This window comes from Camelus bactrianus, chromosome 24 (assembly GCF_048773025.1).
Source record: "Camelus bactrianus isolate YW-2024 breed Bactrian camel chromosome 24, ASM4877302v1, whole genome shotgun sequence".
Taxonomy (NCBI): Eukaryota; Metazoa; Chordata; class Mammalia; order Artiodactyla; family Camelidae; genus Camelus; species Camelus bactrianus.
Window position 1 is genome coordinate 21,718,909 of NC_133562.1, and position 144,179 is coordinate 21,863,087.

The 144,179-nt window shown below is 38.1% G+C and overlaps 1 protein-coding gene and 1 non-coding gene across 4 annotated transcripts; both read left to right on the plus strand.

The window, feature by feature from the left end:
- The first annotated feature begins 3,612 nt into the window (after positions 1-3,612).
- PIK3C3 (phosphatidylinositol 3-kinase catalytic subunit type 3) lies at positions 3,613-117,590 on the plus strand. Of its 3 annotated transcripts, XM_074352298.1 has the most exons (25): positions 3,613-3,788; positions 7,002-7,190; positions 11,878-12,021; positions 19,043-19,172; positions 35,691-35,777; positions 37,704-37,799; positions 40,374-40,445; positions 43,447-43,551; positions 44,203-44,295; positions 52,400-52,585; positions 58,398-58,552; positions 60,195-60,285; positions 63,019-63,086; positions 68,994-69,099; positions 70,479-70,595; positions 73,916-74,047; positions 76,343-76,471; positions 77,210-77,279; positions 79,282-79,346; positions 81,704-81,788; positions 88,325-88,399; positions 97,670-97,838; positions 104,293-104,383; positions 109,607-109,732; positions 117,045-117,590. In XM_074352298.1, exons 1-25 carry the CDS (start codon positions 3,721-3,723, stop codon positions 117,057-117,059), a joined length of 2,664 nt encoding a protein of 887 aa, XP_074208399.1. In that variant the 5' UTR covers positions 3,613-3,720; the 3' UTR covers positions 117,060-117,590. The 3 variants fall into 3 exon arrangements, with proteins under 3 accessions (XP_074208399.1, XP_074208400.1, XP_074208401.1); XM_074352299.1 differs by lacking the exons at positions 3,613-3,788; positions 7,002-7,190; positions 11,878-12,021 and adding exons at positions 12,370-13,240; positions 18,736-18,846; XM_074352300.1 differs by lacking the exons at positions 3,613-3,788; positions 7,002-7,190; positions 11,878-12,021 and adding an exon at positions 12,370-13,240.
- Positions 117,591-124,335: 6,745 nt separating this feature from the next.
- On the plus strand, positions 124,336-124,408 carry TRNAT-AGU (transfer RNA threonine (anticodon AGU)). Its single transcript has one exon. It is a non-coding gene; the product is annotated as a tRNA-Thr (tRNA).
- The last annotated feature ends 19,771 nt before the right edge of the window (positions 124,409-144,179 follow it).

Sequence of the window (144,179 nt, forward strand, 5' to 3'; positions counted from 1 at the left end):
TGGCTTTATGTGCTAATAAGTGGAAGAACCAGTCTAACTAGCCTGGGGAAGGGGCTGGGATTCCCAGGAAGTTGGCCCTTTCCCACTCTTTGACCTTTTGTACCTAGCCTTGGGAATGCCATGGCGCCTGTGGGCATGTTATTCACCATGCTTATATTACAATGGGTGTATAATGAACCTCAAGGTCTACTAGAAGTCAAATCTCCCACCATTTTGATGTTAACTGCTGTATCATTCCTTGAATGGCTGTGTCCCTGCCCCCTCCTGTCTCAGAGGAACAAAGACCCAACCTACAACCGTGTTCCTTGGGCATGACCTGATCATACTTCATAGTAGGGGAGCTATGGCCCCATTTCTCTTCTAGAGCTGATGTTCTTGACAGTGATGTTCATTTAACTATTAGTTTTTTTCCCCCCCTCACTTTGACACTGAGAGAGGAGCTTCTTCTATTACATAGTAGGAGCACACATGCAAAATATATTTTTATTATTTTTCAGAAACTGTGTTGTTTTGATCCTTTCCCTTTTGCAGCTGATAGAAATTACCTTTCTGAATGGAACCACTAGTCCTTGTGGGTTCCTACTCCAAAATCACTAGTAGACATTCTCAAGCCCACTTCTCCCATATTGTCACTTGACAAATGGACACAAGTCTTGGCTTATGGGATAGGATCTTTCAATTTTTCTGACAGTGTCATCTGTTCTATCATGTGGTTAGGTTCTAAAACACATGGAGTTATTAGAAAACTTGTAAAGGCAAATTTTTTTTAAATTTGAAAAAAACAGTTGTGATATTATTTTAATGACACAATATCATAGTCATTTTATTGTGATAGATTCCAATAATAGATGGTTGCTTTTTTAAGCTATGGGTGCAGTTTGTCATTACGAGCTAAAGAGAATAAACTGGGTGACAGAAACTGACAAAAACAAACCTGATTATCACTACATGAATCTTGGGCAACCTCGAGGGAACGGATCATCATCAACAAATTTCTCAACTAACGTTAAAATTTGTTATTTGAATAAATATAAAATTGAAACAAGATGGCAATGGAAAAACAAAATAAAAACCGCAACTCCAAAGGCGAATTAAATATGGGACCAAATAGTCAATAAAGTAGTTTACCACATAAAGAAAATATCTATGCATAAAAGTTCCTTCCCTACAGACAGGCAGTTATCTGTGGGACTGTGAGCTCTTGCAGTGCAAATTGTGTTCCATAATTGTAAGAGTGTGTTACATTTATGAGTTGTGAAAATTCACATGGGAAAGAAATGATCACTTCTTTTCTTTCAGAATGAGATGTTTAAGGCTTCCACTTCCCATGACTTTGCTAACCTGAGTCTGATACTCGGATCTACTAACCAACATCTTCCTGACACACGGTTGGTCCAGGAAGGACACTGCTAGTTTTTATTTCTGTGACTTTTGACATGCTTCTGTGACCTACCACAATCCTCCTCCTTACTGGCACATTAGTCTTTCTTGTCTCATTAATGTCTTCAACAAATGCAGTCCAGTCTTCTAAGATTCCCCCATCATACATTTTAATGTTGTTTTTTCTTGATGATTACCTTTAAAAAGTTACTGTAAGTCTATCCTGGATTCTATGAATGGATATTTTAGAACTAAGTATTGACACTCATTTTTATGCCTTTACCTGTGTCGTGTTTGTGACTGTGTTGGGGTCAATTAGTATGACTTTAACTTAGGAGCTAATGAGAAAAAGACAGAGACAGACTTTAGACAAAAAATGCTTTGGGGGCTGTGTAAATGCCAAAGGTCATCATGGTACTTATTACTAATGAAGATTTCACAGTAATTTGAATAGAAAATGAGGCAAGAAGATTGAATTGCCCTTCTGAGTGAGACTGACCACACTCTATGGAGTGGGTATCTATTTACTTCAAACTAAGCACCCAGCACCCACACCTCATAGCCCTTCTCTTGCCTTCTGACACAGCCTGCCCTCTGTGAAGTAAGAATCTCTCTAAATAAATCTACCTCTACTCAACAGTGGCTCGCTCTTGAATTCTTTCCTGAGTGAAGCCAAGGACCCACAGTTAGTGGGGCCCATCCCAGGGACTCAAATGAGATCTGGGACATGGCCTTCCTCTTGCCCCGCATTCATTTTCCTGTATCAGAATTATCTCATAGACAGAGAACTTGTAACTATTTTACTGTTAGAAGCTCTGATGATTAGAAAGTTCAGTTCTCATTGTTTGATGACATTACATTTCCTGCAAGTTCCAACCATTGGTGGTAGTTATACTTGGAACAAGTCTTCTTTCTTTTCATTGGAACTATAACTTTTAGGAGAATAACTATCATGTTTTTCCCTAGTTTGCTTTCACAAATATTTTTGAGAACTTACTTGGACAAAACATTGTGCATTAGCCATTTTTTGCCTTTCCAGGTTAAAGAGCTACAGTCCTTTCAATATTACCTTGAAAGATTTTTTTTTCTAATTATCATAATTTATATAACTTTTGTAATGGCCCTCTTACTATGTGGCACCTGAAAATAAACACATGAAGAATAAAGAATATTCAATATCACTAATAATAATAAATAGAAATTATTAAACTCAGCAATGTATTGGGCACCAAGGGGTCAGATACAGAAATATAATGCACACTATTCTTGCTTTCAAAGAGTTTTGGATCTAGGTGGAAATGAAGATTACAATTTTAGATACAATTAAATATACAAATAAGTACTGTCATAGTGCACAGGGTTCAGAAATCTGAGTTCTAAAGTTGTAAATAGGTATTTCTAGGTTCTAACAAGGGTTAGATATTAAGAGGTATATTGGGTCTTTGTCCAAAGTAGCATATATAGGTAGCGCCAAAACTGGAATCCAGGTTTCTTTTTTCTTTGTCTAGTCCTTTCTTCACTCTTTTTTTTTTTTTTAAATGAGGTATAATGAGTTTACAATGTTGTGTCAATTTCTGGTGTACAGCACAAATTTTCGGTCATACATGAATATACATATATTCATTTTCATACTCTTTTTCACCGTGAGCTACTACAAAATCGTGTATATACTTCCCTGTGCTATACAGTATAAACTTGTTTATCTATTCTATATATACCTGTCAGAATCTGCAAATCTCCAACTCTCAGTCTGTACCTTCCCACCCCCCTCCCCGCAGCAACCACAAGTTTAGAAGAGAAAGACGCAATCATTTCTGGAGATACCGTAAATATCTGATTAAATCTACAATTTTCGGAAATTTCAACTCAGTAAAAATTCTAATTCTTGTGACTGTTCTTTGGTTAACCTGCAGCCAGCGAAAGTTGTTACAATCCTCTTTGAATTTCGTTTTGGGTTGATTTTAGAAACAGCTCAGGCTCAAGTGACAGTTTATTTTCTTAAAAATTAAAAAATAAATAAATAAGTACCCGTTAATACAGGAAGAACACAGGAAGAACACAGGAAGCCTGGAATGTAACCAAACAGGCTGTGCTTCCGGAATCTCGGCTGCCCGCAAGCAAGATGGAGGGCTCCTCCTGCACATGCGCAGAAGGGACGTTTGGGCGGGGCGGGGAGTCCCGGCTGTGCGTGGGGTCGCGCTCCCGGCAGGGATTGGCGGCGCCCGGGTGGAGAGGCGGAACCGGAAGCGCCTGTGTTGTGGGGCTCTGCGGGTTCAGTAGCGGAGTCCTCCCGGGGCCTCGCTCGCAGCCTGTGGTGTAGCTCTTACTCCGGGGGGTGCCATGGGGGAAGCGGAGAAGTTTCACTACATCTACAGCTGTGACCTGGACATCAACGTGCAGCTTAAGATGTGAGAGGATCTGGGCGCAGGGACTGGGATTGCTGAGACTCGGGAGCTGGGAGGCAGGGAGCTGCCGGCGGGGGAGCGAAGATGCTTGTTATCAGCCTGGGGGTCGGTCCGCGGGGCGGCCGGGAGGGCTGCGGTCGGGGGGAGCGGAGGTGATCCGGAGCTTGGAGGGAGGCGGCGAGCGAGGACTGAGGAGGACGGCGGTAGCAGTAAGTTCCTAAGTCCCACGGGGCTTTACTTAGAAAGCTGTTGCTGTTCCCAGCTGCCTTTTTGAGGGGTCATTCCGGCTCATCTTACAGATAAAGAAAACAAGTCTGGGTACAATCTTCGTCCCACTGTTAATCATCGGCAGATATTATTTTATTTAAAACTGGGCTGGAAGGTGGACTTGGAGCCTGCAGGAATTATGGAGAGGTAGACGCCGGCAGGTAAGGTAGTTGAGGATAAGATGAGCGCAGAGATGTCGTACTAAAAGCACGGGAGGTGGTAGACGCCCAGGTTGAATCTTAACGACAGTCTAGCGTCCTTTGGCCAGGGAAGTTGGGAGTGAGTCTGAGATGAGGAGGGTTCCAGCTGCAAAGGAACCAGACTGTATGAGAAAGGGAAAGAGAGGCTTGCAGGAAAATCTTGGGGCATCACAGTTGAAGTCAAGGTCCAGGACATGACATTTTGAGATGGAGAATAAGGGAACTCAGATGGGGAACAGGTAGGACCAAGTTGAAAATTATGCCCATAGGAAGGCATTCTTATAGATGTATTTTAATGTGTGAAAACCATCACAAATGATTAATCCCAACATCATTCGTTAAATGTTTTGGTCAATGTTTAACAAATGTGCCTCAGGCAAGGGGCTGCATACCTGTGGTAAATTTCATTTTCTAAGTTGTCAGATGCGCCTTTGAATGATTGTTGCCTTTTATTTTCAGAAGTTACTTAGTTCAGACTCTGAAAAATCCTTTACTATTCATTTTGTGGTGGTGGTAAAAATAACGTGTCAGTAACCAAACTGTACCTTTGTGTAATACTTTACACAGCCATTTGAAGTAAGTTTTACAGCACACCAATAGATACTTAAACAAGACCTGTGTTGCCATCAGTCTGGTAGAGGGCTTTCTTTTAGTCTGATTCCTCTCAGTATTTCTTGGACACATGAGTGCATTTTTTGGAAACTTTTGAACACTAAAAGGAAAGAAGAAAAAATTAAAAAAAAACTGGTCCATTATTAACAGATGCACTGAGTATTTTGAGGCAAAGGTAAAACATAAATTCGAAGTTGGGCAAAATTCAGTGCTAACCATCTTTTAGCTTCTGAAACTAGTTTTGGGGAGGGCAGGAAGTGTTAGTTTAGACTCATGTAATCAGAGAATAGTAACTTTTAAAATTCTATTTCTTCTCCCCAGGCCTTTTCATCTATTTCTATGGTTTTAATAACAACTTGCACTTTGGTGTCTCTTTTCTTAGTTCCATAATTAAATATCAAACTGCCCGTAAGACATGGCCACTTTGGATGTCCCAAAGCACTTTAAAAGCAACTAGTCCAAAATCGAGCACATCATTGGCTTTCCCTTCTAACTCTAATCTTCTCTCTCCCTATTTTGGTGATTGTTAGCATCATTCATCTAATTGGTTGAGACAGAAAATGAGTCGTGCGGACACCCCTCTCTCACCTCTGCTTAATCATTCATAAGTTATCTTGAATCTACCTGCTAAATATCTTTGATCCATATTCCCTTTTTTACCCCACTGTCCTAGCTTTAGTTTACCTTTTTCCTTTTAATTTTGACTAAAATTCTTCCAGCTGATCTTGCTTTCAGTCGAACCTCTCCATTACGTTCTTGTACTCCTGCCAAAGTATCATAAAACACAAATCTGATTATATTATCTCACTTCAAATTGTTCAGTTAACAGGGTTTTGGGTGTTCATTTTATGTCAGCACTGGGCTGAACGGGTGGCTACTTAGCTTCATTATCCTTCTACTTTGCATTCTCATCTCTAGCTTTTCCCCTCACATGAGCTTTATGCTTTAGCTATACCAACCTGCGGTTCCCAAGACACACGGTCGTGCCTCTTTGCCTCTGTATATGCTGTTCTTTTATTCTGAGAAGACTCCCTGCCTCTTCGGCTCTCACCCCCGATGTGTTGTCCAGGCTCCATTTCAGGCATCTGTCTGGGTTACAAGTCCCTGCACCCAAGGCACTGTAGGTGCTGAGACCTTTTGACGTATCTTTCTATAGTGAGAAGAACATTGGCTTTGGCCTCTTCTGTCCTGGTTTTTATTCTCAGCTCTGTTTCTTGCTTTGTGATCCTGGATAATAAACTTGATCTCTGAGTCTCTGCTTCATCATTTATAAAATGATAATATGGTGAAAAGTAAGTAAGAAAGCATAAAATGCCTAGTACAATAGATGAGGTAATCTTGATGTCCAAGCAGTGTTCCCACCTCTTTTTTTTTTTTTTTTTTTTTTAATGGAGGTGCTGGTACTGGGGATTGAACCCAAGTCCTCGTACATGCTAAGCATGCACTCTACCTTTGAGCTACTCCCCACTCCCCCCACCCTTCTTTAGAGGAGGTACTGGGGATTGAACCCAGGACCTTGTGCATGCTAAGCATGTGCTCTACCACGGAGCCATACCCACCCCTCACCTCTTTTATAATCTTACATGTACCTTTTATGACTTAAAATGCTGTGTTTCTTAATTTAAAGAAGTGATCAGATAATACATATACGTACTTAAAAAAAAAAACAAAAAGAAAGCATACAAAAAGAATATGCAGTTAAAAGATAAGTTTTCCCCACAGTGCAAGGTCTTAACATTTTCTTGTAACACTGTACTGTTTATCTTGTCTTTCATTTTTGGGCCTCTATGCCTAATATGGTAAATGCTGTGAAAGAATAGAGGGATGAGTGGCCAGCTTGAACTTAATAAAATGAAATTAATGCTTAGGAAGTTGGTGACATCTAGAAGGTAGACGAAGAGTTGGCAACAGGGTTTAAAAATAAGCCTAAAAGGGAGAAATATGTTGAAAAGATATGTTAGGATTTGAGAAGACCTTTAGTAAGTGAAAAAGTGACTTCAATTTCATTTATAGAAAAATGTTCAGGTAGCATACGGTTACTGAGCACTGAGACATAACCATAAACTCTTCTTAGTATTTATTGTGTATTTCCTTAAAAAAAAAGTATGTCTAAACATTGTTGTTTTCATGTTTCCAGAGGAAGTCTGGAGGGAAAGAGAGAACAGAAGAGTTACAAAGCTGTTCTAGAAGACCCGATGTTGAGGTTTTCAGGGCTGTACCAAGAAACATGTTCCGACCTTTATGTAACCTGCCAAGTTTTTGCAGAAGGGAAGCCTCTGGCCTTGCCAGTGAGAACCTCCTACAAGGCATTTAGTACGAGATGGAAGTAAGTTGTCTTCTTGCATTTGGTGGGTTCCAGACCATTATCTCATTTCTTTGTAGGTGTTGAAAGTAGTATTTGGTGGGGATTACAGAGGAATTTTTTTTTTCCAGTTCTTTATTTTAATACCTATAAGCATTGATTGGATAGTTTAAAGCAGGGACCCACTCAGAAAGGAGTATACACAGCAGTATTGTAACTGCAGTTGAGGTGGGCGTGAATTTATGTTTGTATGGAGTATATTGACATGTTTTCCTAAGAACTTGACTGATACACAAAATGACCCAAACCAAAAACAGATACGTAGCATCTTTAAGTTTGCGTCCATCCTGTGCCCTTGAAACAGAAACTCTTCCAGATAGTCTAAGAGGTTGTCTAGGCTGATATTTGGAGCTCAGATCTTTACAGTCATCTGTTCGGATCGGATGTTTATCTTAAATATGGATTTTTTTTTTTCTAAGTTCTTGGTTTATTGATGGCACATTAGCAGACCGTTGTTGGGACTTGAGGTGAATGCAGTGAACATGAGGTTCCTGTTTTCCCAAAATAGTATTGTGTGTCCTTAATATAACCTCCTGACACTTCTTGTTTGATCAGCTGTGTGCTGTGCAGTTTCCACGCTTGATCTATGGGTGGTGTTCAGTCGGCTGGGAGGCTTGGTTCAGAATACAGGCCATGTGCCTCGCAAGGAAGGAGTCTGTGCCCGTGGTGTTTATGGAAGGCAGGGTGTGGCCACGGGGACTCCCATGCTCAGCTGTTGAGGATACAGCCCTTGACCAAGGTTGGCCTGGCAAGCTGGGAAAAGTTTTCCAGAGAGCTCAGAAGCCTGAGCCCTGATGATTTGGCTACACTGAAACCAACTATTTTAATGATGTAATTTCTTGAGTAGTCTTTTTGTGGCTAGATATACACACACAAGTGTGTATGATAATGTATATAGACTTGCTATTCTGGAAAATTGTCAAATCTGTAAAAGTACAATCATGTAATGAACTTGCAAGGCCCCATCACCTAGCTTCATTAATTACTAACTCAAGGCCATCTTTCATCTGTAACCAGTGTTATTTTGAAGCCAATTCCAAATATTGTATCATCTTAACTTAAATATTTCTGTATAGCTCTAACATACTACAGTATCATCATTACACCTCAAACAGTGCACCAAAATTCCTTAACTGTATCAGAGGTTCTTAAACTGGAATCAGGAAACCTATAAAACTCTGAAATTGTATGCAGAACTTTCTGTGTCTTGCACATTTTTACAGGTACAGAGCTCAAAGCCTTTATTAGATTTTCAAGATGGTTTGTGGCCCCCCAAAAAAGACAGAGAACCACAAATTTAGGTCTAGGAAGTCAACATTTATGGTGAATTCCACTTTTCTTGGTAAGAGAAGTTGTACGGCGGTTTTGTTCCATGTCTTGGCAACAAAGGAAATTAGAGCAAAAGCCAATTCTGAGTTGTCGGGAAATTAGTATCTTTCTCCTCTTCCTCTCATTTGCTGACTCCTCTCAACATTATTTATGTTTTGTGTATTTTCACAGATAGAAAAACTTTCATATGTGCTCTCTCAAAGTTTGAGTTTTTTAATATATATATTTTTAAACTGTGAAACTAATAAACTAAGTACTCTAAAATAATTAGAATGCCTTTTTAATTTTAATTAAAAGATTTAAAACAGCTATGTAGAAAAGAGATTGAGAAAATACCTCGTGTTGGATGAAGTTTTATAAGGATAGGCTTTTGTCTTATTTTAAATACACTCTCTGGGCTTAGGGGAAATATTTTCAGATTTTGTACATCTACTCCTTAGTACTTGAGTGAAGTTTTTACCAGTTCATAAAAACAAAAATTGCACTCCTGTAATAAATAAAAGCAAACTTGCACAGCTACTATTTTCCTTAAGCACTTACTCCAAAGAAGATTCTGTAGACTGTGCGGAAAATAAATTATACCATAAAAGGTTCTCTTGCTATCTAAATTTTTTGCATTTCCTTGGTTCAGAAAGTATTTTTGAGTAGTATGAGATTCCAAGTTATGTAAATCTGATTTCTGACTTTCTGATAGTTGTGAGAGTTTGAATAACGAGGAACTCATCCAAGTTCATCGGAATCTATTCTATCCTATCCTGTCCTGTCCTATAAAAAGAGAGCCTGTGGTGAGGGAAACCTGCACTTTCTTTAGCTACACTCAGGGTAAAATTTTCATTTTTGCTGTGAAATGCTGCATATTTCTAAGTTATATGTATGAATATTATTCTGCAGGCAAGTGCTTTAAATTTTTTTTATATTTATATTCTATTTCATCCCATGAAGGATTTGAAATGGCTCTAGAGAGAGACATTAGACATCAGACTAACAATCTAATCTAATTTAAAAATTAGAAAGTTAGGGTTTAGGAGTGCATTAATCAGCGTAGAGAATTAGTACAATGGTGTATGGGGGTGGGGATACAGATCAGACCATCCAAAATCAGGCTGTAGAATCTTGGAATGTCTTGAAAGTTGCCAGGTGAATTGAAGCCTAACTAAGAGTTGGGGCGTGGGGAAGGGTTGATGCCTGGGAAGGCAGAGAACAAAATGGTATTCCGAATACACAGCCTTTTGACGTCTGACCACATCTTTCCTTCATTTCTAGAATACCTTGGGCAATTTTCACACTATTTTTTAGCTGCAGATTTATATTTCTAAGAACTCTTCTACAGAAGTATGTATGTAAAATATACTGTATGTAAAACCGTACGTATGTAACAAGTATGTAAAACAGTTTGAACTACTGTTGCTTTAATTTAAAGAGATGTGGGGGCCTGGTGTTGGATGGCAGAGGGTTTGAGGCAAAGATTGCTTACTCTTATGTATTGTCTCCAAAGGACAGAATATAGAGGTGAGTATTTTCAAAGCTCATTTTGATTCTCACTGTCTTTTCTCTTTAACTTCAGTCTGGGTTAAGTAGTCTCTTCTGTTTGTTCATTGGCGTAAGGTGACACTGTCAGTCTGGCCCACTGTGTGAATAGTAATTAAATAATTCATTTAGCTCCTCAAGCTTATCTCCAGTGGAGAATGGCTTTTAAAGCACATGTTTTATTTTTTTAAGAACTTCACTGAAGAAAAGGATTTAATAACATTCAGATTCTCCTTTAAATTGATAACCGTCTCTGATTTTCCTGTCGGTCCTTGAATTTATAGGGTGGATGTAAATGTTCTGTTCTTTAAATCTGTGGAAATTCTCTTTAATTCCTTACTGATGCAGGTGTATTTGGCCTAGCCTGGGGTATGCCGTCTGAGAATAATTTTGAGTAAACAGAGAAACAATTCTCTGTGTCTGTTGGGTATTACTTTGTGTGTTGTTTGTATAGTTTCCTTTTGGGATTTTAAAAGCCGTCTGCTGTTTAAGGGAGTTGAAATGATCAGATAAATCCAGTGTGAAGGTTGAATTCAGAAGAAATTTTGCAGAGGTGAAAAGACAGTAAAAAAAAAAAAAAAAAAAAGAGAAAGAAAGAGCTGTGCTGTCATTACAAAGAGCAAGGACCCCTTAGTGAAATCATATATACAAACATGCTTTGAAAGCATTAGAAAAACTAACAGCTAGCCTTATTGGTATTAATGCAGTAACTTGAGAGACGGAAATCTCACCTAAAAACTCGTCATGTCTGTTCAGGGCATGTTATGAAGCTAGCGGATAGTCTTCTTTGACCTCTTTAAGGTTTTGATTGTTCTTCTCTGCTTTTTTGGGATACTGCTGTGCATCATAGGGCCATATTCCACTCATCAGGGTTCTGAGGATGAGTAATTATGATTTTTTTTTTCCTCTTCATAATTTAAAACTGATCTGGAGGGTGCGTACAGAAAAGTCATGGTTTGGTTCAAACAAGTGTGGCTCTATAGCAGGTTCAAGTGTTTTCCCGGAGTTTCATCAGCCACTTTCACGTCCTTGGGTCTCAGTGACATTTTCTGAGTTTCTTGATTAAGAAAGTAACCAGTGTTACTTTTCATGAACTGTGTTTTTCAAAATTTATTTCCCATGTGTTTTGTAGGCATGCCTCTGAGACACTGCAGGTTCATTTCCAGATTGCCGCAGTAAAGCAAATATTGCGAAAAAGTGCATCATACAGATGTTTTTGGTTTTCCAGTGCATATAAAGTTATGTTACACTGTACTGTAGTCTGTTAAGTGGGCAGCAGCATTACGTCTAAAAACACAAGATACCTTAATTTAAAAAATTACTTTATTGCTAAAAAGTCCTAACTACATCTGAGCCTGATATTAATACATCAAAGATCACTTACCACAGCTCACCGTAGCAAATATAACAACAATGAGAAAGTTTGAAATATTGCAAGAATTACCAAAATGTGACACAGAGACGCAACAGAAGCCCATGCTGTTGGAAAAATGGTGCTGTTGGTCCTGTTAGATGCAGGGTTGCTGGGAACCACAACTTGTAAAGAATGCAGAATTTGCAAAGCCCAGTAAAGCAAAGCAAGGTGTGCCTGCATTTGATGATGAGGTTGCTTAGAGCAAAGTTGAGGTGAATGCCACATTATTTTTTATACTGCTAACTTAATCTTTTCAGACATTTTCTCTGGCCAAACTTTCTTGTATGGTTTGTTAAATTAAAAAAAAAAAAAGTTACGTACATGTGTTTGTGTTGACTTTGTCTCTTTAACTTTATGTTTATTCTGACTCGATTTCCACAGCTGGAATGAATGGCTAAAGCTACCTGTGAAATACCCTGACCTGCCCAGGAATGCCCAGGTGGCCCTGACCATATGGGATGTGTATGGCCCAGGAAAGGCGGTGCCTGTGGGGGGGACAACAGTCTCACTGTTTGGAAAGTACGGGTAAGCGTTCTCTTCTCCTGTACGAGTGTTGCAGCTTTCTGCCTGTTTCTTTTTGGAAGGGCTTCAGTAGTTTTATGCCCAGTCTGGTTCTCTTATGTGCTAGGAAATGAAACCTGTTTGGTCTCACATATGCCTCTGTCATTCATTCCTGAAACTGAACTTGACACACATTTCCTTCGGGATGTGCAGATAGATTAATTAAGAAGCACACTTTGTATTTCTCTGCTGTTTATGGTTGGTAATGTGATTTCCTTTTTTTGTTTTTCCTTCCAGTTTTATTGAGACGTAATTGACGTACAGCTCTGTATACTTTTTATGGAGGGGGAGGGAATTAGGTTTTATTTAAGTCTTTTATAATGGAGGTGCTGGGGATTGAACCCAGGACCTTGTGCTTGCTAGGCATGCGCTCCGCCGCTGAGCTCTATCCTCCCCCTTGGTGATGTGACTTCTCTTAGGAAATAGTCGTTAGAAACTAGAACCTTATTTTCAGAGGAAAAAGGGGCTATTTGGCATATACTGTAACTGCTTTGTTATAGAGTTTTTCTTCTTTGTCATAATAGTGACAGAAAGGACAAAAAGCAGGATTAAAAAGGACTAATTTGCTAGTGATGGTAATGATTATAATAGACAAGTTCATTCCTGTTTTTTAAAATTTACAGGTAATAGAAGTTTATTGTTAAAAAAAAAAAAAGATCAACAAAACCAATAGCCCTGAAGTGTGTTTTCTCTCTATCCCTTTTCTCTTGGGACAGAGAAACCACTCTTCATCTTAAGAAAACTGTTGATCTTCTATTTTTTCTGTGTCTATTAATTGGAATTTTTCTCTAAAAAACTTGGTGTTTCATCAAGTATTGAGTTACTTTGGTATGCAGTTCCTATAGGAAAGGCAGAAGAATGTTTAATTTTTTTCCCCTTTAACAATTTTAAAAATAAGTTAGTGCCTTCGTAACTGGCAAAGGTGATGACTGATGGTTTTTTGTGTTTAAATGTTTCAATCCATTACTGTTTTTATCCTTTATAATTCTCAAAAACTCCCATTTTTGGTCCATCGGAGCCCCTTCGAGTTGAGCCCACGCTTTCCTGACAGTGCAGCCCTCCAGTAATCACTGGCAGCCTCTTTACTTCCTGGTGGACAAGCTATTCCAGGCTCCTTGGGCAATTTTCTGCCCCAGACCTGGAATCCCTGAAAGAAGTCCGCGTTTCCTTTTGAGGTGAAATGGTAAAGACCGTAACCTCGGTATTACCGAACTTCTTAATTTTCGCACATTTTGAAATTGAAAAATGTTAATTTCTGAAATTAGTTTTGACATCATTGAATATGAATGAGTATGCTCAGGTTTTTGATATTTTTCTTTACTATTTGTGTTTATGTTTCTGTGAATTGCCTTTTGATATCCTTTGCACATTTTGAAAAAATTAAGGTATAATTCACATACCGTACAATTCTTTGCATTTTTTTGAGTTGTCATTTTTCTTATTAATGTGTAAGGGGCCTTTATAAATTAATGATATTAGCCCTTTGTGTGGGACATGTTACAAATATTATTTTTCCTGTTTGACATATTCTTTTGAACTAGTATATATTTGTCTATTTGCTTGTGTACTTGCTGCTCGTGGATCTTAAATTATTACGTTGAATTTATCAGTTTTTATAAACTGATGGTGGTTAGGAATGCAGGTTATAGAACTAGTTTATCTGTGTCTAAAACCTGGCTCCTTTGCTTAGTATCTGTGGACCTTTGGGTGCAAGTTGTTTAATCTCTTTATGCCTCAGTTTCTTTGTAAAATGAGATGGTAGTATGACCTCACAGAGTAGTTTACCATGATAAATTGCTAAAGACATGTAATGAGCTTCATAAATACTCAGTAAATATTAGCTGCCATTGTCTCTGAACTAGTCTTGCGACTTTTGATGCTATTAATGTTTTAATTTTAGAGTGGGATGGTTATCCTTATTAGCATTCTTTTTAGAATTTCTCTTGATATTCTCTCTTTTATTAGATAAATTTTAATATTTCCTCAGTTTAAAAAAAAGCTCATTGTTATTTTTCTGGGAAACTGTATTGAATTGTGTATGTAAATTACATAGAAAATTGACACCCTTATAATACTGAATTTTTCTATTCAAGAATAGGGTATCTCAGAAAAGCTTCAACTCATGAATAAAATCGAGATGTAATTAATTCCATTTAGAATAGCTTGATTGCTTAGGAAGATGTAGGTATTTTAGTTTAATGTACCTATTAAAGAGATACTTATGATTGAAATCCATGCAGGAACAGTAATTCAGACATAGTCTGAGCCATTGTGGCTTCCGGTTTTAGATCTAATTTTTGATATAGTAGTGTGTTACAGTAGAACGGACGTATTACACAATCAGTATTGTTCCTTTCCAGAGTGTTTGTTCCTTTTTGCTTTCTGTACCGGAGTGGGATTTGCTTGCCACACAGAAAAGGATGCACAACAGTTTATTCCTCTTAGTGGTTAAATGTTCTTGAGAAGCAGCCACATAGACCTCTGGGTTTTTCCTGCTGGCCTCTTCCTAAGTGGTTGACTTCTGAAAGATCAACAGGCGGTTCCCAGGGAAACACCTCTTTTAGCACTGGTATATATTTTTGGTTGACCTTAGAATATGGTTTCAGGAGACACTCTGATTAGACTGTAGGTGTGAGACCATTGAAATGTCCACAGAAGTACAGTGTGATGACCTGCGTAAAGCCAAGTAAACTCTTTCTCAGGTTGACATTTGTGACACTGTTTTACTTAGCTTTTGGCAAGTTTTTAAAAAGTACATGAAATCAGTAGTAATCAATCTGTATATGGGAATTACCCGGTAAGGTCCTTAGACTGGCACCTTCTGGCATTCTCATTAATTCAGTCAGTCTGTGATGGGGGCCAAAATCAGTATTTTTAATAAGCTTCCTGAGTGATTCTGTGAAAGGTAGCCTATGGACCACATTTTGAGAAGCACTGCATTCACTTTTTCATTGTAGTCTGTTGTTTGACTTTTGCACGTTGTTCTTTTCAAAATTTCTCCCTTTATTCCATCCCCTGGTAGCCACTTTATTTGTATTGCTATGCATATCCCAGTAGAAGAAAAATATCTTTACCTTCCATCTAAACCATGTTGGAAACATGTATGAAAGGTAAACCATAGTATTTGTTCTATTTCAAAAAGTGATCAAACCCTAGAGATTTCTGTAAAGGTAGTAGGAGCAATAAATGTTAGTTAAACTTCAATTCATTTCTCAAATATGAGTCATTAACTTACTAGTTTCAGACTACCTGCCACATCTCTACTAAGTATACTCTTTTTAACTTGATATTTTTGTTTAAACCAGCTCAGTTTTTTTTAACTTTCATTTAGTTTAAAGCAAAAATTACTATCATTACTATATATGAAAAACAAATATTTAACATTGGTGGATAATGATAAAAAGTAAATACAATGAAAATAACTGTGTTATTAAAGTTTGGAAATTGAAACAAACAAAAAAAACCCTAATGAAACACAAATGATAGTAAATCTATTTGACTTGCAAAATATGCATATAATACTTGCAAAAAAAAAAGTCTTTTAATTAGAATGGTTCTGTTTGTGCCTAGTTGGATATAAGGAGATGGTCAGCTCACTGTCAGTTAATTTAAAGATAAGATTTTACATCAGCTTGTTTTTCATTAACCAGTTCATCTCCCATACAGCTGTAGGACAGTTAGCCAAATGCTAACATTAGATTTTTAATACAGGTCTATGGTTATTTTGCACAGTGGTGAAGGAATGCAAAAAAGCTAGATCACCTATTATTTCCTCTAGGCTGATGCTTATAGTGACCTTTAGCTCAGAAAAAGGAAACCTGAAAAGCCCTATGAAATTAAAATAACTCCTCCTTCTCCCTGTGTCCAGGGGCCTTTCCTTGAAGGTGAACTGGGTTGCGGTGCACATAAACCCAGGCACCCCACCCCCAGCATGGTACTGGGCTTCCATGCAGCTTCGGATTGTGGGAGACTGGTACCCAGGCTGCTCTGGGGGCTGCGGCTGGGCGCAGACATCCACTCGTGCTGCTGGCGCACAGCTGCTTCTCTGCATGGGGTCGCTCCCATGCGGGAAGAGGCAGTAGCCTGGGTCTTCCGGGTGGCCTCAGCAGGAAGCCTGTGCAAATTTCCTTCCACGTACCATTAAAAAGCGTGTCGTGTGCAGCCACGTTCTCATGACTTAGTTAGGCAAACAGTTCTTTAGATCTTAGTTTCCTCAAATATTTCTTAAGCGATGAATTCACACCCAGGTACAACATGCTCCCCACCCCCACCTTGTTCCCTAAATAATCCCGGTAGGGACTTGGCATCTTTTTAAAAGTGGGCTTCAAGGTGTCAGTTATAGTTGTGTTGTATCATCAAGGACCCTGTGACTACCAGCTCTTGCTGTCTGCTCATGTTTCTTTTGTCTCCTTGAGTCAGTGTGTAGCGGTGCTTCTTGGGGGAATAGTGTGATTAATAATTGAGAGACAGCTCTGTTAGGACATGGTTGGAATAACGAATTGTCCTCATTTTGAAAGCCTAATTGTGAGGTTCCTAAGTAGCTAAAGAATGGACCGATCATTAGGTCAAACTGGCAAAGGGCCATCGGCGAGCTGTGGATCTCTCTCGCAGATGTCGTTTCCAAACGTGGATTCTGAAGTCGGGGCAGTTGCTGCTCTGGTGTCTCGGCACTGGGAGCTGACGTGTCCCCAGCAGCTGTTGCCTGGGCCTCTGCTGGCATCTGAGGACCCTGCTGTACCGTTTCTTCTGTCTTGCCTCTCTGGCTTAATTTCCCAAGTGGACCTGATGCTCTGAGCCTCTTCTGGCTTGCCCCCTGGGGGCTGTGTCACTCTCTGCAAAGGTTCCACTAGTGTCAGAGGAAAGTAATGTGTTCACCTGATCATTTGAGTCATTTGGCATCACCCCTACTCTCCATGTCCCTGATCCTTAAATCTTCTCTCCAGATCCATCCCACGGCACCGAAATCATTTAGTAAACTGATTTGGTGCCAAAGGTACTTACTTTTGATTTGGCTAAGCCAGACTTTTCACTTGGGGATAAGGACGTGGAGAGGAGGAAGGTATATTTAACGATATTCATTGAAAGCAGTGTTCTGACCTCACTGTACCCAGTTTCTTAGAGACTAACCAGGTTTGCTTGATGTTGAATCTATATCTCAACTGAAAGGAAAAGAAAATGAACTTTATAAAAGGCTTTTTTTGGTCATATAACTTTTTTTTTGATCTTTAACGTGATAGATAAATATTGAGCATCTTAATTCTTCTCACCTGGTCAGTGCATTTTGTTTTGGGCCTATAAGGGAAGCTTTTGTGGATATGGTTGCTGGGTATTACCTGTTTATTGCCAACCTTAGATGCCTTAACATACGTGATCTTTACTCTTATAGCGCTCATGAGCTTATAACTGGCCTTTATAGTTCCCAACCTAAATGTTTATGGCGTCATTACTTACATACATTACATTACATAATTTTCAGTGAAAATCCTCTTTATTACCTCAGGAAAACCTGCTAAGAAATTTTCCAATAGTCAGAACGTGTAATAGCTTAAAAATGTACGTAAACCTTTTACAGTTAGCACAGTGTTTTCAAAGATGAAGAAAATGTGTCGGTATATCCAACGTGTACCTTATTTTTTTAAAAACATATTGCATGTGAGAGTATGCAGAATGCTTTGGACTCGCCCACTCACCTGCACACACTTCTAATCTTACTCTTTCCATTGCAACTGACAGCCTTCCCTTCCAGCTTTGGGAGGATGTTGCTTGAGCAGGTGTCATGTTGTTCGAAAGGCTTTGTGAAACAACACTTGAAAAAGGAGGCCACTCTAACGGAAGACTGTAATGCCCTGTAAAAAGCAAACACAGAAACTTGACAGCAATGTTTTAAAAACATAATTGTCTAAAGCTCCTTTATGAGTTTGTTCAACCTTTCTCTGGATCTTCTTGGTAGCTTTTTTTTTTTTTAATATATTTTTGTTGAAGTATAGTCAGTTTCCAGTGTGTCAGTTTCTGGTGTACAGCATAATGCTTTGGTCATACACATATTGTTTTCCACCATAGGTTACTACAAGATATTGAATATAGTCCCCTGTGCTGTACAGTATGCACTTGGTAGCTTTTCGAAGGAAGCACGACGATCAAGTTCGTGTAGTCTTCCACTTGAAAGCAGGATCACCCAGCTCAGGCTGACTTCTGACTATGTGTTAGATTTCTGATTCATAGACATGGAAATTTTTTTCTTAATTGAGTCCACTCTTCCCTTTTAATCATCTCTCTTACGGAAAAGAAGATGGGAAAAATAAACCTGTGCCTCGTGAAAAGGAAAATAATGGCTAACATTTATCAAATACTTATTATGTGGCAGGCACTATTCTAAGTACCTGTTACTTGTACTGGTTTATTTACTTTTTCTAACAACCCTGTGAGATACAGTTACTCTCTATAATCTCATTTTATAGATGAGGACACTGAGGCACAGAGAAGTTAAGCAATTTACCCAAGGTCCCGTAGGCCATAGATGTCACAGCTGGAATTCAAACCCCAGCAGTTTAAGTCTACCCTCTGCTGTGCTGTATTGTCCCTTAAAGTAGAAAGTTATGTAATTATTTAAATTTTGGTTTCAGTCATTGTAAATGTGACATTCTCTCATTGGACTGAAATTTGGTTTCTCTTTCTAAGATCTCCACTGAAGTGATGAAGTGTGTGTGGTCCATTCCTGAGCCTTCTCTTTTTCCGCTCGACCTTTAGAATCTCTGTAATAGTTCTAACTGCTTGGAAGAAAAAAGACGGGCAAGTGAAAAACAGTGTTATGTGGATTTCAGTTGCTCATTTAATTGCTTTACAACCCAACCCACTGGAGGCTTAAAGCTTGGCAACAGAGACATATATTTCCTTGTGCAGAATTCTCTCTGTTTAGGAAAGTAAAATTTCCCATAATGGGCTGCGTTAATTTAATTCTGCCCTGAACATTCTCCTTTTTATCCAGCATGTTTCGCCAAGGGATGCATGACTTAAAGGTCTGGCCTAACGTGGAAGCAGATGGATCAGAACCCACAAAAACTCCCGGGAGAACAAGCAGTACTGTCTCAGAGGACCAGATGAGCCGCCTTGCCAAGGTAAACACGAAGCCCTGGAAACGGGTGGGCGGCTCTGAGTGGTGTCTGTTAAAGTGTAATTGACCTTATGAATTGTGTCAGATTGCTTTTTAACTTAAATTTATCTTTTAATAATCATCTTATTAAAATATAGTTCACATACCATAATGTTCACCCTTGGAAGGTGAGTAATTCAGTGGTTTTTAGTGAATTCACAGACTTGCACAGTCATCACTATTTACTCTTAGACCATTTTCATCAGAAAAGTAACATGTGCCCACTAGTAGTCATTCTCCATTCCCTTCTCCCTCCAGCCCCGGCAACGACCAGTCTACTTTCTGTCTCTGTGGATTTTCCTATTCTGGACGTTGCATATAAAGGGAATCATATAATATGTGGCCTTTTGTACGTGTAGTTTCAACAGATTTGCAAAGGTGGAGTTCTCGGCGGCATTTTCCAGATGACCACCTGCCTTTTTTGGTGGCATAGTCTTAAAGATGCGCGTGTTCCAAGCTAGAGACTCTTACATTGTTTAATAGTGGGAATAAGTGCTCGGATTGGCTGTGTTTTGTGCTTCAACGTAAACTTTTTGTTGTCAAGTCCATCTTGTACCTTTTTTGTATTCGTCTTTTACGGAAAAATGATACAACTTCCTGATGAGCTTTTTAACAGAATTGCTATGTCAACTTCTCCCTCCATAACTAAATAAATACAATTTAATTTTCAGTTCAGCTACTCATTCTGGGAATTTTTTTTTTTTTACATTCTTACATGGGATATAGGAAAGCTCTCAAGCTTTTCATATGTCTGCCTTCTCTTTGAGAGTTTATCTTGATGACAAACTTTCAGTGAAGCTACTCTCTGACTTTTCTCAGCCTTGAATAGTTAGTAGAAATTTATCAGAATCAGCTCATTTACTGGCTGTGGGTCATAAAAGCTTATATCTCAAATGCAGGAAAACCTCTTAAATTGTTTTTTAAGAGCAGTATTCATTTTGAGACTGAATATTGTGATTTATATTATGGATGTTATTCTAAATTTGAGGGGGAATGAGCAGAGTCAAGAAATAAAAAGCTGTGTAATTGTACAATTCATCCACTTTGTTTCTCTTATGTTGAACAAATTATTTAGGCTTCTATTCACCTGTTTCCTAATTTTTTTTCCCAATTATTTTTGATGGAAAGTTCAAAAAACATTTTTAGGACAACTGGCTTTTTCAGACAACAGTGTATATGCAGTATTGATTTGTTTGAACTAGACCTTTTAATGAAACACAATGTTATATGTTTCTCATTTTTATCTTTTGAATTTTATGTTAGGAGAAAAAGGTATGACTAGATAATCATCAGGTTTTCTATGATTGAAACAATAACTCCCTTAAAGAGTTGTATGGATTCATATTTATTCTTTTGATTATCAGTGTACAATTGCAAGTTTAGAAATGATGGCTAAGCATACACAAAGCTAAGTGAGCTATTGGGAAGAAACCTCCCTAACGTTTTTGTTAGTTGATAACATCGTCAATGGTCTAACTTCTTCATATTGGAGAGGATGTTAAGTTGAATACTACTTTTTCAAGAGATAGAGAGTTAGTTGTTAAAATTTATGTATTGCCCAGAGTGGCTAATCGTTTTCAAGGACGTTTTTAATGTACTTGTTTCGAAATCTCTAAAAAGGGGGTAAAAATTAAGAAGTATTTTGGATAAAAATTGGAGATGAGCTCCTTTCTGAGTTCTTTGTCCTTAATAAAATTCTGCTTTTATCTTCTGAGTAGAGTGGAGACTTCAGAGCTTTCTGTGCTGTGACGGCTGGCATTCGTGTTTACTCATGTCCCCCAGAGACTGAATAGAAACTTTTAAAACCAGTCATTACTTTTCTTAAGGAGAAAAAGACATCATGTTTGTAGCAGTTTTGAGGGAACTGCTCCCCCTTTGAAAGAAGCTCTTTTTATTTTTTTGGCACTTGGGCTAACTCTTTACAGCAGTTGGTCATGCTTTTTGAGGTTTCAGAACCTGTTATATCCCTGTTGAAGATGAATGTGTTTTATAAATAATGTCTTTGGTTTGATGAAATTGGAAGCTTGAATATTTTTTCAGTAGGAAGAGCGCTGTAGTATGAGGCAAAGATTTGATCATCCTACCAACTCAGAGAAAATAGTTTCTAAACCTGTAAAGTCAGGTGTTTTTTTTTTAAATGGATGATTTTAAAATCATCCTGTGTAGCTATTCATATTCTAACGTTCTAAAAGTACTAAAACAGTAAATAATTGGGATTTTTAATTTACTGCACCTTAGTGAAGAATAAACATGCAGTCATCACTTGGCAGGTGTGAATGTGTTCTGTGCCTGTCATTCCTTTTCTTCTGTAATGATGTATGCCTAATGATCTGCCTGTGCTCTTTGATTTTTTGTTTGTGTTCTTGTTTGATCAGTACCTGCTTCTTTACTTAAAATTTTTTCAGACTGGCTTCCTGAGTGTTTTCCTTGCTTTATACCAGAAAAAGTATACTTTGATATTTGTGGTGGTCTTAACTTGTAAACTTACCAGAAAGAGTATACTTTGATATTTGGTATGTTCTGAATTTAAAATTGTACTTTCTGGTGGGGGAGGGTACAGCTTAGTGGTAGAGCTTGGGCTCAGCATGCACCAGGTCCTGGGTTCAACGCCCAGTACCTCCACTAAAATAAATAAATAAAATAAAGTACCCCCCCCCCAAAATAAATAGCAAATATACTTTATGTATTTGTTCTTAAATTTGTGCCTTCCCTCCTCCTCTCATTTTTCTGGTTCCACATTAAAAAATTTATTTGGTTAGATTGTAATTATCTTCCTCAAAACATTTTGAAATTGTCTTTGGTATAATACTTTTAAAACCTGGGAAAGAATATATATGCTCGTGTTTCCATTATCATATGAAAGGAACAGATTACTTAGGTTTCTCAGACTACATTTTAAGGAAAGAAATGAATATTCAAATAGATGAGGTTTAAGTGGTTAAAACTGAATGGTTTCTTTCTTGTTGCACTTTGATTTTCCAGCCTGTGAATTTACTCTGATTGTATCTAATTATTGAGAAGGTGGCTTAGGAGTGAAAAGGTGTACATAAATCTTAATTAATAGCAAAGCATAGTTACTATGCACTGTACCCGTGAGCCAAAGTAAATAGTATGGTGACAGTTTTCAAACTGCAACGTAGGAAAATTTGTTCATTTAAAGAACTGCTGTAGCCTTGGCTGCCTGGGGATAATGGGACACGAGGACTGTGGAATGACGGTGAACTATTTAAATGGCCTATGAAGAGGTGGTGTTAGATAATTATTAAGCAAAGAACCTCAAGCTGGACTAAATATTCTTATTTCGACTTACTGCTGAGCTCTGAAAGTTGAATTATAACTGCAGTATGAATAGCTGAAGTTTAAAGGCCTGATTTATAGGTTTAACATTTTTTTTAAAGTCAAATCCTTTCAGAATGGTTTTAGTGGAATTAACCTCTAATGATTTTATGTCATTTTGTGAACATGCCTAGTTTTCCTCTGAGGAAAAATTGAGTGTGAGAAAAGGAAACAAAACTGAATAGTCTTCGGTTTAGTTCTTTTTTAAAACTGCATTTCTTAGACTTAGGGAACAGGAAGAAAATGAATGTATTGAAATATGCTCTTTTCCCTCATCTTCCTCATTGTCTTCTTTTCCTATCTCTAAATTTTCCTAATTAATTTTTTACTAATATAATATCTTTCTGTTTGAATTGATTGAGAAAATAATCAAAGGCCAGACCTCTTGGGCGTTTGTTACACTTTGATTGTCCATGACCTGGCCTTTTAATGATTCTGGGCTTCAGTTGAGCAGATTCACCCATTGTTCCATCTGCTCCGCTTTTCAGCTTGTCGTGTTGTAAGAGTTTTATGACTAGGAGGCATATCCACCTGGGGTTTTGGATGTGACTACCAAGCTTTAGGGTTTGATTTATATTTGGATCCATGCCTTTAGACATGAAAGGTTAGTGCAAAAGGATGCTTCTCCGCTGTCTCCGTTTCGTTTCAGCAGCTCTGCCTGATGCCTTTGAAATGTGCTTTAGTTTCTGTCAGTTTGATTAAGAGGAGGCAAAGAGAAAGTAACGACTAGATGAAAAATGCTTTGTGGTCTGTGTGGCGTGGATAGGTTGGGTCATGTTGAGCAGAGTGTATAGATAGGTAAGCGTTGCTGCAGTGGAGTTGTGGTTAGATGCGGCGCGGTTTCAGGCTGACCCTCAGATCGCCTGCATACGGTCACCCTGGGTCCAGAGTCCAGGTTTATAACAATAGGGACTGGATTTTTTCTTTCTTTCTTTCTTTCTTCCTTCCTCCCTCCCTCCCTTCCTTCCTTCCTTCCTTCCTTCCTTCCTTCCTTCCTTCCTTCCTTCCTTTCTTTCTTCCTTTCTTTCTTTCTTTCTTTTCTTTTCTTTCTGGAATAATTAGTACCTTGAGAATAGGTTCTTGCCAATCAAGTCAAAGGATTATTTATAATCTAGAACGGTGCTGTCTGAGCTAATAGCCACAATTCACATGTGGCGACTTAAGTTAATTAAAATTAAATAAAGTTGAAAATGCATTTGCTCTGTTACCATAATCACGTTTCAGGTGCTTAACAGCCACCTGTGGGCAGTGCAGGTATGGGATGCTTCCACTATTGCCAGAAGTTCTGTTGTGCACTGCTGGTCTGGAGTGCCAGTGGACTAATTCGTAATGGACGAGTAACCATATTATCTTTCTGGTAACTGTATTACCATGTCTGCTACCCACAACACCATTTTTCAAGGCAACTTGGAAATTAAATCAGTCTTCAGGAGACTGTTGATTTCTTAGTGAGCCATGAAGGAGCTAGCCTGAAGGAGCTACAAAGTTTGTGAACTATTTTCTCTCTGTTTGGGGAAATCTTTAAAGGACTTTCTCTCTTGACATTACCTTCCTAGTTCAGGGTCACTTGAATATGCCGGCTACACTCTATATTTTGAATAAACATTGACAAATTATCTTGATCACAAGATAATCCTTTGCAGCTGAGATTAAGGTAACATAATTTTCTGGTTGCACAATTTTATGAAATGGGATTGAGGCTGTTGATTTTAAATTATTTTATAGTGCTGTTTGACCTACTGAAACATTTGTCCTTGGAAGAAACTGTCTTACATTGAATAGTACTTGTCTTGAGGTATTAATTAGAGGAGCTTACTGAGATTTGTATTTTAAGTATGTGGACAAGTCCTCTTTATCTCCACCATCATCGCTTGCTGTGTCTTCTAAATGTTGTAGATTTAAGAAGTGTGTTATTAGGTTGATGCTGTCATTACTATTAGTGCCAGCATGAGTGAGAATAATAATTACGATAATCACCTTGCATATGTAAATTGCTTTAATAGCTCCAAAACCCATTAGCGTAGATTGAGAGCTAAAATGGAGAAGTAGTTAAAATCATGGCTTTGCAGACCATTTTTCATTCAGATTCCAGTTGTGTCTCTTGTTCAGTTGTAATCTCAGATTAGCTACTTAACCTTTGCTAAGTGTAAATTCCTCATCTGTGAAATAGGAATAATGGTTAGATCTTCTTTTTTTTTGAGTAATTGTGAGGTCTGTAAATGAGATTTAAATATTTAAAGGATTTAATATATTGTGGGGCAATACTGAGCAGTAATAAATGTTAGTTGCTTTTGTTACTTTATCTGATCTGCTTTTAACAGTTGTCATGATTGCACTTATACATTGTTTTTTAACTCATGAAATGTGCGTTATTTTTAAACCATGGAAAGATGGAAGCTTAATTAAGTGATTCAACAGTAAATTATGGAACCAAGACCTGAAATCTGGCAGTCAGAACCCTTGATTCGTAGCTCTCACAGTGACTCATTGAATAACCAACTAGTTGGACTCCATTCTCTCTGTTAAGTATTATTACTATTATTATTATTATTACTATTATTATTATTTTAGCTATTCTGAAAAGGAAGCAACCTCAGGTACAATTTTCTCTATACTATAGCAAGGTGGTTAAGAATACATTTCTTGGGTTCTGAATTTATTTCTACCTTGAAGTAGCTTTGTTAAATAATTTTAATGAGTAAACTGGCACTCTGAGTTAAACCAGTTTAATAAAATAAATTATTTAATAGGACCTATTAATGATCTGTTTCCTCTCATTATAATTATGTAATTTACTGTTTTTAGAATATAGCACTAAGTTCCTGGAGATAATTTCAATTAATTTTATGTTAGGGTTTTTTTGGGGGGAAGGTACGGGGAAGTTGGTATTCTTTGTAATATCTGTACTTAATAGTAGGTTTCTTTACATTTAAAAAAAAGTGTCTTTTTTTCCATGAGTGATAGTGATTTAAATTATAGCTGAGGTAGCTTGATAATTTTTGCTTTTCCATCTTCCAACCAGTTTACTTAAGAACTGCTGTTATGATGTGAACAGATTATCAATGCATTAGTAGGCTAGCGTAGCGATATAGAAACATGACTCTGTGACCCATGATCATTAACCCACATCTAAGTACATGTACTTACAAAATGCATACAGGATTTTGTCTATATGTATGTTTGTTACATTTACATTGCATCCACAATGTAAAACAGAGCAATTGAGCCTTGACCATATAGTGATGAGTGCAGTAGAAATAGTTTCATGTTCTCAGAAAAATGTGCAGAACCCCCTTTACATATTTTGTCGATCATAATGTGCCTTAATGACCAGAAACAGAACAACAACAAAAAACCTCCGTTTTTTTGAAATGTCTGCATTTTACAGGAATGAAAACAGTGATCAAAAAGAAAAGGTATTAATGGGGATATTTTTGTTACTTCAAAAGTGAAAAAAAGCAGAATCCTGGCTATAAAATTTGAGTTGGGCAGAAGAGTCTCATTCTCTTTCATTTCCTTCCTCAGATGTTCTGTAAATGACAATAATAAAGGACAGGATTATGATGACAGCTGGTAGAGTTATTCACGGCTATAAAACTTGTTTAGTGGTATCACTGATTTCATCAGAATACCTCTCACTGGTTTTTGTGTGAATAACATGTGTAACTTTTATAAGCTTACTCTATTTGATCTGATTCTGTGATGCCTTTCTTTTGTGTCATAAAGGAAGAGTTTGGGAATTTCTTGTAAATTTATTCTTGCTGATGCATGGTAGAATCTTCTTTATCAGTCACTTTGGTTTCCTTACTGTTGTCTAAGATTGTCAAAACTTTTAGATTTGTCTTGAAATCAGTGGTAGCAGGTAGACTAAATTAGTTTTTCCCAGTGTAGGATGGAGCCCTGAAAGAATATTGATTTATGTTCTGTGAACCTGTTCTATCTTTACAGTTAGTTTCTGCCAGAAGAAAATAGAAACTAACATGCTTGTAAGACAAGATTGATCTCTGAGAAGTTAAAATGAATGAAACTTACAAAGCAAATAGCCCTCTTCCCTGAGTAAGATACACATGTAAAGTTTCAAAGTAAAAGTGAAGATTTGTGGCTAAGACTTCGTTGATCAGGATGGTAGAAGAAACTCTTGTGCTTTGTAAGAGTTAAATGCATCGGTGTGTGTGCAGACTGTAGCATACAGACACGACTCCTGTTTTAATCTCAGTAGTTCAAGTGATTTCTATACGAGTATATTTTGCCTTGAACTATGAATTACTGCATAGCTTGTATTTGATTTGACAGAGGTTTCTCAGTAGTTCAAGTGATTTCTTCTATACGAGTATATTTTTGTCTTGAGCTACGAATTACTGCATAGCTTGTATTTGATTTGACAGAGGTTGGACTCATTGTCTTATGTTTATTGAAGAATTAGCCTTATTTTAATAATAGAAATCTGTGAGGGAGCCGTTATGCGTCCTGCAGATGGACTAGCTGACCAGTCACGGTATTCTGTGGAACGAGTATGCGCTAATTTAGCTTAGCTCTAGCCGGGCTTAGGGAAGTGCTACAGCTGAGAGTCACATGACGGCCTTTACCTTGAGAGAACTTAGCGAGAGAAGGCATGATGTAGCTGAATAAGCCCAGTCCTTTACAAACATGCTGGAAAAAAGTTAGGCTTGTTTATGGTAGTACCAAGCACTTTCACTGGCCAGTATTTCTGTAAATATTTCAAGAGAGAACTTTAGAACATCCACATAGGCTCTGTGAATCTGAAAGCTTTCTCTCTGACAACAGAACAGACTGGGATTTTTTTTTTTTTCTTTTTTTGGTTTGTGTTTTCAAGTGGCAGAGAAAAGAAAAAAAAATACAACTTTTTTTTTTCTCCTTAGATTCCCTAAGAAAGCATATGTGTATCTGACCAAAGCATCATCTGTTGTATAGCTAATTTTTTTTTGGAAAAATCCGTTTATCTTGTAACTCCCCTAAAGCTTCTTGATGTGAGTAAAGTTTGAAACCTGCAGCCGATACATTTCTCTATATAGGAGTTTTTATTAACCATATATTGAAAAGTGGCAGAATCATTTAATTTATATGGGTCTTTGTCTTGACCTTGTTCAAAGACCCTTGGAATTCCGAAACAATCTGAGAGAAAAGAATTATGTTAAGACGTGGTTTTCATTTCATATGGTTGGGTTAAATTAATCAGATGGGCCTTTATTCTTTGAGGTTTTATTATGAAATAAAGTAACTTTATTTAGCATTGTCTTGATAAATACTAATCTTGTGGTTTTTTTCAACAACTTCCCCACAACTAATTGTTTTTAAAATAACTTTAGTTTTTAAATAACTTATTTTTTTCTTATTACAAAGATAGTATGCATCCACAGTGGTAGATTATTGAAGTACAAAGATTAAAAATCATGGCTAATCCTCTACCCACAATAGGCATTATTAGTATTTTAATTGATATCCTTTTGGTAAGTAACTAAATAAATGAATGAATAAATAAACGTATAAATGTGTTATGTGTGGATGTCTATGTGTTTATTTTTAATTTGGGATTATAGTGTGCATGTGTATGTTTAAATTAATCCTGCTTTTACACTTAATGGTGTCTCATAATTGTTCCAGGGCATTTCAGATACTTTCATAAGATGATTTGTAAAGACTTCAAGATTTTGCATGGTGAAGATATGCCATAATTTATTTCAACAATCCTCTGGGGTTGGCTGTTCCAAGTATTTGCAATTCTGTGCGGCTGTAAAGCCATTATCCACCTTATATTTCCTACTAGCTTGAAAATAAAAAGTGAGAATTGCTCTTTTAAGTTATTTTTCTATGGCTTTTTTGATATTTGTTATACACTATATTTCTAGGTTATCAGACATAGTCATAAGATGTATGTTGGTGCTTAAAACCAGGGTCAAAATACGGTATACATCGTTGAATTATTTTAGCAGTTATAGTCTGTCTATGTTTTCATCTTGTTTTCACAACTAGATATTAAACTCCTTAAGCAATCATACCATCTCTTGATAAACTAACAAAACTAACCCATATTTAATAGCATCTGTGAATTTGGGCCATGCGTCTGGTATTTTGATAAGTACTTGTTGATGGATGCCTTTTGTGAAGATAAAATAGGTATATGAATGTGGAAGAAACTGGCCACGGTAAATTTGTAAAGCAGAAATCATTCCTCTCTAGTTTCCTTTCGACGCCGCCTATCTCTCCCCATTTATCTCGCTCTGGTTTCCGAGGCAGCTTTGAAATAGATACACATTGTTTTTCAGTTCCTCTCACTCTTTCCTATCTTGTTTCGGGCTGTATGTGTGATGTCTGCTATAAGGAAAAATCTAGGTCATGATGAACTTCAAGAAAGCTGATTCCCAGTAAGCATCTTCTGTATGTATAGGTCTTCCCACTCGCCACCTTGAAGAGAACTTGATTTATTTAGTTGAATATTTCCTGAGGACTCCCACCCTGGTCTCTCTCTGATGGCTGGGCACTTCATGCTCCCTGATACGCTGACAAAGAAGCTATTTCCCCTGCGTGGGACATTTTCTTCTGTTTGGCTGATTCTGTATCCTTTAAGTCTCTGCTTAAATGTTTTCCTGCTTGAGACGCCTTCTCAGGACGCTCCATGTTTTCTATCATAGCGCCCTGTTCATGACTTTCATATTAGTGTTTAAATTTGTGTATCAGCATATCGGCATTTCCCCTGTAGGCATACAGGCAGTACCACATAATGACACCCTTTCCTGCCTTAAGCTCCATTGTTTCTTTTGTTCAGCCGCGTTTATCTATGCTCATCTCCAGAGCCAGGACCTGATGGAAGTTTGCAATTTACAACAACAATGAAGTAGTGTATATTTATGTTGAAAGTATATGAATACTAGGGAAAAGTGACCAAGGGCATAGATCATTCTTTTTTCCAGCTTCCTTTTGAGAGTTACTCCCTTCCCTTGCCCCCCACAACTTCCCAAAGCTCTTGAGCAGAATTCCAGAGCATACATTTGTGTTCCATTCTCTCAAAAGTCCTGTCAGTAAATATAAATATCCATTGAATGAATAAATGCTAGGCTTTATCATCCATTCATAGCTCTAGCACTCAAGAAGCTTATGGTCTAGCAGGGCAGATACGAGAAAGGAGCGATGAGCTGTGAGTTGTGGAGATCATGGAAATCTACCTGTTTCCAGGGATCTCTGTCTGGTTTGACACTTTGTCTTCCCTTCTGTGTACAGTGTAGCAAGTTGACCTGCTTTTAGTTCTGTCCTTGGTACTTGTACTGAACACCTGCCAATCTGAGGCATCCTCAAGCACGTATTTCTGTTCTCCCATTAAATCTGATAATACATGGTTAGTACTCCATGTAGTTTCCTGGGCATGTTGTTACTTGGTTCTTACAGATTCTTTACATTTAAATAGCTTTTAAAACGCCTTGCTGTTTAGTTCTTCGAGAGGATAGAACTCAGTAATTACGCCATTACTTCTGTGACAGTGGGCTTCTCTTCCAACTCTGTGACTTCTCGTGAATTCTGTAGAAACCTGTGTTCCTTAGAAAAGAGAATGACTCTTCTATTGATGACTTGACCTGGCTCCTTCCTAGGATGGGCACCCTAGTGAGGGTTATTTCTTTGGGAGTAATTTGAAACAGATTATACTAGTTTTACCCTGCTGTTGAACAGAATGCAGATTTTTCTCATTTAAGAGATCTAGGTCACTGACATTTCAGACCCCAAATGAAATATAAGTTGTTAAAGTTCATTGTTGGTTTTTGTTACCTACAGTCGTTCCCTAACCGGAGACAGTAGAAGCTGCTTTTGTACTGGTGAGAACAGCCCAAGTTGGTCTCTGTTGTCATCAGCACCTGGGGACACGAAGTGACATAGATTATGGGCTTATAATAGCTGCTTACAATTTGTATAGTGCTTTATAATTCTCTAAAGTTTTATAAATGTTTAGTAAAGTTTTTATCTAGTATTTTAATCATTTCATCTGCATTGAGGCTTAAAAGTAAAAGGTCTTATGGTTTGGAGAACTGATAAGGGTGGCTGGAGTGTAGCATGTCAGTTGGCAAGTTATAGGAGCTTAATTTGGAGAGGAAGGCAGGCCCTGTCATTTAGGAATTATTATAGCTAATTCTAGACTTCCCCTGATGCCTTAAGTCCAGCTGAGAGCTGGCTTTGCCATCTCCAGATCCTCGCCCTTCTGCTCTTTTGCAACTGAGCCGTCAGTTGTATTGTGCGCTTAGATTTTCCTATAAGTAAGTGATGCACTAGCCAGTCTTCAGTGGTGACCCTCAGTGACGCATGGCTCCCGATCGATACTCACCGTTCCTTGTTGGATCTGCACTAGCCCTGTGACTCATTTGAAGTCACATGATACAGCCGAAATGACGCTATGCCTGTTCCAAGCCTCATCTTGAAGACAGCTTGATAGTTTCTGTTTTTGCACTTCGGGAATAATGGGCCGCCGTAAGAAGTCCGGCTGCCTTGTTGCAGTGACTATGTTGAAAGACTGCCCAGAGAGGGAGCAGCACTGAGAGTACCTTCAGAAAGAGAGAGGCCCGACTACCCTGGCTTGCCAACTGAGCCCACCCTTTCCCACAAAGACGTTAGAAATGCGAGTGACGTTACCTCGGACATTCCAGCTCCAGCTGCCAAATGACAGCAATCTGATGAGAGACTGTTAGACTAATAGAAAAAATATCCAGCTGTCTCTCAAGAAAATGACTTTCTGACGTCTCCAAGAATCATGACAAATAATTAAATGCATGTTGTTTTAAGGCACTAAGTTTTGGGGTGCTTTGTTATATAGTAATAGAAAAATAGCACATGATCAAGGGAGATTTTGAGTGGTAACTTTCTAGTGCTACAGAAATTGCAAAATTGACTCAAGCAGAGAAATATCTAGAAATTCTGCTCTCAGTCTCAGAGGCTGGTGCCAGAGACAAACTTGTAAACAAACAATCATAGCATGAGTGGTGCCTCTCATTTTGCGTTCAACAGTATCAGAGTGATCTTTCCCTATCAGGGTATATTGATTTTTCTCTCTTTGATTTCTTTTTTATTATATTTCACAGTGTGTATGCGCCAGAGTTTAGTTAACACTTCACACTGTTGATAGACATTTACGTTCTTTTATGTCTGAGTTTTCTGTATTGCAAATAGTGATGCTCAAATGTAAATATATCTGAGATCATTTAAACTTGTCCTTCAAAATGGCTTTACCAGTTTGTGGTACCAGCATCCTCACCAATGCATTCTTTGGTAGCTGTTCATAAGATTGAGAATAGTCCTCTTTTAGTATTCGAATAGAAAAGTTACAGCTATGCTATATATGAAGTAGTATATATTAGCAGCAAACATGAATTCCGGAGCTAGGAAAAAATTACTACAGAAAATTTTCAGTTCATCTAACGATTTAGTGAGGGAAAGAAAGATCCCCAATACATTCTCCCACATCTAAACTTAATTTGCTGTTGCCAGTTCTTTTCTTAAAGGAAACTAATGGGAAGTCAACTACTGTATCATAAATATGAAACTTGTGTTTAGTAAATTACAAGACTTAATTGACCCTAAATGTCCTACTGTAAGTGCATGACTAGAGGAGGTAGCAAAGACTCCAGAGAAGGAGCATGGACTCCAGAGACCTGGGGTTGAAATCCTAGCTCTGCCACTTCATTGTAGTAGCTATATTTTTATTAATTTTAAAAACTAGTTTGGAATGGGTTGCAACGTGAGTGAGAATGTAATTCTTTAAAGAGTACACAGAATTCTACTACCTGTCATATTTTGCATCCATTGTCTTATTTGACTTTTGGTAGCCGGAATAGAAGTTAAGACTTCCTTTTGTAGATGTGGGTTCAAAAATGACAGTTCAAAAATGGAGTGGTCCGTTAGAGCCCAGGGTTTCTGGCTCCTGGTCTAGCACACTTTCCTTTAAGTCACATTGCCCGATGTTCTTCTGAGTCCCTTGTGCCTAATTCTTGGTTTGTTTTCATATTGCTAGCATATTTGTGTAAGGTTCCGCCAGAGCCAACAAAATGTTTCGTCCCTGCTTTGTGTGAGTAATAATGCTAAGCGCTTATTGTTGGCTTATCTGTTTTCATTTAGCGATTACGATTACCTCAGGTGAAAAGGAATTTGTTATTTGGCAGAAAGCGAATAGTTTTATATTACAATGATCCTCAAACTCTTTGTATGAAGTTACTGTTTTCATTTCTGAAACAATACGGCCACATAGTTGTGATGAGAGCCCCTTAGCTGAGGAATATGAAGAATACTGATGACTTTTAGTTCTGTGAGGGAGATGGTAATTGGTGGAAGTCTTTGGCATCCTTACAGGAATACCATCATTACATGTTTAATGGAAAGACAGACACTCATAAAGACAGACCACCATTAAAGCTACCAAGCTACTTTAATGTCCACGTTTGCATCATGCTATGAATTTGTTTAGAAAGAAAGAGGGCATTTTGATACATGAATAATGCTGATGTTTAAAATTATACTTTTTAAAACAAACTCTAGTTCCATTTTGAGGAACTGGGAAATTCTCTTGAACTCCGTAGATTTGAAGGGTCAATGTATTATTTAATGTATATAACCTAGGGTAGATTGGTATGTAAGACCTCCAGAGGACTCTATCAACTGCAACTCTAGAAATTTTTTTATTACCGCTAATTCCTTTATTACCGTTAATTCTTTTATCACTTCTTCTTAAAAGCAAAGTACACATGCACACCGGTACACTTAAGTCTTAGAGTATTACATTAGAGGCTCCAAAGAAATGCCTTATGTATGTAACTGTCTATTATTTTTTTATATTGAGACATGAGGAAAATAGAAAAAAATAGTTTATTTCCATTTTGAGGAACCATTATTATAATTCTCTCCCTTTGTAATAATCAAAATACAAGAAATGTGGAACATGGAGATACTTTCAGGAAGGGCTTCAGTATTTTTTAGCATGTTTATATGGCAGATTGTAGACCAGTAAAAAATTTTCTTTTCCTATGTACTCTGTCCAGACACATGCATAGCCTCTCTCATTATCAACACCCTCCTCCACTGTGGCACATGTTTTTACAATCGATGAACCTACACTGACAAATCATAACCACCCAAAGTCCATAGTTAACCTCAGGGTTCACTCTTGGTGTTGTACATTCTGTGGGCTTTGACAAATGTTTAATGTTATTTATCCATCATTATAGTCTGTTACAGCAGTTTCACTGCCTTAAAAATCTTGTGTGCTCCGATCATTTACCACTTCTTCCCCCCAACCCTGGGCAACCAGTTATCTTTTTATTGTCTTCATAGTTTTTACCTTTTCTGTGGTTGGAATCATGCAGCCTCTTCAGATTGGCTTCTTTCATGTATAATGTGCACTTAAGGTTCCTCTGTGTCTTTTCAGGGGTTGGTAACTCCTTTCTTTTTAGTGCTGAATAACATTGTCTGAATGTATCAGTTTATCCATTCACCTACTGAAGGCCATCTGAGTTACTTCCAAATTTCGGCTGTTGTAAACAAAGCTGCTGTGAATACATATCTATGTGCAGGCTTTCGTGTGGACATAAGTGTTCAGCTCCTTTGGGTAGACACCAGGGAGAGCCGTTCCTGGACCATATGGCAAGTGGACCATATGGTAAGAGTGTGTCTAGTTTTGTGAGAAACTTCCAAAGAGGCTGTTGCCATTTTGCATTCCCACCAGCAGTTAGAGTTCCTGTGGCTCTACATCCTCACCTGCATTTGGTGTTGTCAGTGTTCCTAATTTTGGCCACTGTAATAGACATTCAGTGGTTTCTCCTTGTTTAAATTTGCATTTCCCTGATGGCATATGATGTGGAACATCTTTTCATATGCTTTTTTTGCCATCTGTATTTCTTCTTTGGTGAGTTGTTCATTAAGATCTTTGGCCCATTTTTAAAATCAGGTTTCTTATTTTCTTACTGTTGAGTTTGAAGTTCTTGGTATATTTTAGGTAACAATCTTTTACCATATGTGTCTTTTGGAAATATTTTCTCCCAATCTGTGGCTTGTCTTCTCATTCTTTTGGCAATTTTAATGAAGTCCAGCTTGTCAATGATTTCTTTCATGGAATGTGCCTTTGATGTTGCATTTTAAAAGCTGTCAACATACTCAGGTTATCTAGGTTGTTCTCCTATGTTATCTCCTAGGAGTTCTGTAGTTTTGTGATTTACATTTAGGTCTGTGATCCATTTTGAGTTAATTTTTGTGAAGGGTGTAAGGCCTTTGTCTACGTGCATTCTTTTGCATGTGCATGTCCAGTTGTTGCAGCAACATTTGTTGAAAGACTCTTTGCTCCATTTTATTGCCTCTGCTTTTTGTCAAAAATCATTTGATTCCATGTGGTCTACTTCTGGACTTTCTATTCTGTCCCACTGATCCATTTATTTGTTCTTGCTAATACTACACTGTTTTGATTATTGTGGCTGTATATTAAGACTTGCAGTTGGGTAATGTGTATCCTCCAGTTTTGTTCCTCAATACTGTGTTTGGGTATTATGGATCTTTTGCCTCTCCTATAAACTTTAGAATCAATTTATTGATATCCACAAAATCACTTGTTGGGAGTTTTTTGACTGGAATTGCATTGAATCTGTAGATCAAGTTGGGAAATACTGACATCTTGATAATATTGTGTCTTCTTACCCTGAATGGAATATCTGTCCATTTATTTAGTTCTTCTTTGATTTTGTTCATCAGAGTTTTGTAGTTTTCCTCATGTACAGCTTGTACATATTTTGTTAGAGTCATACTAATTTCATTTTGGGGGGGAGGTAATGTAAATTGTATTGTGTTTTTAATTTCAAATTTTACTTATTTAATGCTGGTATATAGGAAAGAGATTGACATCTGTATATGAATCTTGTGTCCTCCTTGCTATAATTGCTTATTAGTTCAAGGAGTTTTTTTGTCCATTTTTTAAAATATTTTCTGCATTGATGATTATGTTGCTTGCGAATAAAACCAGTGTTCTTTCTTCCTAATCTGTATATCATTTATTGCCTTTTTCTTGTCTTATTGCATTAGCTAGTACTTCCAGTGTTATGTTGATAATCATTACCATTCTTTATCCTGCTTTCAGTGAGACCTTAAAACTTTCTCCATTATGTTTGTTCCGCAGCTCACCAAAGCTCACCGACAAGGACACATGGTGAAAGTAGACTGGCTGGACAGACTGACATTTAGAGAAATAGAAATGATAAATGAGGTGGGTTGTAGTCCTCTTTTTTATTTCAAAATAGTTTCTCCAGAATTCTAAATCAAGAATTTTTTTAGAAGAATTATTTATTGCCAAGTACCTCACAAATGTGAGCGTATTGAGTATAACCTCTAGTTGTGAGTTCCGTGCTATTAAAGTGGAAAACTCGGGTTATCTGCCTTTCTTATATTTTCATGTTATGTTGAACCATGGAGTAGGTAGTGGATATCGTAAGTGTACCAAGTATAAGTGAAGTCCATGCTAAGCTTGATGCCTCACTTGTGTGTTCTCTCCTTCTCCATACGGCAGTTTATGTTCAAGCTGATTTGATAAATCAAATGACACAGTGCTACCTCGTCCCTTCAGTTACCTTAAGTCATCATTAGCAGTTCGTCTCCCCAGTTAAGATACTACTTGTCTTACGTAGTACATAGAGAACTGTGCACCCATGAGAAGGTTACATGGTTTAAGTAATTTATTTGTTTCTTGATCTTATATATTGGTCCAAATATGTTTAATTAAAAGATGGCTTCAATGAAACTCTTTTACAAAGGTTAGAACAACAACAACAAAAATTTGTGTGTGCGTTAGCACTGACATAGGAGCTGTCTGGTCTAACATTCTATGTCTAGAAAGCAGAAATAACAGTTATATTAATCACATTAGGAGAGAAGAATGGCAATTTTGTAATATGCTCAGCTTATAGTGACCACCACATGGCACAAATAACTTAAGTTATATTCACTGATCAATTTTCAGTAGGTGGAAAGAAAGAAATTTGTAACTTTACAGTGAACATTTATAAAGTTTAAATTCTAGCATTGCTCATTTTAAAAAAAAGCAAATTAGTAGTGTTTAACAACGTTCATAGTCAGTATGAATACTGGAGATCTTTTCTAAATGTATTCATAATACATTCTTGTATACTGAAACTGGGAGAAAAATTTACTTTTTTTGATTTTTATAGTGCTCACATTCCAAAAGTAGTTTAATCAAAATGCTTACTTATATTTTTCTCTTCTTCAACTTAGACACCTTTAGGTGTAAAAATGTAACATTAGGGATTACTTTTCCAAGCCTTTCTCACTCTCTATACAGACTCTTTAAAAGAGAGTCCAGTACCATTTTCATAGTAGTCTATAATATGCCTCCTAAAACTGAACAGTTTAAGTGATCTTAGATCTTTATGATTATATACATATAGATTTAAAGCATTTTTCTAACAGTTTTGGGTCAGGACTAATTACCCTTTTAGACTTCGTTTTATTTTCACATCATTATTAATACAGTGTTTGCCTTTTTTTTTTTTTAAGGGGGCACATTTATACACATAACCAACATTTTATATGTTGTATATACAGTATATTTAGAGTGTATTGATAAAAGTTTACAAATGATTGTAAGCCGTTTTAAGACCATTTGTAAATTGCGAGTGTAAATATTTATTTGTTAAGCTCAAATGGTCTCTGTCCTTAGTTACATACTTTGTTTTATCTTTGTATTTCGTTATAGTTATACTAATTTCTATAGTTAGATTAGTCCATATGGTTTAAGGGTGAACTGTTCTTTGCTTAAAATTGTTAGAAAAACAAAAATCTGGTTTATTTTTGAAATAAAATCATTCTTAAGCAAATGTGTATAAAATACCTTTAAAATTTTATATAGTAAAATTCACACTACTGAATAAACCAAAAATGTTGTAAGTTTGAGGAGGGAGTTATCAGTGAGTAATAGACACTTCTGGATAAAACAGGAGTGCTACATATAATAAAAGAGTAGTACTGTATAAAGCAGTGTATTTAAAATAATGAAATCAAAATTTGTTAAACTTTAAGTTGTATTTGATATATTCATCTATTACTGAATTGGGGATAATGATACAAACTGATATTGAAAAAGATCATTTTTCATAAAAACTTTTTTTTTTTTTTTTAGAGTGAAAAGCGAAGTTCCAATTTCATGTACTTGATGGTTGAGTTTCGATGCGTCAAGTGTGATGATAAGGAATATGGTATTGTTTATTATGAAAAGGTATTTTCCTTGCAACTGTTTATGGTCTCTAAAGTAGAGAGGAGGGCAAACATTAAAAAAGAATTACTGCTGTTCCTGCTGAGATGAATTATTTGGCTGTGGGATGGCAGCAGACAGCTGTCAGCGGCAGCTGGTTATATAAACACAAATCAAATCACACAGCTACAACAAGATTACAAAAGCCAATCATTCATGTAATGCACTTCTGGGGTACAGAATTCAATAATTATGCAAGAGATTAAAAACTTTTTGATTAATTGTTCTGCAAAGTGGCACATAGGACATAAAAAGCGAATAGTTTTCATTTGAAAAATTAAAAAAGAAGGAATCTTTGTAAGTGGTGTAAGATATTGAAAGTTAAGGATATGTTTGGTACTTGAGTGTATATATAATGTGTTGGAATTATATATGTGACCCTAACATAAGTATGCTTATGAAAGACTTCATAAATGTTCATTTATTTATATAATATATGCAAGAATTAAGAAAACTGTGTTATTTCTAGGTTGAGTGATAACAGGTATGCAGTTACGAATTTGCTCGTCTGTTCATTATCAAAAGAAAGTAGTTGTATATTTGATATGTAGCTACTTGAAAAATATCTGCCTTAAATGCTTATTGAAGGGTCTTTATTTAATTGTGTACATAGTTCAAAACCACATAAACCAGATACCTTCTGTTATCGTGGAATTACTAAGGCAGGTGCTTCTGAGGACAGTGCAAATCAGAATCAGTGTGAGTGAGGACAGACTTTTGATATGTGGCATAAAAGAATAATATTTCTTCTAGCATATAGCTAAGCTGTATGCAGTGTATCTGTTCTTTAGAAGTAGCATGTTTAAATTACATTTACACATCAGTGTTATTTGTTAAAGTTGTCACAAGTGGTTTTTTAAAATATAAATATTTTTATAACTATAAACTACTGCTTGAAAGATGTTTTCATAATGGGGGTTTGTATAGTTAATTTGTAATCACTTTTCTGGTGCTTTTCAAGTTAATGTGTCTTTTTCCCTTTAGCTTGTCCCCCCTTCTAAAGTAAAAGGTTAGGAATAGTTGTTTCAGCTTTTTATTTGATAAATTGTACTCCCTGGGACAAAAAAGAAAATAGGAAGATAAGGCTATGTAACATCATTTGCTAATTAAAAAACTACGTTAGAAAGGGAAATGTAGGTGTGTGAAATTGTTTTGTTATCAATACATTTGGGTAAAATTGCGTTTTACATTTTTACTGTGTGTAATTTCATTGAAAGCATTATTTCCTGCCCATTTGAAGTTTATATTGCAAAAACATGTTAATAGAGATGGTGCTTTCAAACATTGGAGATGTGAAGGATCTTTTGAAAGACAGCTTTGATAGCAGATGAAATAATAGCAGAATAGAAATTAGAAGAATTTCAAGTATTTTTGAAAAGGTTCTTGACCCCTTTCTACTGCTTCTTGAAAATTGCCCATAAATTAATGCCTGTCTACCTCCCCTGTCATATTTCCACTTAGTGTAAAGATTGCTGGGCCGGTGTATTGAATCTAATGGAAATAGACTTTCTTGTCACCTGTCTTTTGTGACAGATAGCCTTAGTGAAGATTACTTGTCACAGCTGGGCTGATAAATGTGTGCTCTGGGGTGGTGACTGAGAACCGGCCTGTTAAACAACTTCTGTGGGAATTTGTGGTTTTCTCTAAAACTCAATTACTGAACCTAAAGTCTCAGTACTTCCCCTCTTTCAGTCTCCCCTGATTCTGTTGCACATATCTAAATTTGAAAATACACTAGCATTTGGAAATTGACAGAAAAACTTGATACTAGGTGTGCAGTTGTGAGGAAATGAATTTCAACCTTAATTAGTTTAGCCTTTTCCAGGATGTATGCGGTGACATTTATTATGCTAAATTACCTTTCTTGCCTGCATTGGATAAAAATCAAAGTAACCATTCTTCAAAAATGGTAATACCAACAAAATAAGGCAACTTTATTTCTTAAGAATTGATGGGTTGATTCCTATCATTCAGGTTTGTATTGTGTTGAGTAAGGCTCCCCTGAGAAGCAGTGCCACTGAGTTTCTAGCCGGGTGTAAATTTGAGTAATGTTAACTCTGCGTTTAAAATTCTACTTTTCTGAGTGGAACTCAGTTGTAATAATTTGAAAAATTACTAAAATCCACTTAGTTTTTGCCAACGATGCACACATCCATTGTGCCATATTTTAATTGTACTCTGTGGTTTCTTGTTCTAAGTTTGAAAACTAGGGCATATTATTTTGATTCAGTTTTTATAAACAAAGTTTAAAAAAAACCTGACAAAAGCAAACTACTAATTTCCAGACCTCATATCCCTAAAAACTATAATACAGATTTTTTTACTGTTCAATTTTGTTTTCAGAACATTTCCTCAGTAACAAAAGGTAAAAAATGGATATGTATTTTAAAATATAGCTGAAAGAAGATAATTTTTTAAAGGGAGAAATGATGTTCATTAAGTAGAATGAAAATGCATTTGAGTACACATTCTCCTGTCTTATTTCTTACCATCTGGTTTCATTCATTTATTTTTTCATTTGCTACAACTGTAATCCAGGATGGTGATGAGTCATCTCCAATTTTAACAAGCTTCGAGATAGTGAAAGTTCCTGACCCTCAGATGTCTATGGTGAGTCGTCACATTTCTTAGGAAAGTGCTTTTCTCCAGTTACTATGACTTAGATCCACAACATACAGTTTCTTTTTTAAAATATATATATATATATATGTATGTATATATATATATATCTGTAACTACCTTGGTTATTTAAAAATGATTCATAAATTCACTTCAGCTATATGGAATCAGGGTCAGATGGAAGGAATCTTTACAAGAAGTGCTCACACCTGAAAATAAGGCTGGGCTAGTGTAGTGTTGGGGAGCCATTTTATCTGAATTTTTGAAAGAGCTGTAGAATGCAAATGCAGTCTTGAAGTCAAGACTTGGGAAAACAGGTATTTGAAAAATTTGTCATTCATGTGGAAGGAAAATGTATTTATATAAGGACGTAACGCTAGAATCAATGGATGAAAATTTTAGGGAAACTAATTTTGTTGAAAAATAGGGAAGATTATTGTAGCTGCTAGAACTATTCAGTTTGGATCATGATGTCTTTTTTTTTTTAACATTTTTTATTGATTTATAATCATTTTACAATGTTGTGTCAAATTCTACTTGGATCATGATGTCTTGAATGATTTTGAGATACCTACCTATTGAAATTTTGAGATGGTAACTCTCTCAGGATGATAAAGAATTCCTTCTTTGCAGCAGTGGTTTAATTAGATGGCTTTAGATTTAGAAAGTTCCAGGCAAGAGATCCTGTTAGCACAGTAGATACCGTGATATTCACACTTAAAGCTCACTTACTTTGCTCTAAGCCATTTTATTCTTGTTTTATACATTGCTAAATTAGATTACTTACCTTTCTAATCAGAACAAAGTACATTAAAAATAGCACATTGGAAGATAAAAACATGGTAACTGAGATGATACAGGTAATTAGAGCAAGAAGTAATGGCTGATGGCCTAACATCAAAGTAAGAAATAAGTGAAAAAAAGAATAAAAAGGAAAAAAGGTCACTTGGGAATCTTTTCGAAACAGACACATAATTACCTTCATAGTTGCTATGCATAATGTAATAAAATGGGGTTAACAGATCTAAAATTGACAATGAATTTTCATTATAAAATCAAAATATGTTTTGCCTTCTGGGTATTTGAAACATGCAAATGAATGTACTCTGTGGTTACCTTCAAAATTGTTGAGGGTATGCAAGTTTTGTCATGCTGACACCATATTACCTTGGTGTACTTCCCACCAAAATGTCAGGTAAACGAGACATCTGTATACTTAGTGTATTTTTTTTTTCTTTAAAAAAATGTTCCTCAACAATGATAGGTTTAACATTACGGATACTGTGGGAAAAAAAAAAAAACAAAAATGAGAAAAGATCTAGGGCATCTGTTACAAATTTTTATTTATTTATTTATTTATTTATTTATTTATTTATTTATTTATATATTTTTTATTTCTTACTGAAGTAGAGTTGATTCACAATGTTGTGTTAGATTCTGGTGTACAGCATAGTGATTCACTTATACAAATATATGTGTATTCTTTTTCATTTTAAGTTATTACAAGTTAGTGAATATAGTTCCCTGTGCTGTGCAGTAGGACCTTGTTTATCTGTTCTGTATTTAGCAGTTTGTATCTGCTAATCCCAAGCTCCCAGTTTATTCCACCCTCCTTTCCTTGTTGGTAACCATAAGTTTGTTTTCTGTGTCTGAGTCTCTTCCTGCCTTGTAAATAAGTTCATTTGTGTCAAAAAATTTCTAGTTTTAAGTGCAAGCAAGCATAAAACGAAAGATTAAGAAAAACAAAAAAAGCAAGCTACCCTCTCACCCCTGTGCTCAATAATTCACTTCAGTTTGTAGCTGTTAATATTAACTAAATAAAGGAATACATTTTAACAGAGAAACATTGAGTGCCACTAAGCTGGTATAACACTGTATCAGCCAGTAAAAACAGACTGTGTAATTTTAAGTGTGGTACTAGCACACGTACATACACAAATAGACTGGGAGAGCCGACCAGAAAGCCCAGAAATAGATCCAGGTAAGCATGGAAGTTGATAAAGGTGGCATTTCATCACTGGAGCCTAGTGCTGGGGAACTGATCAGCCATTTGGAAGAAGATAAAATTAAATCACATCCATTACTCATGCCATACATAAGAAAAAACTCTAAATGAATCAAGGATTTAAATGTTATAAAATGAAACATTACTAGTAATTTACTCCGAGTCTAAGGAAAGACGTTCTAATTCTGACTCAAAATCCAGAGGCACTAAATGATTGATAAATTTGACTATGTCAAAAAAACATTGCATAGCAAAAACACCGAGACAAAGTCAAAAGACAGTTAACAGCTTGGAAGAAACTGTGACATACATCATAGACAAAGGACCAACTATTTAATATGTAAAGAATTCTTAGAAACTGAAGAACAAAGGACCAGAAAGCCAATTGAAGATTAGGGGAAAACAAAACAAAACAAAAAAAACATGGACAATTCACACATGCAAAAATGAATAAAATAAAGTCTCTTAAGAAAAGATGGTTAGTTCAAAACTGATTTTGGCCATAAGTAAAACAGTCATTGCCAGATATATATATTCATGTATTATGATCATTGTCCCTGCCCCCAGTTACTAGTGGCAGTTAAACTCTAAGGGGATGGTACAGTGATGTCACAAGTTCTCTGGGAGCTCATAGAAAGGGAGAATGCTTTAGTCTGGGTTGTCAGGGGAGATTTTAGACTCAAGGTGATATTTGAGTGAGTAGATGACGTGAAGACATTGAATACAAGGCGAATTAAAACAAGAAACTGGGCTAGCTTGTGCATAGTGCACTTGTGAAGCAGAAGGCATGCTTAGTTGGCCTGTCTCCACGTGGTGATCTATTTTTATAAGATACATAGGAGACTAAAGCTGTAACAAGAATAAAATGTTAAATATTATAAAACGATCTTAAGTATGTAGCTATTTACTTTTCTATTTCTGAGCGGCTACTGAAACTGACTCTTGGTAAAATTCCCTTGTTGGTTAATATTTTCAAATAATTTACAGGAGAATTTAGTTGAGAGCAAGCACCACAAACTTGCCCGAAGTTTAAGAAGTGGGCCTTCTGACCACGATCTCAAACCCAACGCTGCCACGAGAGATCAATTAAATGTAAGGAACTTATAAAATATGAATATAAAAATAATTAAGTGAGTATTTTGGTTGCAACTGATGTGAGAGCACGTCACTTGGAAGTGATTCGGATGCTCGTTTTTTTCCAGGTTAATGAGCCCCACGTGATTTCAACAGTGTCACATTTCTGTAGTTTTTTTTAATCATTTGGGGGCTTTCAGTAAATATATGAGCTCTGGAGACAGAGCTACAGATAGCATATGCTTTCGGGATCTCGTGTCCTTAGAAACTGGCCCTAAGATACATTGCCTGAGAGGCCTTGTTGTATGTATTAAGTTGACAAGAGAAATGTTTATTATTATCTTTTCCTGTTTTTTGGGAGTGGGGTTGAGGGAGATGGTTTGTTATTTTAGTTTGTTGTGTTTTGGGTTGAAATAAATTACCTGTAATTACGTACTTTTTTTAATATGGAGTGTGACTTCTTTATCTTTTTCTCCCTGTAACACTCTGATAATATCCTTTTTGAACTGATTACAGCAAATTTAAATCTTACTTGTCTGCATGTACGTTCTCCTTGCTTCTATAATACTTCAGTTATAGATATATTTAAATAAATGAAAAATTTTAAATAAATGAAAGTGAAAAGATGTTTTTTGATCAAAGTACTTCATTTTTTTTTCTTTGTTGTAGATTATTGTGAGTTATCCGCCAACCAAGCAGCTTACATACGAAGAACAAGATCTTGTATGGAAGTTTAGGTATTATCTTACGAATCAAGAAAAAGTGAGTGTCTTGAATATTTTCATATGTCAAATTTATCTACATTTTGTTGCTAATGAGCAAAGTGAAGTAAAACTGCCATGGAAATAACGTATTTATTTTCAAATTTAAAAAAAGGTATAGAGATCTGTCTGTTACTCCATTTTAAAAAAATTTCGAAGGTGTACAGAAAAAGACATGTGTGCTAGCTTGTTGATACATAAACAATTTCTGAAGGTTAAGGCAACAGACTCTGACACTGAGCTTACTCTTATTGCGTAAGGGGAGGCAGACTGCTTTGAAGCTTTGTTTCCTCATTTTTCTAACGATGACAGTCTCCCTTCACAGGTGGAATGATAAAACGGGTGACTAACCTGGCAGAGTACTTGGTGCATAGTCGGTGCAGGGTAAATGTGAACTCATGTTTATCTTCATTCTTCTCACCTCTTTGAGCCTGGGGGGACTAGCAAAAGATTTCCGTTATTAAGAGAACTGTAGAATTCTGGAGGAGATGTGGCTTGAGAGAGAGTACGTGAAATGTCATTTGAAATGTTAGTTGGGTTGGTGGAGTCCAGCTTGGCGTGCAGGATAGAGGCAAGGTCAGAACTAGACATTTGCACTCCATGATGAAACTATGGAGTAGAGAGCATTTCTAGAGGAGAGAATTGTGGTGAAGTACTTGGCATTAGACTTGAGTCTGGGGACTTACTGTTTATTTGGATTTTTTTGGTTTTTTTTTAATTGAAGTATACTCAGTTTACAATGTTGTGTCAATTTCTGGTGTACAGCATCATGATTCAGTCATACATATACATACATTTGTTTCATATTCTTTTTCACCATGAGCTACTGCAAGATATTGAATATAGTTCCCTGTGCTATACAGTATAAACTTGTTTATCTTTTATATATACCGGTCAGTATGTGCACATCTCGAACTCCCAGTTTATCCCTTCCCACCCCCTTCTCACCCTGGTAACCATAAGTTTGTTTTCTATGTCTGTGAGTCTGTTTCTGTTTTAGATATAAGCTCATTTGTCTTTTTTTTTTTTAAGATTCCGCATATGAGTAATATCATATGGTATTTTTCTTTCTCTTTCTGGCTTACTTCACTTAGAATGACATTCTCCAGGGCCATCCGTGTTTCTGCAAATGGCGTTATTTTATTAGTTTTTATGGCTGAGTGGTATCCCATTGTATAAATATACCGCAACTTCTTTATCCAGTCATCTGTCGATGGACATTTAGGCTGTTTCCATTGGAGACTTAGTTTTGAGTCTTACTATTTATTACTGTTTATTGTCATGAAGAAGCTTTTACTGCTTCAGTTTCCTCTTATTTAATATGAGTCAATTAAATGATAGTGAACTTTGTCTTTTCTAGTTCATAAGGTAGTCAATAAATTCTTAGAACATGGGTTCCAGGACTAACTGTTAAGGTAGAATAATAATAATCAGCATCCATTAAACAACCACTGTGTGCCAGGGATCTTTGCAATCCCGCAACCGCCCCACAATGTAGATACTGTTCGTCCTGTTCCCCAGGTGGGGAAACCTGAGTCTTAGGAAGATTGAGAAACCTGTGCAGAATCAAAGCTTATAAATGCTGCCTCTTGATAGGCTCACATTTATGAGTTAGAACAGAAGGTAGTTATGAAGTCATAGAGAAGAGGATTAGAGAGGAAATATTTGCAGCATCATTCGTACCTTAGCAGGAGTTCTGAAATGCATTGCAGGCAAAACGGAGCTGCATCAGGAAAATTAACATCCATCAGAAACCTATTATATAATTATGTGAGAATGAATGTGTTTACAATCTCATGAGACCGTAAACTTTGTTAACTTGTTTTTCTGAAACAGTTATATTTCTTTTAGTTTGTAAAAGTTAACATGAAAGTCCAGTTGCAGCTCATTGTAACTGTTCAGCTTTTCTTCTTTATCCTGTAGTGAAGCCTTGGGGAATTCTTTGCGGATGACTCATATTCATTCTCTTTTATATCTACAACAAAACATGGAGGAATTTTACATTTTCTGTAGCTTTTGAGTGCTTTTCTCTTCATCACTGCAAAAAAGGGAAATACTCAGCAGCAGAAGCACAGGTTTGTGACTCTGTTTTAAACAAGATTGAGTTAGTATCGTGATGCTCTGTTAAATGAAGAGTAACAGAAATTGCATCTTGAATGCAGTACAGTGTTGTCTAAAAAAACACAACAAGATATTGAGTTCAGCCTGATGGAATGTGTAGGTTCAGAAAGCACAGAATAGATTTACAGAGCAGAACTCCCTTAGATAGAAAGACTTGGAAGAAAAATTGTTTGTTAAACAAGTAGTCACTTCCCACTGAAATTCAGTTACTTGTAGATATGTGCAAAAAAAATAAATAAAATGCTCAAGTGATATAAAGTGTGTGACAAGTTTCATTTAACTAGTTGATTTCAAGTTTTCAAAAGGTCGGTGATGAAACTTCAATTCTCAGGATATATATAGGATTCTTGCAATCACTGGAGTAGAGTGAATAATACTTTTTAATGTTTAGAAAACACTTTTCAGTAAACCAAGTATGTATGGGTCTGGAAGTGACCAGGGGAATTATTCACATAGCCACATTTGTATCTTTCTAATAATTTCAAATGGGTTTTGTAGAAAATAAATACTCCTGTACCCTTTTCCTTTATTTATAAAAGAAATTCGTTCAAGGTCCATTTCTCAGGAACTGTGATTTAGGTTATTTGACATCTGAGTCTCAAAGCTGAAAAGATTTCCTAGAGAGAAAGCAGTGCTCAGAAAATAAATTGATGGAAATTGGTTCTTACAAAGTTATACTTTTTTTTTTTAATTAAATTTGGTCTTTCCAAATTTTTTTTTTCCTAAATGACCTGTCTTAAGTATTTTAGATAAAAGCCTTCTAGCCTAAACTTGATGTTGGCACCTGAAAAGTTCACAGTAATAACTTCATCTAACAAAATCAGTTAAATTTATGTCGTATTTTAACGTTTGTGGTCCATAGCATGCAGGAAGTGACTCATTTTTATGGAACCCAAAGAGTGAATTTCTAACTTACTAAATCCAGCTTTTAATGTGTGTAGATGGTCTTTCTTGGATAAAAGTGTTAATTAAAAAAACATTATTTTAACTTAATGCCTTTCAACTATGCTTCGGGAATGAACACAGTAGGAAGAATCATCTATGGTGAAGGTAACAGTGATGCACACTGAATGCTCTTATGAGGCTGCTTCTAAGACAGGGACGTCAGGACAATTAGCATACTTGTGTCTCCTGGCAAGAAGTTGATGGCAAGCCAAAGCAGAAATGAATTCAGTTCAGCAAACACTTGTTATCAACTCTTAGTCTAGCATTATTTAAGGTTCTGGGCTTCAAGGTATGATGTCCCTATCTTCGTATAAATTAAAATTGTTTTAGGGAAAAGATAATTATACACAACCAAAATGTAGACGCGTAGGATAGTAACTGATTAAGCGTCACAGGTAATGACTGTCATAGACATGTGGAAGGGGACAAGTTCAGTGGGCTGTGATATGAAGGTTTTACAGAGCTAAGATGGGTCTTGAAGTTTGAACAAAACTCTGATGGTCGTTTTTATTTGATGATCATTTTTCATGGGAAAGAAAAACGTGACCAAGGCAGAGTGCTTGTTACAGAGAGTAGGTTCGTGTCTCACTGCAGAAAGAATTGAGAGACAAGATGCAGAGGCCAAGAAGGCAAAGCAAGAACTTATTAGGAGGCTAAATTCTCAGGAGGGCGAGCAGGCAGACTCAGGTGAGCAGCTGCCCCGAGTTTCTTTGGCAGGCTGGTTATATAGGGTGTAAAATGACTGGGTGGAATATTCATTGAGGAGGGAGGGGGTTTGGGTCATATTTCCTGATTTTCATCCCAGCTCTGCCTTCGTAAGGGGAGGAGGGCTTTTTTGTCCTTATTTGATCTTGATTGGAAATGTGGCGTGGTGCATGAGGAATACTTCTTATTTGCAAGACTAGTTTCATTGTAATGAGGGCATAACGAGAAAAAGGTTCCTTTTGGACCCTGGAGATTCCTGCCTTTCTTTTGCCCTCTACGCCCCCTGTCATCTCAAGATAAGCGATTTCCTGCCACATGGCCCATGCCCCTCCTTTCTCTGCTGATAGCTTGCTAACTGCCTGCTTTAACACTAGGCTCAGAAGACTGAAAAGTCTGAATGAATGTTCTTTAAATAGAAACGATGGAGCCAGATTGTAATGAGCCTTGAATTCTGTGCTTCCGAGTTGGGTATCGCTGGCAGCAGGAAACCCCTAAAGCAACAGAATGTGTCTTAACAAGTGATGTATTAAGGACGATGAACGAAGTTGATTGGAGCAGAGCTGAGAATAAAAAAAGACATAATTAGCATCTGAAATGGGAAGCAGTTTCATGAGACTCACTCCTTAGGTTCAGCAATCTGCACTGAGTGTCAGAATTCAGTTAAATTATAGGACACCCAGTTAGTGTCTGTGGAGAATTAGGGAATTGTTTCGTGTAGAAAACCCACACATTTGGTGTCGAAGTATCTTGAGTAGAGGAGCAGGTTTTCTTTTAGCAACAAAGTAGAAATTTCCAATCATTAACTTGGTAGAAGCTAAAATTAGAAATATGTGATCAAATACAGTGTTTTCAGCTCTGAAGTGTGGTCATGATTCTAAAAGTAGGTGATAACAGGTGATTCTGAGATCAGAAAGGAGGTTCAGAAAGTATTTATTGCTATTAATATAGAATAAATTATATAATTTAATAATTATGTAATATGTTCAGTAATGTTAACATTTGATACTGATTCAACAACAAAAATAGCAACGATAATATCAGATAATAAAATAATTAACATTCATCAAGTATTTATTATATATATACTGTTTTAAACATTTACATTCATTATTCATCTTTACTACAACCTTATGCCTTAAAAGTTAAATAATGTGCTTCATGTAACTCAGTAATAATGGATGAAGCTAGAAATTAGGATTTGAACCCAAACACGCTGCCTCGAAAGCCTGCACCGTCCAGTTACCTGTGGGAGCTCTAGGGATAAAATTGCATTTGAATCCTTTACCTTCATTTTATGTAGGTCAGTGAAACATCTTTAAAGGATCTGAGATGCAGTTTCATCATTATTACTGCTGTCTTCAGATTCTTGACACTTCCTTTCTCATTCTTGTTTCTTCCTTCATTTTACTCCCACCCTGTTTACATTCATAATATTTAGCATTATTGAGCTGTGAAACCTTTGTCCAGGGCCTTCAGTTCCGTGGCAGCAGCGTGCTCCATAAATCTTACTAACAAATCTGTAGGTCTGATTATCCGGGAGCTGGAGTGTTTCAGTTATTGAATTGACTCCATGGGCATGCCGCAGGACTTGCTTGTATTAAGTGCGTGCCTGCACGTTTATATTAAGGCTGCTGATGTCTGTGAAATGGAGAAGCTTTTGCTTGAGCTATTTAAGAAGTGGTGCTTTGTTTCTGCACTCAATCTAGAAAAATATTTTAGAAGTGAAAAATAAATGCTTGGAATAAGTTAGGAGGGCAGTCTGTGTTCTTACACGGAGAGAGGAAGCACTAAATGATGGGCAGTACTAAATGGTACATTTTTTTAATTTTTTTTTCTGACTGCTTAAAGAATTTTATTTGTGAATAAAACATATTACAATGGAGAAAGGCTGTTGGACCCGCCCTCCCAAGGCTGTGTCTGTATATGCAACTTAACTTCATGTTGTAATACAAAGAGTTAAAATAAAGTGCAAAAATGAAATTAAAATCATTGCATATGTGGTCACCGGAAGAGATAAAAGGAAGAGCCTGGGGTTAACTGAAGTACAGGGTGAAGGGGGTCTTGACGACAGAGCGATACGTAAGGAAAGTGACTTGCTCGCCAGTAAGCTGGAAGCAGAGGTCAGTGCCATGCAGCCGGCCTCAGGTCCTACGTGGATGTCAAGTGTGTGGGACCCAGACTCATATCCGGCACCCAGTCCACCAAGGGCGCCTGCTCACTCCGGCGGGGCCTCTTTGTGGGTCAGGCTGGCTCTGGCGGCTCCTGGAATGGGTCACTGTCGAGGAGGCCATCAAGCCACCCGTGAGTTCCCAGTGGGCAGCGTCACACTAGCGAAGTGTTGGAGGAGGGGGTAGGGGGCTCCATCAGTGACTGCAGGACATCAGGTGGCTCCTCCAGGGCTGACTCCTGCCTCAGGCTGCCTTTTATCAAAACGAGGGCATCCTTCAGGCTGAGCTAAGATAAGAGCATTTCTCTCTCAGGTCTGAAACCTCCCCCAAGACAATGCAGGATACCTTGCTGCCTCTGATCAGGCCCTTCCTCCAGCTAAATGGTATACAGGAGGTGCAGAAGAAATGGGTAGCTATCCTTTGGGGATGCAGACTCCAGCTGTAGGATTAAGAATGCCCATAAGAGCATTTGGTAGTTAGTAGAGCATCATTTAAATGAAGATAGTCCAATTGAGACAGCTACTATTTCATGAAGGCACTTTTAGCTTTTGGTTCAATATAGTTTAAGAAAACAACAAAAGTGGCTTCACTGTCTGTAGGTATAATGAGTACTTTGGCAGTTAGTCACCAGAATCACTTAAGGAGATACTTGGTCTCTTTTTGGCAGAGATAGTATAAGTTAAATTTCTGCGGACAGTGGAAGGTGATTCTAAAATCGCTTCCAACGCGAGTGTCTGACAGTTTGTGAAATGATTAGAGGAGAATCTGATATCGAGACTCTTAGCCAGAAGACTGTGCCAAACGCTAGACGTGTGTTGTAGGAAGAGTCAGTCTGGGGGGAAATACAGAAAATATTGACAGGAATTGGGAATGGATCTAGGAGATAAGTGCTGGTGGAGGATTGGCTCCAAGGGGCATGGGCCCAGCCACTGAGGAGATGGCAGGACCATCTGGGGCAACATACATGGGCTGAAAGTCAGTGGATTTGGCTTCTAGGTCTAGCTTGTCTACCATTTTGAGGTGCGAGGCAAGCCACTTAACTTCGCTGAGATTATATACAAATTCGAGCACTGGACTAGATAATCTTGACAGTGCCTTTTCCCTTAATTTAGTTAAGTCAGGAATAAGTTAGGGAGTGGGAGTGAAGTTTCATTTTCTGCCATAGTAACAAGCAATTGTGTTTTGTTGTCCACGTGTACCTTCTCTTGAGAACTTGATTCGTTCACTGATGAAAAGATTTTAAGTTGGGCAGAGCAGGAATTTAAAATTTTAAGGTTATCTTTGTTCAAGAGGTGAATTCATAGAGGAAGAGAAAGAAGAAAATGTCTTGGGGTCAGCCAGGAAAGTGTTGCCAGTAGGGAGATCTGGCGACAGAGGTTGCTTTTTATGGAAAACAGGTAGGCACCTTCATTTGAAGAGCATTTATTAAGTAAGCAGTCACGTGTGATAGGCCCCAAGGCAGTTTTCTTACCCGACACCTGCCTAAAGAAGTGAGGCCCCAGAAAGATTCTTCAAACAGCCGGCGGAGTCATAGAATATTTTCTGTTATTTCTATGTTAATTTTTCTGCTTCTTTCTGTCCAGTTTTTGTTTCTCTGTCTTTCTCAGTAGTTACTTCTCTGTGTAAAAGAGACATACGTGATCAAGTTAGTTTGAGTCCTCATCTGTGAGTTTCCAGGGAAACCAGAGACCCTAGGGAGGAGTTTCAAGAGTGGGGCTCGTGGTGGGGGTTCTTCGCTTCTTGGCTTTGGACTCTGATTCATTGACGGTATTTTATGTCACATGTTGATGTTGTAAAATGAAGTTTTTCCTAAGGCATCTCAGAGTTCATGAGTCATACCTCAGTTGTTTTGTTGTCTTGAGGCCCAACGTATTTTAGAATAAGAAAGGCAAAATGAAAAAAAGCCGAAGAAAATTTTAAAATTCATAGTGCTGTGTAGTGGTTTGACCTGAAAAAAATGTAAAGTTATAGGAAACATGCTTCCCCTGCCCACCCCCATCCTACACGTTTTGCTAGGATTACATGCATAACTTTGTGTTTATGCAGGGGGTTTGTTGTTAACTTGTGACAGCCGTCCGGACCAGGCTGAGCTCTGACTAGGTCACCCTTGACCTCCCCTATCCCAGAACAAGCGATTTCTAATTTTTAAATCTTTTCTGATTTCAGGCTTTGACGAAGTTCTTGAAGTGTGTTAACTGGGATCTACCGCAGGAGGCCAAACAGGCACTGGAGCTGCTGGGAAAGTGGAAGCCAATGGATGTGGAGGACTCCTTGGAGCTGCTGTCCTCCCATTATACCAACCCCACAGTGAGGCGGTATGCGGTTGCCAGGTTACGACAGGCGGATGATGAGGTGCAGTGTTTATTCATTCAGCTAGGTACATTTTAAACTAGAGCCTGATTGTAGACTGTGTGTATGTGTGTGTGTGAGAGAGAGAGATTTTTAGAAGGGAAGAGGATACACTATGTGTGTTTTCAGAAGTAAAATTAAAATATTCCTCCAAGGACTTCTCTGTGAAATGAAAATTTACTTCCCGACTTGTTACGTGATAGGACAGTGTCTCCCAGGACATTTCCCCGGCAGCAGGGCTGGGCTTGCTCTGTCTGGAAAAAGGAATCCTAATGAAAAATGGTTTAATGCAGTACCAGCTAGGGAATAATTCAGATCCCCTCTATCAGTCAGTCTACAACAAGCCACATTTAATGGTGGCCTTGAAAAGCCCTTGGGGCCTTTAAAGCTTTGAGATGCACGGTCATCTCAGTCTCCTTCAAACTCCTCCTTTAAACTTAAGCTGCTGACAATGATGTGTATATGTAGATTTTCTGAAGGTGGTTTTGAATCCTCTGGAAGGCAAAGACTGCAAACTTATGCTGGCTATTTATACACGTGTAAGGCCACCAGGGAAGGGGGAACACTCAGTGTTGACACAGAGCATTGCTGGATATTGAGTTTTAGTAATTCCTAATACGGTAGACTAATCTAGTATTTTTTTTTTTGACTTATTAATTTTTATAGGGAGAGTGTGTTCTCAAACATAACCCAATAGTTGATGCTAGCCTGCAGGGCCTGTGGGATACAGGTTAACTCTTCTCAAGCCTCGGTTTATAATGAAGTGCTGATCCCAAAGAACAATTATTATCAAAGACTTTTTTTAAAAAAGTCATTTTGAATTCATAGTGGTGTCTGAATTTCAAGACGCAAAACACAGCATTTATTAAGGTGGATAGTTGTATATATATTTAATCATCATAAAATTTAAACACTAAAATGGATAATATAGTGTATTCTCACATATAATTCCCTCATGTTCAGCAGTTGCCAACTCACAGCCAATTTTGCTCCATCTTTAACACCAGTTGTTCTCTCCTCCCCATGCCCGACCTGCTTCTAGATTATTTTGAGGCAAATCTCAGATATTTTGGGGATGGGATGTTTTTCACTGTTCTGTCAAATAGTAATTCTTAGCATCGTGATTCAGCATGGTATCCTCTCCTTCATTGTCTTTACTGTATCACAAGTGAAAAAAAATTATTATAATATTTATTTGAAATAATGAAATATTTATTTTGAAATTCATTAGAAATCTAACTGAAGTCATTAAGTTTCCATCTATGTTTGTCGTGACTCAGAGTTTAGATAAAAGCCTCTGCGCTGTAGTCAGGACAACCCCTCAGCATGAGTTTAGAAACAAAAATTATAGATTATCATTTTTGATGCTTCTCTCTCAAGCTTAGAGGCTAAACATTTGACTGTCTCTGGAGTTAACAGTATTCATGCAAGTACTGACCTATTTCTATTGCTCTGAGGTGGAGGATAATGATAGGAATATTGCACGTATCCTAAGCTGCAAAATATGGTTGTTAGACTTTTTTTTTTTTGAGGTTTTGGAGATACAGCATAAACAGCATAGTAGTTACATATCTATTGATTTCCTTTTCTCTGAATTCAGCTCAGTAAGAAGAAAAAACTATGTGGGGCAAAGTTTTGAAAACTGTCATTCATGTTGTACCATTCATTTCTAAGTGGTTTAAAATGTCCCCTTGCTGTTGCTTCATCTGTGGAGTACAGTATTTATGGCGTTACAAACTTTATGTGATTTTCTTTTTGGTATTGCAAGGGATGATGTAATTGTAGACTATATATAATAATATATATTATAATCATAGCGTGAAAATATACGTCAGCGATCCCTTTGTCTAAGTATCCACATCTTGGGCAACTGGAAAACTTGAATGAAAAATACTGTGTTTTGTATTTGCACAGTCTGATTTTTCCAATATATTGTAGTCTCTCCAGTAGCCTTGCCTTTGTCACTTCATTGTCCCGGAGGCATCTTCCTCCTACTTCTCCTGTGAGCTGTAGCACAGACCTCACCATCTCTGCGAAACCTCTCTTAACCATCCCTGGAAGCAAGTCGTGTTTTTGTTTGTTTCTTTCATCTTTTTTTTTTTTTTTTTTCTGATTTGCTTTGCTTTTAAATAGTAATAACATCACTCCTCCAGCTGCTTTTTATCCCCAGAAAGGTAGCCACTCATATCTCTCTTCATGTATTCTCTATGCAAATTGCAAGCATATATATGCATGTACACTGTATATATACCCCTTTTTAAAAATTAACAGAAAGAGGAATATCCCATATATATTGTTAAAAACTTGCCTTATTAACTGAACAGTATAATCTTAGACATTTTCTCATCAGCAGCACATACATTTTGTGTCCGTAAAGCCTGGAATTATAGGCAAATGAGTATCAAGGCCAAGGATGTTAAAAGCACTTTTAATCTATAGAAAAACACTGTTTTTAGACTTTATGGATGCCTGTAGATCTACCTTATTCTTTTTAAACAGCAGCATAGTATTTTACTACAAGCTTATTTTATAATTTATTTAACCAGTCACCCTCTCCTGATATTCATTTGTATTATTTGTGATCTTTTCTGTAACTGTATTTTAGTGAACAGACTTGTGTATATATATTTTTCTGTATTCTTGACTAAGTAGCTTGCATTGGAATTACTAAATCCGGCAATATATGGCTTTTACATTTTGCTGATAACCCTCTATCAATCTTCTCTTTTTATGCTTTTATCATACTTTTAAAAAATTGCAATTGCTTTATAAAACTAGAAACGTGATTGAATAAATCCCCTCTTTCTTCTTTTTAAACAATTTTTAAAATAATTTTTGTACATTTATTCTTCTTAAGAATTTTAGAATAATTTTATCATTTTCTTAAAACTCCACCCGAATATTAAGTGGGGTTACATTCAGTGTATATATTATATTAGAGAAAAATTCATGTCTTTATATTAAATCTTCCCTCCTGGACATACATGATTTTTTTTATTCAAGTCACAATTTTATAAAATTTTATCACCTTTTTAAAAAGTATTTATTCTGTGACAGTTGTTACTATTATGAACTGCCTCACCCCTTTTATCTCTTATTTTTCTCAGTTAAATGGAAAACTTTTTATTTTAATACTTACACTTTATCTAGTTACTTTAGTGATTTCTCTTAATAGCTTTAATAGATGTAAGATTGGTCCCTGTATAGCATCATGCAACCTGGAAAACATCCGTGTATAATATATACTATATATGAAATAAATGCTGAATTTCTAATGCCATACCAGCCATGCATTTGTAAAATCCTGTTCAGTGTTTTAATACCTTTCTGAATTTGATTTTTTTAATGTTCTGTTTAGGAATTTTTAAAACCATATTCCTTACTGCTGTGTGGCTCAAAAGGAGAAATTCCCCATTAGAATTTGAGGAAGATGTGGCATTTGGGATGGACATTGAAGGAAGAGTAGAATTTTCAGAGCTGGACATGAGTTTACAGGCCAAGTAGAGAAAGCAATATGAGCAAAAGCAAGGAGATTGAAAAGTCCAGGAAAAACAGAAAGCATGTCACTTAACAGAAGTGTGGGATGTGTGTACCCATGTCTCTATAACAGTAAATGCCTACTTGAAGGGTTACTCTTAATTCAGTAAGAAATGGGAGTGATTTTTGACATGGAACTTTGCATTTGTATTCTGAAGCATTAGAATTAACTTGTTCTTGAGAAAAATGGTGATTACTGCCTAGACAGTATTTCATAGCTCTTGGGATTACCGAATTGCCTGAGAAAGAAATGTCATTTTTTTTGTTTGTTTTGTTTTACTTGATACTTATGTCCTTTATGCTTGGAGGAATTTTATATTTCTCAAGATGTGACTATCTAATGAGCAAACAGACTTTATACTTACTTAATTCATTTTCATACAAATGAAGCAAAGTGTAGTTTGACTATGGAGTAGTCAACACAATCAGATGGCTATGAGTGATTTAAAAACAGTAGTTTTCTTCTGAATTTTCTCCTTCCTGGGAAATTTAATAACAGTGCAGCCTTTTTGATTGCATGTGGTAATAAGTCTTTTCTTTAACTGGGAAAACACACCAGGTGATACATTCAGGAGTGTTTTCGAAGCATACCTGGTAGTGAAAGCTAGCAGTGAAACTGACTTGTAACACCTCCTAAGAAGGATACTTGTGATTAAATATGTTAGTCAATTGTTTTATGTGATTTGCTATTTTTTTTTTGAAAAAGCATGTATGTATACTTGTAGCTATCAGATGCCATAAATCTCAAATAAAATTATAGAAAATCAAATGTCTGTTGCTCCAATTAAAAATTTATTTTTAAAAACAGAACACTTTGGAAGTGCTTTGATATAGAGTCATTTGATTTCCCTGACCACTGATATTGATCTATTTGGTTAAGAATTCATAAGCCATTTAACCTCTCATTTAATGTTTCTGTGAAAAAATCGTATTTAGTAATAAGATCATGTGTGTTGCTTTTAGTCAGTATTTGGGCAGTTATAAAAAATACTGACTGTGTCAATGTAAGAAGAATTATGAAAAGTATATATTTTTGGTGTTTAGTAAGGGAAAATAGGTTGATGGAAAGTAATCTTTGTCCTCATGGAGTTTGTAATATAGTACAAATGACAGAGGAAGTAAGTAAGTAATTACAAACGCAGTGGTTGTTACAAATGCACAAGGAAAGAGTGGTCCATGGAATATTTGCCAAGGACTTAACCTGGTTTCTGGGCTTAAAAAGCTGACTAAAATTGAACCAGCAGTCACAAAGTCTCAAAATTCTCTAATTATAAGTTTTTAGGGGCCTGAGTGGCAATTAGCAGTAGAAGACAATATGTACTTAAACATTTTTTTTGAGTTTTGTGAGTTTCTTCAATTTGTAATTATTTTTAAAAGCAAAATTTGGGGGGTGGTTGGGTTTTTTTGGTTTTTTTTTTTTAAATAGTCATTGGGAAGGGCTAAGAACTACATTTATAGAGTAAGGTAGGGAATATTTCCATTCTGGACATTAAACCTAAAGAGTCTTTTACATTAAGGGAAAACTCAGAAAAGTAAAAGCTAATTTGTTGACACCATTTTAGTCCTAATTATCTCATTGATTGTCAATAGAAGTATGGTAAATTCACGCTTAGGAATTTGTTTTCTTCAAGCCATTATTGATAGTTGGCAGGAAAGTAAACATTTCCTTTAACCAAGAGTGTTAAAATGTCATTTTTATAGTATTTTCCATTTAAGAAGCAACCCAAACTCTCTAAAACTTAAGCTTCTAAGGAAAAAAAAATGCAATATTTTTAAAAATCCCAGTCAGAAAATATTATGAAACAAAAACTCTGAAAACTTGAAAACTTGGAGTTTCTTATGTGCCTAAAATACCATTATCTGATCTACTGCTGAAAAAGGGTCTTTCACTAATTTCTTAGTTTCATGTGTACCATCTCGATCTTTCGTCTTTGTTTTTGTGTTTTTGCCTTGCTTTTGGGATAACACTTTAAACAAGGCATTTATCAGTCCCTTACTCTGTGCCAGGCACTATTCTGTGGCTTTCTTCTATTAATTGATTTAATCTTCACAACTCAATCTCTGAAATTTATATGATTATGACCATTTTAAAGATGAGGACCCAGTGAGGCATCAAGAGGTTAAAAAACCTCGGGACCTTTCCAAGGTAACGGAGCTGATACGTGGTAGATAAAAGTAAATCGTTAGCTCAACATTTAGGAATAATTAGACATAGTGTGTCTATAATCATACCACATTTTCCCCCCTAATATTAGCTTATTTTTTGTTTGTTTTCCAGGATTTGTTGATGTACCTCTTACAGCTGGTCCAGGCTCTCAAATACGAAAATTTTGATGACATAAAGAATGGATTGGAACCTACCAAGAAGGATGCTCAGGGCTCAGTGTCAGAGGGTGTGTCGAATTCTGGAATAAATCCTGCAGAAGTGGAAAGGTATGGAGATCCAGGGAGGACTTATTTTCAAATCTGATCGTTTTCCGCCTCTTCAAACTGTCTTCTCCTTTTCTTTTTCCCCAGATCTACCAAACCCTAGTTGGTACCAAGTTGGGAGCTTTACCAATGAATATGGCATGTGCTCTCACGGAGCACAAAATGCTACATTACAGGGCAGTGTTTTGTAGGCAGTAGGGTCAGAATACGTGAGTTCAAAGCTTGACTCTGCCACTTACTAGCTGGGTAAACTTGTATAAGTTAAGTATTCTCTGTGTGGCCCTAGTTTCTCGTCTTAAAAATGGAGATACAGCAATAGTAACTGACCTTTAAGGGTTGTTGAAAGATTAAACAAGTTAATACACATAAAGCGTTTAGAAAAGTGTCTGACACACAGTTCTTGCTAAATGTTAGACACTGTTATTATTCATGCAAAAATAAAATGAAGGACTAGGCATGTTAGTGAACTCAAATAATTTACTGTGAAGTTGTATTTTTACTGACTGCTTTTCACCTCTTTAGTGGTTTTTACCTCTTTAGTACTTAAAACTGCATGTTAGTTGAATTGAACGTCAGCTATGAACAGTCATAACAATTAAGAACTCACACCTCTGTAGCAGACGCCATGAGATGCTCCACATACACTAAACTTGTTACGTAGTCCTCTGAGGTAGGCATTCATCTCCCTAGTTTAGATATGAAAGAGTTAAGGAAAAGTTAAGTAAATTGCCCAAAGTCTTTTATCTTGCAAATTAGGTAGAGTTGATGCCAAAGCTCCTATTCTTCCTACTTTGCCATTTTGCTGTTCATAAAGTCTTAAAATTTGAGATAAATAGGAACCTTTGGGTGAGAAATCAGAAGCTTGGTGATACAAAATTGTTTTGTGAAGGTCATGAGGTTTGGTAATGACAGAATGAGGTCTGGAATTCAGATTATCTGAGTTAGTGTAGTTATTTCAATTATGTGAGTTCAGGGTTACACTTCTGAATTTTTCTTGATGATAATGCTGTTTTTTACCTTCTGTTTTTCATTTGGAGGAGAACTGAGAAACAGGAAAAACCATTTCTTTCTTCCACAGATTGCTTCGTATTTTTCTGTTAGCAGAAGAGGCCCCTCACATTTTCTCCCACACTACACTGGAGGCTTTCAGTCTCCAGTCATATTTATTTATCTTCATCTTACTTATGCCTCCTAGAATGTTTTATTAGAGGTCTATTTAAGATTTTATAATAGGATCTAAACTATAACTCAGTATTTCCCAAATTATGGTCTGCTGGTCCCTAATTTGTATGATTTTTAAAAAGGTAAAAAAAAAAAAAGAGTTAGGGGTTGTCTTATGGCCAGATACGTTTGAGAAATACTGGCTTAAAGTAAAATGTGTTTTCAAAACAAAACAAAACAAAACTATACTGTTTATCAGAACCTTTAATACTTGCATCTCAACGAGGCTATTTATTACCTCTTTTCTTTGACTATGGGACCTCTTGCTCCAGAGCATAATGTAACTCTAGTGTTGCACAGAACACACTTCAGGAAGTGATGCTTTAACACAGACGGCCGAGGTGAACTTGGCTAAAAAATATGCATCTTCTCTTACAGAAAGAATATTTTACACATCAGTGAGATCTCCTGTTATTTTTTTCAGCTCCCAAATTATAACCAGCCCTCTTCCTCCCGTGTCCTCCCCTCCTCCTGCATCTAAAACAAAAGAAAGTTCAGATGGTGAAAATCTGGAGGTGAGTACCAAGCTTGTCAAGTTTCCTATAGGAGAGGTCCTACCAGATAAACATTTTATGTTGGTCTTGAAAACATTGATTTCGATGAATACACTGAATACTACAACTTTATTAAATAGCTTGATTTGTGATGCATGTTCATCTTATTTAACCTTCAAATTAGGTAATGTTGTTATTGTATCATGTAATTGGTGAGTATTTAGAGGTCCTTACATGTATCCTGATTCACCATTTCTTGTTCTCTGGCCTTCAGTATGGGATCATTTTCTTTTTGCCCAGTTGTTTCATGTTGCTCATTCAGATTGAGTTTAAAAATGGATGTCCCATGTTTTCTCTTTCACAAAAGTTTTAAAATTTAACTCTTCCCTTTTTATGCTCGGTAAATAATTTCTTAGTAAAAATGAAACACGTGTCTCTGTTTAAATATATCCATCACTATTACATACTTTTATAAAGTATAAATGTCCTTCTCATGTAGTCAAAGATAAACTACATGCCTGGATTCTGCCTGTTAGACTCACGGATTCAGCCTTATATTATGGCCTCCTGATTGAGGTGTTACATTATTAGGTTTTCTAAAAGTTGCACATTTAAAATGCAGTGCAAAGCTTTTAGCTCTAAAATTGGAGATGAGATTCTTACCACCTCTGAAAGCACTGACCTGTCTGCTTTGTGATAACAGCCTGTTACTATTCTGGCTTGCTTTTTTAATACCCTTACTGCACTGAAACTTCTAATCCATTGATCTCTACCCTTTCCTTTCTTTATCAGCCTTCTCCAATATTTGCCTTCCTCCAAATACAGCTTTTATCCCATGGCTCATCATTTTAATCATTCTCTTATTAGGCATTTCAGTTCCCTTGGCAAAATCATCAGCCCTTGATAAGCCTAATGAATTACCTGATTTCTCTGTGCATGAATATTGCTGAAGAAAAGCACATAACCTAGCATGTCGGTATCTCTGTACATTCACGATCACAAACGTTAGGTGCGCACTCGGCGCTGTCTGCTACCTGCATTTCTCTGGAAGGATTGTTCTCCCTGCTCAGCTGTGACTCTCTTATACCTTATCTACTCTGTCCATGCCCTGCCTCCCAGTCTCCAGATTACAATTCGGCCTCATACTTAATGGAAACAATAGAAGCCACTAGGTAAGAATGGTCTCAATTTTCCATCACTAGATTTACAGGCATGAATCCTTCCCCGTCCTTTACTTCTGTTTTCTTACACAGAAGAAATACAACCCCCTTAAAAGATATACGCTCTTCTTTTCCTGGTGGAAATATTCAGGTATGTGTTACCATCTCCCGTTTTCAGAATTCAGAAATGAAAGCAAAATAAAACAAAACCAAACAAATTCTCACTTGACACCACATCCCTCAAAACAGTACCTTATTTTACTTCGCTTCATGATCAAACTTCTCAAAGGAGTTGTTCTAACTCCCTTTCTTTCCAGTCTTTAATTCACATCATTCTGGCCTTTGCGTCCCATCATTATATTAAAATTTACTTCGCTGAAGTGGTAAATAACTTTAATATTCATGGTTGCACAGACATTTCCGTTCCTCCCAGTGTTATTCAACAAAGTAAATGACTCCCTTCTTGAAAAACCAGCTCTTTTCATGGTTTGGCTGATGCCCCACATCCCCTGTTTTCCTCTTCACCTCTCTGCCTGTTCCTTCTGGTTGCCTTTGTCAGCACTTTCTCCGCTGCTTGACATCTTACTGCTCCTCTGGGTCCTCTTCTCTTTTCAATTTATACTCTTGCCCTAGGCTGTGCTGATAAACTCAAATTTATATTTCTAGCACATTTCTCTCATCTGAGTTTTAGATTCATGTATCCAAATACCTCCTTGATCTCCGTTGTATATCTGACAGGCATTTCAAAATTAATATTTCAAAATACAGCTCTCTCTCCCCACATTCTAGCCTGTCCCTCAACTTGCAATTTTCCATCTGTGATGTAACAAATCAACCCATTTGCTAAATCCATACAAGTAGGCGATACTGTCAGTTTCTTTCCTTCCTACTTCCTCTCCATCAGCAGCAAATCGTATTAATTGTTCTTCCGAAATATTTTAATAATCTGTTTCTTTCCATCTCCATTCTTCTAGACTGCTGTAAAAGCTGATCTCAGGTCTGTAGTTCTCAGAGTAGTTTCAGTCATTTTCAGAACATGTAAATCAGATCATCTTACACCTGCCTAAGATCTTTTGTTGAGTATCGATTGCTTTGTAGATGAAATCCTTACTCAGTACTGTGATCTTAAAGATTTTACACAATTTGGGCTTTGCCTACCTTTTCAGCCTCCTTTACTTTAGTGTTTAGTGTAATTCACTACATTGGGCCTTTTAAAAATTCCTTAAACACTCAGATTCAGGGCCTTTGTACATCCTGTCATTTTGGCCTTGTCTAAATATCACATCCTCATTCCTTCCTTTTCTGACGTCACGATCTGAGTTATTTCCCCGACTGTGTCTCTCTCCTCCACCAGATGTTGGGCTTGCAGTAGGACAAGGTACTCTGTGAACCATGGCACCCTTGGCCTCTCACATCCTTGCCTGGTTTACAATAAATATTGGATGGTGGGATAGGGGGATAGACGGATGATGAAAACCTTGTCTGTGACATAGATATATAGATGAAAACTGACGGGCAAATGTAGCCTCTCTTATTCCTCCCTTATTAATAGCAGATGGTAATATTATATATATATTTCTTTTAATTCTTTCAGCAAGATCTTTGTACCTTCTTGATATCAAGAGCCTGCAAAAACTCAACACTGGCTAATTATTTATACTGGTATGTGAAATCAATTTTTTGTTTGTTTTCTCATCATTGTTGAAGATTCCTTTTTTTCCCATACTGTAAACAGAAAGACACTTTAAAATGAGGTATGAACACTCATCAAACGCCCAAATGGAATATTTATATCTAGGTGTATTCGTTTACAACTGTGCTCATGGAAATGCTCGCTAGCACTCCAGTCTCTCTTCCTTTCACAAATTTTCCAGTATCTCAGATAAAACCAGGTAAGGTCGTGGGTTTTTTTCAGATTGATTTCTGTTTGCCTTTCATGCCGCTTAAGTAGTGTAAGTTTCATACTTCACTGTCCTTCCAGGGTGTGTATATGCACGTTACTTCCTAAAACGTGGGAATCATGCAAAAACAGAAAGTTAGAATTTTAAGTTTCCTCATCTCATAAGGCATGTTGTAAGTGAACTTGGTGCAGTCTGACCTAGGATTACATTGTTTATCCGGCACTTTGCCGTTTCACCCTACTTGCCGTGACCCTTTTCCCGTTTGTCCTTGTGAAGTTAAGTAGAATAAGTGTGTGCGTCTCTTATTTTACACGAGAACAGGTTTCTTGAATGAGTTGAAGGAAAGAAACAGAAACTAAGGGCCTAGAAATGCTCCCTGACTTCCTGAGACAGAAGCAGTATGAAGCATGGCTCCCTCTATGTGTCATAGAGTCCCAGAGCATAAAGAGCGAGCACCTTCAGCCACGATGGGAGGTATTTGGGGTCAATAAAAGCAAGCACAAGGATTAAACACTCGGCAGGAGAGCCTTACCCAGTTTTACAGAGCGAAGGGCGGGGGCGGCTGGGGAAGGTCTACCTGAAGCTTTCTGTACATTTGAGAGAATATTTTTAAAACTTCCTGACATACTTGTTATTTTTTAACGGTAAACATGATTTCTGATCTAATCTTACCACTCAGTTTACTATGTCTGACTTAAACAGTGCAAATTAATACATATTTATTCTGAAAGATAATTGTGGGGTTTTTTTTGAAGGTTAATGAGGAGCTTTGCATTCCATGAAGAAATTAAACAGAGTACTATCTTATTTTGAGCTGAGTTTAGGCTGTATAATCCTAATCAGGCCATGCCTTCATTTCCCCACTCTCCAGACATAATGTTATTCTGGATACTGCTCTTGTAACCAAGACATAGGTAAATAAATCAAACACTATTTTAATAAACACAGATATCCATTATTCACATAACAGAAATTTCTTTAGTTTCAGCCTTTATGATTCTCTCTCTTTTTTTTTTAACATTTTTTATTGAGTTATAGTCATTTTACAATGTTTTGTATGGTTCTCTTTTTTATTGAAGAAAAATCTCTATCAACAGTTTTAACTAAATCAGTCTTTTTTTTTTTTTCCATCTTTGAAATCTGTGATTTTTTTTCCCTTCCCCCGGTGGCCTTGGTAGTGAGAAGAAACATAGTCTCTTGCTTTTACTTTATCAATCTAATGTAATATTCATAAGACCTCATTCCCTCGCAGTAACTTTCAATGTGGCCTTGAAAGTATACACACAAAATGTTTTGGTTAGTTGCCAGTCATCATTTTTACTTTGAAAAGTTAACTTAGAAATTCTCATCTTACCAAACAGCTCCTCTTTTCTTTTAATGTAAACTCTTGCTCCCTGTTATCCGTATTCCAACATGAATTCTTACATGTCCACCTACTCACTAGTGTTATGGAAAAATATTTCCTCATAAAAATCTAGGTAAATAATTCAAAGGAAATTTTTTCTAAATGTGTGGGGCATTGTGCTGAGGTTTTGAGTAAGTACTTGTATGCTTCTAAGGTATTCAGAATTAAGGTTTTATATATTTTGAATCATTTACCAAGAATTCCTTTATGAATACATTTCTTTCCTTGTGGTGCTCATGGAAAGTTTTCTCTGGCTCACAATTTATAGTCTAGAGTAGTCACTGTTATAAGAGCTGTGTGTACATATGTTGATTATGTAGTGTTTAAAATTATATATTCTTTGGATTTGACTGTAGACCGAATTTCATTGTAAAATTTGAAATTAGTCGTGATAGACTCTTTGACAGCTTATTTCAGGTAGGAAGAGTTTTCAAACCATTCTGACTGCAGCTGAACAGTAGGAACACTATTAGATGAACAGTTTCCAATGAGGCAACAGTTTCTGTTCAGAAAGATGACTTTTGTTTTCTCCATCAGTGATAAACAAAGTGCCAGCCTAGCTCCCAGTCTTACAAGCATTCCATCAAACTCAGATCTGATTTGTGTGTTCCCACTGTGTCTCTGACTCACTGAAGCAATAGCATGTGCTGTGTCTCTTCGTTCTCAGAGGTGTCATTGCCTTCCCCATATTTACAGTCTGCATATTACATATTCAGAAATACCTACGGGGGACCAAAGCTACTGATGTGGACTTCTGACTTTGGTAGACACCGCTTTTGTGATCGTAGGGTAAAATACAGGAAATAATTTCAAGTTGTTGACTTAAAAGAATCATTCTCTTCCTTTGAACATGGACAGGATAAAATAAAAATATTAATCATATGGAACAATTTATATGCCTCTCGGTCTAAGCTTCCTCTTTTATAACAAATGTATTAAAATATAAATTTTAATTGATTGTGCTATTTCCTATTGAACAGTTTGAATTTTCTTTTCCATTTGCTTCCTTTCCATTGATTAAACGGCATTCCTGCTTTAGCTGCATCCTTAGGGGCCTATGGCAGTACAGACAATCATTTAAAATGAATAGTGCAACCTTTTAAACTGCAGAGGGGAGTTACAGTCTCCAGTCTGTAAAGTGTTGGGCATCAGGATCTATAAATCGTTCCGGTGTTTTATTTTTACAGCTGCTCCAGTATGTTGAAATTGAAAGTAAACTTTGGATGCTGTGACATGTTTTCCTATAACTTTTAAGACCTTTCAAGGTGATAAAGGTTATTTACCCCACAAAAATGAAACGGCCAGGAAACAGGTAGACCCCTGATGTCATCATACAGTGGGCCATTTTGGCTGCATTTCTCCTTGAAGGTGACAGATTTCAAGGAAATACCTTGGAGTGCTTTGTAGAATCTACTTGGTACTATGAGCGGAGAGTTCAGCAGTGACTCGTCTAGGTATTCTAGGCTTGATCTAAATTTGTCCTTCATTTTGGAGGTGATGGTGTCATTTTTCGTTTAGATGGACTTTGCCTTTGCATCAGAGGTGCCTTTGAGAGGTGGTTGATGTGTGGCCTTTATGATGTAGCAGCAGCCACTGTGTTTACTTGGTGCTCAAGGAGACCTGCACAAAGCAGTGGCACCTGTATGTTGTGGCCTTCTGTGTTACTCCTTTAGAAATGCGTTTGCTGTATAAACACGGAAAAAGACAATGAATATACCGAGGTGATGGAGACCGTCAGGGGCTTCAAAGGGTTAGAAGAGTGTAGATTGGATTTGAACGGTACTGACAGTTTTGTAGTTTAGAATCACAGTCTTAGGTGATGTCGTGAAATGACCAAACATCCTGGAATATTGTGAGTAGGAAAAATACGAGTTTATCTGAGCTGTTCTCAGCTTATTCATCTAGAACAGAGCTATCCAGTAGGATGATTGTATCGATCAAAGGGGGTTTGTTTTTAGAGTTGGAGAGGCCAGGTAAGAAGAATCTGCTGGTTGACTCCAGATGGAGCTGACTGTTAGTACAGGATGACCATAAGAGGCACTTCACAGGAAAAAAAATCAGTAGGGCCCGGTGACTAATTAAGTCTAGGTGTTTGGAGAGGGGGACTGTGAGCTAGGTTTGGCTGGAGATGCACAGACTGCAAATTAAACACAAAGTGCTGGTGATAGTTTTATTATTTTTTATTTTTTTAATTGAGTTATAGTCAGTTGACAATGTTGTGTCAATTTCTGTGTGCAGCACAATTCTTCATACATGAGTATACATATATTCATTTTCATATTCTTTTTCACCGTGAACTACTGCAAGATCTTGAATATATTTCCCTGTGCTGTGCAGCACAAACTTGTTAATCTATTCTATATATACCTGTCAGTATCTACAGATCTCAAACTCCCAGTCTGTCCCTTCCACCCCCCACCCCCCGGCAACCACAAGTCAGTATTCTATGTCTGTGAGTCTGTATCTCTGTTTCTGTTTTATATTTAAGTTCATTTGTCATCTTTTTTTTTTTTTTAGATTCCACATATGAATGACATCATATGGTATTTTTCTTTCTCTTTCTACCAGTGATAGTTTTAGATAGCACCTGTTCTCTCTGGTTGGGTTACAACCTCAGCGCCTTTTTCTTATATTCCAGTGATTCAGTCATTTATGTTTCCTGCCTATCTTTTGAGAAAACTGGAGTTTGCAAACCTTGCTACATGAGAATTTCCAGTGCAAATCCATGGAATATTAAAAGTACCTTTAATTGAGAAAAATAACTTACTTAGTGTGATAACTTTAATTTTATACATGTTCAGTTAAAAATGACAAGCAGTGTCTTGAAAAGGATCTGCTGCTTGAAAATTAAGAGTAGATGAATGTAAAAGCAGGCCACATAATGAAACACAAAATTAGACCCTAGATGTGAACAAAGGGATACAGATGTATATATTCATACTTGAGAATTGTCCACATTGAGATGATAAGTTATTAAATCCATGAGACAGGAGTCACTCATTCATTCAACAATAATATATTGAGTTTTATGAGTCAGGCATGGAAGTACTGAGGGTACAGTGCAAACAAGACAAGACAGATTAAGCTCTATGCTCTCATGATGTTTACCTAAATATTCTCTTTCCCAAAAGTAGTCGAAAGAAAAATAATTAGTAGCTGTGACTTGAGATTTCTGAAACACCATCAGTTAAAGAGGTTGAAAAGTTTCATGTGGTTTTTAAAGATAAAACAGTGTGAGAGTAAACTTAGTAAATAGAAAGAATTGTGGCCTAGGAGCCCAAAGGCCAGGGTTCCGATTTCAGCTCTTCAGTTAACTAATTGTGCCACCATGGGCAAGACACAGCCCTTCTAAGTCTAGCTGTCGATGAAACAAGCAGGTTTCAAACTATACATCATAATCCATTGAAATCAATTTAAAGGCTCACAATCTAGCATTTGTTATTTAAAGAAAAATGAAATAGAACAGAGTAATGAATATTGACATGTTGCTCATAGAGTATTGCTTTGTGGAACCTTTTTTTCCAGTTTTATGCATCTGTGTTCACACATGTGGCTGTGACATAAAATATGTTTCTTAGTGTGGCTTGTTCCTTTCAGAACAGCTAGAAACACTGGAATAGACAACCTGTAGGATCTAATCCAGATCATTATTTATATGATTATATGAGTTGTATGAACAGTTCATGTTTAAGAATATATTTATAATTTTTTAACTCTCTAAAACCACAATTTTATGATGGAAAGATTGAAGATTATATATGGAATTTTAAGACATGGGGGAGTTGGATAGGAAAGGATAAATTAAATTAAGGTTTTTATTTACCTCTCAGATGTATATTGAGAAAAGTTTCAGAGTAACTCAGAATAAAAGAGCCTTATGTAGTACAAAAAGTATTACTTAGATTTTGAAAGTATTATTCATGAGATTTGTGAGCTTAGTTGATTTCTGAAGGTGTTAATGCTCCATCTACCTCATAAAGCATTAGGAGAAAATGCTCATTTTGATGCCAAAACCTTTAGAAAATCTAAAGTATTGTACAAATTAAGGCATTACTGTTATTAATTTTCCTTTTATAGACAGTTATGTATGTTGTTCCTTAATTTTTGACTTTTAAAAGAGTGGTGATGAAATGTTTTGCTACTTCCCTTAGTTATTTTTGCAAATGTGAATTAATCTACTTTAATGGAAAGGCATAAATATTTACAGAATAAACCTGAGTTTCATTTCCCATCTGTATGAATGACCTAACATGTGTTTTTAAGGTATGTGATAGTGGAATGTGAAGACCAAGATACTCAGCAGAGAGATCCGAAGACCCATGAGATGTACTTGAATGTAATGAGACGATTCAGCCAGGCACTGCTGAAGGTAACCATTCAATGTAGGGGTTGGCAGGCAGTGCATGGACCACATCTGGCCTATTGCTTCTTTTGGTATGCCCTGGGAGCCAAGGATTGATTGTTTTCTATATTTTTAGATGGTTTAAAAAAATCAAAAGAATACTCTGTGATACATGAAAAGTATGTGAAATTTACATTTCAGTATTTATAAGAGAAATTTTATTGGAACATAGTCACGCTCATTAGTTTTCAGATTGCTTATGGCCACTTTTGGACTACAGTAGCAATTGAATACCTAGAATGGAAACTGTATGGTCAACAAGACCTGGAGTATTTGTTCTTTGCCCCTTTTCAGAAAGTTTGTTGACCCCTGATTTAACAAAAATAAACCTGTATGTACCTGGAACAAAAAAACCCCAAAGCTTTGATTTTTTATTTCACTGTTTTCTAATTTTATTAAGACCAGGTGCATTCGCAGAGATTTGGCAGTGATCATATTGCAGGGATTTTCTATATAATTTGTATTTTTGCTTTTATAATTTCTAAAGGTATACAAGCCATTTTCCCCCTTGGTGTTCTTGTGATCCTTAAGGCAGTGTCATAGTTCAGCCAGTAGAGGGCGCACGGGCAATGGAAGGAAAACTGTCACAACACTAATCTGTGATCTGCTACAGAAATGCTTTGCTTCATAGCATCTTTATTTGCTGTTTCATGTTCCATTTAAGTTTTCTTAAAAATTTAAATCATGACTTATTGAACTGTTTGAGACTAAACTTTAGTTCTCAAAGCTTAGAGACTGTCTACATAAACTTTTCCATCTTCGAAATGAGGATGATGATATTTGCCAAGCTGCCTGTATCAACATGGTTGAGGAGCTTAAGTGAGAAAATGTATCTTATAATATTTTATGAACTGCAAATGATCACATAAGACTTGACAGCATTTCATTTTTCAGTTCTGTTTTACTAAGCAAGCATGTTATATTGCTATTTGAGAACTTTTTTTTCAAGTATATATTTAGTTCTCTTGAAGGGAGTATTGTTTCTGCCTTATGCCCAGCACACGTCTGAAGAAATCATAGGCTTCCAGATATTTATTGAATCAGTAAGTGAATACATTTCGGGTGAATGAATTCTGTCTTGTCACATTGGTTGCATGTGGGAAAAAATGCAATTTTTGATAGACTAGTATTCGCTGAAGACTCAGGTAACTTTCAACTGGGAAAGGGTTGGTGGTGTTTAAGATAGCAGGTTTCTCATCATCTTTGAATCAAGGTAATTTCTTTTTTGATTTTACTTTGTATTGAAGTTTGTACCTGTTAGAAGAATAAAGATCACCCGCGCTATAGAGGAAACCCTGATATGATGCTACATAGAATTAACGTTCCTTTCCCTTGAATCCCTCCAGGGTGACAAATCTGTCAGAGTTATGCGTTCTTTGCTGGCCGCCCAGCAAACGTTTGTGGATCGGCTGGTGCACCTGATGAAGGCCGTGCAGCGAGAAAGTGGAAATCGTAAGAAAAAGGTAAGCCTTTGGGCTTGGCTTTCTGTTTACAACAAATATAATAATATCTTGGTATAATAAGACCCTGAGTTTTGGCACTGTCTCCTTGGTTGATATATTTTATGAAATTCTTATCATATAATTACAGGCATACCTTGGAGATACTGTGGGTTTGGTTCCAGACCACTGCAGTAAAGCGACTATCCCCACCACAAAGACAGTCACACAATTTTTTTTGGTTTCACTGTGCATATAAAAATTAGGTTTACGCTATTCTGTAGTCTGTTAAGTGCACAATGGTATTATGTCTAAAATAACAGTGCACATGTCTTAATTAAAAATACCTTATTGCTGAAAAATGCCAGCCATCATCTGCAGCTTCACAGATCGTAATCTTTTTGCTGGTGGAGGGTCTTGCCTCGAAGTCGATGGCTGTTCACTGATGAGGGTGGTGGTTGCTGGAAAAGGGGTGGCTCTGGCAATTTCTTAAAGTGAGGCGGTGGTGGAGTTTGCTACCTCAGTTGACTTCTTTCTTTCACCAACAATTTGATTTCACTGTAGCAGGCGTGGCATGTTGATAGCACTTTACCCACAGTAGAATTTCTTTCAGAACTGGAGTCACGTCTCTCAAACACTGCCACTGCTTTATCAGCCAACTTTGTTTCATACTCTAAATCCTTTATCATCATCTCAACAGTCTTCACAGCATCTTCACTAGGAGTGGATTCCATCTCAGGAAACCACCTTGTTTCCTCATCCTTAAGAAGCAGCTTCTCATCTGTTAGTTTTACCATGAGCTTGTAGCAAGTCACATCTTCAGCCTCCACTTCTAAGTCTAGCTCTCTTGCTGGTCACTGCCTCCACTGAGGTCTTGAGCCTCCCAAAGTCACCCTGAGAGTTGAAATCAGCTTCTTCCAAACTCCTGTTAATGTTGATACTTTGATCTCTTCCTGTGAATCATGGTAATTCTTCATGGCATCTGGAATGGTAAATCCTTTCCGGAAGGCTGTCAATTTACTTTGCCCAGATCCATCAGAGGAATCACTGTCAATGGCACTTAGAGCCTTAGGACATGTATTTCTTAAATACTAAGACTTGAAAGTCTTAGTCCTTGATCCACAGGATGCAGAATGCATGTTGTGTGGGCAGGCATGCAAACGACACTAATCTCCTGTACATCTCCATCAGAGCTCCTGGGTGACCAGGTGCCTTGTCAATGAGCAGTCATATTTTGAAAGGAATCTTTTTTCCTTAGCAGTTGGTCTCAACAGTGGGCTTAAAATGTCCGTTAAATCATGTTGTAAACAGATGTGCTGTCACCCACGCTTTGTTATTCATTTGCAGAGCACAGGCAGAGTCAGTGTAGCATAATTCTTCAGGGCCTTAGGATTTTCGGAATGCTAAATAAGCACTGGCTTCAACTTCGAGTCACCCATGGCATCAGCCCCAGACCAGAGAGTCAGCCTGTCCTTTGAAGCTTTGACGCCTGACGCTGGTTTCTCCTCTCCAGCTGTGAAAGTCCTAGATGGCATCTTCTTCCAGTAGAAGGCTGTTTTGTCTGCATTGAAAATCTGTTGTTTTAATGGAGCCACCTTCATGAGTTACCTGAGCTGGAGCTTCTGAAGAACTTGTTGCAGCTTCTCCATCAGCCATTGCGGCTTCACCTTGCACGCACTTTCCTTAAACCCCATGAACCAGCCTCTGCTTGTTTCAGACTTTTTCTTCTGCAGCTTCTTCACCTCTTTCGGCCTTCACAGAATCGAAGAGAGTCAGGGCCTTGCTCAGGATAGGGCTCTGGCTTAAGGGACTGTTGTGAGTGGCTTGATGTTGTGATCTGGATGGAGACCGCTAAAACTTGCTCTGTGTCAGCGATAAGGCTGTTCCACTTTTTTATCATTTATGTGTTCACTGGGTGGCACTCTTTATTTCCTTCAAGAACTTTTCCTTTGTAGTCACAATGTGGCTGTTTAGCATAAGAGGACTAGCTTTTGATCTGTCTTGGCTTTCAACATGCCCTCCTCGCTGAGCTTAATTATTTCTAGGTTTTGATTCAAAGTGAGAGACACATGACTCTTACTTGATCACGTTGGGGCCGTTGTAGGGTTGTAAACTGGCCTAATTTTGATATTGTTGTGTCTCAGGGGAAAGAGGAAGAGAGGAGGGGGATGGCTGGTCAGTGGGGCAGTCAAAAACACTCACGTGTTGTAGATTAAAATGTTGGTTCCCTGTTTTGTGTGGGTGTGGTTCATGACACCCCAAATCAGTTACATAGTAACATGCAAGATCATTGATCACAGTTCACCATAACAAACATAATAATAACGAGAAAGTTTGCCAAGTAGTGGTGTGTGCTGTGGAGGAAAATAAAGCAGGAAAGGGGGCAAGAAGAGGCGGGTTCAGGTATTGGGCTGTGTTTGACTTCTCAGTGGAGTGGTCAGGAAGGCCTCACTGAGGGTTGACACATGGACAAAAAAATCCGTGCAAATATCTAAGAGAAGACTGTTCTACCCAGAGGGACAGTGAGCATGAAGTCCCTGATCTGGGAGCACACGTGACTTGATTGAGAAATCGGAAGAAGCCCAGGGCATTTGGTCACATATTCTCCCTTTAACAAGCTCACCTGTTTAAAGAATGCACAACTCACAGATTTCAAAGGAAACAGTTCTTTTGAAAATAAATAGATGGGCTTAGTCTAAACACCGAAGATCCTGCTAAGTAGCAAAGCTGTTTTGCACCATGACTTGAATTTCTCAGTTTCTGAGCTCTCGGCTCGGTGCATTGTGCATGTGAGCCAAAGGAAATAAGTGATGGGATTTTAGGGAAAATTTGATCACAGTCAGTGAACAGTAAAGCCAGGGTCCAGGTTCCTCCAAGTGAACTGAATTGACTTTCTAAACCCAGAACTTGCCATGGAGCAGCTAATGAAATCCTTGCTTAATATTTGGTCAAGCTTCTAATGGAATCATAGTTTCACTTTGTGACTTCTCAGATCCTTTGAAAACAGAAATTGACTCTTTTTGTCCAGCTTGAGTATATTCCCGATTCTCAGTTGCAGCAAGAGAAATACATCCCCTACCCTTGTGAAAGTCTATAGTTTTTCACAGGTCAAGGGATTGCTCCTTTGAAAGCATGCCCCACTGTTGCCAGATGGATTATAAGTGCTTGTCCCTCAGACATAAGATCTCCTTTATTGTTACGTTACTTTTGCGTATACTTTTCTGGTGCTTTGCAAGTATTTCAGAGTTAATAGAATCTATCTGTGACTTTACCATATGTTTTAAAAACTGCTTTTTCAAAGTATTAATGAAACCTCATTAATACTTTCTGACTTGTTCTCCTAGAATGAGAGGCTACAGGCATTGCTTGGAGACAATGAAAAAATGAACTTGTCGGACGTGGAACTCATTCCATTGCCTTTAGAACCGCAGGTGAAGATTCGAGGAATAATTCCAGAAACAGCTACACTCTTTAAGGTAATTGTGATGGATCGTTCATGTGTATGATTGGACCTGATTCTTTAAAGCTAGAGCAGACATTACCTTTGAAAAAAGATACCTTTTACTTACCAGTGTGTTGATGATCTTTTTATTACCAGGAGGCATTTTTATATGAAATGTATAAAATATTTTTATATCTCTGAGCTGTTGTATTATCTTTAATTCTTCAAACTTTTTTATTAATCACCACACCCGCTTTTTTCCATGTAAGCTTTTTTTTAAAAAAAAGAAGTTAATTTGCAAACTTAGACATTTAGTTCATAAGTTCACATGGTTAGATATGAGTCCCAATTAACTTTAAAGTTTCTCAATCTGATACCTGTTCCTATGACTTAAGTTTTTTCTTAGATTTTCCAATGTAATCACTCCCTTTAGTCCTTAACAGAATGCCAGGCTTCCTTTTGGCGGGCCACCACTTGGATGGCTAGGAAGAACTAGAGGCAGCTGCCTTCTGTAATCAGGCCAGAGGACTGAACATCAGTACTTGTGAAGCATCCTTATCTGCTGGGCGTCGTATTGGAAGCTCTGTGTGAGACATGATGGCTTAGATTTTCTAATTCTAGGAGTAGAAGGACATAAGTTGCATTGGGATATTACTTTGTATCAGGCAAGAAACTTAGGTATATAAAAAGGGATGTGATTGATTACAGAAAGAAATAGTTCAGGTTTTTTTAAGGATGTGTTTAGAGGCAACCTGTGGCAGCCCAGCTCACACAACTGAAACATAAGTTTCATAAAGTGGTACTTAACCTCATTTACTGCATGTCATGGACTCTTGATAATTTCTGTTCTTTTAGAAACTCTTCCATCAGGGTAATTTTTAACCATTGGTTGCAACTTATTTGATTGGTTTTAAAACCCATAATGAATTATAACCTGCAACTTGGAAAATGTTGGTACAGAAAATAAAATGCAAATATTTCTTAGTTCATGCTTACAATCTACTGGAGGCTGAAATGAAAAGAGCTACACACAGGACAGGATTCATGTAACAACTGGTGTTCTTTGGACTCAAACTCCTAAATAAGATCTGCTTCTCGTGTTCGCATTCCCAAAGGACTTATCCGGGACAGTGGATCGAAAAAGTAATTTCATCTTTTTTTTCAAAGAGGATGGCAAAGAATATCTAAGACATAGAGCAGTTGAAAGAGTGGGATATAAGAATTTGTCACCATTGTTAGGTGAATTTCGGACCCATTTTTTTCCTTAATATAATTTTATAATGTGTCTTATATACACAAAGTAAATGGTTAATAAAATATCATGGGGCATCTTTTTAATTCTAATAGCCAGTCCTCATTTTTTTTTTTTTCCTTCCAGCCCTCATTAAGTATGTGGACATTCTTGAAAATTCTGAGTTGGAGTTTAAGGTTCATGGATCCAGGGCATTTACTGCGTAACTCTAGCAGAGTAATTCTTAGCCATTTTTGGGTCATGAGTGCCTTTAACAGTCCAATGAAAGTGATGGATTGGACACGTCAGAAAATTCCTCACATGCTTATACCTACACTGAGATGTCTGCACTCAGTTGTGGGGAATCCATGAATTCTTGTCTTTTCATGAACTCCTTAGAGCTGCAAAGGTTATGGACCAGTTTTTGATATTATTAAATATTATTTTCTAAACCTTAGCTTAAGGACAAAGCGGGATTCCACGGGGAGTGAACCCTTAAGGCACTGAGATCAGTACTTAGTTTTCCCGTGGTTGTCATCTGTCTGCATTAGATTTCAGATTCAGAATCAGATTCAAATCTGAAAAGAGCAATGACAGCCTAGAACCTCTTGCCTATTGTGTATCTTTGGGAAAATCCTTTCCAGCTGTTCTTGAGCTTTGTGAGCTAGGATGCGAGGTAATTTATAAAGTGTATTTTTGCCTGAGTTGATAAAAGGATAAAATTGAAGATAATTTGAAGTTTGGAGTTTCAATCCCCTGGAGGTTCTAAGCTCTAACCATATATTCTTTGAAACATTTTTGGTGCTTTTCCCTCCAGCATTTGTAGGAAGGTTTTCAGACACACAGCAAAGTGGGAAGAATTTTACAGCAGGCAACTGTATACGTACCACTTCGATTCTGTCGTTAACATTTTACTGTATTTGCTTTGCCACATGTCTGTTCGTCCCTCTATCTGGCACTTCTTCTGCTCTTTATTTCGCATGGCCAAATAAATTAAGATTATTATTACTTCTTTGTCAGACTCATTTTCTTTCGATTATTATAAATTTCTCCACATTTCCAACTTACATAATTTGAAAGCAATATTTTTACTTCCAGAGTGCCTTGATGCCTGCACAGTTATTCTTTAAGACAGAAGATGGAGGCAAATATCCGGTCATATTTAAGCACGGAGATGATTTACGCCAAGATCAGCTTATCCTGCAGATCATTTCCCTCATGGACAAGGTGAACATAACCTTTTGTTGGGAAAAAACATTTTTTTCATTTTAGAAATCTGTGGTTTAGCGGATGTGCTGTGCATGAACCCAGAATCATTTGTAACATTCAGGTACAGTCTTAGAAAGCGGAACAATCTCCACTTACCTTCAACAAATTTAGTTGTTTTGTCCACTGCAGGATGGCTCTTATGATGAGTATAAAATGAAACTGCATGTGTTCCTTGCTATAAAAACTTTTTTCCCAGTTATGTTCTCTCTGTGTTGGATTTAGTAATTTTCTTCCTCTTAGTCAAATAAATCTTCTTGTTTGTTTTTTTTTAAATCCCATTTCTGTCCCTGGCTTTTAAAGGAACATTTGTCCTCATTTCCTTTTTCTGAGTTCTGAATACTTTATGACCAGAAAAGACTGCATAAGTCCTTAGGAGAAACCCTTCTGTGCACTGAAAACTGAGAGTGATTTAGAAAAAGATTTTTAAAATTTGACATATCACCATGTAAAGTGCTTAATACATTTATTTTGATGGTCACAATTAACAAATTGAATTAGACCTTCATTTGGGTTTACCTTCTAAATTGTATTAACTGCTATAATACTTGCCCACAAAAAGTTAAATTAACTGATTTAATTAAACCTGAACTTAGGTTTACCGTCTAAATCTCTGTTATATTAAATGCTGTAATACTTGCCTACAAAATTATTTCATAACAGTCTTTACATTTGGTTAATAAATCTTTTGCTCTTAAGCTGCTACGGAAAGAAAATCTGGATTTGAAGTTGACACCCTATAAAGTATTAGCCACAAGCACAAAACATGGTAAGTTTATTTTCTACCAGGATTATTATTTCAAAAGGAGTATGCTTTTCCTTTTGTAATTGAAAATTACGAAGAATGTTAGGGACTGAACTCATCTGTAGCACTGAATCTCAGTAGGGCCTCCCATCCGCCCCCTCCCTCCTTCCTTCTTTCCTTTTACCTCTTGAAATTATCACACAGCATATTTGGAAGAAAACTTAACAGCTTTCTGATATATTTCTTTGCATTCAAAACTAGTTATAATCCATGATATTTTCCTTTCATGGTGACCTGTGTCTGGAGTCATCACTTGAGAGTTAGTAAGACCCAGAGAGACTTTTGTGCTGTGTCTTGCTTATACACGCCACTCAGCAGATGATCAGGTTTTTGTTTTGTTTTGTTTTGTTTTAGTATATATTTAGAGCGTCTAAGTCTTTCTGAGACTGAGTAACCTCTGAAAGTTTGGTGAAATGTTCCCTAGGAATGCTTGCCTGAGGCCTGTTGTGCATTTTATAGTCTTGTTACTCTTAGAAGCTCTTACCCTTAGGTCCCTTGGAGAAACAGATACCTATTTTAGGCTTTCTGTCCTTCCCCTGGCCACTCCCACATCTTTTTTTTTTCCTTTTTTTAACTTGACGTCCTAGGGACCTCGTGCATGCTAAGCATGCGCTCTGCCACTGAGCTGTATGCACCCCGCCCCAATCTTTTTGATGGTTTAATCCCTCTTCTCATTGACCTCTCAGAATGATCTTGTTAAAAGTGTATATATGCTCTTTTACTGTCCTGCCTAAATTGATTTGCTGGCTTTCAGTTGCTCTTGGGACAAAGACAAAGCCTTATCCCAGCTGGCAGGTTCTTGCACGGTGTGCCCTCTCCTGCACCTGTCTGTCACCCCTCCTCTGCCTCTGTCCCCCTTGCTTCTCAGGCTCCACCCTTCATTTCCTCCAATGCATTCTTTCTCCTTTCAGCTTTATGGGCGTTACTCTAACATCCTTTCCTCTAAAAGCTTTACTTATTAACCTTTATTATCCTTCAAAACATGGTTCAAATGTCAGACTCCTCCTATCCCTTTTGTAACTTAGGTCTCCCTGTCCTGTTGCCTTTCATGGTACCCTTTATTCATAGTTTTTATCCCAGTAAAACTTGCAAGCTTGTGAGATCTCTGCAGGCAGGGTCAGGGCTCTATGTCTGCTTACCTGGCAAAGTTCTTGCTACATAGTAGAAAACCTGTAAATATCTGTTAAGCACATTAATGCTGACTATTTGGTACTTGTGATGTAGAAATAAATGAGACATTTCTTACTCCAAAGAAATACACAATTTCCTAATTTGCATGCAAGTCATTATACATAATATAAGCCTCACCAAAACCAGCTCATGGTTGTTATGATCCTAGAATAGTTTACCATATTCAACTTTGACTTTTCACAGGTTTACAGTTTTAATACTTCTTTTGCTGTCCCCCGACTCACCAGACTTCCTTTTTCTCTTGTCTCCTATAGACTGGCCTCTTGCCCTTCTTTGGTAGTTTAAGGGATTTATACTTCACTCCCGTATCATTTCCAGGGAATGGCCAAAGATGCAGGATTACACACCAAAAACCTGATGAATGCAGTATGGTTTTAGGGTTAGATGATTGATACTCCACAACTCTAGATCTCCTAAAGTGATTTCAAATTCAGAATAGTATTAATTGACGTATATTATAAAGATACGAAAGAAGAAAAATTTTTATGCCTAGTTTAAGAAGGCTGACCTATTACTTTGTGTTCGTTGTGTACAAAAATAGAAATTGGCTTAGAGAAGCATACAGATTGTCAGCTAAAGTTTTTTTAAAGATGTTCCCTTATCGTCCTCGTGACATAAATGCCAGTGTGTACTTAATGTTCTGCTTATAGCCCTCTTTAACCTGGTCAAGTTTGTAATGTGTACATTTGCAAATGACGATGCTTCTTGGCAGAATCTTTATTTTTGTCGCGTAAGCAATCGCTCTGCTTAATGCAATGCATTTACTTCTGCGTAGGCTTCATGCAGTTCATTCAGTCAGTTCCTGTGGCTGAAGTTCTCGATACAGAAGGAAGCATTCAGGTACAGTATCTACTTTAAAGATTTATGAATTTCATGAATACATTCTCGTTATAGAAAGTTTAATCTTTATAAAAAGTGTATGAAGTTAAAAACGGAAGTCTGTTTTTAATCACCCTTCTTCCCTCGTGTCATTTTCCTTCCCTGAGAAATAAACAATGCTAATAGTTGGAAACGCTTCCAGGTTAGTACAGGTAAGTGTTCAATTCCTTAAACCATGCCTGGCATATGATAGGAGATCAGGAGTTAATTGGCGAACACGTTTTTAAATTTGTTTGTAAGTTTATGGCAATATTATATTCGAAAATATGGAAATATTACAATTTATTTAGCCGTCAGTGAACAGTTTATTTCTAGTTTCTGTTACTCAGAACAGCGCGACAGTGATACTCTTGCTCGCACGTGTTTTGCGCAATTATTTTTTTTTTTTAAGGCCCTCATCCTCCCCTCCCAACCTCATTGCTCCCCCTTAATATGAGGAAGGGCAAATAGTTTCTGGGACTAAGCCGTTTATACCTTTGGAATTTTTTTACATATTAAATACGTGAGTCCGTCCTTACTGCATCTTAATAGTTTCTTTTTGTTATCCTTTAAGTGCAGTTTTTCTTTTTCCCTAAGAAAAAGGTATCTAATTCACACAGAAAAATTGATGTGCCTGAGATGAACAATACAGAGAAGGGCTTGATAGAGGATATTTACCGCAGTGTGGTTTTGTCGTCCTCAGTTTAGAGTGTCCAGGTAATTCTGGACTATGTACACCATCGAGGGTCCCTGTGTCACCAGCCCCCAGTAAAAACCTTGGGTGTTGAGTGTCTCAGGCGCTTTCCTGAACAGTAACACTGCACCCATATGCTGCCCCTTCTTTTTTGTCCCTATTGGAGAACATTAGAAAGGATGCTCAGTGGGTCCCCTTCACAGAAGAGAGCAAGGACTGTGCATGGATTTCATAGGCGTTTGCCTGTGTGTTTGTCCCATGCTGGTCCTGTTGTCTGTACTGTTGATATAATGCAACTTACTTGTGCTATAAGTTGAGTCTTTGACTCCTGACAAATCAACCCATCAGAGGACTAGGGGATCCCTTGACAAACCCTTCAGGGCTTAGTTTTTGAATCTGTAAAATTCGGGTAATAATTAATAGTACCTAGCTCTAGGATTGTTCTGAAGATGCCATGAAATGCATGCAGAGCTTTAACATACTGAAGTTAATTGTTTAATAAAGCTGTCAATTACTATGTTGCTCCTTGCAATTATGATTTTATAAAATAAAGACTGACAGTTTGTGTATCGATTCTTGATTCCATGTGTGACACATGTAGTTTTTCTGAGTCATAGGTTAACTCACCTTGAACATCAGTAGATAATTAAAAATTGTTTTCTGAAATGGTTTTTGGAAACAGCTGTTTCTCATTGCCACGCGTCTTTGCCAGATTTTGGTATTGATTGTGATTTAGTTTGCATTTCCATCATTACCCACAAGGTTGAGCATTTAAAAATATCTGTATAGGCCATTTATTTCTTCTGTGAAGTGCTTGTTCACATCTTTTCCCCATTTTCTTATTGAGTTGTTTGTCTTTTTCTTATTGATTTATAGGAGTTCTTTATATATTCTACATATATATCCTTTGTCAAACTTAGTGTTCAAAAAAGCTGAAAGCATAGGATAAACTTTTTTTTTTTAATGATATGTTGGTTGTATTTTCAAGTAATATACTCTGTGTATTTTTCTTTAACATGCAGATGTAAGGGAATAGGTCCAATTGGTAACCTGGATAAAGAATTAAATATACTATTTTCCCCAGTGTTGCCAGACTCCGTGGATACTCTTGTACATTGATTGTGCCCCTATAATTCTTTGGTTCAGTCTGCATCTCTTATATTTATCTTTCCATCAATTTCCTCTGAATCTGAAAATTCTTAGTAATGTAGTCTAATTATTTTTAAAAATTGGGTATAATTTTATTATTTGTTAATGGCAATAGTGTTTCAGTAGCTCTACCTTAAAAAGTAATTTTAAAAAGTCATGCTTACTTTTAGGAGAATGTATGATACAAAAAAAATAACCCATGTTTACTTTTAAGAGAAAGATGAAACAAAGTGATAAATTAAGCATAGAGATAGAGCAGTAAATTTGTTTTTCCTATGGTATAGTAGTAGCACCCTTATATATTTATTTGTCTTAACAGTCTATAAATATAATAATAACACTGATTCCTGAAGGATAAGCTTTCTAAAGTCCACATTTTATAATTATTGACTAAGTTTTAGATCAGACACCTATTGGTCATTATTTACAATTTTAAAATGGCTATTTGTTGAAGCATTCTATTGAATTTGTAAACATGTAAATGATAACTTTTCAGAACTTTTTCAGAAAATACGCACCAAGTGAGAATGGGCCGAATGGGATCAGCGCTGAAGTCATGGATACTTACATCAAAAGCTGCGGTAAGTTTTTCAAGTTACTGCTTTTCCCTGATACATTGGAATAAAGGAAAGCAAGCTGTCCTGATATTACCACACTCATACACATTTAGGACGTGTTAAGATTTTTTTCTTGGACGCTTGGGCCACAATGACAAAATACCAGAGACCACATGGCTTATAAAGAACGGAAATTTATTTCTCACGGTTCTGGAGGCTGAAACCTGAGATAAGGTGCTAACGTGGTTGGTGAGGACCTTCTTTGGGGTCAAAGACTTGTTACTGTATCTCCACCTGTTGGGAGCTCTGTGGGGTCTTTTTTATAAGATATTAATCCCATTCATGGGGACTGAGCACCTCCCAAAGGTCCCATCTCCTAATACCACCACCTTCAGCATTAGGATTTCAACATGTGAATGTTGACATTTTGAGGGGACACATTCAGACCATAACATTTTTAAATGCTGTATGAAAAGAAGATTAAAAGAGATAAAATGTGATACAAGAAGTTATTAATGTTTTGACATAATAATAGTCCTAACAGGGTATAAACTCTGTTCAGTCTTTAATGGGTGTATCTTTGCAATCACACAACTATTTTGTAATTACAAGTTATTTCTTCCTGGAAGCTGTCATTTCCCCCTAGATTTTCCCTGTGTTGGAGTAACTGTAATTAAGTAGACTGTGGGAAAAGTCTCCAGTCAGGAAAAATTATGTCTTTGATAAATCTCAAAAGATCTAAGATAACAGAGGAGGTGCCTCTCGTGGTATTTTAAATCAGTACTTCCACCCCCTCCTGGAAGTAAGTAAGCAGTGACATGCCATAGGAGTTAATTCAAATATTTCAGCAGTTTATGCCTATTCTCATGAAGTTTATATTCTGGAGGATTATTTTTATTTTCTTAAGAGATTATTGTTATTTTTTAAATATATAACTAGATTGTTTAAGAGAGGGTTAATAAAGGAGTTGACACTAGAGTTAAGCCCTGAGTACTGTATGGCCCTGTGACATATTATTCCTGTTTTATATAAATATTCTTTTTATGTTTATGTCCATATTTATACCTATGCTTAAGCAATCAAAGCTGAGGGAAACACGGAGAGGACTTTCTAGACATACAACAACTATATATAAATATTCCTGTCATTTTATGATTTATAAGTTAACTTTCTCTATCATGACATTTTTTTTTCTTTTTTACATTGCTCCTATGAAGGTAGTATTTCAGATTCTTTTATACTGCATAATTTATTCTTAGATTTATACTTGATGATACATTTTTGACTGAGAGGTATAAAATGTAATATTCCTAAGAACTTTAAAAACAAAATAAAATGTGTGTATGTGTATTAGAATCCTTTATGGTTTTAATTCTTATTTTTACTGAAGGAACATACCATGTGTTTCATGTAACTGTATTTTCCTGTAAAATTGATCACATACAGTGTATTTAGGTTTAAAGACTGAAGAGACATGGATTGAAGCATCCTGGAGGAAATGTTTCCTTTCTCCTGCTCACTCTGTATTTCTCCTTTCCCTCCCTCCCGCCCTGCTTTCCTTCCTTCCTTCTTTCCTTGCCCCCTTTTCTTTCTTTCTTGTTTTCCTCCGTCAAGTCTGTGTTTTCTAAGATCTGAGAAAATTAATACATCATTTAAAGGCTGGACAGGTCGCTCAGATGGCTGGCAGTTTATTCTGCTTTTCAGCAAGGCTTGGCAACCAGGTTGCCGCTATGTGGCTTCTCCGTGTCTCGTGCTTCTCAGAGCTGGACTCCCAAGGGGAAGCATTCTAAGAGACGGAAAGTAGAAACCTTTGGTTTCTGAAATCCTGCCCTGGGAAGCTGCTAGTGTGTCACTTGTATCATATTCTGTGGGTCAGAGGAGGCACAGAACCTGCTTGGATTCAAGGGGAAGGTATATAGTTCCCACCTTGAATGAAAAGCATGTTAAAGAATCTTTAATTCCACACCCATATCTCAGTACCTTATTACAGGAGGTATGTTGCATGCCCTCAGCAATTACCTTGTGTCTTTCTACTTTCAGATACTTACTGTAAACTGTTTCACATCATAAATCTATATAATAAAGGACTGTTAACTTTTTCTCCTTGAAATATACATACAAGCAACCTATAAATATTGACTGAAATTTGAAAACCCTGCTCATTTAGTAAAATTACTGGGACAGTATTTTATGATAGACGTCCTAGTGTTGTGCCTTTTGTCTGGTGTTCCATTTTTTTCCCCAAGGGCTCATGAAAATATGACTACTTTTAATGATTAAAAAATAGCCGTTTAAGTTGTACCTACTGGACAGTTAAATTCAAATTAGATCTTACTCCTTTGTTTCTTTCCCGGCATTTCGCCCTTGTTCACATCCTGATAACTGATTTGGTGGCAGGCCTTCTCTTCGCCTTACTTTGAATAGCCTTCCATTTTCTATATATCTTGCTATGTTATAAAATAATCTTTAGTGTTTTAGTGAGTTTGGTAGCATCCCAGGTAATAGTGGTGGTTGAAAGCCATTGATGAATTTTTGATTAGAAGATCTAGTGCTTAAAAAGTTGCTGCTTTGTACTAGAATCTGATTGTTGGACATTATCATTTAGATGCATGTATAACTTTCATTTTAAAAAGCAATGTTTTAGGTTTTTGGCAGAGTGTAAGAAGAATAAAGCTCTAGTAGTAACGGTGACTTTTTTTCCAGATAATGCAGGGCGTCATATCTAGATCTTGCAAGTAAATATGGGAACACTGATTATTCTCACACCCGTATCTTAACGAAGTAAAGGGAAATAGTATTATTTAGTTGTCTGTATTTCTCTGTGTTTTACTTTAAATCAAAGTTGTTTATAAAACCAATTTCAAGATCTTTGTGTATCTCTCATGGGTTCAAAATACTAATGAACAGCATCCTTTGACAAGATTCTCTGGCCAGATATACTGTTTCTGTTAAGTAATAAATTCAGTTTTCCTAAAAATCCCCTGATACACTCTGTATCATCTCAAATTGTTCTGAATATTATTTATGTCCTCAAAATTTCTGAGGATCATGCAACTCAGATATCTTTTTCCAGAGTTAATCTTGTAAGTATTGACATTTGAATTATTGAAACACCCTAAATTCTCACCTCTACCATTCATATATATGTATGAAAGAGGAATAGATCATATACTATCTCACTTGACTTAAAAAACCATTTATTGAGGATGGTGTGGAGAGGTTACTGTCAGTGGGGACCCCGAGGGAGTTGGGGGAGTGTTCACTGAAGTGACCTTCAAACACATTTATGATCTTAACCCACCGAGGCAGGCAGGGTAAAAAGAGTTAAAAGGCTTTTTCTCGTGCATTTTCCATTTCCATTGGAAGATAATCCAGTAATAACAAAGAGACATCACCGCAAAAGCAAATTTGATAATAGACAGTAGTTTATTTTAAACATCTTACTTTATCAGTAGGGACCGGCATAATTTATGCATGTCGAGTTACATGAAAAATTTAGGTCAAAAATACTGTTGCTGTCCGTGTGAATCATAACTTTCATAGGGCTAGCTAAACCTGAAACAAAGTAAAAAGTGATAACACTGTCATTTGTAATTTTTTAAAAAGTAGCTAATAGCATACAACAATTCAAGTGTCTGGGTTCTTTTTTTTTTAATTGCAAGAGTTTCAACTACCTTCATATGTGTATTATCAGTAGGAGATTTGTATCCTTGACAACTATTGAGTGGAAGCCAAATTTCTAAGTGAATCGCTTATTAGAGAACTCAGTGCGCTAAGTCCTACTGTGTTCTGACTTCTCTTTATGAACACCAGATTCACTATCCTTCAGTAAGTCACTTCCTAGTTTTCCAGTGGACAGCCTTTAGTCATTTGTGGAGTTGGATATTTTGCAGTGCTCCTCAAAATACAACCCATGGACTAGCAGCGTTGGCCTGGGAACCTGTTTGTATTACAGACTCTCAGGCCTTGTCCCTGATCTTTGGACCAGAATCTCCATTTTTTAACGGGATTCCCAGGAGGCTCCTATGTGCAGTAGAACACTAGAGATGGTTTTGCAAGCATTGATATGTGATAGCAATCACTCTTTGGTCACTGGTGTAATAGAACTGAATTGGGGCCCAAGAGTCCGCATTTTTAACAAGCTTCTAGGTGGTGGTGCATCTGCCAGTCTGTGTGTCACATTGTGAGTAGCAGTGTCCTAGATCAAATGTCAGCCAATTCTTGCCCTAAAGCCTTTCAGACAGTAAATATTTTTCGAATTTTTCAGGCCAGATGGTCTCAACCCATCTGGTCTCAGCCCATCTGGTAGCCATTCAACCAGGCCATGGCAGTACTCAAAAAATAATGAACTGAATGGGTATGACTCTGTTCTAGTAAACATCCTTTATAAAATGTAAAAGCAGAGGGGGACCAGTTTGGACCATCAAGCTGTCTTTGCTCATCCTTTATGTGAATGATCCTCAAGTCCCCCAGTGGGCCGCTAACATTGCATCCCGTGGCAGCTAACAATCTAACTAGAGTGGTTTACACACCTAAAAGGTATTTTCTTTTTTGTAAGAAGCCCAGATAGAAGCCATTGCTGCTGCTGTGTTAGCTGCTGAAGGATGTTAGGGCCAGCCAGGTCTTCGTAATTCTCACGGTCAGCTCCCTCTTAAAAAATGCTCACCACAAAGCTGCCTTTGTGTACATCTCATTGGGCACACCTAACTGCAGGTGAGGCTGGGAGATGTAGTGTTTTATGTAGGCACAGCCTTGCCCCAGAAATCTCGGTTTGGTTTCGTTTTAAGGAAGAAGCATAAATAGATACTGTGTGAACTGATTCATTCAGTCAACTGTAGCCAATTTATTAGAGTTAAATGAAAATTCTTAGTACACTAGTAGCAATTATACGATGTACAGTGCAAAAGTGGCATGAGCGAGGACATTCGCGTCTTAGGTTTAAGTCCCAGCCCAGTGATCTTGGACGATCCTGTAACTCCTGGAGCCTAAAGTTTCTTCATTCGAAGGATAATTATGTTACCAAACTCAGGTTCAGCTGCTTACTGCTCAAAGGCCAATGATTCAAGACGCAAGGGTCAGTAGAAAGAAAAGGTGCTTTAATCAGAAAAGCCAGCACTCTGGGGGACGTGGTGGACTCCAGTGTCTCCTCAAAGACCATCTCCTAAGATTCTGCTCAGCCGAAAAAGTTTTAAAGGGGAAGTGGGGAAGTGATCTCAGTTAGTCCTTGAGATAGGGGGTCTGCATCATAGGCGTCCCCCATTGCATGCAAGCTTATCAATTCCTTGTGAATTTTCCTTTGATGCTGTCTTGTCACAGTTTGTTTGGAGATTCCTGAAGGGGTAGGTAGGGGAAATTCAAGATCTGGTCATCTGTCAATTACTTATTCCCCAGTTCTACTTCTTTGATGTATAGGAAAATCCCAAGAGGTTAAGCAAGTGACAAGACACAAAGGGCCTCCTTACAGAGAGCTCTTTCCTGCCAAAAGCTACTTAACAGGTATAATACTTAGCTGACATCGTTAAAAGGGTTGGGGATGATGAATGTAATGTGCCTAAGCTAAGATCCTAGCCTTCAGTAAATTGTAACTGTGATTATTATTATAATTGAAGATTAATCTAATGATGGCATCATTGCTTAAGTCAGTTTTGGACTTCCGGGATGGCCTTTGAAACTCGACTCAAATGAACTTCAATATTTACTGATTTTGGGCAGGATTGATTTGGTCCAATTTTTTTTCCCCCACATAGTGGCTGAAATAAACATGTTTTTGTAAATACTAGCATAGTCAGTGTATATGTTTACAAATTATATTTGTTGTCAGGTTACTAATGGGAGAAAAAGAATTTTAAAAAATCAACTTCAAGCATGTGTTATTTGCTTAATCTTTTTGCGCATTTTCAACACGTGCCAGGTTTCCAGACTTTTGATAAGAAAGAAAGAGAGAATAAAGCTAGAGGCAATGACTGCCCCAGTCCTGCTCGTGTGATTTTTCTCAATAACTTAAGGGATTATGCTTGAATTTTACAAATGCTTTTACCACTCAGGTGAATTCATTTGTTCTTCTATCTGCTGGCATTTCAAGATTTTTCTCTAAAGATTGTTTCTTTAATTCTACATTGACTTTTGTTAGCTTGTAGATAAGCTAGTTGTGGGATGGTTGGCTTCATTATGTGTATTTCAGCAGTTTTGTTTTTTATTTTTTCACTGTCATTCTTAACATATGTCTAATTTGAAGTGAGAAATGGTAGACATATGTTATAATTAAAGTTTCTGAACCCTCATTTAATTTTAGATTAAAAGTGACTTTTCTAATTGGACAAAATTCTACGGGATATTTTTCCTGTTGTAAATTATTTGAGTTTCAAGGGATAAACTCTTCATAGAGTCAATGGTTGCACATTTAATTTGAGAATTTAGGTAAGAATTCATAAAGAATCGTAATCAGTTTGAGGTTGAAGGAGCACAGCTGCCTTCGTGTTCAGTTACACGTGTGACCTGATTTGCGTGTGCTTTTTACAACCCTTCTGTTTTTCTTTTCTGTTTTTGAACTGTTCCTGCAGCTGGATATTGCGTGATCACATACATTCTTGGAGTTGGAGACAGGCACCTGGATAACCTTTTGCTGACAAAAACAGGTAACAGAGAATGTCTGCTAGCAAATACCCATTAATGCCAGTGATGTTTTCACCCCGGAATCTACTTCATAAGAAAATAAGTTGCATAAGAGAAGACAAATCATAGTCTTAGAAGTCTCTTTGATGGCACCTTAGAAGGATGTCCAGGGCAACTCCCATCCCTTGGAAGGATCACTTTAGCAGAGACCCTACGATGGTCATTTAGCCCTTCTTGAAATACCTCCGTTAGTGGCAAGCCCATAATGTATGCAGGCAACACAGTGCCCAGCTCTAGTTAGAAGGTTAGAATGGTCTTTCTTTAATCAAATTGCTCTTAACTCACATTAACCTCTGTCTTTCTCAACCTTTTTTACGTGAAATAATCAGTCTCTTCCACCTTCGTCCTGATGATTCCTCGGCCCCATGGCTTTAAACACCATCTCTGTGCAGTCAGCTTCCAAACTTCCTCTGCTTCAGTCCATTCCATTAGCTTCAAACAAACACCCAACTGTTCACTTGAAATCCTAAATATATGGCCAGGTGTAAACGTTGTTCCCTTTACTACCCGCCTAACAACCTGCCCCTCACTTCGCTTTCCCAGCTCAGTAAGTAGCAACATCTCCACCTAGTTGTTCAGGACCCAGACCTGAGAGCCATTCTTAACCCCACCCTTGGCTTCATCTCACATATTGAACCTACTAGCAAATTGTATGTACTGCTCACCCACAAAATAAATCTTTAAGTTACCCCCTCCTTCATTTCCACCTCTTTGACCCCATTCGAAGCCACTAATATCTTTTGCCCAGTGGGTTTGAGTAAAATCTGAACTCTGTTGTGGCCATTGTGGCCTCCGCACACTGACCAGCCAGAATGTCTGAATGTAAAAGCACTCCTGCCTTGGGCAAGTGCCCTTCTTGTTTCTTCCTGGAACGCTCTTCTGTCAGATCTTTGCAGGTCTGACTTTGCTTAGTAAGTCTGTGTTTGAATGACATCTTTTTAGAGAAGCCTTTTCTGTCTCTCCAATGTGAAATAATACATTCCTGCCATGGGTCGCCTCTCCATTACTTTGTTTATTCCTCTGTTTTGTTTCCTTTCTAGCACTTAACCACTAGCTGAAGTTCCTTTTTTATATAATTCAACAAGTACCTATTGAGCACCTATGTGATAGGTATTTCTCTAGGTGCTGGGGTTTCCAAATTGAGCAGAACAGACAGATCCTGGCCCTCCTGGAGCCTGCTGGCTTCTCGTCACCGTCTTCTCCCTTTCAGGGTGCGCCTCCACGAGCGGGGCCCTTGTCTGTCCAGTTTGCCACCATGCCTCCAGAGCCTTGCGCAAACCTAGCTACAGTGTTTGATAAATCACTGTTGAACTAACGAAAGAATAAATATTTCTGCTCCTCTATGTACCCTTTTCTTCCCTGTGCCCAATAATCCAAGTTTTTCAGCCTTCCACAGAAAATAGATTTTAAAATCCCCTTAAAATGGTCTTTCAGGTGAGGCCATCATCTGTTTTGTTAGCATTCCTCCAAATTGTGATATAATAGTAATTAAATTAATTAATATAAAATTAACTATAAAATATAAAATAATATAAAATATCTATTAATAGAATAGCTATTAATTCATGTAGTCTGGAATTTTATACGTTCAGTTTTAAATTATTGGCGTGAACAGTTACCCATGTGGGAATTCGCACGTGGTGACCGCGTCTGTATCAAGGCCAGGCTCCCTTTAATAACTAAGACTGAAGGAGTGTAATCAGATTGTCATGGAATTTCTTGCCAAATTTACAAAGGATAGTTATAAAACGTGATGCAGTGTTTGGAGACAACTGTAATCTGGAAAAAGTTTTCCTTTGTTGTTTTCTTAGCTCTCTTTTTCAGTTGAATCTTTGAACCACAAGAATCAAACTGCCAGAGTAACTCCGTTTGTTTTTATCTTGTACTCATTTTATAACCACAGCAGAGTTCTTTACACAGTAGCATTACATCTGTAATGTTACGTTCACAGGTCTTACTCGTCTCTTCTTTTGGAGATTGATAAATAGGAGACCTTTTTCTGTTGGACTTACGTGTGTCGATGGGACTATTTTAAGAATAAGACTTGGAAAGAAAGTTCTGCCTAGTGTACTTTTTTGTCTGAGGTCATAGATCCTTCTTTTATGGAAACTATAAAATTTCAGAAACAGGTTTTAAGCTTCTTGTCACCAGTTTTCCACTAGAGGGTGCTCCAAATTTTGGTTTTTAAAAATCAGAAGCTTACCTTAAAATATGCTAGATAAGGGGCACATTCTCTTTCTTTTAAAACAGCATTTCATTTTTTCTTAACTGCTCTTTATTTATTTCATCCATTTATATCATACCGGTAGCATTTTGTATCTTCCTCACAAGGATAAATGTTTTCAATTTTTAGGTTTAGTTTGAATGAAACTGGATTATATTAAGGAAAGACCAATTATGTCAAGACAAATGGAAGTCTAATACATTCTTCAGCTTCCAGAAATTTATCATTTATTTTAAAATGTTTTGTCTCTCTAGTCATTTTTGAATAACAGCCCATCTTTCAAAGCAGTTTCAGGTGATGTTAATTACATATGCTAAAATTAGACTTTATAGTTTTATATTATATATTTAAACATATATTTAACTGTTATTAATTTAAAGTGAATTTTGAATGTGTTTCATTGCAGAAAGTATATTTAAGTGCTTGTACTTAAAAAATGCCTTGACTGTCAGGAAGCATCTTCCATTGAATATTTTAAGATCCATTGTGCCTTCAGCAGACTGTAACATACTAAAAATTTAGAACTTTAGATTCCCTTATATAACTCTCCATTTCTTAATGTTGATGGAGCATTTTTTTAATGATAAATAACATTTGTCCCATTTTTGAAAATAAAATGTTTTGTCTTCTGTTCTTCTCATTTGCCAGCTTGGGCAGGTGTAGATGGTTTGGAATTGGAATCAGAGTCTTATGGATTTGTGCGTGCCCAGTTCCCTAGTATGAGAGATGGAGCAGAGAGGGAGGAGACCCTCAGATTTCATCTTCACTGTGGTCTTTCAGGGGTTCTCCCTGAATACACTGCTCCAACTGTAAATACAGATGAGAGAAAAAAGGATCAGACTAACAACTTGAGGAATGTGTGGAGGAAAATGTTTCACTGCATATAGAGAACTTCAAAATCTATGCAGCGGTAATATGCAAAAATGCAAAATATAAGTCTCAGCTTCAGATTTCCCAGCAATTTTTTTTTGCCAGTGCTTCAATTGGTTGTGGATACTTTTCGCTTGGTTGAAGTTTCCTCAGCTTGGGCAGCAGAGGGCGCTGTGTACCCACTAAAAATGTAGACGTCTCGACATTCCTTTGTCAGTGTGTTGTCATGAGGTCAATTATAACATTGTTTTCTTCAAGCTTATTTAGGGTGAGTGATATTTCACTTATTAATGCATTAATATAACGTTATTTGGGGGAAAAGCTACAAAATTTAAGCTGTGATAAATGTGAAATTTTTTCAGAATTGGTGTCCTTTGAGGGAGCTTTAAGAAGTTTATTCAGGGTAATTCGATTGTGGCAGGACTCAAATGAAATATAATTTATCTCAACTCGGTGGAGAAAGTTTTGCTTTGTTTTGTTTTGTTTTTATTTTTGAGAATTTGAGTTGGGGGGGAAGAGCCAGTATAACTGAAAAACCTGTTTTTTCATTAATGGTATGCAGACTTTACAATTAATTAACATATAATTAATATGTAGATAACAAAAACATTCACAAATGAAAACTAGGAGCTGGGTGTCTGCAGTAAATGGAGAGTTCTTTGTAGATCCTAAAGATGGCCTTGTAAATCCGAGGTTATCCATTTATACAGTGAGAGTAGTGGAAGCTTTCTTGGCACTTCAGAGTAATATCCTATGAGTCCTTTTGTTTGAAAGCTGAAAGCAAAGAAAAATAGTCATTGTTTGTTACCCTAATTGTACACTTTATTTTAGTACATCCCCTATCCTGATCTTCATCATGCTTTAATTTTATGTGCAACTGATTTTGATTTTTTTTTTTTCATTCTGAGGAACAGTCTCACATGAGAGTTAATGTCAGGGTCTAAATGCAGATTCTTGGGTTTAACTTGCCCCTCCGCCATTGGGTGGCCCTGAGCAAGTTATCTAATGTATGTGTCTCAGTCTCTTTTTCTGAATGTGTAAATAATAGAACCTCTTTCCTGGTTGTAAAGTCAGTTGAAGGATTTAGTATAGTAGAATTTTGCGTGGTACTGAACACATGGTAAACATTCCTTAACAGCTAGTTAACTGTAATATAGGAAGATTTATAAAGAAACGATCAATTTGACCAATGACTTAATGTTATCCTTTCTGTGCTTTAAGGTAGACCTTGATAATTTAAAAATAGATATGATTATTGTTTTCCTTTTTCTCAGGTCAAAGTGCGGTTGTCTGTGATATTCAGACTCTTCTTACACAGACAGAACTTAGTTACTATTCAAATGGTGGTGTTTTCTCAACTATTTGTATTTAAGTTATTCAGTTTGGGGGATAAAATAGAGTATAAAATATAAAACTCCAGACTCATTTTCTTAATGTGCTTCCTTATTCGCTGGCACATGAGAGACAAGGATGTAAAAAGTATTGTGCATTTGGTAAGGCAACCAGTAAATGCCTTTAAAAAAAGCAAATGAACTAGATTTTTTCAGGTTATTTTATCCGTCCTTAGGGTTTCAGAAAAATCTGTTTTCTTTCAAAAGTTAATTTTACTATAGACTGTGGACACACTATGATTTACAGTTTGATTTGTATTTCTCAGTTGATATATGCAAAAGAGAACCAAGCACATAAGACCTTCCCTTTTTATCCATAAATACTTTTTCAGTCTATGTTGATCATTACTTTAGCTGTTTACATAATGAGGACTTGTCTTCATGTGAATAGGTTTCTTTTTAGACATTATTTAAAATCTGATCTTTTTAAAGTCTCTTAAATACCAGTAGTAGGAAGTTAGTCTTCTTTATGTTTACTGAAACCTGTCATAGAGAAAATGTTAATGGTTTTTGTGGAGCGAGCTTTTTTTTCCTTTTTTTTTTAAGTATGTTTGAGAAGGACATTGCTGCTTCTTGTTAAGAGGTTGAAAAAAAAAAAACCGAAAAAGCTATATACTCTTTGTATCTAAGAAGCTGGAAATTACTTCATGAAGAAAGTAACTTAGACTGGGTCGTGAAGAATGTGTTGTGTTTGTGTGGGATGCAAATGGAGAAAAACATACTTTCCAGTAAAATACCCAGAGACTGAAATAAGCAATGCCTTTTTAGGTGGTATATAGGCTGGTTAGAGAAATTTGAAGTCAGGTTGTGGAGGAAAATCAACTTATTTCCTTTTAATCACCTTTTATATGGCAAAGCGTAATCAGTCACTGAAGTAAAATTGTAGATTAGGATAGTAATTTTTTTTTTCCAGTGGAGGTACTGGGGATTGAACCCAGGACCTTGTGCATGCTAAGCATGTGCTCTACCACTGAGCTATACCCACCCTCTCTCCAGACAGTAAAATTTTTAATGTAAATTTTATTAGTTGATATCTTCCATAATGCTGGGTAGACCCTGTTTGTTTCTTCAAAATGAATAATTTGGGGGGGGAGGCCACATTTTAATGTATTATAAAAGCATTCAAAGTTTCATAAACTAAATTATTAAAATATATGTTCATAGTAACCCTTAGGACAGAAACATGTCAAATTTTAAGGTAATGAGGGTTGGACAACAGGGAAATTATAACCAATGAATATGAGTTTCAATTCATTCAGGTGATTCATCTTGCCAGTGTCCCTTCCACGTGACCCAAATGAAGCTGAAAGTTGTGTTCGTCAGTGCAAAGGGTACCAGAAGTCCTCAAGCTTCTGTGTGTGTCAGAGTCCCCGGCAGATTCAGGCTCAGTGTTTCTGACTCAGTAGGTGTGGCAGGGCCTGAGAATTTATTTTAGTAGCAAAGAAAAGCTATCCATAGTTACCTAAAAAGGTTATTAAGATTCTTCTCCCCTTTTAAAATCCATATCTATTTAGGAGCTTGGTTCTTTTACTTCAGTCAAAACAATATATCATAATAGATTAAAAGAAGAAAATATGTGAATCAGTCTTCTCCCATTAAGCCAGACATTTAAAAGATTTGCAAAGTGCTAAGCAGTGCCACCATTCTCGTTACATTTGTCTTAGAAAGTAGTCATTCATAAAAAACAAGTTATGTTACAGTGTTTTTCGCTTGTTATTTTTAAATTCGTTAATACTTTTTGAAAGGTCTCAGTTTTCATTTTAAATGTGATAAATAGCAATAGAGGTGGTCCCACTGCGGCTTTTTGGAGGTCCTTAACTTTTAAGACCAAAATCTTTGAGAATTGCTTTTTCAAGGCCATTGTTTTTCAGCGTCAAAGGATTACTGTTCTGCGCTAGACCTGAACACAGTTCTCTAAAAGAAAATATTTCAAAGAAAAGAAAAACAATTTCGTTGGCTTTAATGACTGTAGGAAAGATGAAAATGTGTAACATTGAAAATTTTTCTCAATGGAAACAGGCGATATAATCAGAGATACTGATACTGATAGTGGTTTGCTGTTCATTGCGTAGCTTAATTGTATCCCTGTTTTATAGAAGCAGTCTTAACAGGTGAATGTGAAGTGATAATAAACTATGTGAAGCATTTAACAGATGTTTGCAATGTCTGTACTGATCTGTGCTTAGTTAGGTCTTTTTGTACCTTATTACTCAAAAACTATTACTACAAATATTTTATCATTACTGTGCTTTTTACCTATACGTGAAAATACCTCTAACCAAGAATATCTTCAGGGTTTAACGAATACGTGTTGGGAGTAGTGGGAGCGTAGGTGAAGGCAGCATTTTTTAATTCCAAAATATAAGCTCCATTGTATCAGTAAATAGTTGTTTACTACCTTCTTTGTTTCTAGGTTTTGTGGTAGGACAACAGGAAAGATAAAACATTCACATAAGAAATAAAGGCATTTTGTGGAAAAATAATACAATGTCAGGTTGTATACCCAAAAAAAAAAAAATTGGGAGAGTGGGAAACTTACTGTGGGGCAGAGTGCCAGGGAAGAATCTGTGAATTTGGGAATTGTGTGGGATTTTCAAAAAACATAGTCTTGGACTGTACAGAACAGAAGAGAGTCAAGTAGAAATAAGCAGAGGTGTGAAAAATGGAATAAATAGAGTTTTGAGATTGATTGCATTTAATTATTAAATAGACAAAATGACATTTAAAAGAAAAAACCCTCTACCATTAATACTATTAATTTCAGCAGTATCTATTCTCTTTAATCCAAGACCTACAGATGTCTTGAACTAGAATTTTAGAAATATGTTTTTGTCACTTAAGACAGTCTATGTAGCACCTTTTGTTCCCTTTGTATTGCAAGGCAGGAACATGAGAAAGTAATTACAGTCAACATTAAGTTTGTTTAATATATTCTTTAACCTCTTGACTATTCAAGATAACAGATTTGAATAAGACCACACTCCCTGAATTTCTTAAACATTTTTAAAATTTCATAACGTGCATTTTAAAACCTCTTAAAAGTTTCATTTACAGATACTAATTTTAAAAAAGTCATTCCCTTTGGTATGTGTGAGGATGAATTTTCTTAAAACATTAATAGCCTCGTTTTAAACCACTTGCCTCTCAGAACCTGCTAAGCATAAGGTTTCATAGTCAGATACTGAATCTTTTATGCCTGATAATTAAGTAGTAATCCTGTTCTTTGAGAATTTTCTTACAAGAAAGATAGAAATACACTCTTCATTTGCAGGCAGTGATGCGTGGCTGACGTTGGAATTCCAGTAATGCCTGTTACGAAATAAAGAAAAATGGGGCTAGGTTATCTGTTAAAAGCATGGAGCCCATGAAATAATGATGATTGATACCATTTAATACATGATTTATTAAGGGTGGCAATTTTGAATCAAAGATTGATCAGACAACTTCTCTGCTCAAGTGCTGGGCATCATCAGGAAGTATACTGGTAACAAAACATTATGTAAATGATTAAATGAAACCAAAAGGTTTAATCTCTACCTGTGGTATTGTAAGCATTGTAAGCTCATGTCTTCACCTCTTGAAGGGCAGAATGGTAAATTGTCTAACAAGGTAGATAATGAATGAGTAGTCCAGAATGAGAATAAAGCACAAAATGAAGTACTTGGCTTAGCTGAACAGAGGATACACATTTAGTTGAAGGCAGTGAAAGCTTTAATAGAAGTTGATTATGAACTTTTCACTAAATCATGGAAAATTCAATGGTAGCAGACTCCCTTAAACCTTAAGAGATTAGGAGACGAGTGAGTGTCAAGCCATTCAGATGACTTATTCCAAAACTGGCTTCTTGTCTTCTTGGAAACATAGACTTCCCTTGGGGATTTGGTGAAGTCTGTAGATTTCCAAAACCGTCAGTTTCATTGTGTTTGGAGACCCCTGAAGCCCATTTTGGGGGTTCTTGAAAAGGTGTTTTTTGATCATGAGTAGTAAGTCCAACTGTTTTAAACAGAAGTGAAACCCCCTGTGTTGACAGATTACATTTTATAATCTTAAATATGTACAACGGAAAACATGATATTAACTTACTGTACATCTACTCTTACATAACTATAAAATAAAAACATTTATAAATTCATGTTTCAAACTAGCAAAATTTATTCTAACAACATTAATTGACAAAGATATACTGAAACTAAACTGTCGCTTGCCAGTGTGAATATAACACCGTGTGAGTTTTAGCTCAGAGTGCTATTAATGTCACATCTCGTGTGAGGATTCTTACTCTGCTTTTCTGTATTTTTGAAGGTGGGGAGAGTAGTGATAAGTTAAAGGGAGGATCCATCTCAGGAATACTTAAAGAAATGATCTTCCACCATATGAAGGGCAGTTTGCTTAAACTTCAGCATAAGAAATTTGCTACAAGACACTAATTTCTGCTAATACCTTAAAAATTTGTCCAGACTTTGGCCATCTTTGATTCTGGAGATCTGAAAGTGGAATTTAAATTTTAAAATATTACTGTGTGGGATGATTTTAAATACAGTTCATCTGAATGTATGTGAGTTGAAAGAGATTCAACTCTGAGGGCCACTCCCAAGCCTGGGGTTAGGGGATCGAACAATTTAATAGACTTTATCATGAATTAGTATTCTTTATGAAGAGACACCGCTTTGCCAATTATATGACATGTCTGTTTCCCAGCTCCTTAAGATAAAATTCCTGAAACAAATTAATTTCTTACCAACATCCAGGCAAACTCTTCCACATAGACTTTGGATATATTTTGGGTCGGGATCCAAAGCCTCTTCCTCCTCCAATGAAGCTGAATAAAGAAATGGTGGAAGGAATGGGGGGCACACAGAGTGAACAGTACCAGGAGTTCCGCAAACAGTGTTACACAGCCTTTCTCCACCTCCGAAGGTAAGTGGATTTGCTTGATGTAGAGAATTTTGGTAAATTCACTTCAAGAAAAATATTCGTTCAAATGTATAAATTCTGTAGTATCACTCTTTTCCAGAATGACACAGGCAACAGTGCTTATTAAATCTACATTTGATGACTGTTTTGATAAATAGTCTGTTATCAAAGGGGAAAGACAGCTTCTTGGTTTCTCACTAATCATGTGACTGCTAAATCCCACCAAACGGGAAGCTGCCATCACACAAGGATGAGCGTTCTGCTTGCTTTAGGGTGATATTAATCAAACCATTTTTGTTCAACACCTTTATCAGCTGTAGTCTGAATGCTTTTGAGGAGATTCTGAACTTTGTTAAACTATTAAAGAATAAACATTACACATGATTTTGTCCCTCTTAGGCAGCTCATCAGTCGCTCTGCTTAAAAAAAAAAAAAAAATGGTTTTTCTCCATCCACTTTTTCTCCATCCACTTTTTCTCCAAGGCCGCTGTATCTCTGCACCCTTCATTCTAGTTTACTTAGGGCTGAACATCATGTATCATCAGGAAAAAGATAAAAGTCATGTTTGTTAAACTCAGAACGTCTCTAATGATTTGTCAAAAATGACAGGATCATTTGACTCTAACTCCGTTTTCAACCTGTGCAAAATGTGTGTTCTTAGTCCCCCGGAGGATCCCAGCTCAGGAGGCAACCTGTGTGCCTTCCAGGGGAATGCGTAACCAGTGGGCAGTGAATGGCCTGTGCACCTCGGCTCTGTCTTTGTCACCTCAGTTATAGACACTCAGTTATATGTAAGTTGAATGAGGACTTTAGTATGTGTATGAAAATTTCTGCTTCCCATCGGGAGTGAGGCCGTGTTCCCAGGTGATGCCGGTCCCAGGTGAATGGCTGTCCTACATCAACCCAGTTTCATCTTTGCAGCGGCTCCACGGGCCTTCACCAGTTACTCGATCTCTACCCCGTGCCACAAACTGTAACATACGTTTTACAAACAGCCACATTATATCCTTTGGGTGGCAGAGTGGCTCAGTTTTACTGTCCAGAAATGCAAAAGGAATGATGAGCAGGTCGGTGCCCAGTGATGCAGAAGCACGTTCAGAGATAAAAGCTCCACTTTCGTATCTGGGATTTTTAATTTAAAAGAGTGAAAGCCTGCAGAAAGCTAGATGAAGCTAATGCGCTCCCTGTGAGGAGACAGGCAAGATGACGTGAAATGATAGCTGGAGGACTGTCAGAGGTGTTCTGGCTTATTGAAAGCAGAAGGGAAGCAGCGTGCTTCGTAAACTGTCATCGATAATGGTTGAGCAGCAGTTCTGTAAAATGAGAAAATGGAGGCTGATTATTAATGCGGAGCCAAAGTTAATCTTCCTCTCTACAAAAAAAAAAATCAGAGACTAACTTTATGTTAAGTCTTCTTGAAAATTGTTTTATTTTTTATTTTCAGGAATTTCGCTGTACTTTAGTTACGACTAGCTAGACCCTAATATTTTGACCAACATTTTTTTTTTTAACGTTGTGTTTTAGAATATGCTTCAGTTAGTAAAACTTTCCCCTAGGACGTAAGAATCAGATGGTCAAAAGCTTGTTTTGAGGTCATGTTATTTGACACACTTATTATTAAGGTTTTTAGGTGTGACCAACCATCTTTTTTCCATGGTTTTTGTCAATTGCTGATCCATTTCTGCAACAAGAAACCACTGAATATCTGTGGACCACGTAAACAGAGCAGTCCCTTTTGAACTAAGTGATGAATGGTTGTCAGGACACATTTTATGGTGTGATTATACCAAAATGAGCTGGAAAATTTATGTTTTGAATACTCTTAAGGCAACAGTAGTCATGCTAAAACACTTTTAAATCTTAAGTGTTCAAGGAAAACATAACTGCTTCTCTTAATCCGTGTTTATGCCAAACACCGTGCTAGACACTGATGAGACAAAGAGGGCCTGAATTTTTCAGCAGAAACATTGAAACTAGGAATGCATTTTGCTGTTCCAAGCAGAGTTCTTACATTGCCTTAGAGGAGGTGTGCCCGGTCACCTAACAGCGGTGAGTCTGTAGCTCACACGGCTTTCATCGTTAACCTCACTGGCTTCCCTCCTTGAAGTAGTGCACTTACTAAATCAGCCTTTTTTCATAGGCCCCTGCTCTGATACTCATTGCATGCAAAGTGAATATATTGTAGGAGGAACAGGCCTCTGAAACATGGCCAGAACCTCCCTTGATGTAGTCAAATGCATTTTTATTCTTAGTATGGAAAGTTTTTACTGAAAATCTTAGGCCGTCTTTGTATGACCAGTGGGTGACATGGAGGTTGGCGCAAACCTGGGTAAGAGAAAGAGGACACTTTCCTTGAACACTGTACTCAACCCAGGCCTTTTAAAAAGTCTGAATAGTCCCATCCATCCCTACATCTTTGACTAGATTTGCATACTTTTCTCACCCCAACTTTTTTTTTTTTTTTAACTTTAACCTTATATTTTCTTCTGATAATGGTTTTAACGAGTTTTAGTAACCTTTCAATCTTTTTTTCTGGGTAGGATATTGGATAATTAAGAAGCTTGGGTGGTTAAATTTAAACCAGCAGATTCCTTGCCTTGCCTTCTTAGAGAGGAAAAGCATAGATGCGCACCATGAAATCACCCCATCAGATAAATCACCTCCTGCTGACCATCAACTGCCTACTTCCCTGGCACTCACATTCATTGAAAGCTTTCACTGTCTTCTTCAGGATTGCTGCTTGACTTCAACTTCTGCGTGAATGGTCCAGCCATTACCTGGCCTCTCGGGACCTTGTCCTCCTCATGTTGAGCCAGCCATGACCTCTCCCTCTCATCAGCGCTAGTAAATGTATCCCTTCAAAATCGTGACCTCGAGGTTTCCACTCTGGCCAGCGCCTTCTGTCCTTACAGCTCGTTCACAGGTCTTCAACCCCACTGATACTTGGGCCTCCCCACCCTACCCCCATGTATGATCTACCTTATATGCCCGCTTCTCTCCTTCCCGCACTGACTTTTACGGCCCCAAACTGTAGTCACTTCCTGCCTCTCCCTCCAAACTCTGCACTTTTTTATCCAGCCCTGTCATCTCACCTGCTAAAATCCCAACTCTAATCAGAACTGTCTGCCTTACTGTTTCGTGTGTGCAGTGCAACAGCTCTGTGTCACTACAGAAAATCCAGCAATTCTGGTGTTCTCACCATTGGTTTGAAATCAGTGGTTCTCACCTGGGAGCTGTTTTGTATTCACCCTCCCCGCAAAGCTCGTTCGGCAACGTCTGGAGATGGTTGTGGTTGGCACAGCTAAGTGAGTGTCACTTGCCCTATCTTCACTCTCCTTCGCAGCACATCTACTTTATAAAGTTCTCACTGACTCTAATCCCTTGTCTCCTTTCTTCCTTTATCCTTCCCCAGTAAGGCTTCCAGTCCTACTCTGCTATTGAAACTAATTTTATCCAGATACACAGTTACCTGTACTAAATCCAGTGGCCACTTTTGCTTCCTAGGAGCTTTCACGCAGTAGACCACATCTCTGTTCCTAAAAACCTTTCTTGTATTTGGTGTAACCTACTGTGCCCTGTTTTCTTTTTGCCTCACTGGTCACTCCTGCTTCTTTGCTTACGTGAACCTCTTCTGTCTGACCTCTGCATCCTGAGCTGTCTAGAAGTCCCATTATCAGTATGAACAGTCCTGGATCGTTTGTCCCCCTAAACTCTCTCCTTGAGCATTCTCACTCAGCCTTGTGACCTGACATAGGATCCAGATGCTGATGACCCCATCCATCACCACCAGCCCCGATAGCTCCTCTGAGGTGTGTCTAACTGCCTACTTGACATCTCTGCTAAGAATCCAGTAGGGAGCTCAAGCTCAACATGCCTAGAGTGGAATTCTTGATTCCTTGCCCAAAATCCTGTTTTCATTCACTTTTTTTTTTAAGTAAATAACCATAGTTACCCATTACTTAGGCTAAATCCTCGGTGACATTCCGTTCCTTTATCCTCTGTTCTCCATTTTATCAACAATTGGCATTCACTCCATCTCCAAAATACAGCCTGGTAATGTCCATATTATTTCTTTTCCACTGGGACACCTGTGAAGTAGCTTCCCCACCTCCATTCTTATTCCACACAAAACAACCAATGTGAGCTTTTAAAAATGCATCACTAAGTGTGTCACTCCACTCTTTAAACTCACTGCTTCCCAGTGCAGTTAGAATAAAAATCATTCCTACTTAAGATGATTCTTTTCCCCACTCCATCAGTCTTTAACCTATTTCCCTGGGGTTGTTTTTTTTTTTTTTTCCTTTATTTCTTAAAAATCTTTTGTCAGTCAACCAGGTATGAAATTATCTTCTTTATCAGCTGATGGTGAGTCCTGAGCCGCCTCCAGAATGTAAAGCTTCATGAGTGTAGGGACCTTGTTTAACCAGTTCACCACTATGCTCTTAGTGCCAAGAACAGTGTATGGAGTGAGTACTCGGTTAACTATTTGTTGGTTGAATGAATAAAATTATGTGAGCAGAAGTGAAATAATCTGTGATAAGCTTTGTATTGACTCCCAGAAGGAAATCAGTAACTTTTAAAGCTAAGTTAAAGCTGTTGAGTTATTCTCTTACCTCTTCTTTTTAAGAGACTAAGCGAGTTAGAGCCTAATCTGACTAGAAGATTACATCAAAGTAGAAGTTTTCATTATGGTCCCTCTTGATTTTCATGGATAATATGAAATTCAAAAATGATGATAGAATAAGTAATCTGAGGTTCTATCATATGGATAGTCATTTTTGTCTACATTCCATTATCTTTACAGTTCAAATATGGGTTTGGTTTTGTTTTGTTTTGTTTTTGGAGCTAGATAGATGGCTGGAATAAAAGTTCTGCGTCACCTAAGTTCTGGCTTCCATCCCTTAGGGAAGACAGTTCAAGGCGCTTGTGTTGACACTTACTGAGAGCAGCTAAAACCCTTCATTGCCTAAGATCAAAGCTTCATTTTCTCACATTTGTCCCCAAGTCAGACCTGGATTTCCTTTTATCACTGCAGTGCTGAGGGACCACTCAGCATAACTGTTCAAGGGGACAGTGTTCTAGAGCAGGAGGTGTGCCCGGTGTCCGTGTATTTGCACCTCTCTGCACAAGGCTCCGCCTCTGGAGATGAGCACTTGGGATAGAGGCATTCTTTCTCCTTGTCAGGAAGAAGAGAAAAGGCTTGAGGATTGATGAGGGTGAACCTTGAGTTCCTGCGGGGGCCGGCATACGGCAAAGACGGTGTCATGTAGGTATCTTGTGCGTTTCTAGCATCGTAGAGTGTTAGCTGTTTTCTCCCTCGTTCAGGGTTGCTTGCATCCAGTCACCGTAGTTTCTGAAATGATGGGACTTGTGTCCCTGGAGGATGCTTAGGGATGATTAGTGGAATGCGGGTAACTCCCTTTCCTTCGTTTACCCTTGACACACTGAGGTAGTCTTAAGGTAGCCGATTCTTGTTACTGAGCAAAGACAGAGCGTCACTGCTTCATAAAATGCTAACTAATCCCACTCCTGGGCTTGTATCCAGAAGGAAATCTACTTCAGGATGACACCTGCACCCCAATGTTCATAGCAGCACTATTTACAATAGCCAAAACATGGAAACAGCCTAAATGTCCATCAACAGGTGACTGGATAAAGAAGATGTGGTATATTTATACAATGGAATACTACTCAGCCATAAAAACCGACAACATAATGCCATTTGCAGCAACATAGATACTCCTGGAGAATGTCATTCTAAGTGAAGTAAGCCAGAAAGAAAAAGAAAAATACCATATGAGATCACTCATATGTGGAATCTAAAAAACAAAAACAAAAACAAACAAACAAAAACAAAGCGTAAATAAAGGACAGAAATAGACTCACAGACAGAGAATACAGACTTGTGGTTACCAGGGGGGTGGAGGGTGGGAAGGGATAGACTGGGATTTCAAAATTGTAGAATAGACTACACTGTATAGCACAGGGAAATATACACAAAATGTTATGATAACTCACAGAGAAAAAAATGTGACAGTGAGTGTGTATATGTCCATGAATGACTGAAAAATTGTGCTGAACACTGGAATTTGACACAACATTGTAAAATGATTATAAATCAATAAAAAATGTTAAAAAAAATGCTAACTAAAAATATAAAGTGAGTTCTCCTTAGATTTCCTTACAGAGAATGTCGTTATTAGATGGTTACTCCAGAAGTTGGTTCTATAATAGGAGTCCTAAAAATGGGATTGTATCAGGATCCTAAAATACGATGTTTTCAAGGCTCGCTTTCTGTTGAGGCAGCCAGTAACCAGTCTCACGCTCTGTTTTCCACAGAAGAAGCAGTAGTCACTGTAAAGAGCTAAGTACCACCAGGTCTGAGCGCTCTTGGTATGGAGAAGGAGTGGCGAGGTCCTCACGCGTCGCTGTGTTTTTTCTTTCCCCTCTCCTCTAGGTATTCTAATCTAATTTTGAACTTGTTTTCCTTGATGGTGGATGCCAACATTCCCGATATTGCTCTTGAACCAGATAAGACTGTGAAAAAGGTAATTTTTATATATCCTCAGATATCGTAGTCTGCTCTTCTTACGTAACAAATGTTAGGGTTTTAACAACCCATTTCCCCTTGTCCTGGCCTGTAGACTCTTAAGTAACGTGGATTAAAACAGAGACCTCGTGTGTGTATATATTTATACGACACCTCTCAAGTCCTGCGCAGCGAGCTTTATCCCCTTCCCTGTTCGCACCTGCAGTCACATGAGTAAGTCACTGTCTCAAGAGAGAAAGCTTACTATCACAGTGCCCCTTGTCCTGAAAAGTTCAGTTTCTCTTTATGTTCCTGATAGATACCTGATTCCTGGTGCCCCTAGGCCAAGCAGGCTAAAGATCAGAAACAAAATATTGTAATCATACGAAGAAGAACACAGCCGTTCTTCATCCTCCCCATCCATACCGTTGGCTTACAGGGGATTCTTACTGTGTCAGGAGAGCGGACGCCTGAAGGATAAAGGGAAGCCGTCACATAGATGAACAGCTATTCAGAACTATCTTACCCTGAGTTACAGCAAGAGATGAGAGGAAGGGTAGCAGAATTGAAGATTTTTATTTGAATTAATTTCTGACTTTGTGATTCACTGGGGAGGAGAGTGTATGTAAAACACTTTATTTATCCAAAGGTAACATAAAACGATCTTAAGTATCAGTGTGGTTATTAATATTAAACTTCATAGACAGATAGTAACAGCTTTTTAACTGTTGCAGAAGTATAAAGTTGCTAAAGATAGTGTAACTTTTTAATTACAGAAGTCTAAAATTTTAATAATCTCAAAGATGGAATTGCCCTGATGGCCGAAATTAATAATTGGCACCAAAAGCCCTACGTTCTAAGCTGTTGACTCTGAACATTATTAGAAAGATATCTCTGCGGACTGAACATGGCCTTAGTCCACTTGGGCTGCTGTTAAACAAAATTACAGAGACGAAGTGGCTTATAAACAGCAGGAATTTATTTCTCATGCTTCTGGGGGCGAGAAGTAACTGGATTAGCGTGCCAGCACGGCCAGGCGAGGGCTCTCTTCTGGTCGGAGACTTGTGTCTTCATAGGGTGACAGGGGAAGCTCTGTGGGGTCTCTTTTAAAAATTTTATTTTTGTTTTATTTAGGGAGAGGCTATTAGGTTTATATATTTACTTATTTTTAATGGCAGTGCTGGGGATTGAACCCAGGACCTCGTGCATGGTAGGCATGTGCTCTGCCACTGAGCTCTACCCTCCGCCGCAGTGGGGTCTCTTTTATAAAAGTGGGCCGATCACATTCAGGAGGGCCCCACCCTCAGGACCTGAGTACCTCCCAAAGGCTCCACCCCCTAATGCCATCACAGTGGGCATTAGTATTTCAACTTGGATTTGGAGGGACAAAAATGTTTAGATCATTGTAAACATGAAAGAGGCTAACGTCTTTTACCAAATTTCATGAGTCTTTGGCAAGCAATGAGAGAGATTTTAATGTAAATATTTTATTATCTAACAATTTAAGAAACTCCCCTGTCCCCAAACACCAACTAGGAAATGGACTAATTATTACATTGATTTTTGGCATGGATTATTTTTTGTTCACTTAATAAGCTCGTCCATCAAGAAACGTAATTGGTTGATGACAATTTTCTCAGCTAAAATTGATGGCTGCCCCAGATTTCACATGTTGTTACCCCCCACCTTTTTTGCATTGCTGTTTTCCAAGTCTGTTTCTTGCTGTTTATTTTAAACCCATTAATCTCTGTCATATATTCACTCTTTCCTGACTTCACTTGTGTTCTAACAGTATTTATCAAACCAAGTCTTCCAGTTTCTTCTGCCAGTTATGTGGTTCTTGTTCTTGTTAGGTCTTTTGTTTCAACTCTTGCTTCTCTTTTAAACAATCATGATTTTATTGTTTAAGCTTTTGTTACCAGCTGTCTTTATAGTATCATCTTCTAATATATGAAGCAATTTATTTTATGGAAAAAAAGTGTATGCATTAGTCATTTTTCCTTGGATTAGTTATTCTCTAGTTATTTGTTCTAGCTTCAATTAAGTGCACCTTGAACAAAAGGTATTTTACCATATTCTTCCCCAGAAAGTTATTTCATAAAAGGTTTCTTTGCTTTCTGCTGTTTTCTCAAAAATACGAAGTAACCAATTGCAACATAAACTTGACTTTAAAGTCATAATAATAATACTGAAAAGTGATGCTATAATAGGCTAAAATTAATTTTTTGTTGTTGTTGTTTAATTTTATTTTTTGTGTAGGGAGAGGTAATTAGGTTTTATTTTTTTTAGAGGAGGTGCTGGGGATTGAACCCAGGACCTTGTGAATGCTAAGCATGCACTCTACCACTTGAGCTATACCCTCCCCCCCATAATTTATGTTTCATAGTGGTTGGCTTTTTTTAGAAGTAGATTTCTATACTTTGTGAAATAACAGTTGCTGGCATTACTTAATACCTAGAAATGTTTTGCATTGGCCTCATGAATGAAAGCCAACTAGAGAAACAGAGTAGCACATTCAAGGCTGAAGTCTTCAGAGGAGCAGATTTTTCAGGTTATCAAAAGTAATCGTAACAAAGTTCAACAATATTTTCCTGTTCCTATAATGTATTTTAGTACATATATATCAATTTCTTTTTTAAGTTTTTTGAAACTGACAACTTGTTTTATTGCATTTCACTTTACTGCGTTCTGCAGACAATAATTTTGAAAGTTTGTGGCAACGCTGTCTTGAGCAAGTGTATTGGTGTCATTTTTTTCCAACAACGTTTGCTCACTTTGTGTCTCTGTGTCACATTTTGGGAGTTTTCAGAGTATTTCAAACAAAGGACATCTGCCTTTGAAAGATCGCTGCAGAGGCTGAAATCTGCAAGCTTGTGTTGTAATCTTTTCCTTGAAGACACTCTCCAGATTGGTTTGGGTGCAGCCATATTGAGGTGCAAAAGGACAGAGTTTGGAGCTGGTAGGGATAGCCAAGAAGTTAGGGGACAGATTTTGGAAAGGTGAAAGTCACAGTGGTATTAAGTCCCCCGTTCCTCTAATCTACATATAAAATTTTCCCAGATCCTGGCTGAAAGGGAAACTATGCTGATCCAGTGATCCCAGGGGATGGGGAAGCAGCAGCCAGAGCCAAAAACACTGAGCAGTTCCCAGCTGTTGTTCCTCACAGGAAGGACAGATAACTGGATTTGATGCTAACCAAGTTGACCTCCTTCTATAATGATTCTTCACAGGAACACAAGAAAATTCTTTCTCTGTAACATATCCAAAATGCCTAATATCTAAAAAAAAAAATCAAATCACTAGATATGTGATGAAATAGAAAAAAACGTGACCCACAGCCAATAAAAAGAAGCAGTCAGTTAAAGAAGCATGTTCAACATGTTTAAAGGCTTAAGGGAACTAAAGGGTATAATGACTGAACAGATGGAGATCTCAACATTAAAATAAAAGCTAGGAAGGAAAAAAGCAAAATGAAAATTCTAGAGCTTAAAGTATAATAGCTAAAATGAAGTGTTAACTGGACAGCTTTAAAAACAGATTAGGTCATGGCATTAGAAGTAATCAGTGAATTTAAAGATAAATCAATAGAAATTATAGAATCTGAAGAACAGAGAGAGTGTAGCTTGGAGAAAATGATTAGAAGCTGAAGGACCCAGGGGACAGTAACAAGCAGCCAACATAAGTCAGTATATGTGGTACCAAGTCAACCATTTATATGCAGTTAACCTTCTTTGTTATAAAAGAGAATGTTTTCATGTTTGGTAAATTACATTTTGTTTGTTTTTTGGAGGGGGTAGTAATTAGGTTTATTTATACTTTTGATGGAGGTCTATACCCTCCCCTCTAATAACATTTTCTTTACATGCCAAATATATATTTTCTGTTTGTGATTTAAGCACTTACCTAAGTATGCAAGTGTTGATAAATTGGGTTAAAGGTTTTGGTTGGTGTTTTTTTTTTTTTTTTTTTTTTTCCTGCCCTGTAGCTTTTTGATTTTCTTAAAAATTAGTTTCAGAATTGTCACATGACCTCTCTAAGTAGAAGTCGAGGAATATAAAGAATTTAATGGATTAAACTCAAGGAACATGTGGATCTTTAACTGGGATCCAGAAACTGGGGAGGTAGTTCATTAATACTTTTAGATCTCCATCCACCAGTTGTCCTTTGCTTTTTATACCTACCTCCTTCACCTCCTCCGTCCTGAGGCTGCAGGGCTGTCAGACCATCTGGTAAACTTCCAGTGCAGTGACGAGGAAAAAGCGCTGAGCTGGGGCCATGGGTTGTAGTACTGTCTGCCCTCTCTTCCTAGTTTTACGGTAGTTAAACTCTGTACTTAAAAGGAAATACTAAATGTGGACCACTTTTTATCCTAGCCTGCCTTTTCTGAAGTGTATATGCTTTGTAAACTCTCTGTGTCTTATAGATGGAGATACTATCTCCCTTAGAGCCATCTGAGAGTCAAGTGAAACACTGCCCGTTAAGTGCCTTGCACAGTGTTTTGCACAGTCATTCTGTAACACTGGCTTTTGCATTTAGGGAACTATTCTTATCTGTAACCTCTACTAATTTTTCTAGTAATCAGAATATAAAAAGAGATATATAAAGATACTTTCATATGTATCTTTTTATGTGAAATAATGAAAAATTCCTCTGTCTTTGGAAATTATAGGCCAGTTGAAGTACTTCTGTGCAGAAGTACGGGGAACTCCTATAGGAAGGGGGACACTTTAGAGATCTAGTTTAGTTCATTTTGCCAGTGATGACATGGTTCCTGTCCTCGTGTGGTCCATGAACGTGAGGGAGAATATTCACGTAAGCTCACCTTCCTAAATCCATTTCATAAAGTGAAGACAATCGTTAAGCGTCACATCCCAATTTAAATTTTATGTAGTAGTTCTCACTTTGAAATGCAAAAATAAAAAAAGCACACCTTGAAGAGAACAAATTTTGTATGTTTTTTTAAATTTGCAGGGCCTAACAATTGTATTTTCCATTTACTCTTATTGTTTTTCTGAAAAAATATTTACAACCAACAAAGATATAAAGAGCAAATAGCAAAGAAGAAAAGTTCCACATTCAAGAGAGTAGTGTTCAGAACTCCACATACATTATGAATCATTTCTTTGGCATAGAAATAGCTTCTGATATATTGTAATCATGTCTATATCTGTTTGTTTCTGTCTGTGTTTGAAATGTGTCCATTTTTGTTTGTTCAAAAGACTCACAGACTCTGACCTTGCAGGTTCAGGATAAATTCCGCCTGGACCTGTCTGATGAAGAGGCCGTGCACTACATGCAGAGTCTGATTGATGAAAGTGTCCACGCTCTGTTTGCCGCGGTCGTGGAACAGATCCACAAGTTCGCCCAGGTAAGTTCTCTGAGGGCGGCGCCTTTATCCAGCTTCTCCGTGTGCCATCCTAGACTCCTCGCAGAACCACGCCTTTCTCCTGCCAGTGGCCCATCCTTTCTGTTTTTTTGGTCAAACCTCCTGACATCTCACGAGCCTTCCGGCGTGAACCTGTTCGTGATCCATCAGTAACTCTGAAACGCCCCGCTGAAATGTTCTGAGTAATGACTAAATTGTCGAGGGTCAGCACAGGTGTGTTCGTGCTTTGAAGTCAGTGCTGACTGTAAACTTTTTTTTTTTAATTGAAGTATAGTCAGTAGTAGCTTACGGTGAAAAAGAATGTGAAAACAAATATATGTACATTCATGTATGACTCTAAGCCCTTCTTGAGAATGATCTAGACCCAGTCTAGGAGAAGTCTTGACAAGTGAGACGTGGACACTTGCTGGCTTTTGCTGAATGGTGAAGTGCTGGGAAAGGAGGTTAGAAGCTATAGATAAAGCAGTGCAAATGGCGCATAGAAAAGGTCTGTCTGGAGACTTACCGCCAGCAGATTCTTCCATGCAAACAACGGAGGGGAGGAGTTTTTACACTAGCCTTGTTGATAAACCTCAGATTTTGAAACCTGTTTTACCTTTGAATTTCATAATGAGGATGATCATGGAAATGATGAGCAAACAGAAATATGAGGCCGCTTTCCTCTCCCAGATCCTAACATGCCTCTCCCTGTGAACACCTTCCTTACTTTACGCATTCAGTTAATAATTTTACTGATCGCCCAAGCTCAAAGCTTGTCTGTTTCGACTTTTCCCTCACTCAGTAGTATCCAGATTGTCACCAAGCCTTGTAAGTGCTTTAACCATTTTCCAATCACTGTTTTCTTTTGTTTTCTCACTACTGCCATTTTAGCCTGGTGGCAGTTCACCTTGCGATGCCTTGGACGACTGAAACTTCGTGACTGTTCTCTTCGCTTTCATCCTTTTTCTTCTCTCAGCATTTGATCTTTATTCTACTGAACAAAATCAGATGTATTTTCACAAAATAATGTTTTACCTTGTTTTGTTTCGTTTTTTATTTAAATATGGAAAGTGTTTCCCGATTGCCTTAACGTGACGTCCAATCTCTAGCAACTCAAGGCCTCCCAGAATGCTTTGTTCTAAGCTTCTTCCTAAGCTGTTCCCCTAAAACTCTCTGTATTTTTGCTCTCTTCCATTTCTCTGGCTGCTTTGCTGTTCCATTTCTTCAGCCCAGAAATATCCTTCTTCTTAATAATCAATCTTCTCTGAACCCCTGCTTGCCAAAACCCAACCTGTCCTTCCAAGATCTGTTCTTAATGCCACTGTTATTCATCTTCCTCTGAATATTAATAGTACTTTGTACTTCTGTTACAAGCTGTACTTACATTTTGTTTCCTATTATAGGTATTTGGATACTTGCCTTAAAACTCCTAAAATGCAAACTACTTGAAGGCTGGGATGTCTGTCAGTGACCCTTTGCACAGTGCCTTTATACACTTAAGAAATATCTAATGAACATAAGGGATTTTTTTTCCTGTAAATGTTAGCCTGTACTCTCTTCCTCACTTAACAAAAAATGTTTCTTCTCTCTGAGCACCAATCTGAGTCATATTTTATTACAAATGCCAACTCATGGTCTACTTCATGTGTCATTTATCACAGCGAGTCAGTTCCTAGGAGAGTAAACTGCGACTCAGGTAGTAGGTAAGTGACTTGTCAAAGTCACCCAGCTAGCTAATGGTAGATCTGTACCCACATACAGCACAGCAGGATGTTTCAGAGCCATAGGGGAAAAATCCCAGAGAAGTATGACTTAGCCAAACTTCATGTGTCTTAACAGGGGACAGAACCAAGACTCATGCCCAAATCTTTTGACCCCTACATCCAACCAGTGATAAACTAAGGTTGTTTTCTGGCTTATCAAATTCACATCTTCTTTATCAGAATCCCGTAATCTTCTTATTTTTTACTGAGGTATAGTTGATTTATAATATTATGTAAGTTTCATGTGTACAGTGTAGTGATTCACAAGAATCCCATATTCTTTATTCTAAGAAATGAACTTGCAGATTCTCACACTGTTTTTAGATTTCTTTAAATATGTCACCTGTGCTATTGTACAATTGAAACAATATTAATAGAAGAGTAACCTAAGGATATTAAACTTCATTGGAACTTACTTAGGCATTGAAGGGTGCCGGAGATACTAAACCAGGTCTTAACTTCACACAAGTCTCTTCAAATTATACAGTTATAAAAGCATAGTTGTTTCTCACCTAATCTCTGAGGACGTTTATTTTCTCTTTGAAACTCACATTCCTTATATATATATTTTCTAAGTATTGGTGCTAATAAATCACACGCACTCTCAAATTCTGATGACCAGCATTTTTTTGGTCACTCAGCGGTATTTATTATGAGGACGCATATTGCTAAGTGATGGATGCTAACTTTTGTGCGTTAATCTCTGTGGATTATAGAGCCCAGTTTTTAAATAATGCAGGTAGACAGATGCATGTTAGCCAAAGTTACAGTTGTTTCTGCATGAAAGAAATCATATTCTGAAAAACGACTGAAAAATTGCCAGATACAAGTATTTTGCTGAAATGCTGAAAGGACTCATTTTGTTCCATCATGCCATTTGTGAGGAAGGGTAGAGATTAAATACTGCAATATTTGTTGCCTAGCAACACCCATCTATTAGTGGTACAAATTTGCCACTGAAAACCACTTTTCTTTGGGTCACTGTCTTTGAAATTGCATCATCAGAACTCTTCTTGCCGTTCAAATTATCTTTATATTGCTTTCTAGTTTTGTTTGCGCCAAAAGTAGAGGTCGCTTAGTTTGGGGCACTTACTGCTCTAAACTGTGCCTTTCAGTGGAAATCTCTCCCATTGCAGCCCATTTCTTTCCAGTTTCAACTTTTTCCTGTCCATCTGTCGCTATACTGATTCATAGTAGAATTCTGGAGAATGGGAGTGTGGTGTCCATTAATCTCATTACATATTAAATCTAATTAAATGAAGCTTGATAGATTAACTAGGGTTATAGATCTATTTTTTGCACACTAAACATAGAATATTGAGAACAGACTGGATTCAGAAATTTTACCTAAGTCCCAGCTCAGGATACTAAGAACATAGCACTGCCATCCATTTGGCAAGAACTCTTCCTTGGTTAAGAGTTAAGAGCACAGGTCCAGGCAGAGGGTCACATAAATGTGTGGTCCCTTCTTACTCACCTTTGACTGAAGAGAATCCAGCTACACACACACATACACACATGCACACACTTGGACTTTGGAACATTAAAAAAACAAACAATGAAAGGAAAATTCTATGTTTATTATGCCTGACATTTCCCCTGAAGGACACGTGTCCTCTAATAAATGTCAGGGTCTCCGTCAGAAGTGTTTGAGATCCCAGGTTCCTCCCATGGCATGACATGACCACTCTGAATGTGACTGCAAGCACTGAAGGTTCTCATTTCTCTGCTACAACGTGGCCTCTGATTTCAAGCCATCTGCCCTGTCTGCTGCTCAAAGAAACAGATTTTTTGTATCAGCACTAGGGGAAAAGCTTCCTATTTTGGGCTCTTTGAGAGATGACTGTCTCTAAGGTGTTCCCTTTTGAAGAGCTTTTCTTGAGTAATTTTGTCTATTTATATTCCTGACTTACCTTCATGTACTGACCTCAGTACTTAGACCCCGTGTGGGATGTTTCCACTGCAACCGCTCTGCTCTCTCATTGGCTTGCAGAAGACCTGATGCAAAAGATGCCCTAAGGAGAAAAGAAGATAGTATTTTTCTTTGAAGTCTTCAGCAGAATTGATTACATTTGAATTTTTCTTGGTTTTATTTTTGTTTTTAAAAGAACCATCATTTCTGATTTTACATCATACGGACCTTATTTTACCATTAGGAGTAATGAGCAGCAGTGTGAAATATTTTATTCAACAAAACAGTATTGAGCCTGAGGGCCAAATAGAAAGTCTTCTGCTCTGAAACCAAGTGTTTGTTAATTTAGCGAATTAATTTTCTAGAGAGTCAGATGGTTCCCAGACCACTGGCTTAAATAAGTAACATAAAACCAGAATATCACACAGAACAACTTTGTGTCCCACGTTTATTCCTAATACATTGGAGCTATCCTGGGAGAAATAAGAACAACAAGAAACAAACAAGAGTATCAATAGTAACAGCCTGTTTGTTACCGAGTCCAAACTCGTTCTGCTCACTGCACTACAGGCCAGTAAATCGGGAGACAAGGTATTGGGGCAAGGAATAGTGACTTTATTCAGAAAGCCAGCCGACTCAGAAGATGGCAGATTAATGTCCTGGAGAACCATCCTACCCAAGTCAGAATTAAGGCTGTTTTTATACTAAAAAAAAAAGGCGGGGGGGTGGGGTTGTTGCAAACTTTGCTGTAGGAGTTCTTTGTTCTAGCAGCCGTCCATGTGGGGTCAGGTCGTGGTGCCCCTGTAAACCTCCAATAAAACAAAGGTTGTTTTCTATTTTGCAACTTGTTATCTTTATATCAGTGCAGAAGTGCTAATATCCTTAAAGGTCAGAGCCTTTAGAATAGCCTCTAATGTATATTTCAGGGTAAAGGCAACATTGTTTCCAAAAAGGTGCAGGGCTGGCAAGACTGAGCCTGGAGAACAGAGCACAGGGTTAAAGCCAAAGGAACAGATCTAATATGGAGTCAGATTTATTCTTTTCTTATTACATGCTGAACACTTAAATGTGCCAGGAATTATGTAAACTTGTTGTCTGCAACACCTTGTTTAATCTACACACCTGTGAAGTAGGTGTGTATCGCCAGGTGTGTTTGATAGATAAGAAACCTAAGACTTAGACAGGTTAATTATCTTGCCAAGGTCTTAAGGTTAATAGGTGAAAAAGTCCAGATTCAAACTCAAACTTTGGGTGGTAGAAATAGGTAGTTTCTAGATAATATTTTTCTCAATATACATCTAAGCCTTAGCTTATTAGATATGAATAGATTGTGTAGTGAGTCACGAGTTTTTAAAAAATAGACTTGCAAATTTAAAAAATGATCTTTTAATTTTCTCCCCTTCATCTTTCATCCAAACATCAAAAGAAAAAAAAAAAAACCTAGCCATGTGAGTAGCCAATAGTGTATGACGTAAAAAGGAGTCATTGGAAACAGTTAATCCCAGATAAATATGACAAATACAGGATAAAACTTAATTTTGCACATTACCCAAAAACCAGTTTTGAATTTTACTGAGCACGTGTGCTCTCTTGTTGCATTGCAGTCAGTACTGCTACACAGCTACCCATTAAAATCCATGATGTTTAGAAAATATATTCTAAGCCCTTGCTACATTACAAATGTTTTAAGGTCTTAAGGTGAGTTAATTATTGTCATAGCAGCAGCCAGCGTAATGCCCCATAACTTTCAGCTAAAATTCCCTGCAGTTTATTTTTCATCCATACAAGTGTTACTCCCTTATCGTCTCTAAGGAAAATTTTCAGACACCTGAATATAATCCGTGGTTAAGATTTACCCATTTGCTTCACCATCTGCTTTCAGTAAGATTATTATACTATATGTTGTTTTCCTGCCTCTCTGTTGTATCAAACTTTTATGTAAATTATTCAAGTGTGAAGGGAGTTGAGTATTTTGGGACTGGCTCTGTTCCATAGTATTAGTGACCCCCGCCACCCCATCCTACCCCTCATGGGCACAGATACTTGAAGTATTTAGGAAGTATATCAGAGGCTGTCTGTTTAGTAGTAGCATTTTTATCACATACAAACGTAGGTGTGGTTTTTATTTCTTTGCAGAACCATGTACGTATCATGAGAGTTCTGGAGGAAATTTATGTTGAAATAGTAACACAATTTAGTCTTCGAGTTTGAAATAATTTAGACTGCCTAACATGTCAGTGAGGACCTTCCACAGTTTGGCTTTAATCTGCATTTTCAACTTTCACCGTCTTCCACCAGCCTTCAGAAGGAACTTTCTTTGTAGCTCTCCTGATTTACTTCAAGACAATTCCCATAACTGTATTTCCAACACCTCCCCGCCTCCCCAAGCAGTACATCTTTACTCTTTCTGGTAGAAGAATTTTGTCTTAAGTAACTTGGAGTCTCCCACAGAGCCTAAACTGTTCCTGATACAGTGTAGTCACCAAATTAATGTGTGTGGTTTTATATAAGTGCCAAGGACCATTGAGAAGTTTGTTTTCTCTGGTACTGCCTTTGAGAAGAGATTTAAGCAGCTTCTTAAATTGTAAATTACATTCTTTTTATTAGCATTAAAAATAAATCTTAGCGTATTCTTTCTAGAATTGCCACTTTACAGGGTATCAGATTAAAATCAACATATTTCATATTTATACACACACACAACATGTTTTTCAGCAAGGTTCTTCTTCCTTCACATCTTCTCTGAGTAATAATGAGTTGACGTTCATTGAAACAAAGTTTCGTTGCACATAAATAGCATTGTTAATTTCTCCACGATGACGCCAGCATATGTTTGATTGGATCAGAGGGCACATGAGATGTGGATGACTCGGTGTATATTCACCCAAGCAGAACCATCGGAGTTGTCCTTACTAAGACAATGGGTGATTATTCATGTTAAAGACAACAGCTATTAACGGTTGCACATGGTTTTGAGATAATTGTGAGAGTGCCTAACACAAAGCAGGTACTAAAAATGTTGCTATCTTTTATGTCTACTTGATATTTTAGTACCAAACACTGTTAATGTATTGGCCCCCAAACAGCACTTGACTAGGCCTTTCTTGTTTTTTCAGGACTACTTCCTTTTTCTTTTTTTATTTCTAGACCATTTCTATGGTGCATTGGCTGCACTCTGTGGAGTAAATTACAGGTTTTCACAGTCCCTAAAAATGTCACATGGACCAAGAACTTAGCTTACTACTAAAAATATTAATCATCTATCACTGAAGAATTTAGTGGGATTTTTGCCTTCCTCGTGCTGGATTTGTCTGTCATGTAATAGTGGGGTCATCTTAAGCTTACATTCAGCAAACATTCCCTCCCCCAAATATTTTCTCATATAAACTGATTTTTAAGCTAAGTCTCAGGCATCCTGTACATTATAATTAATTGAAATTCTCTTCATGGCATGTAGTAAAGTAATTATTTCTCTTTTTTTTTTGTTTGTTTTGTTTAATTGTAGACTGGAGTTAGCTGAATTTCTTTTTCCCCTCATGGGTCATCTCTTTCCAAGCAGTTTTTTGAAACTATAGACTGTTGTTTATTTTTCTTTGTGAATAGTAAAGCGAATTATCTCCTATTTGTTTATTTTTTATAGTACTGGAGAAAATGAAACTGGGTTTGGCCCATCAAGATGCTTGTCTCTGTAAGAAAACTACGTTAAAAGCAACCTGTTATATAAGGAAGACTTCAGACTAACAAGCACGGAAGAGAACATTTCAAGATACCATATATCCGAAATGTGCCTCAGTTCTGTTCCCTTGGACGTTACTGCTTAAATAGGTCTTGAATGGTTTGTTTTGAAATACTGTATATAGTTATTTTCAAATGTATACATTGTTAATAAGCTAAGAAGGAAGACGCTGCTTCCAGAACCATGTACATATTATGAGAGTTCTGGAGGAAATTTATGTTGAAATAGTCAAACAATTTAGTCTTTGAGTTTAAAAGTCCTTTTTCCCTTCATCTCTTCGCATCAGGAGAGCAGTTATATGAATTTGGATTAATTCTCTGTTTTGGTATTTTGCTTTCTCTCCTTCTCATTCCCTTTCTCTGTTATTTCTTCTCCCCTTCCTCCAGTTGTTTTCTTTTCTTTTTTCTCTTGTTTTCTCCCCCCCCCCAATATACAATACTTAAAATTTTACGTGTTATGGCCCATTCTTTCACACTTTGAGAATTGTGTATATTTCAAATAAGATGGTCATTTTCTGTTACTTAGAAATACCGTTTTTTTGTTTCTGTTGTCTTGTAGTTCACATTTATCCAAGGTTGTAAGTACATATAGCAAGTCCTAAAAATATAGCTCTCTGAATAATTGTCCAAAAGGTAATATGACAGCAGCTTTTTGTATTGAGCATAAGATATTTTTATGTGCAAGCATAAACTGTCTTTCTGCAGTAATTTTTTATGAAAACCTAGTTTTTAAGAGCATTTAAAAATAGTTCCCCTAGACTTGTTAATACAACATATCCTTTCTGATTAAAGCAAAATGATTTTTGGTCTTTTAAGACTAGACGTCCCACTAATCCATCTAGCTCTCTTGCCTCATGGAACTTTGGGGAGAAGGAAGACACACAAATGAGAAGAGCAACGCGGTGGTGATTTTTGCCAATCGATGTGTTGCATAGTCATGTGACTTTGTTTGGAAGGTAAATAATATCTCCTGTGGTGCTGAATAAAAAGATTGTGAAAAGGTTAAATTAAGGCAGTTTTGGAGAATGCCATTAATTACAATGTTTGCTACCGAACTCAACTCTGTGAGTTTACCTCTCCAGAGTGAGGTTTACCAGCTGGAAGGCAAGCATATATTAAGTGATGGTCATAGAGGCAAATGGATTGTGATTTGTATAAAACATCCATGCAGATGAGAAAAATGGTAAAAATGAAAAGACCTCTGCGAATATCATAAGAGAAGGTATGCCCAAGCTAAATGGCAAGCTCCGTGCTCTTATTTTGCTTTTTCTTTGCTTTCCGTATTTACATCATTTTTTTTCCTTAGCCGTTGGTAACCCGCCTGCATTCTTATTCTTTTAAGTCCTATTTCTATTGGTACTTTGTCCAAAAAGAATGGCCCTGTTGAGAGTGACCACTCCAGCTTTCTGAACTTTCTGAATTCCTCATTTGTAGCTCTTTAACTGGTGCTTGGTAAAGTGGGGTATTTTGGGGATAGCCGCATCTCCTTTCAGAGGTTGGCAGACTGTTTTCTGAAAAGGGCAAAGATAGTAAGTACCTTCCGCTTTGGAAAGCATATGATCGTGTTCACAGCTCCTCAACCGTGCTGGATCAGTAAATTAGCCACAGAGAATAAGTAATCAAACATCATGGCCTGATTGGACCTCAGGCCATAATCTGCTGATCCCTGTTTGAATCAGCTGTCGGGCAGCGTGGTATCATCTGTCTTCATAAACTCCATTATACTTGGCATGGACGGTAGCATGGTTTGTATGTATAACATGCTCTATAAGTAATTTTTGGAGCAATATGAAATTGTACAAGGGCAAACACTGACAACCGGTAAGGAGGGTTGATCCTGAGTAACCTTGTATTCAGTGCAGACTCAATAGGGATTATGAGGGAGACAGCTTCCTAGGAAGGCAGGCAGGTGTCGACCGAGGATGGACAGCAGCTTTGGTTTAGCTGAGAGCGTTTTGGCTGTTGGCAGTGAGCCATCATGAGAAGAAAAGTGATACGTTGGTCTCTGTTGCTCAGAGCAAGCTCTGTGCTCCTACTGCTTTCCCCAACTCCCATTCTTTTATTGTTCAGAGTTCTGTCTTTACGATTTGTCTCTGTTTTCCTTTACTGTCATTGCATTCAGATTCTTTGTCAAGTTTTATATCTTTTCGAGCACAGTGCTTGCTTTGAGTTTAGACAAAGTATGTGTGAGGACGCATTGCCCTAATTAAAAATTGCTAGTACCGTGGTCATGTACTCTGGAGTATTCAGAGTGGATCTCTGAGCTGGAGAGACATTGTGGGCGGCAGCCACAGAAAGCGGGGCCATCAGAAAGACATCAAGTGTGGGCCACAGCCCTCAATTAAGGGATTGATGCAGCCTGATTTTTGCTAGTCTCTGTATAGAGTTGGATGTTCCCCAGCTTTTTTGTATCACAGAGTTTTCAGGTGCATATATATTGTAATGATAACAGTCAACGTGATTTACAAGGGCTTACCGTTACATGTCAGGATTGTGCTAACCGCTTCAGTGCCTTATCTCACTGTTCTGTGTAGCAGCCCTGGGAGACAGAACAGTCTCCCCATCCTTCAGAATTTTAAGGCCATTGAATCATCCGCCCACAGGAAGGCTGCAGAGTGAGAGCAGAGCTGGGATCTGAAGTTGAGTTACTCAGATTCCAGTGATCACGGGCTTGACCGTCAAATCCTCCCGGCCTCTGTTTCTCATGAGGCAGTGGTGCTAAAACTGACCCCTTGTGTGTGTGTGTGTGTGTGTGTGTGTGTGTGTGTGTGTGAGTGTGTGTGTGTGTGACTGTGGCTCGTTAGACTGGAATCTCCCCAAAACAGAGGCTGTTCTTTTTCTTACTTTTTGTCATAAACAGGATTACTGGGATCGTCAATAAATTCTAGAAATTTCTAAGAAACTGAGTTGTGTGTCATCATGCCACATAATCATACGTGCCTTGAAATAAGAGCTAAGTTACTCAGCAAAAACATACAGGGGCGAAATAAATCTGAACCATGGAACAGTTAACCCACGATCATCATGCACTTCATGTTTTTGCGTATAGACCTGACATTGCAATTTAAAAATAAATAAACCAGATTGAGACTCAGGAGGGTTTTTTTTTGGGGGGGGGGGATAAAAGTCAAAATCAACATGAATTTTCTGTAATACAGAAAAAAATACTGGTCTTTCCAAATGAATACTTTGATATGTTAATACATCACTATATAGAATGCATACCACCTGGATGGGATCATGGCACAGGAAAGGGGCATTAGCTAAAAACTAAAATCTAAAGTGTGGACTAGTTTCAAAAAAAAAAAAAAAAAGATTGGAATTATTGGTTTCAAAGTATAAAGCAGTTATACTTTGTAGAAAACCCCACAGTTCTGAGTTTGTCTAATTTCCCTCAAGAGTTGTTCATTTTTGGTAGGAACGCTTCAGCATGTGCTGTGTGCTTTTCAGAGCATCTTACCAGATGTCAGTTCATCCATTTCCTGGTGGTGGTAGCTGTCGTTACTCGGTTACTGTGTGTTTTCCAGCTTTCTTCTTTCTGAAGTTAGTTCTTGTTTGATACTTATAAAGTAGTGATTCGTAAGTGTTTTATGAGGAGGTACTTTGAAACTGTGTAAATAGCTTGTCCTTTACCACAGTTTTACAAAGCCACCAATTTTAGCATAAACTGATTATTCTTTCCTGAATCATGTATTACTGTGGTGAAAACCACGTAGTGATTTTTTTTTTAGTTCCATTATTATTTCTACACTTGTTAGTGATCTGCGCTTGGGTAGAGCTCGCATTTCTCCATTAATTATTTATCCTTTTACTTATATTAGTATGGACTCTATGTGTTAGGTAGGTAGGTAAGTGGGGGCACTGGGCGGACAGGTGGAGGAGAGGGAGGGTGGTCCAGATGGTGGCGATACGCCCGCCCCCAGCATAAAGGGGCTTTACTTTCCCCAGATGAGTGCCAGCAAGAAACCGGTTAGAGCAGGGCAGCCAAGACTGTGCAGTAGCAGAAAGGACTTAACCGGACATGACCCAATGTCTGTACTGTATTATATGTGTTACAATTAACATTGCGGTGTAGCCGCCTTCCCCTTGGCTTTCTGTGTGTACACCACGGGTGAGGACGTGCGCAAAGGGGCCAAACGTGACTACGTTCGGGGACAAGAGCCGTCAGTCAATCAAGAGACCACCTGTAAGTGAGGGTATAAGGGAAAGAGGAGACCAGAACTGCCTCTTTTCCCCCCTTAGAGCAGCCCGCACCCTGTTCTTGGAGGCATTCTTCTCCATTTTTAAATAAATCTTTTAAAATCTTTCACTACACAACGCATCGTCTCCCGACTGTAAACATGTCTTTCGGGTATGACAAAAATCGGGCCCTTTATCTTTTGGGGTAATATGTGGACTCCTTACTTAATTTTATTATAGAATGCATTCCTGTCATCACTTATTTTGTCGGTAAAATTGCACCAAAACTGACCTGTCTTCAGCCCTGCCTGTGTCCCCTGACGTGGCCTCAATATTCTTTGAGCCCTTTCTTGCTTTTCTGGCATGAAAAGATGATCCAGGCTCATCTTACACTTTGTCTGCCCGCCCCCACCCCCCCAGAGTCATCCATTTCTCTAAGGACTCTTGGTTCTTTTTTCTGGTTCAATTTTACCATAAAACTTCCCAAATAAAGTATCTGACTTTTCTAAAATAGAAGCTATTGTAGCGTCCCAGTATTGCCATTCTAAAACTCTGGAGTCTAAACGGCTGGTATAGATATAAATAAGCTCAAAATAGAGTCACTCATATCTGAATGAATCCGAGAATTGAGCTGTTTCTCCAGTTCTAAGCTTTAGGTCATCACCACCACTGTCTTCCTTGAGACCATCAGGATTAATCTTACTCTGCCCTTTATGTCTGTTTTGTTAGCACAAGAAACCCAGACCTCCCTGAGTCATCCCTCATACCCTGGCCTCTGATTCACATACGGCTTTACAACCCCCATCTCCCAAAGCTCTGGAGTTCTGGGACCATCATCAACAGAATCTGTCAAGTGTCCACTTTTAGGTACTGCACACATTTTTTTCCCCTGTTCTCTCTTTTCAAAAGAAAACAAGTAAAACCAAGAAAGTTAGTTTAAGGAATTCAGTAAAGTCAACTAAGAAATATCTCAAAGTATATCCTAAAGTCTGCAGGCCAACTGTCTACACAGCACTAAAAAATTACTGTTGTGTTCATAATCATGACCCTTTGCGAGATTACTGGTCATCAAAGAAAACCAGTGGTGTTAATTTGAAAACTGAACATTGAATGGTTAGTATAATGCCTAGCTCAGTGTGTTTCAAGTTGAGGGAGAGAATGGTTGATTCCCAGTTAACAAGAATGTTAATAGAAAAGAAGTTCCTTCACCAACTTTTTTTTCCTCCAGAAATTTTAATTTATTTATTTTACAAGCCAGATCAAGGCCCATTTGATCTCCCAAAAGGTGGGTTTCTGCATAATAGTATCAAGAATTCTACTAGCCCTCCCCTAAGTAAATGATCAAACCATTTAGACTGCAGTAACCTGAGTGTGAAGGGGTTTTCTTGTTTGTTTTTGTTGTTTTGTTTGTTTGGTTTTTGGTTTTTGTGTGTGTGGTTTTTTATTGGTTTGGTTTTTTCTTTTTTCTTTTTTTTTTTTCTTTTTTTTTTTTTTGTATATACCAACTTTAATTTTGGTTTCAATTGTCTGGCTCTTTGATCAAACATTTTTTTTTTAAATCTAATCAAAAGAGATCTAAGTTTGACGTTAAAAAAAAAAGTGTACATAACATAAGCAGCATACAAAGCTGCATTTCCACCCCTAGGTGTTTACCCAAAAGAAATGAAAACGTGTCCACAGAAGACTTACTCCTAGCATGATTCATAATAACCGCAAAGCGGAACAACTCCAATGTCCATCCGCTGATGAATGGCCAGACAGAATCTGTATTCTCATACAACAGGACACGACTCATCGCTAAAAATGAACTACTTACTTTGCCCCAATATGGATGAATCTCAAAAGTGCTATGCTAAGTGAAAGATGCCAGACACGGAAAAGACGCTTAGACTACATATTGTAAGCTTCCATGAACCAGAAAAGGTGAATTTTCAGAGGCAGAAAGCAGATCAGAGGCTGCCAGGAGCTGGGGGTGAAAATGGGAATTGAATGTTAAGGGACACTGAGGGAACTTGACGCAATGATGGAAATGTTCTAAAACGGGATTTTGGTGATGGTTGAACAGCTATATTGACTAAAAACCATAGAATTCTGTTTATGACATTTGGTGTATCTCAATAACACCAGTTTTAAGAAGAGATCTGAAGCAACTCGAAGTCCAGGGCCAGGTGACAACGGCTCTCCATGTCACAGGAACCAGGCAGATGTGGCTTGAGATACCTCGAAGAGACGCTTTCTTGGCCACGGTCACCCACGTGTGTCCACCGGGACATCACCTCGGTGTCGCCACCTTCGCCTGCCCGGGAGCTGCTGCCCTGTGGTGGGGCCTCCGGTCCCCTGGCAGACGCCTGCTCTCCCGAGCCCTGGGAAACGGTCACGGTGCGCGTTTCCTGGCTTTGTCGAAAGATCAAAAGTGTAAAAGAACATCAGTAAAAACTTTTAAGGAGGGAACCAAAATAATCTAAGTTATTCAATTGTCACTCTGTTTCTTGTGTAGAAAATGGACCTTTAGGGGAAATTCAGGAACATCAACAGTAATCTAGGAGACAGTTATGATGGCTTGGATTGAGGTTTTAAAAGTGAATATGGGGTCAAGCGAACGCATTTGAAGGATGGTTTGGAAGATGGATGGATGGGACTTGACGATAGATTGGGAGGGAGGAAGAGAGGGATGAAGAGTGACTCGGGTTTCTTGCATGAGCAATGGAGTGAACTGTGGGGATGCGTATAGTAATTAAGTGCAGGTGACAGAAGAAGAAATGGGACTTTGGCGGGGGAGTTATGGGGGTGAATTTTCTGTTTAGTTTGGACACTTTGAGATAGCTGTGAGACACTCTGCTGGGGCTGTCAATTGAAGATACAGCTTCAGTATGAGTCACGGCTTCAGAAAAGGATTTGGGAAATATAATTTGGGAGTTGTCTGTTATGAGATGGTATTTAAAGAATAAAAATTGATGAAGTGCAAGTAACCCAAGATGTCCAGAACATTTTGAAAAAGAACAAATTTAGAAAGTGGGGGAGGGTATGGCTCAGTGGTAGAGTGAGTGCTTAGTAAGCACGAGTTCCTGGGTTCAATCCCCAGTCCCTCCATTTAAATAAATAAATAAACCTAATTCCTCTCCCACAAACATTTTTTTTAAGAAATTAGAAGACAGAAACTTTGTGGTTTCAAAACTTACTACAAAGTTAGTAGTCAAGATAATGTGGTATTGGCATAAGGGTAGGCACAGAGATCAACAGAATATAATTGAGAATTCAGGAATGAATGATTTATAGTCAGTCGGTTTTTGAAGAGTGCTAAGAAAATTGAATGGCATGGAGTGGGGGTGGGAGGGAGAACAGTCTTCAGCAAATGATGCTGTGACAACTGGAGAGCCATATGCAAAAGGATGAAGTTGTAACTGTAACTCACACTATACACAAACATTAATTCAAAATGGATCATTGACCTCAACGTAAGAGCTAAGCCTTGTGACCTTGGACTAAGAGTGGCTTTTTATATATGAACCAAATCCACATGCAACCAAAGGAAAAAATAGATAAATTGAACTTTATCAAAATTAAAAACTTTTGTGCTTGAAAGTACACCATGAAGACAGTGAAAAGATAACTCACTGAAAAGGAGAACATACTTGCAAATCATGTATTTGATGATGGTCTTGTATCTAGTATATATAAAGAACACTTACAATTTAACAATAAAATGACAATTGAAAAATGGGCATTTTTTAGTCAGTGAGGAGATGCCACTTCATACCCACTAGGAAAGCTATAATAATAATAATTAAAAAAATGATAGACCATAACAGTTGTTGATGGGGATGTAGAAAGATTGGAACTAATGCACTGCTGGTGTGGTTGTGAAATGTTTCAACCTGCGCTGGGAAACAGTTCAGCACTTTGTCAAAATGTTAAACACAGAGTTGCCATGTGACCTGGCAATTCTTCTCCTAGATATATCCAAGAGAAATGAAAACATATGTCCACACAAAGATTTGTACACAAATGTTCATAGCAGCATTATTTCTGATAGCCAAAAAGTTGAAACAACTCATAGCCACAAACGGATGTATGAATAAACCATTGTGATATGTAATATAATGGAAATTATTCATCAATAAAAGGGAATGAAGTTCTGATAAATGTTACATTAGATGAGCCTTGGAACATGCTAAGTAAAAGAAGCCAGCTACAAAAAGGCCACGTATTATATGGTTCCATTTATATGAAATATTCAACTCTATAAAGACAGAAAATGGATTGCCAAGGGTGGGGGGAGGTGGCTGCCCAGGGATGGGGGAAGGAGGGGATGAGGAGTGAGTGCTTAATGAGTAGACATTTCTTTTAATATTCTAAAATTATGTAGTGGCCATGGTGGGACAGCTCTGTGAGTGTTATGGTATGTGAATTACTTCTTAATAGAGCTGTTATTAAAAAGTTGGTGAGATCATGTAGGGAGAAAATATTTTTAAAAAGATAACAGAGGGTGGGTACCTAAGACTGAAATGTGAGAAACGTCTATGTTTGGAGGTTGAATGGGGCAGAAGGAGCAGGCAAAAGAGACAGATGAAATGGCCAGAGAAGTAGGAGTGCACGTGAGTGTGTACATACAAGTCAATTAGCAGAGTGACTCAAAACCCAAGCGGTGGTCAACAAGAATGTTAGTGAGAGACAAGGATGTGGAATGAGAAAATGGCCATTGTGTTTGGTAAAGTAGCATTATCTCCTATTTCCTGTCAGCCTGCGTTTCTTGGAAGCAGGTGGATAAGATCATCAATTTGTGTGGAACAGTAGAAGCAGAGCGGGCTGGAGTGGGTTGTAGAGTGAACGGTACGCACAGAACTGGAGACAATCATCGCAGGCAACGCTCTCCTGACTATTAAAGGAGCAGATGCATGAGGGGACAGAGAGGATGCTGGGTAAACAGATTTTCTAACATAGACAATAACGGAGCCTTAAGATGATGGTGACATTTCACAACGAAGACTGATAATGCAAAGGAGGCTGGAGTGAAATCTCCAAGAAGGTGAGAAAACGTCATCCCAGGGACAGGTGGGGACATTTGTAAGAGGAGGAGGGAAGAAGCCATGACAAGGTTGATAAATTTGGTGGATTTTTGATTTGAATTTTTAATTTTTCAGTCGAATAGGTTATTATTTGAGAGGGATGGAGGAACAGTCTAGGAGGTTTGAAGGGAGACATTATAAAGTGAAATGATTGCCACAATGAGGTTAGTTATCCTATCCAGCACCTCACATGGTTACAATCTGTGTGTGTGTGATGAGGATTTTTAACATCTACTCTCTTAACAGATTTCAGATATACAATACAGTATAGTGAACCGTGGTCACCGTGTGCATTCCCAGAGCTCATTCATCTTATAACTGGAAGTTTGCATCCTTCGATCATTTTCACCCACTCCCCTTTCTCTGGCAACCACCACCCATCTACTCCCTAACTCCACAGTTCATTTTTTGTAGATTCTGCATGTAAGGATAACCATACAATATTTGGCTTTCTGCATCTTATTTCACTTGCTTAATGCCCTCAAGGTCCATCGATATTGTTATGGAAGGCAAAATTCCCTTTTTTATAGCTGAATAATATTCCTGTGTGTGTGTGTGTGTGTGTGTGTGTGTGTGTGTGTGTCACATATCACATTTCTTCATACATTCATCCATCCATGGACACAGTTTGTTTCCATTTCTTGGCTACAATATAGTAGTTTCATTTGCTTTGGACATATACCCAAAGTAGCTTTGCACATATATCCAAAGTAGCTTTGCCGGATCATATGGAATTTCTACTTTTAATTTGTTAAGGAAACTCTCTAATGTTTTCCTTAGTGGTTGTACCAATTTACAGTCCTACCAACAGTGTACGAGTGTTGCCTTTTCTCCACCTTCTTGCCAACACTTATCTCTTGTCCATTTGATAATGACCATTCTGACAGGTGCAAGGTGGTATCTCACTGTGATTTTGATTCGCATTTCCCTGATGATTAGTGATGCTGACCATCTTTTTTCACGTACCTGTTGTTGGCCTGTTACCTAAGCTCCTCAAAGAGTAGTGTGAGTACAGGAGAGTGGGTAGATTGTGAAAGCTATGGAGTCAATGCATTGGAGGTCCCTGAGAGATTTTAAATGTTCTAGTGGGCATGGGTAAGCAGGTGAGCTAGAAGAGTAGGTGATAATATTTATGGACTGGGATGTTTGAAGCCAGTATTTTAGAGACAATGGACTTTTGGGTGTTGACATTTCCTATGTAGGATGGAGCAGTGTGAGTGCATAGCTAAGAAAGCATTGAGGAAAAAAGAATAAAAATTATTCAATTGAGAGGCCTGGGCATTGGAATGGACTGTGTGCATATGGAAAACAGTGAGATGATGGCCACCTTAAGCTACTAATGATGGAGGAGGCCTTCTCTCTCAAAATCTACTTAATGGTGGACCCCAAAGGGGCCTGAACAGAGAGCCACGTGCAGCACCTTTGTCTAAAGAAAACTGGTGTCGCCATTTGCACATTGGAAATACTGTTTGGTGGTTACATCTACGTGTGTACCAAGGGTCTTTTGTGCAGTCTCACTGAAGACTTAGAAAATCTTGAAGGCTTTCTTTCTGGGATGTTTTTAATAATCCCTGTCTGAAAAAGGACACCATTATTCTGTGATCCTCTCTAGTTCTATATTTTTCCAATTCATTCATTTGACAGATTTTTAGTCCTTGCATTGCATCCTCTGTGGAGAATGTGTTAGCACTGCTCCTGGTAGGATAAATTGTACAGTGGTGCACCGTGTAATGAGGTACTCTTTTCTTTCTTTTTTTTTTTTTTTTGATCAGTTACTATTTATCATTCACATGATTCTGCTGTGTTGGTTAAGTCTGAGGTTTGAGCATCTGTCGATGCTTCACACCTCATCATTAGGAACTGAAAGTAAGTAGAACTTTCTGGAAGTGTTGCCATCACCATGCCTGGCCGTATTCAGTATACAGATTACTTTTGTAGTTATTTTATCTCATTGTTTGGTTTGATGTGTGTGATTTCTTTGCCTTACAGACTTTGACATTTTCCTGGACTAAGAACGCCTTGGGGTGACAAACCTCATGATGGTCTTGTCCTGGGATATGTGTCACTGGAGGATACAGAATCGAAAGATTTTCCAAATCTGGTGTCAGGAACTTATTACTGGAACTGCTTTCCCTGATTCAATGAAATCAGCCTCGCTGAGCGCATCTCCGAGTTCTCCTCCAGGTGGGACGAGCTGCTTAGGATTGTGGAAACACAGATTCATTCAGTTTGGCACATGGGACAGTCTGAAAGCTGCCTTTGATGGTTAAAAATCCCGTTGTCTTTTTCAGCCATTTTAAATTTTACTTCAGCCTTCTCACAGTTCACATGTTCAACCAGGGAAGCCGACCCTTTTCAGTATTTCAGTCAATCAAATATCAGCTCGGTTCAAGGTTAAAGCCAATCCAATTTTTTTGGCACATACTACAGAATCATGCTTAGCAGTGAGATTCAATCTGTGGTTCATTCAACTTCTTTCATAACCTCATTTTGCAACCCCACTCCTGGGCTCTCTAATAAAAAGCAAACAAGTTGTAAATATGTTTATACATATGTTACCTTTGTGCCTGTGTCCTAAATCTCTTTTGGACTTCAAAAAAAATGTTTACATTGCTTTTGAGGGGGATATTTTTGATAAAGAAGGCCACCCTCTCAGCCTCCGCATTCTTACCATTTTCCTAAAGTTAACGCTCAGATTTCCCCCCTCTACATATCTCTGCTTAGTTGAGAATACTTAATGGTGATTAAAAATGAATGTTGACGTTGAAATTTATCATGTTACTACAGTATTTCCACAGATCTTTCCATAGAACTTATCTTAACCTTATCAGTGGGATTTTAAATTTTTAAAGTTACAAGCAACTTGGATCTGGAGAATAAATTAAGCATCGGGCTAAATAATTTTGCTCATATTTCTTACAGTTGTGAATCTTCAATCTCTTTGCACATTAATTGACCTTTCCACTGTTTTCCATGAAATGCAGGGTAGAATGATTATTGTTAGGGAAAATCCTTTTAAAGCACTATTTTCTTTTTATAAGGTTTTTATAGAATGGCAAGTGATTTTAAAAAGCTAACAAATTCATCTTTTATGACCCATAATTGCAATGCTTGAAACCATAAAAATGACTAGAAATCATGGAGTCCAACCTGTGTATTTTATGGAAGAAACTGAAGCCCAGTGAAATGAACTGAGTGCTCCGAGTCACAGGGGAATTTGCGTGAGTCTGAGACCATGTGCTGGCTTCCCGGTTCCCCAACCAGCTGCTGCGCCCCAGGGTGGTGCAGGCCCTTCCCTAGGCTGGTCGGTTCCCTGATGATGGATGAAGATTCCACTTCCTCATCCATAAAATAAAGGGATTGAGTTAAACTCTAAGGTTTTAGCCTGGCTCGAAAACAAGTTGACTGAAGTCTCCAAATTTAATAAGTATTATCAGTGGCAGGAGGAGAATGTGTGAAATGTGTAAAACTCACATTTTAGTCATGTTTTTCTCTCCCAAATAATAATAATACATAAAATTCTCTATGTTTTGTACCATTCTGTGCAGATTTAGGGGACCTTTCAGTCATGGTGCACAGCATCCCCAGCAGCAGAGGTGGCTATGTGTCAACCTGCCCTGATCATAAGACCCAGACATGTCATATATATATATATATATATATACACACACACACACACACACGCACACATATATGTGTGTGTGTGTGTTATATGTCACATATATATATATATATATATAGTGTCATATATGTGTTTTATATATATATATATGGTTTTATGTGCTGTCACTGGGAGAGACAGTTAACTCTTTCCTTTGGGGTTACTGGCTGGGATGACACAAGCCTGGAGCTATGTGTAGATCTGCAGTCCCAACCTTGCAGGCCCAACCCCGGACCACAGTCTCTTGGCCTGAAGGAAATCTGACTGGAGGAGGAGAAATAAAAGGCAAATGAGAGAAAGGGAAGGAGAGGAGGAGGGAGAGAGGGAAAGGAAAGGGAGAAAATACGAGAAAAGAGAGAGAGAAAGAGAGAGAATCATTTGAACCCCTGGATTTATCTATGCCAGAAGTATCTTCCCAATTGCTTGAAGCCATGGATCATGCCTTTTTTGCTTAAGCTAATTTGAATTGGTTTTCTGTCTCCTTTATCTGAGAGACTCCTGACTAATGTAATTATACCCAATATTGGGGAATTGAAACTGGGTCAGGAAAACAGCTTCAAAACAAAAAATCCCAAGAATAGTGGATAATATTAGATGTGATCCGTAGTTATTTCCATTTACTTATTCCTTTGCTGAGCACTTTCCAGCTGCAAAGGACCCTAACCTGTGGGAATTAATCTTGAGAACAGGAAAAAAAAAAAATGAAGAACAGAATGTGATGAGACCAATATCCTAACCTCAAGACACGTGGTCTACAGGAGGGGGAAAATGATGTCAAATGGGGGACCTGGGGAAGGCCCCCTAGAGAAGGTGAGGACCCACGGGGACACAGGTTCCAAATGATTTGGGCTGAAAGAAATTTTGTTGAAATGAAAATCGGTGAAAATAAAACAAAGCAAAACAAAACAAAACCCTTTGGCTGGGATTTTCTAGTATCAGTGACTGGGACGCACTATGGGGTAGTTTGATGACTGTTAAAAGGGGCTTTTAGCATTTTCTTTCTCCTCAGAGTTTGAGTAGTTTTCTTCTTTTTTGCTTTTAAAATATTTCTTACAAAGTGCTGTTTATAATGGAGAAAAATTGGTATGATAGAGTTGTCCAACAACTGATGGGTTTTAAATAAATTTAATAGGTCACAAAAAATACTGAATTTCATGTTTTGAAGAAAATAATACACGTGCATATTGAATAATCTAAAAGAAGATACTCATCAGTGTATTACCAGCAGGTGACTCTGGGTGGGTGGGCATCTTGGCTGTTCTTTATATTATTTTGCTTGTCTGCATTTTCTGATATTCTTGTAATGATCATGTAAGCTCAGGGTTTGGTTTGGTTTTGTTTAATTGAAGTATAGTCAGTTTACAATGTTGTGCTAATTTCTGGTATACAGCATAGTGATTCAGATATATATATCTCCACATTCTTTTTATTATAGGTTATTACAAGATATTGAATTTAGTTCTTTGTGCTATACAACTAGGACTTTGTTGTTTATCTCTTTTATATATAGTAGTTAGTATCTACAAATCCTGAATTCCCAATTTATCCCTCCACCCCGACCCTTGGCAACCATAAGTTTGTTTTCTATGTCTGTGAGTCTGTTTCTGTTTTGTAAAGAAGTTCATTTGTGTCATTTCTTTTAGATTCCATGTATAAGTGATATCGTATGGTATTTTTTCATTCTCTTTCTGGCTTACTTCACTTGATATGACAATCTTCAAGTCCATCCATGTTACTGCAAATGTATCCTCATGTTTTTAATAAGAAAATTATGAGAAACATAAGCATTAAAAAATATAAAATATAAAAATGGAAGAAAACTGACCACAACCAACATAGCAAGTAGGAATGAAACTGAGCAGGTCCCTGTGGGGCCCTTCTCGATAGAAAAGCCTTTCTATGTCCCCCATTTCTTGTTTGTAGGAAATAGGCTTCTTTCAGACCTTTCTGAAGACCAAAGGGCAGATGCAAACAGTTGCTAATCAAGGAAGCAAGGGAATGCAGAAACAAAAGAGAAGCAATCAAGAAACAATAGTGATTAAAGCAGAGTCCCAGGTTTCTACTCAAGGAATATACATAAATAATACCTTTCTTCTACAGGAACTAAGGCCCCCACCCAGGGGGAGGGCTGTACCTTCAGGCTGAGCACAGGATTCCTGCACCACCCTGGTACCTCACCACCTACCAATTAGAAGAAAATCTACACACACTGGATGATTCTGACCCCCTCCCCAAATGATTCTCCTTTTAAAACTTCCATGGTCGAGCAAAATCTTTGGAGTTTGTTTTTGGACGTGAGTCTGCCTTCTCCCCAGGCTGCTGATCTGAATAAAGCAAACTTTCCTTTCCAACCAACACTTGCCTTTCGAGCATTGGCCTTCAAGGTGAGAGCATCTGAATCTGAGTTTGGTAACAGGAAAAGCTGGGTTCGTGAAGGGGAAAGGGGCATCTTGACAGGAAGTGGAAGTGGCACAAGCAGAGATCTGGCACCAGGAGGAGGGCACCTTGTACTGGGTGTTTAGGAGGAAGAAGAAGCAATGAGTAGGGCTTTTTCTGTTGTACCTGTTTTGGATCATCAGTATCTTAAATAGTAAAACAAATTTTATTTTGAAAGGAAAATTAAATTAAGAGATATCGGTAAAAAGGCATTGCCTTGGGCTAAGAAAATAAAACTATTGAAAAACCAAAAATCAACTATATTTCAATTAAAAATATATATGTATAGTTGATTTTTAAAGTCTATTTCAACGTCTATGGTTGACTTGGACCTCAAATATGTTAACGACAAGTGAGTACACTTGAGACAGGGGAAGGTATGATGATGTCATCGAGTCTACAAGAAAGGGTCATAAACTGGGGTGAACATTACCCCCTTGAGTGGAGGCCACTGTCTTTGTCACCTTGCTCTTGACTTTGAGATAAATACAAAACAAAGCAACAATTTGAAACAAATTATTTAGAATGAGAGACTGAAAGAGAAAAAAAAAAAAGCCAACAATGAAAAGGGAGGAGGAACTGCCAAGAATCATGTAGGACAATAGGTATCAATTGTCCTGTCTTCAGGTACTTACAGAATTACTTGGGTCACTGGAGACGCATTTCTCTTTGAATGTGACTGATGGAAGGGCTCAGAAAGCAAGAGTTACCAGAAGTTTGAGACTCTAAATAAACTGCTTAATGTTGCTGAATACAGGGAAGAAACAAAACAGAACAGAACAACCAAGACATATTTTGAACTTGCTTCTTAGGAAGTTCAAATAAAGAAAAAAGACGAAGTAGAAGTGACAACTTTCTGTGGACTGAATCAGAACACGCTTACAGTGATGGGATGAATTGAAATCTTGATAATGAAGTTCTTTATGGGAGATTGAAAAAAAAAACAGGAAAATTAAAAGCTGACAACATTAGAACAGACATTGAATGTATATCCTTTAGAACTGGTGATTAGGGAAACCTTGTTTTAAAATCTCCGTGTTATCTGTCAATGGTAGAGTTTCATAAAGAGTTTGCTTGGGGGTGGCTTCTCTAACTGTGGGTTAGGAAGGACATAAGAGTGCTTAATTTAAGATAAAACAGAATTTGAGATGCAAAAGTTTTAAGTGAAGTGTCTGTGCTATCACACTACACATTAAGATACTGTAACTTCTTAGCACTGCATGATAACATAGTCAGGACAAAGGCACGCTAAGTTGGGCAGTTAACAAAGTTGGAACCTATGTAACTCTTCTTTGGGACCCAGACCCCGCTTCCTCCAGCTGCCGCCTCACACCTTCCTTTTCCGTGACTCAGACTTAAGTCCAGGCCCTTATGTTAGAGCAGACAGATAGCTAGATGTGAGCAGAGAAAGGGGGACACAGGCCAGATGACAGGAATAGGCAGAAAAAGGAGGGGCACAGGCCAAATGGCAAGACCCTACATCATGTAAACAACAGGGGTCCTGGGACAGACAGAGAAAAGCAGGAACGTCTGGGCTGATAAGCAATCACACACTTTGGGGTGACAAGTGGCCTGGGGGCAGGCAAAGAAAGGGAGTAAAAGGCAGGAATCTCCAGTGTCTGCATGTAACCTTTTGCTCATTATGCTCTTATTTCAATAAAATTAGCCTTGCAGATCAGAAGTACCCATCATGTACTGACACCATGACACTTCCGATCCAGACTAAGTAAGGACAAAACTCCCTTCTGCCTTCAGGAAGGTGGAGTTGGGATAAAAATCAGGAAATACAACCCCAAACCCTTCCCTCCCCAGTGAATATTCCACCCATTCATTTTTACAACCTATGTAACCAACTTGCCAAAGAAACTCAGGGCAGCCGCTCACCTGAGCCTGCCCGCCCTCCCCTTAAGAGTGTACTATCCATCCTTTCATAAATCCCCACTTCTTGACCTCCATGTGTGTCTCTGAATTCTTTCTGGAACGGGACAAGAACCTAATGGCCACCAACACGTGTACCTGTGTCTACTGTTGGAGACAACGTCTGCCCCGCTTATTTGCCCTCTTCAGACACTGTCAGGTGAGACGCTGTTTTTGGCAAGGGACACCCATGGTCAGGCCCCGCTCAGTGCAATTCAACACATCAGGTTCTTGGCTGGCCGCCCAGAGACTCTGACTCCGCAACAGAAAATCTCCACGAGGTGCAGACAAGAATGCTGTAGCTCAGACGTCCATGGTCATATTCTGAGTATTTGTTCAGATCGAGCTGCAGTTGTTTGCTGCTGTCAGGGGTTATTAAGACATTGTTAGCTTGGTTAGCTTGGTTTCTCTTTTCTCTAAAGCAGATCAGGACCCCCCACCCCCCGACCTTGCTTTCTCACGCTTTCCTCTGCCCATCGTGTCTCACAAGACAAAGTGCTGGACTCACGGCTTTCATCTCCTTTCTCCCCGAGGTGCCTGATTCAAACCTCCCATCTGGTTGCTGCATCTGTGGCCAGTGCACTCCTGCACCCTCAGGCAGAGACACCCCATCGTGACACTCTTAAGTATTTTGTTCTTTCATGCCCATCGAAACCTCAAATCTGGTGGTGAGGTGGGGACCAAACAGCTGAAATCCCTGTGTAACAATACGTAGAGAGATTCTCTCATTCAGCCAAAGGATTTGTTGCAAATGACAGAATTTACACTCTCTGCAGCAAACTGCCTACACCTCACTGTGCGTAACTGATATGTAAGAAATTATAAAGGGTGCTTAGTGGAATGGGTGGGCACCTTTACCGACGCGGCTGATGGAGCAGAGTTGGATGTGTTTAGATTATTCTCCTTTGCTAAGCTCATGGTGCTCTTATCACACTGGTTGTTGCTTTAGGATCTTGTGCCCTTGCTAAAAACGCAGCTCTTAAGCGCTGATTTTCTCGGTTCATTTCTGAGGTTTTGCTCCCTTCTCTGTGCTTTGCAGAGCACTGGCTGTGATACTAGAGTGAAGGGTGTTTCTTTCTCCCTTCCCCTCCCTCCCTCCGTTCCCCCCACCCAGGTCCTTCCCTCCCTTTCTCCCTCAGTTCTGCAGTTGTGTTATCTTTGCTGTGATAGTCACTCTCTGATAGTCTGATGTAGACGAGAACCCACAGCGGTTGAAGGGGGCAGTGGGAGGGATTGTTACCCACCTTGTCTCTATACGTCTGCTACCCCATCTTGCTAAAGTAGGTTTCTGACCCTCCATGGTAGAGAAATGGGGAGGGAGCATGGGGGGAAGGCTGGGAAGTTGTTAATTGAATGGACCTGCCCCGGGAGAGCTTTGGGGGGCGTTGGGTCCTGTGGGTGTTTCAGGGTGTCTGTCTCAGGTGCGTCCTTACTGACCTCCTCACAGAGCCCATGATACCAGTCACACTCCAGCCTCGCCCTTGGCCCTTCTTTTCTGGGATTTAACGTGGCTCCAGGCCAGCTCCCTCACCTGTTTGGACCACATCTGGTCCATGAGAAACTCTCCTGCCTCCTTTGCCCCAACAAAGCAGCGACTCTCTCCCTCCAAAGCTGTGCAATGGCCATCTCTGGTCCTCTGAGCTTCCTGGACCAGAGTCAGACGCCAGGCCACTGAGCCCTCTCCTCACTGCAGGGCACCCATAGGGTTTTTACTTGCAGTTTCTCCTCCTTAGTGCTCAGACACTGGGCTGGACCACGGGAGAAATACAGCTGGGTTCAGAATCTCTTCTTCCTTTCAATCCTGAGTGAATGTCTTTGAACGAAGAGTTTCTTCCCTCCCCTTTTCCTTAGACTGTATTTCCCCTGAGAAGGGCATTCCAGAGACCCTAGGGACATGTAAAAATGGGGATAATAATGGTTCCTACTTCACAGGGTTATGCGAAGGTTAAATGAGTTAATGTGTGCAAAGCACTTAGAACAGACTCCAGCCCGTAGTAATTGCCATGTAAGTCTCAGCTATTATCATAATTACAGTGCCGTGGAGATGAACCCTCCAGTTCATCCTCTGGTTCTGTGGGCGTGAGGCAGAGGGGTGCAGGTAGAGGCGGGGGAAAAAGGCAAGGATTAGTCTTGAACAGGAAGGAGACGTGGGACTCAGAGAGGGAACTACGTACATTAGGTTTATTAACTGGACAAGAAGTAGCTGATTAAAAATAGTATTACTGACATTTCTTTGAGCTTGGCTTCATGAAGAGGAAATGTTGAGCAGCTGGACAGTGAAATATTAAAATGATTAGCATTTAAAAGAATTATTATGAAAATTATTATTAGCATTAAAATTATTATTAGCATGAAAATTATTAGCATTAGAAATACTAGCATTTGGCTAGGTTGGAAGAAAGAGTTGATGTTTACTGCCTTCATTGTCTTGTTAGATACATATAGCTGAGGTGGGAAGCCCCAGGCAAAGATCGGCAGGACCCCCAGACAGGGCCACTACTTTCCTGCCAGCGCCATCTGGTTTCCTGGCCCGGCAGCATTATCTCGCTTTTGTGCCTCTATAAAACGGCTTGCTTCTAGGAAAGCAGAACTTACCCCTAAGATTCTATTGTTTCCCTGAGCTCACTCATGATTGGTCCATTTGTAACACTTATTTGCATGAAACTCACTCCTGATTGGTCCACTTCTAAAAAGCTCTTTCCTGATTGGTCAACTTTGTTACACCTTATTTGCATACGATGTTGCAAAGCTTAGACTGCCAGTTTATAAAAGCCTGTGTAAACCCACAGACAGGGTCCAGAGCTTGGGGTGTTAACGCCTCTGGGCCCGTGATGTAATAAACCTGAGTTCTCCAACCCTCAGAGTGCTGCTTGTTCTCTCGCCAGGATCCAGGTTGCTGTCACAACTGAGCTGTAACACACTTGCTGCAACACAGTAATTAATCCTTTATTTAGTGAATCTGGTGAACTTTAAGAATCCCAGTTTATGCCGCAACAGTGTCTAAATGATTGAGATTTCAAAAGGATTCTGAAACCCAATAGACATTAAGATGCCAACCTGTTAGCCTATAGGCTGTCCATACACACCTGCTAGCAGTTGAGCTATTGTCCACTTTAGTCCTTAAGCTGTTGTTGTGTTCTGGGTTCTCAGGCCACTGAGAGGTGCAGGGTACACAAACACAGCCCAGGTCATTCAGCAAAAGTCCCACCATGCTTTAGGAGTCCTGTGTTTTCCCAATTTTTGTAAGATTAGCACATTCTTTACAAAGAGAGAAAACACCCCTCCAACCGGAACTAACAAGCCCTGTGATGGCTGTTGCCCCGTCCTGTTCCTTCTGCTCACCTGCCCGCCTGGCTTCTCCCCAGCCTCTGCTGGCCTCCCTGTCTGCCAGCATCCAGAGCCCGGCTGACCAGCTCAGCCTGTACGTGGTCGTTCAGATCCCGCAAGCTCTGTCTCCTCTCTCCCAGCAGCTGCATGTAAAACACGGCTGTTCTGCACGTTTTAATTTAGCCACATTGATTTCCATTGATGTCTTGTCAGGTACTCTGAAGCCCACAGCCTCATCAGCCACACGGGGCAGATCAGAGACGGGCCCTCTGGTCTTTTGACCCTGATTATTCTTTCTCTTTATTCTGATTTTTCTCTTGGCATTATAGAATTATGTGGCCAAGGGAAGCCTGGGGGAGGGGGAAGGGAGGAGGGAGTAAGAGGTCAGTGCTCACAAGAACAAAAGAACTGCAAATCAGGACCTCTCTCCACAAGCACCTTCCTTTTCAGAGCCAGTGCGGACCCATCCATCATCTCCCAGGATTCCCAGCGCAGGGCGGGCTTGGGCCAAGTGAGCGGTGCCTGGGCCCCCTCTGCACAGTCGTCCTGCCTTCCTCCAGTGGACCCTCCCACTGCCTTTGGGGGCTTCACATCCCACATATTTATTACAGGGATAAAAAGGAGTCTTTGATGGAGCCCCTGGCTGGAGAGCAGCAGGTGGCCCCGGGCTGCTGCTGCAGGCTGGCCTCTCGGCAAATGTTTGACCAGGTTTATTTTGTCCTTGTTCTCATTTTGTTTGGGTATTTCTGGTTGCTGCTTTACTGAACACATCCGGAGATGACATGTGCCCTAACTACATTTCCTGAGTACTTTTGACAATTCTGATAATCTATTGGTTTTCAAAATTCAAGTCCTGGTGTTGCAAGTTCCTCTAATGTTTGAGTCTGGTTTGTACATGAAGGTGGGTCGGGACTGGAGGGCCTATGAATAATATATGCAATTTGTGACCATCTGTGGAGCTGAAAATAAATTAGATTGTGTGTGTTTGTGTCTGTGTGTGTGTATAAAATCTCTGAATTTGCATCCTGTTTTCAGAATTTAGAGTTTTAAGTGTAAGTTGGTGTCTTTATCTGACCTGTCAACATTACAGATGATACTGTATATTTATAAATATATTTGCATATCTTTTATCAGATGGATGTTCTTAGATGATTTAATGCTCCAGTTTATATTTGGAAAATAAATTAATAAATGAAATGAAGGAGGAAAGCTCAGGGGATTTGACTCAATGCCTAGTCCTAAACTCCTCTTGCACTTGGGATGTGTGACCTTTGAGGGGGTCAAAGCAGGATGTAGGCAGATTAGGGAAATAGGAGCCCGCCCATCTCTTTCTCTTTTGTGACTGCCCACCTGCAGACGTGCAGTGTATCCTAATTCAGAGGTTTATTGTGGACCCTGCAGCTCACTGGTCATCATGTAAAATGTACCTCCCTTCTGTTGAGCATTAAATGGACAGCCTTTTTTTTTTTTAATTTTTTTAACTTTTTTTTTTTACTGAGTTATAGTCAGTTTACAATAAATGGACAGTCTTGAAGACCCAAAGTATCCAAGTTAAAAAAAAGTGGAGTTCCTTAAGAACTTCCATAGCAAAAGCAAGCCTGGTTGAAAAAGTCCTTTTACATATGTTATCTCACTCCAATTTGTCTTTCACAGCTACAGAAGCCCTATTTATAAGGATGGATTGCATTACGTATGTTTTACAGATGATAAAACTGATATTCAAAGAGCTAAGACATTTAAAGCCACCATAAGCCTCAGCCCCAAGATATGAAGGTTCACTTCATCTCACTTGAAGGGCTTTCCATCCCTTGATTCAGCACAGCCTCTCTTCCTTAATGCTGGAGTTTCAGGCACTAGGACAGAAGAGGGGGAGAGACTTTGGGGTTAAAGAAGCTCACTCATGTCTTTGAGGATGGCCCTCTGTTCCATCTCATCTGGAGGAATACTGTGGTAGAGCAAAACCTGCTTGGAATCAGACAGAATTCAGTTAATCCAGCTCTGCCGCTTGCTAGCTGTGTGACCTTTGCAAAGTGTTCGACGTCTCTGAACTCCAATTTTGCATTCTGTAAAATGGAAAAACGTTAAAGAATTGTGAGAATTTGAGATGTTCATATAACAGTCCCAGCTTAGAGCGGAAACCAAGGAGATATTAATGCCTCACATTTGCTTTCTCCTTTTTGGAGATGAGGAAAGCTCAAATAAGAAGACAGTTTGGGCTACGCACACAAGTGTTTACACCCAGATTGGCTTCAGGTTAAAAAAAGAAAACTGGTCAAATTCAGACACACAATGATTTTTTTTTTCTATTATCAAATAGTTGATTCCACTGAGTTTGGATTTTCCAGCTGGGTTTTTAAGTGGAGATAAGAGTCCCATTTCACTGAGTTCTCATCCTTGGCCACCTAACATGCTCATCTGGAGGACTCACTTTGGGGACAAGAAAACAAACTTGAAGCAACAGCATCAAGAACTGGGAGGGGTCTGAGAGTGTTTTCTTTACTTGCAAGCTAACGGGTGGTCAGCCACAGCTTCACGGGCACTGGCGGGTGGAAGACTTGTGACTCCTGAGTCAGAGACAAAGGACCTCAGTGCTCACAGCACTACATGAGCTTTTCGTTCATGTCAGTTCCCCGTGGCCCTCAAGACCTGAAGCAACAGGGTCAGCCCAGGGAGATGCTGCACAGAGGGTGGTGTGCATCAAGGCTGAAAAGCCCCCAATTTACAAAACCTCCCATTTTATAGTGGGCTGCAAGTAAACCTTTACAACTTTACCCAGATGCAGTTATCTTTCTTATACTGAGCAGCAAACAAACCTGCCCTTGGCTCTGGAGGGAGAGTTCTTCTGTCACCGGAGTGTAGGTTCTTGTCTTCCCTCAGGAAGAATTCAGAGACAGACACGCAGGTCAAGAAAGTAAAGGCTTTATTAAGTGATAATACGCTCCCAGAGGAAGAGCAGGTGGACTCAGGTGAGTAGCTGTGCTGAGTGTCTTTGACAAGCTAGTTATATACGGTGCAAAAATGAATGGGAAGAATATTCATGGGCAGGGAGGGGCTTGGGGTTGTATTTCCTGATTTTCATCCCAGCTCCACCTTCCCGAGAGGAGGAGAGATTTTTGTCCTTATTTAGTCTTGATCAAAAGTGTCTTGACATCAATGCATGATGGGTACTTCTCATCTGAGAGGCTAGTTTTATTGCAATGAGGGCATAATAAGCAAAAGTTACATTCAGATGCTGGAGCTTCCTGCCTTTCCGCACATTTTTTAATCTGCCTCCAGGGCACTTGTCACCCCCAAATGTGTGATTTCTTGTAAGCCTGGAGGTTCTTGCTTTTCTTTGTCTGCCCAGGGACCCCTGTGGTTCACAGGATGTGTAGTTTCCTGCTGTTTGACCCATGCCCCCCTTTCTCTGATCATAAATAGCCATCTACCTGCTCTAACACTTCTAAGGCTATTAACTATGCAAACATCCTTGAAACAATAGTCCAGGGAGAGGAGGAGGGACAAATTAGGAGTTTGGGATTAACAGATAACAGAGTACGGAATATAATCTGCAAAGAAATTGAATCACTATGCTGTACACCTGAAACTAACACAGTAGTGTAAATGAACCATATTTCAAATAAATAAACAAATAAATGTGAAAATTAAAATCTCCACAACAAAGAGAGTCAGGGCCTCTGCTTACAAGATATACAGAAACAAGAAAGATCCATAGAGAGTTGTCTATCTCCCCCTAAATTCACACACCTATGAGTGAAAAATGTTGCAGCAATAGCAGTGAACAAAGGATGCTGTGGCCATCAAGCCATCAGCCACTACTGCTGCCCTCGACAGTGAGCGGAGGGAACTCAGGACGGAAACAAGCAGGGAGCCCGGCCTCTGCTCTCACCCCCAACAGTGCCCCCTGAGGGAACTCAGGATGGGAAAGGACAGGACACTGACCTTAGATAGCTGGGTTCATGGCAAAGGAACGATTTCAATGAGTCCAAACCTTTGCACCTTCCCATATATAGAAAAGTGCTAAATTCTTTAACTTGAGATATCTGTTTTTCTTTAATTAAGTAATCTTTTTGATGTTCTGACTACCTGGTCTTTGTTGCAAAAACTCCTGTCTCCTGCTTCTATCTTGTCACTTCGGAGCAGTCCCTCAGAGCCATCTGAGAGGTTGTCATCCCAGGCTTAAGTCCTCAGAAATGTCCATGGAATAAAACATAACTCTCAACTTTTAGGTTGTGTGTTTTATTTCAGTTGTCACATCCATTCGTTTGTTTTGTTTTGTTTTGTTTTTGTTTGGCTTTTTTTTTTTGGTAGTGGAGGTACTGGGGATTGAACCCAGGACCTCGTGCGTGCTAAGCATGTGCTCTACCACTGAGCTATACCCTCTCCCCATCCACTGTTGAGTACCTATGTATTTGTACCCTTTAAGAGCACTATTAATTTTGTAGTGAGTCAGGAAATTACTTGTAGTAGAAGCATCTTCTACAACATCTTCCAGAGTTTCCCTCTGTGAAGGAAAAATACTGCGAACCACATCAGTAAACCAAGAACGCTGAAGCCATCAAGTCATCTGCGGCTGTCGCCACCCCCCAGTGAGGACAAGCCCGCAGCCCGGCCTCTGCAGCCTCTCACAGTGGTGCACCCTGAGGGGACTCAGAACGGGAAAGGACAGGACACTGGCCCTAGACAGAGAGGTGCTTGTCAAAGGAAAGAATTCAATGAGCCCAAATGTTTGCTTCCTCCCATACATAGAAAAGTACTCAATTCTTTAACTTGAGATGCCTGGTTTTCTTTCGTTAACAAGGTATCTTTTAATGTTCCCACTACCTGGTCTTTGTTGTAAAGCTCCTATATGTCCTGGCTCCTCCCCTACCTCTTGGGAGCGGTCCCTCAGAGCCATCTGAGGGGCTGTCATCCCGGGCTGGAAGGGGTTCGAATCCTCAGAAATGTCCCTCAAAGAAAACATAACTCTCAACCTTTAGGCTGTGCGTTTATTTCAGTCGACACCTCCTTGGAAAACCCTGATAGTTTTCTGCATTTGAGCTTTTTCTCTCTTACAGTAAATTGGCCAGTCTTTACATTTTAAAAAATTACCCCCTCCCCAAATATTTAAAATATTTGTTATTGACCATTTACTATGTGCCAGGCATTGCTGATGCTTCTCGTTAAGTTAGTTACTGTTACCTCCTTTCCCCGGATGAAGAAACCGAGGTCTAAGTGTTAAGATCACTTTCTTAACCAAGTGTTTAACCAGGGTCACATTGGCAATGAGTGGACAGGGTTTGGGAAGATCTTCTGATTCCTTGCAATCAAGAAGAAAGAAAGGAAAGAAAGAAAGAAAGAAAGAAAGAAAGAAAGAAAGAAAGAAAGAAAGAAAGAAAGAAAGAAAGAAAGGAAGGAAGGAAGGAAGGAAGGAAGGAAGGAAGGAAGGAAGGAAGGAAGGAAGGAAGGAAGGAAAGAAAGGAAGGAAAGAAAGGAAGAAAGAAAGGAAGAAAGAAAGGAAGAGAGGAAGGGAGGAAGGGAGGAAGGGAGGAAGGGAGGAAGGGAGGAAGGAAAAGAAAAGAAAGAAGAAAGAAAGAAAGAAAAGGAAAAAAACCCAAAATATGTCTTATACAGTTCTTCCTTCTTGAAATACACTTGGAGAGGGGAGGAATGGGTGTATATGGAATAGAAAATTGGGAAGCAAGGACAGAAAAACTGGGGGAAAAATTCCCTTCACATTTTACTGTCACCATTTAAGTCATTATGTATACAAAGAGTGCTTGGGGAGAGCTGCAAAATAATTAATAGAGCAGGGAAGGAACATTTATATTTCAATTGTCTGCATTTAAGAAACATTTTGCATATCTGTTCAAGGCTTCCGGGCATGGTTTTGAATATGAATGAGAGAAGAGGTAACAAAGGAGACCTAGAGGCAAGAAAAGGCAACTAGAGGGCGGGGCACATGAAGGGAGGTGCAAGTCCCGGCCAGACCTCACCACCAGTGAAGTTCAAGTCGGCCTTTGGCTGTTTTCTCACTGAGATCCGGGGCCCCTTCATGGCCTCCGAGACTTACCAGTGATGGCATCAGAAACCTGGGCCATCATTTTCCTGCATAATGGGCTTGTGTGGCCTCATGCAATATAAAAGTTATTGGGCTGTGACCAGTCACTTCATAAATTTTCATATTCACTGATTAGGTCAGTAAGTGCCACAATCCTAGAAGGAGACAAAGCTACTGGTTTTCAGCCAAACTTACCTAAATTCATGGGACCTTGAGGACGCTGCCTTTAGTTAGCACAAAAATGAACTTACCCCTTCCAAGAGAAGCTATAAAAATAAAAACCCCAAAGCTTTGGCATTACTTTGTAACTTTTTTTTTTATCCCTGTAGCTGAGAGGGTAAATAAAGCAGGAGCTGTTATCTCCAATTTCATGCTTCAATTTTATGCATGAGACAGCTTTATTTATGCAGAGTT

Coding starts and splice junctions, on each gene's coding strand:
- PIK3C3 (XM_074352298.1), top strand. CDS start 3,721: ATGGGGGAAGCGGAGAAGTTTCACTACATCTACAGCTGTGACCTGGAC. Junction 52,586..58,397: donor TACGACAGGCGGATGATGAG/GTGCAGTGTTTA, acceptor TTTGTTTTCCAG/GATTTGTTGATGTACCTCTT. Junction 79,347..81,703: donor ATACAGAAGGAAGCATTCAG/GTACAGTATCTA, acceptor ATAACTTTTCAG/AACTTTTTCAGAAAATACGC.